At 39.0% G+C, this 118749-nt stretch overlaps 2 protein-coding genes across 5 annotated transcripts; one reads left to right on the forward strand and one right to left on the reverse strand.

Annotated features, from left to right (window-relative positions):
- Positions 1 to 34308: 34308 nt before the first annotated feature.
- FBXL2 (F-box and leucine rich repeat protein 2) lies at positions 34309 to 70634 on the forward strand (the record flags this gene model as incomplete). Its single annotated transcript, XM_080364178.1, has 14 exons — positions 34309 to 34376; positions 45811 to 45865; positions 47337 to 47411; positions 50860 to 50954; positions 54035 to 54103; positions 54190 to 54285; positions 54578 to 54704; positions 54900 to 54974; positions 58262 to 58392; positions 62389 to 62449; positions 63866 to 63910; positions 64208 to 64264; positions 69293 to 69505; positions 70456 to 70634. Coding segments are annotated over 14 exons (1275 nt in total), but the record flags the coding sequence as incomplete, so codon positions are not given.
- Positions 70635 to 72608: 1974 nt separating this feature from the next.
- UBP1 (upstream binding protein 1) lies at positions 72609 to 113305 on the reverse strand. 4 transcript variants are annotated; one of them, XR_013921738.1, is made up of 17 exons: positions 112600 to 113305; positions 103248 to 103399; positions 96740 to 96816; positions 94061 to 94166; positions 93344 to 93450; positions 91482 to 91634; positions 91217 to 91327; positions 90583 to 90690; positions 83354 to 83457; positions 82458 to 82512; positions 82188 to 82281; positions 78828 to 78918; positions 78112 to 78221; positions 76560 to 76702; positions 75931 to 75982; positions 74318 to 74449; positions 72609 to 73301 (listed from the first exon to the last, which is right to left on the reverse strand). XR_013921738.1 is itself a non-coding variant. In XM_080338765.1 (16 exons), exons 1-16 carry the CDS (start codon positions 112710 to 112712, stop codon positions 74412 to 74414), a joined length of 1611 nt encoding a protein of 536 aa, XP_080194891.1. In that variant the 5' UTR covers positions 112713 to 113305; the 3' UTR covers positions 72609 to 74411. The 4 variants fall into 4 exon arrangements, 3 of the variants coding, with proteins under 3 accessions (XP_080194891.1, XP_080194890.1, XP_080194892.1); XM_080338765.1 differs by having other exon boundaries at positions 72609 to 74449; positions 82188 to 82278; XM_080338764.1 differs by having other exon boundaries at positions 72609 to 74449.
- Between the last annotated feature and the right edge of the window lie 5444 nt (positions 113306 to 118749).

Here is a 118749-nt window from a genome sequence, read left to right on the forward strand (position 1 = left end):
GGAAGGTTAATTGGTAAGGCATCTGATAAAATATTTGAATAAATAAACTAGTATTTAATTCTACAACAAATATTATCTAATATCAGTAGCAGAGGCATTGCTGATCAAGTTACTCTAGTAAAAGCCAATTTTTAAATCAGCAATGAATTACTGACCCACAGACAGTGCCTAAAATAAGGCCTGCTCCTTCTGGCTAGGTCTATAGTCATAACATATTTATCAATTCATCTTTTCTCTTTATCTGACTGATCTTTTTTGGTCTCAGTCTATTTGTTGCCCTTGCGGAACACAACAGATTCTCACTACAAGACAAGCAGTCTTAAGGGTGGTGAGATGAGTGCATAAGAACTTTGCAAGTGCAAATATTCTGTGTCTCTGAATGCAATAGAGGGAAGTTTAATTTCTCCGTGTTTCAAACTTCTTTGCTGCTCCAAGTTGTACCACAAGAGTAATCTTGGCTTCCCATCCAAGTCATGGCATCAGTGCTTCCATGGTTATCCTTACACTTCACTGTTTTTGTATTCAGCCCTCAGTGAAAACATTTCCATTCAGGCAGATTATACAAGGGACCACCTTTTAATTTGAGCTTTGCATTTGAAGTCTGGGGGAAAAAATTCCTGACATTTGCCCTAGATTAAATAAGGTTCACCAACTACAACAAAGGCAAATTCAACCTCCTTAACTACATAACTTATCAATTGCCTTCATTCCATAGAGACACAGAGTACATGGAATGGCTAAACAGGGACTAAACATGACACACCTACTTCATGAGCTGTAAGGAAAAGTAGATGTATAGAAAGAGAGCATGTCATAGACAGAAATCTTGCAAATTCAGTGGCAGATTTAAAAGGAGATGGAAGGCAGTTCAGTGTCCATTAACTAGGATGTCTCAAATTCTTAGAGCAGAGAGAAACAGTAAAAAGGTCTAATAAAAGAGAGAGCAGTGAAGAGAAAATTCTACATCAAATGAAAGGGATAGAAAAGATACAGGAGACACACTGGCAAAAAATGTGCAGATAGGTAAAAGTGGAAGAAATTCTAAAATGAGAACAACCTTCTACTTCAAGGAAATAGCCAGGCTTCAGTGTGTTTTGCTGAATTATTATTCCTTCAAGCCTTCTGAAAGTCAGGCATCACAATTATTCAAGCTACGGAAAAAGCAGTCTGTGACAGCTCTCAGCAGAATAACATACCTGCTACCAAAAATATATTTTGGAGATTTCATTTCAGACCTAAAAAATGTAAGAGTATGCCTCCAACCCAACATTCTTAAAGAGCTCTGAATTTCAAGTTAACTTCACCCTCCAGAAGTCACATATATGGAAAAGAACCCGAGTATGCAGCATTTAAAAGCTTGAAAACACCTGTTCTCTAAAAGTCCACATGTTGCTGCCCATTTGCTTTGGCAGGGCTAATTCTTGGTTAAATATTGGCACAGCTTCAAATAATTAATTACAAATACACAGCTATTTATAGCCCTGATTGCTTCCAAGGCCCTAAAGCAGCTGCTATGCTAGAAGGATAGGTATACACAGAATACTTGGTTGGTTTGGTTTGCTTTTTCATCCTAAGCCTTCTCCATTGTAAATATTGCTACACTCCTGCTCCATCTCTCTTTCCATCCTTGCTTTCCTTTTTCTATTTAATCTATTAAGTTGCTGCCCCTCCTTCCCTAACTCTCTGTTCTCATGTTTTTATTTGTATTAACCTGTCCACTTTCTCTGTCATCCTACCCTGGACTACAGCAAACAAAACAAAATATGTGGGGAATAAGATGAAGGATTGCAACCATGGTAAGCTTACTGCACATCTCCATGATATTTGGTATGCAAAGCCTTAGCAGAGGGCTGGGGTTTGACTTGAGAAGTGGTAATTTTTATTTGGAAAAGAAAAAGCAGTTTTCTAGCACACATGGTTTCTGAGAAAACATTATCTGAGCACACGCTGAACACTAAGAAACCAAAGGCAAATAAAAGGAACCTCAAATTGATTATTTTTAAGCCAAAAGGCAAATAAAAAGGAACTCCAAATTGATTATTTTTAAGCCACCCTCATCATGTATGATTTTGGAACACTTAGCGCTGGCAACACTGCAACACAGATCAAACGTAGGATTTGCCAGAAATCAGTCTGAGCTTCTTCCATATGTCTGTTTCCTCTCCTACTCTGACCTATTAGTGCAGAGTTTTTAAAAACTGACTGTTAAAATCTATTGCCTACGAACTAGCAAATGGGCAGTGTGCACCCCAAAAACTGGGGAAAAGAGGCAGCAGTGATCGAAACAGGGAACAGAGGGATTTGTGAGTTCTGTGCTCCCTCCTTCCTCAGATCCCAAATGAGAATTGGCTCTGCGTCTGGCTCTGAAACCAAGGCACTCTTTTGCCTTATTTCCAGTGCTGGTCCACCAGGCCACATGCACTCTTATGACCACAGACAGCAAATAATGCCAAAAATAAATGGTAGTGTGACAATGCAGGAAAGTGGTAAGCATTATTTGTCCACAGGTTCTCAGGGTGAGAAGGGAACATGCTAAGCCACAGCATCATTTTCCTCTTGGGTCTGGGGGTGTTAGGTTCCTTCTGGTTTGCTTTGCTTTTAATAGTCTTAAGGACATCTCAGTAAGGGCTCAGCTTACACAAGAATCTTGACCAGTCGTTCGTGATGGATGAAAAAGCGTTTAACTCTTATCAGCTTTGTATTTTCTATTTTGTTTTATTAGGAGAGGGAGCAGCAACATCGAAATATTACAAAAGTGTGACAATGTTCCCTGTTCTCAGTTGTTTCCTTCTGTTTGTGTAACTAAGGTGTCTGGCACTCTGGTAGGTATCACAGTATTTCTGGTTGGGTTAACACAAGTTGTACTGGAAATATCACATGACATGCTCCTCTCTGTGCAGCTACCACCTTATTTTTCAATAATTTTATGGCATGAATCCATCTATTTCGCTCTAAGCTCATCTAAAGGTCAGAAATCAGAAACTGTGGAATCTGTAAAGGAAACAGCATACAAAGAAGAAAACCAGCTATTTACAATTATAGCGACTGGGGGTTTTCCAAGAAATTCTGATTTTATGTATTCCTCTGCCCACGATGTTTCAGTTCCTGTGGTGCACAGTTTGATGGATCTGAATTGGAATGACGTTCAACAGAGAAGAGGCAGGAAAAAAGTGCAGAAACCTTGGCAGTGCTGCTGTTGGCTGTTTTCTGGTGGCGAGGACGTGGAGACTAATCAAGAGTGTAGTTCAGGACATGGTGAGTTAGGGTTTAATTGCTGAGTGTGACTGAAGGTATTTAGCAATTCCTGTCCAAACTGAACCCAATGCAGGGGTTTTATGGGCGTACAGCAGAGGTGCATGCCCACTGTGAACATATGTATGTCACGAGGAAGCTGAATGTTTCGAAAGTCTCAGCAAAGCTAGGAGAATGTACATTCAGGTTAACCTTTCCGGAGGGGCATCGTGTTCTTTCTGCATGTTAACATCAACCTGTTCCTCCTCTATGTGCAGGCACACCTGTCTCTTCCCTGAAGCTTCTTGCCACTTTGAAGCTGTTGTGCTACTGGGTAAATGGGGACGAAGCAGACTCTAAACTTATCCTGGCTTTTTCGTGAGCTGCACAGGGAGATAAGGTGCTTAAAATGAGCAGCGATATCCGAGGCTGAATGGTGCATTTAGGAGCTGGCAGAAGCTGCCTTTTGAAGCAGCATCTTTTCGAAAGTCAAAGGGTCTCAGAGATACAGCCAAACTGTTAGAAAAATTCCTGACTGTAATGCTCATTTGTCCAGTTCATAAATCTGCCTCTCTATTCTTCAAAGTGCCAAAAAGCTATCTAGCCAGACATCCAGCTTTTATAAGACCGTCTAACAAGCTGTCTGGCTCGATTAGTTGAACTCTGATGGTGCTCCAGATTTTCAGTTAGCAGACCACTTTGTAAGGAAAATATCTACTCGCAGACCCCATTCCCTTCTGGTACCGGCAGCTTAATCTACCATGTTATACTTCTAAAATGTTGGTGGTGTTTTGTTATTTTTTTTCCAATGAACCACAAGAAAGAGATCTGCAGTCCATCCACACACCACAGTTTCAGATCCTCAGCCTTTTCTTTTTGGCCTTTTTCACTGTAAATGATGGAAGTGATACTTTCTATGGTCTGGTTATGCATAACACAATATGAAAAAAAAAGCTGCATACTTGGTTATGGCTGAGAAATACTGAGTACAAAAGTACTCTTCGGGATTTCTTCAGCCTGAGCTCACTCTGTTCTTGGATAATCTTGTAACAAACTGTTCTATATGATCACAGATGCAAATGGCCCCACAGAAGCTGGACTCTGTTAATGAGTTAGACTGTATACGGTTATACCTAATTGCTGTTTATATTATAACTTCTAGTAAAAACCTGGTATTACTCAGTTCAAAACAGAAGCAGTCCTTATAAAAGCCCAGTTAGGGCTTTTCATCACTAAGGAGTAAAATAACCACCAGAATTACAGATTTGCTCTGATGCCTCTGCCTAAAAAAAATGACAATGCTTAAGAAAGTAACCTCCTTTTTTTCCTAGCTGCCCAATTAACCTCATTCTTCCAAGTTTTACCCTTGGCAGTCAGCATGCATACAGAGAGATTCTCTTTCTCTCCTAGCAGTCAAGGGGCGAAGACGTTTTCACCTTTCCATGTTCCTACTGTTCACCTCTGACAGCTTCAATGATGTTCCCACCAGCGCTCCCAAGAACCTGCCTGCTTTGGTGACCCCTCGCTACTGACGCAGGCATCAGTAACACAGCCACACAGGCAAGACTTTACCGAACACAATCCAGCCAGAAACCTGAAAAACTGGAGGTTCAAAATTAATTGTTCCCCATCTTTTTATGCACAGGACTTGGTTTGTTTGTTTGGTGTTTGTTTGTTTTTAATATTGGCTACACAAAGCTTATTAAAATATGCTCTGCTCTCTGAAAATTGACAGTGATAAAATTCTCAGTCATGCAAAACACGAAGAAAAAAGGTAAATACACAATGGGAATGCATTATTATTAGAGCTCTTATGTTTTCAGGATTTATTACATTTCAGCAGGCAAATTCAGCAAAATTATTCAATTTTGGCTGAGTTTAGTTTTTGACCAACCTCTAGCAATACAAAATTAATCCAAATAAGATGCTACTTCTGTATACTACACAGTTAATGTAATTCTGTACAAAATTTCAGCTATGTTTAAAGTATAACACAGCATCTTATCATCCTATAGGAAAGCTATTTTTAAACTAGTTGTACTGACCAAGAAATTTTAGAGCAGGCCTTATTTTCATAAACTTCACAAGTTAATATGCTATTTTTATGAGAGATAATCATCATGATTATGTGGAAAGATGTTGGCAAAGTAATGCATATAGTAAAACGATTCTCAAAATAGTAGTAATTATTCTCAATTATGTTTTCTATTTGATTGTTAAAAGCCAATCTTGTTGACCCAGCAACATACACTTGGCTTTGCAGCCACTGATGCTGCTTAGTAATGTCTTGGGAAATCCTATGCCTTTGAAATTCTATGCAAATAATCTAAAACGAGCCAACGTTAACACTCAAGCTGAATTAGAAAATAGGAAAATACACAAAGTAAGTGGTTTAAGGACAAAGTTGTCTCTAGCTAAAATTAAGCACTGATTCACAGTGGCATTATAAAAACACTAAACTGTACATTAAAATTCCTAAACATCACTGCTATTCAGAACAGGCCAATGTAAATATTCGTTGCTTCTGTGTCTAAGAGTGAATTTGTAAGTTAGGAAAATGATGTCAGTATAAAAGAATTCAAAACTAATTTTATCTGATTGGCAAGTGAGTTCAAGTACTGAGATACTAAATAAATATTTGACAGCACCATTCCATAGTATAATTTATTTCACATATGCACTAAATTAAAGGGAAAGCTTTTCTAAACTGCAAGCAATTTCCAGGCAAACCACTAAGCAGGATGATGGTGATGGCTGCCATTGAGTCATGGTAGAGCACCTTCTCACCATTGCAAAGGTCACCAGAGTTTTGAGCAAATAATCAAAACCACAAGGCAGAGAACAGTACACTCAGTCCAGTTTTATCACACTTGTGGCAGGGAATTTAAGTTTATATCACTGAGCACTTCTTCCCATGGGAGAGGAGGAAACAATGCTGAATGCCTGACCTTGTATTTGTGTCAGCAGGGCTACCGTTTTTGATAAGGAGTTCAGAATTTTGCCTAGCGTTAGGCACTGCTGGTGAAATTCATTCCAGCATGACAGGGCTGTTGTTAAGATCCTATTTAAGTCTGTGGTGTGTCCCAATGACCATGTGGGAATGTGCTCCTCGTCCAACCACTGATACTCATGGGCACACAGGGAGAGACACAAGAGGTATGCAAGAACTATTAGATATGATGCACAAACAGATCCAGAGCTCAGAAATCCTTTCAAAAAGGGAAATTAAATACAGTGTGCACCATTTTTTTGTTTTATGCTGAAATTAAGTTGCAGAGGCGCTATACTTTCAGGTCCCCACAGTTTTGGGAAAGTTAGGTTTCTTCAATGGTTCCTACCAAATCAGAGATCTTTTATTTCAGATTCAAGCAAAGATGGAAGACTTTCATATCATTACAAGGATACAGAGCTGCATTTTAAATACTGTAATTATGGAGACAGATAATCAAGCTGGTTTAGACCTTGCTGAGATGCAAGGGTCAAGGTTAGAACTAAAATTCCCTCAAATTGAGAGACTATTATGCAGAATTTTTATTTAAACCCCCATAGAGACAATAAATAGCTGCAAAGTTCAACTGGTTTATATCACAGAGGACTTACGAAGGGCAAGGTTCATAACCAATTATGAAAAAATATAGGTAACACATCTCAAATGCAAGCCCTACCTATATGTAATACCATATGCTTCTAAAATACTACAATGCACATTCTCCTACAATGTTTTGGATGTTAAATGCAAAACAAAAAAGTATTCAATAATAGTTACACTTACAAAGCAAACATAAAAAATCTATGCTCTTTTCCCCATTACAGAAAAAAAAAGCAGGAACATTGTACACATCTGTTTTTCAAAAAAAGAAAAGAAGCTAAATGGAAATGAAAACTTGATTCATATGGGGAATTCAGAATGACATTCTTCAGTTTTTTGTAGTATATTTTATGTTTCCTACTTCATTTTCTTCTATGAGAGAAGAAGCCTGGAATATCTACTGAATATCCTACAAATCATGAAACTTTAATTAATATGCCATTAAAATACTCAAACTATTAAAAGGAAAATTAATACAGACAGTATTGGATGTTCTACATTAATCTTCACTCTCCATCTAACAATTTATATAATATGTGAATATATGTGCTCTCATCTTCTTCACGTACTTTCTGTCATGTACACAGGGTCCTTTTCTTTCCAGAGAGTGCTAATACTGAAAAACGCATTTGTTGTGAAGCTTCACTAATACAATGCAGAGCCTGTAGAGCACTTTGGCATTGTTCTGGATGAAAAGCATTACATGCACATAAGCTGTGTCATTAAAAATCAATTTGGGAGATTAGAAAGAGTGAAAAAGAGAATGAAAATAGTGGTTCTGAAAGAAAATAATGGTGCTGGGAAATCAACATTCTACCTTCCTAGGCTTACAGTGCCACATAATTACCATTTTCTAACAATGTGCAAGAGGAGTCAGAAAGTTGGCTCACAAGTCTCTAGCTAAATAAGTCAGTACTTATTAAGTCAATAATAATAATGTCAATACTTAATAAGTCAGTACTTATTCAGTTACCTACTAACCTTGTTTTCAGACTTCAGAGGTCTAAATAGATATATATTTTTTTTTCAATTTCTTCTAAAACTTTAGGCCTAAATGTCCATGCAAAGATGCTACACATGCAATTTTATGGGTAAGTACACACGCCCCAAGTTGGGCACAAATTGGATACAACTCTTGAATTTGTAAATGTTTGAAAAGGTATTTCAATGCCAGGTTTAGGTAATTTAATGTATAATTTGTAGCAGAAGTTTGGATTATCTGTGTTATTTCACACTACAGGGAAATTAACAACTGTCAAGTTTAATAGTATCTCTGAGAATATGAATGTGTGGTATAATGCTGTGGCATACTGGATGACTACAGATTTTTTTAATAATGCTGCAATTAAACAGCTATTGTGATGCCAATGTATCATTCCAAATTATGTGAGCCTAAATTGGTAAAATCCAATTAATATTACAGCTACACTTGATTCTGACCACACTTGGTTTGAGCTGAAGTGTAACACACCCTGACATCAGACCAGGTCAAATGCCAGTCCGGAGCTGACTTATTTTTTGGTTACTGTAAACAGAAACACCTTATTTTTGTCAGGAAATTACTTGAATAAAGGAAATAAACTTTTTTTCCACCACAATAATTTACCATTTTCAATGTAATATTAATGAAAAATACAATTTTAGTAGATGAAAAAATTTAACATGGGATCTAAAAGCAATTGTCCTGTAAGAGCAGGACTTTCTTCCAGCTTCTCCTACCTTGCCAATCTCCTGTCACCACCCTAGCACAGTGCTGCGTTGTCCATCAGACTGTATATTAGTTTCTCTTCTGGCCTCTTCCTGAGCGTGGACTTCAGTTTCCTGCTGATCTACACAGTGCCTGGAGAATCAGTTTGTTTTGAAATGAGGCTGGTCTACCACCCTGTGTTGTAAATGCTTCTCTAAACAGTGCAAACACATTTGGCTTATCTGTGTCTTTCAAATTCCCAGTGTTATGCTCCTGTAAATTTTATCACAGAACCTTTGCAATAGGCACATTCCACCCACCTGAAGTTTCATCCTCTACAAATATGCTCATGCAAACGTCTTCCTTCTCAGTATAATTTTCTAGTTCATTTCTGTAGCATGGAGTGATCATTCTGGCTGTCAAGTGTCACTTTTGTCTGGAAAGGGCAAAAAGACAAGCAAAGAAAAACAAATAGCTCTACCAAAAAAAAGAAAAAAAAAAAAAAAAGGATAAAGCAACTGGAACTGATAATGTTAATTCATCAGTGATTTCAAATTCCACAACACACAAAAAGGGTGTGAAATTAAGATTCTTAGACTTTTCTTCAGGTGAGGAAGAGCAAATGATAGGAGCAACGTGATTGCTGAAGGGAATTGTTAGGATAGTCACGGCCTCACACCTGCCTACCTCTCTTCATTCACTACAAGCGGAATGCAGACACCTTACTAACAGATCCAACACATACCACACATGCACTTCTACTGCATCCATTATACAAAGGCTGCAGCTCATCTTGTATTATCTGCAGCCCTAAACTATCTGACCCGTTCTGAGAAGAAACCCGCTTTGTTCCACCCATCTGCAGGACAGTTGGAACTTTCAGACTCCAGGACCATGACAACAGAAGAGGTAATGGTGAGTGGAAGAGGTAAAGCCAGAACAAAATGGCATCCACCTGACTGGGGCACAGCTCTATGAAAAAGTCTCTGGTGGTCATGGGGGTCAGTAAGCAGCAAAGAACGTCAGCTCTGGCAGCAAAGAACACCAGCTGTGTCCTGAGCTGTATTAACAGGAACACAGCCAGTGGTTCCAGGTAAGTTATTATCTCCCTCTACTCAGTGCTCATTGGACCACATTTGGAATACTGTGTACAGTTTTGGATCTCCAGTACAAGATAAATTGGAGTGAGCTCAGTGAAGTGCCATCGAGATGGTTAGGGAGGGCTGGAGTGCTTGTCCTGCGGGGAGATGCTGAGGGAGCACAGCTTGTTCAGCTTGGAGAAGGGAAGACTTTGGGTGGACCTAATAGACACCTGCCAGGGCCTGTCAGGAGGCTATTGAGAAGATGGAGCCAGGCTCTTCACACAGTGGTGCATGATGGGAGGACAAGAGACAACAGACATGAGATGGAAGAAGAAAGGTTTTTACTGGATATTAGGAAAATCTTTTTCTCTATTAGGATAACCAGGCAGTGGAGCAGGTTGCCTAGAAAGACTATGCCATCTCCATCCTTGGAGATTTTCAAGATCAAACTGGCTAAAGGCCTGAGCCACCTGCTCTGATCTCAGAGCCAACCCCCCTGTGAGTGGCAAGTCAGACAGGACAACTGCCTGAGATCCCCTCCAAGCTGAATTATTCTGTGATTCTGTAATTGTAAATCATTAATTTTGATGTTCGGAAAAAAACAGCTGCTGGAAAAGGTAGCTGAAATTCTGCATGCAGATGAATATTGTGTTGCAGTCTGAAAGATTTTAAGGCTAGTCCAAAGTCACAGCTATCTTCCCAAATGATAAGCCCTATAGAGTTGCTTCTTGAGAAATGTTGAGACTTATTGTGCTTCCATGTGAGTATTTTCTCCTAGCATCCTATCTCCTAAATCCACACCTCAACCCCATACTGCTGCAGTAGTCAGTGGATGCCAGGAATACAGCAGGAAGGTGACCATGGGTAACTCCAGTGCAGCCATTTAAAATCACAAAGAAAGCGTCAAGAAGAGATAATGCTGCAGAATGTTATAAAGGACCATTTGCAAGCAAAGTAAGTTAATTGGTATGTAAAAAGCTTTCTCTGCCTTCCTCACATAAAATTATTCTATTTGCCTTCACTTCGAGATTGGTACTTTTTCTCAGAACAAAATAAAAGAGCGTACCACATAAGGTCACATTATACATGCTAAGATAGTAATAGCTTAGCATAAATCTTACACTTCAAACAATGATAATTCTTTCTGCTGGAAACTTGTTGCTTCACCCAGCTGTCATGATGCCTCTATAGAACATTTGTTTTCCCTCCATCCTCACTCTCCTCCAAATTCTGACTTTTTCTCAAGTAGTTTCAGAGATTCTAAGCCTGCTCATTTTCTGACTGGCTTCTGCCTTCAGTATTAGCCAGACTGTGACTGACATGAAAAACACATAAGGCCACTCTTGCTGCTGCAGTAAACATATGCAATGGATGCAAAAATACACAGGCTTGGCAATATTGCTACAGATGAAGAACACAGGAGATAAGGCTTGCTCTAGCAAGTGATTCTAAATAACATATTAATCGATATCAGAAAGGAGAAGTGGCTAGAGGTGAGAACGGCCAGAAATCCAGGATGTTTGTGAGACCTGGTACCTGTTGTCCCTGTTGTCCATGGATCCCATGTTTCTCCTAGTGGCAGATGATGTTCAGGCTCTTCAAGGATCAATCCCAAGCACTTCTGTTTGCCTTCTCCCAGTCATGGGACATCACTTCAGCATCAGATGGGACCAACAGCAGCTGTTCAAGAGAAGAGGGCCTCTCCACACAAAAGCTACATCCTATTATACCACTTAGCACTGAAGGCAAAATGTTTGTGAACTCCTGAGGAAATTCTGAACCATGTCAAATCTTGATCCACTGATTCCAGTGTCAACATTCTAATGGACTTAATGAAATTGGGACCTTGTCCCATTCTGCATCTTTTAAAGATTTGCTCTATTTGGGGTATGCTGTGTGTATTTTTGTAATTCTGGGAAATCTTTATTCCTGCAAAGAGCTTGTCCTCACCAAAATTAAGAGAATCATGGTAGATGTATCAATGAATTATGTACTGCAATGGATAACCTCTGTGAAAGCAGATGGCATTCCACTGAGAACTTCTAGAAATCCCTTGGGAGTGCTTGGCTGTTTCTGCTTTCTGTATGAAGTATAATCAAAAGAAAAAATTATAAGTGAAATTCCCAGTATGAATTCTTGAACTAATTTCATTGTTGTCAGTAGAATTACAGTGGAGATTAATTTAGTTCTGTGACTGTCGAGCAAAGAAGCTGTTAAAGTAAAGCTACAGGGGTTTTTTGGTTGGCCTTTATTTTTCTGGTAATAAAAGGATGCAAAAATATATTCTGTATGGATCCACATATTGTCTTAATAACATATCCAATTTGAAGGAAGTCTGATTCACCCTTCATGATTTATTATTCTCTTCACTAATGTGCTTATTACAACAGACAGTTGACAGGCTGCCATTAGGATTTTGTCACCATTTGATGTAAACCAAACTGAAAGTTATTTTTAGATCACATGTATTCAATACTTAAAATATGTTTCCTACATAAAAATGCATATTATGGAAATTCTTTAGAAATATGGTCATGGCCTTGTTTTTGCATGTTTTTCTATGTTATTGCACACTTTTTTGGATATGTTACAGTATTTCCAATCAGCCATTATTAATAGGTTTAGCAGTTGTTTCAACCTCTCTCAAGATTCTAGTTCTCATTTTTATTCCATAGAAGGCAATTTAGGGATCCATCTGCAAACAGTTGCTATTCAAGGCAGTGCTTGCTACCAATAATAGTTCTTGTAAAATCCAAGTAGCAAGTACTCTGCCCACTAATGGGAGTCTGGAGGATTTAGGCTTAGGTTGCAAATGTTCATTTAGTTTTGGGAGGATGTCCAGGCAACCCATGTTTCACACCACAAGTGTATTCCATGTTCTATAACTCCTGCTTTCTAATTCTAACAGTGCCTCTGATCAGCTGTACATCATTGAACATGGCCATACTGCCTCCATACTTCAGTTTACCTGGATTTAAAATAGAAACAAAACCTGTCTTTGGGAACAAAATGCTTTATTAGGTAGTCTGAGAACTAACTGTGCCAGTGACAAAAGTACACCGAGGTCTTCAGTGGAAGCATAGCCAACTGAAGAGTCCATGAAAAGCAAAATTTTCAAAAAGATCTTACCTTGCCCTTAATTTCTACATGGGCATCACATCTGTAATTCCTACATACTGTTCCTGTAGCAGTGATATCTAGTGGTCCCACTCAGCGGCCCATTACACTAAGCACCACGGAAGAACATCCTGATGACATTAATATTTATGCATGATTTTGTCCATATAACTGTGTTTACATCTTGAGGCATCACATTTCAGGTTCCCTATGACTTCTCACAAGTCATTATAAGGGGAATCTGTTCTTTTAATTTAAGCAGCTAATTTCAATGCCTAAAACTCAACTGTGTCCAAAACTGTGTATTGAAGCAACTGAGTACAAAGAAAACGAAACAAAAGGCTCAAGCATCCAGTTCGAATTGGTAATTTGGGAAGGAATCTTCACTGAAAGGAGCAATTACTATAAACTAATCAGAAGACTGTATAAAATAGCTACCTATGCTATCTCTTCGTCTAAGTTCCCTGCTGTGCTCCAACCAGATGAGAAGGACCTCTCTGCATTTCAGTCTAACCAAAACTCCAGTGTTTCACGATGTTTCCTTTTTTTTCAAAGAACCAAGCACATCTTTTACATTTGAGAAATCACAAACAAGAAAAATATGATAATAGAAATGTCATAGGCATGAAATATCTGTTCTGTTAAAGCAACGACATGTATTCCAAGTTTAGAGAAAGCAGACATGCTGCCAAGGCATGTGACCACAATCATTTTCATTCTCCATTTAAAATTCTAGTATTTATCTTCTGGCTTTATCCAACAAAACTCTACTCACGTTTCTACCTGATAAGACAACACAGATGCAATGATTTTTAGCTTACCTGACCAACAACTAGCTACACTAAAAGGTTTTTACTTCACAGTTGCAACTAAAATTATTAGAAAATCCCCAGATAACATGCAAAATGTAGAATGAGTTTATAAAATATGATTTTCAAACTGCAGAACTATTGGATGCTACCACACACTTAATCTAAACTCACATTATGTTTACTAAACTTTACCAATAATTTGAGCGCAACAATCTGAAAATTTCTGTCTGGTACTGTTATGCAAATAATACACTCACATTCCCCCAAAACACAAAGCTCAAGCAAAAATCTTTGCAAAATATCTTTAAGAGTTTATATTTGTATCTGCTAGTGAGTGGCTTACGGATTTATGTAAAGTAAAAAGAAAAAAACCAACAAAAACAAAAGCACAGCAGCACAGTGTATAAGCAAAGGATGTTATTGTACTTTGTAAAGGGTATCCTATTCCATCACGGCTTCTGTCATCCTAATATGTTTCACATGAATGCAAGAAATGGGAACTAGTTCAAAGAAGCATTAACCAGTAAGTTTTATTGAAAATTATTTTGACACAAGAAGAAGATTAGGACGTGTAATAGAACATCACTCTACTTGTGAACCTAAGTTTTATTTTTATTTGCAACCGCACAAATTTTACTACAGTGACTTTTTATTTCTCTAATTTTGTCTTCTGTTTTTTGAACATAGCTCTAAGCCAAATATACTAGGCTACTGGGGAAGCCATACATGGTCGAACTGCTACCACAACTCTGTACCACATGGAAAGTTATTCTATATCTGTGTACTGCTGAAAGATATATGCAACAGCAGTTAAACGTATGTACTATGTCCTTGTCAGGAACATAACTTTTCAAACTTTTATCAAACTAGTTTTCCCAAACAAATATCTTCTAAGGGTAAATGTGATAGAAATTTCAACACTTCTTACTTAAACTAGAAATCAAATTTAAAACACCCAAGCAGAGATCCTTCTGCCTGCCAAATGAAAGTGTGCTCTGAAATGCACTTTAAATGTACTATGTTAGAGGAAGTACATATACCAAAAATTCTGGAGCTGGATACAGAGGGATTTCTATAGCAGCTCTCCAGTTTCGTGCTTAGTGAACTACTTTGGTAGGTAAGGATAACCAACCACTTATGCATTTACAGGACTGGTGCCAAGGCTTATCAAGCTCTCACTTGCAGAAAATAATTGTCAAACATCACCAATTCATTATTATTTGAGTGAATGTGATAAGGTTCAAAGACTTTCACCTGGTTGAATCTTTGTTCTTTGTTTGTATAAAGTAATTCATTGGCGCAAAGATTCACTAGTAAAAAATTGAGTTTAAAAGCACCTCTTTGAATTTTTCTGAAATAATGGTAACAAAGGAAGGACCAACCTTGATCTCTCAAAACTAAGAAAAATGGGTGTTATGGGAATGTCTTAAACACAGAGCTGCAACATACCTTCTTTCTCTGGCTGAAAATACTGTCTGATAGTCATTCAGACTTTCTTATTTGTCTGGGACATCCTGATGCATGGCAGCACAGAGTCACAGTACAGGGACTACAACTAGGCTGCCATGCATTAAGATGACATGGGACATACCCACAAATGCACAGAAGTTGGTGACTTTTGAGAAACACTGGACTGACTGCACAGACATGACAGTCTATGTCCCCTCAACTGCTCGGGCATCTTCAGACTTGCATATATTCCCTGCTTTCTGAGCTTGAAGGAGGTCTGCTCTTCTGCACTTCCTGTGGCTTCCTTTGAAACATTTTGTCAAACAATTTTACACCTTGGAACTGACAGAATAATAAAAATTGGAAGTGACTTCCAAAGATCACCTAGACCAACTTTCTGCTCAAAGCTGAGCTAACTTCAAGTTAGAGCAGGTTGCCCATGGCCTTGTCCAGCTATGTTTTTAAAATCTCCAACACTGGAGACTCTGTTGTCTTTCTGGGCTCTGTTCTAGTGCTCAGCCACTCTCATTGCCATGAATTTTCTCCTTATATCCAATCAGAATTTCCCTTGTTGCAACTTGTGACCATAGCCTCTAGGTCTTCACAAGGTAGCTTCAAGGGGAGTCTGGCTGCTTCTTCTCTGCAACCCCCCTTTTAAGTAGTAGGTGCCTGGGAACTGGCTGAAGGAAAGAAGCCAGAGACTTGTGGTCAATGGGGCAGAGTCTAGTTGGAGGCCTGTATCTAGTGGAGTCCCTCAAGGGTCAGTACTAGGACCAGCACTAATCAATATATTCATCAGTGACTTGGATAAAGTGCACTGTCAGCAAGTTTGCTGATGACACCAAGCTGGGACGAGTGGCTGACACACCAGAAGGCTGTGCTGCCATCCAGCGAGACCTGGACAGGCTGGAGAGTTGAGCGGGGAAAATGAAATATAACAAGGGCAAGTGTAGAGTCTTACATCTGGGCAAGAACAACCCCAGGTTCCAGTATAAGTTGGGAAATGACCTGTTGGAAAATGGTGAAGGGGAAAGGGACCTGGGGTCCTGGTGGACGGCAGGATGACCATGAGCCAGCACTGTGCCCTTGTGGCCAGGAAGGCCAATGGCATCCTGGGGTGTATTAGAAGGGGGGTGGTTAGTAGGTTGAGAGAGGTTCTTCTCCCCCTCTACTCTGCTCTGGTGAGACCACATCTGGAGTATTGTGTCCAGTTCTGGGCCCCTCAGTTCAAGAAGGACAGGGAACTGCTGGAGAGAGTCCAGTGCAGGGCAACAAAGATGATTAAGGGAGTGGAACATCTCCCTTATGGGGAAAGACTGAAGGAGCTGGGTCTCTTTAGCTTGGAGGAGACTGAGGGGTGACCTCATTCATGTTTCTAAATATGTAAAGGGTGAGTGTCACGAGGATGGAGCCAGGCTCTTCTCAGTGACAACCAATGATAAAAAAGGGGCAAGGGGTATAAAATGGAACACAGGAGGTTCCATTTAAATTCAAGAAGAAATTTCTTCATGGTGAGGGTGCCAGAGCACTGGAACAGGCTGCCCAGGGGGGTTGTGGAGTCTCCTTCTCTGCAGACATTCAAAACCTGTCTGGACACCTTCCTGTGTAACCTCATCTGGGTGCTCCTGCTCCAGCAGGGGGATTGGACTGGATGATCTTTCGAGGTCCCTTCCAATACTTAACATTCTGTGATTCTGTGAACACTGCAATTAGATCCCATCTGGTCTTATACTTCTCTAAACAAACACGGTTTCTCCTTGCCTGGCATAAGCTGCAGCCCCTAAACACTCTAGTGCTCCTGTTGCAAGGAGTTCCTGCACCCTAGATGCAAAACTTTGTGTTTGCCTTTGCTAAGTCTCCTGAGATTCCCGTCAGCCCATTTCTGCAGCTTGCCAAGGTCCCTCGGAATGGACGCCCTGCCTGGCAGCAAGATGCATGCTTCTCACCATCCAGGAATGATGTGGCTGAGGATGTGTTGTGTCACTTTGTCAGGTCACTGGTTGGGACGCCCACAAATTACTGGGGTAGCGCAGGATATTCCCAGCCTATGGTTATGTGCACTACTGGTGGTATAAAAGCAAATTTTGAAAAGGCATCTGCACCACAGAAGTATAAAACCTGGCACAAAGCTAGCCTGTGCTGGCACCATACTCAGAGAAGAAAAACAGTTTGGGAAGTCTTGATCTATCATTTCTTACAGGGTAGTACATGACAAACTGTGTCAGACAGCGAAACATCACCTATCTATGCCCTAATGTGAACATGCAGAGCATACTAAAAAAGCAACCTAGAAACAACATATACTCCCTTGATGATTTTTTACTCATAATGGCAATTAGCAGCTGTGGACCTTCCTGTCACAATCATTTAAGGAAAGATGAGCTCCTTCAGATCCAGTGTAGCAGTTTGAAAAGTTAACCACCTACAACCATTTTCTTACACATTTGTAGTCAAAGTCCTTCACAGCTGAGCTGTGTTAATGAGACCCTAAGAGAGCTCTTCATCAGCCTAGGTGCAAGTTAGGTTGAAGCACCACCAAGTAAGCTTCATGAGCTTCTGCTATGCTGTGGAAGCGAGAGCTGGAATAAACAGCTGGCAACTGTAGCATCCTAAATGTATTGTGCCTGTTCTCTGGGATGTACTTTAATTCAGCTTATATAAAGAGAGATGGGGAAAAGGGAAGGAAAGGTCTAGCAACTATCCTGTTTCAAACTAAATTCCTTCAGCCAGCAAGGCAAATTCCTGGAAAAAAATTACATGTAGATTTATAAGCACATGCCCACTGCTAAGAATACCAACTCTAGACTCTAGGGAGTTCAGCAATCAAAGAACCACTGTAGAGGAACCTACTGCATGGCAAGTGTTCTCCAGCACTGAAAAAGGTCACTTACTGCAGCCTGGCATCACTCAGTAACAACATTCATGGGGAAATCCCCCTGGTTATAGAATGAAGCTGGGGAAAGCATGAATGGGTGAAATCCAGAAACAAAACTCCTTTTGCAAGATTGGGCTGCTCAGGTCTCTGCGATGGCTTTCTGGAATCTGCAAGTCTCTTCTTGGCTGTGGGACCTAACAGCCCAGAGGCCCTGAAGCTGCTGTTTAGCAAGAACAAAGACATCCAGAATCATACTACTAACCTCTCGTGGGTGGCACTTGTTCATTTTCTCTGACAAGTATTTAAGCTGGTTTTCATTTCTTTTAAGTTCAGTAAAAAGGTAAGTAAGGAGGGAATTGGGTCAGCATTCAACAAAAGTCTAGGACAATTAGGAGGAACTTCAGAGAGGCAAGTTAAAAGGTCAAGCTGTTGAACATAGCTCTGCAGCTTAAAAAAACATAAAAAGTCATCAGTAATAACCTACTTAATTGGTCATTCTAAAATGACCAGTGCAAAGGTGTTATCTGAAAACCTAATGATTTTTAAATAATGCTAAAATTAAAGCCAGCTGGGAATTTTTGGAAGAAAAATTTTTCAGCACAGAATACTGCTGTGGATTGGTTGAAAACAGGACACTAAAAATAGATATATTCTCATAACACTTCAGATGTGTATACCAAGACATTTCACAGACAAGAAATGGAGAAGACAGACGAGGATGTATACATTTCTGTACATATATTTTTGAAGTCTCATTTCCACAACTAATTGCTTATTTGACAAAATTCAAGCCAATCTAGACGGCTGAGTAAGGCTTTCTTGAATTTTCAAGCGATACCATAACACAGACAAAAAGGAGTCCAGAAAGTCAGTAGTGCGGCGTTATAATATCATTAGCTGGTCCAGATCCAAACACAGGGATTTCGATCTCTCACATCCTAAACAAGTACACAGGTGAGAAATAGATGGCTATCTTCTTGTTCTTGGGGGATGAAACAAAGAACTTGCTTTCCTATAGTATTTTTATATATAAAATATTGATTCAAATGTATTCTGTAGTGTTCAACTCCTTCAGACTGTTTTCAATCAAATGAGAGCTGATATTAGACCACAGAGAGCCTACTTGCACATTTTTCTCCTGTCTCACCTCCCTTGTACAAACAGATCCCAATCAGGCTAATTATCCTGAACTCCTCTTCATTGAGCACAGTTATTATTTTGCAATGGCCCTTTATTTTTTGCAAAACCAGGTGGTTTTTTTTTCCTTTTTCTCCAGGTTGCTGCAACTCCAGCTGATTCTAGCTAAATTTATTGATTTTTACTGTAGTGATAGGAAAACCTGTCACTACCTTTATAATACAGTCCAGAGATTTGCATTGAACTTAAAAAAAGAGGGGGCTATTTTTTTTTTTTCATGTGAACCAATAGAATTTAGGAACTGCTAGTCTGGGCCTTCTGCAATTCAGCTGAACATGTCTAAATTGTTTATACATATTTCACATTTCTGAGGCTTTCTTCCCTACTATACAAACCAGAGCAACTGAATGAACCAGGTCATTCTCCAAAATCTGGAGAGTACAAGACAGCAGATTGAGAGACGTGTCAACAAATGGTATGTGCGTGTACCAACTATTTCCGTGTGGGTTCTGAGAAAGGACACTTTTGTAAGAAGCTATTTTTTACTGTTAATCAAACCAGAATGTTTCATTCCTTAAAGGAATGAACTCAGCCCATTCCAAACAGCAGACTCCTGTTATTCTACAACGGCCACTTACATTTCTTAGAAATCTGAAGGACTGAATCAACAGAAAACAATACCTGCTGGGATAATTTTTCCTTCCCAATTTTTCCCATCTCCTCGGTTTTGCATGTGGTACTGTGACTGCTGAACAGCTGTAACCTGCAAGCGCGCTATTAACAATATTGTACTTGGCTTTGACAGCAGTTTTACGCAGCGTTCGCAGAAGCAAACACTGACAGCACGCATATGCTTTAAAGCGCTTGGCTCTCCGGCAGACGAGCTTTTGTGGATTTTTCCGTAGCAATGTAGGATGCTGTCACCTCCAGCTACCTGCCCAGGTGGTTGCCACAGGGGCGACTGCGCGCTCAGGTCGCAGCCCCTCCAGTTTACGACGCAGCACCTGGGACTGAACATGTCGCCAGCGGTCACTGTGCCAAAGCTGCAACTTGGAGGGGCAAGAGGCAGCTGCGCCTGCACCAGCAACGCCCGGCAGACCTTTAGGAGAGCACGCAGCCGGGACCGGTGCCCCCTGGCAGCTGCGCTGGCCCTCCCGCACACACAAGCTCCCCTGAGCCGCCGGGGCCCGCCGGTGAGGGACACTGGTGCCGTCCCACCGGCAGGAAAGGCGGCTGCATGAGAGCCGCGGGAGCGGCCGGGCCAGGGCCACAGCCCTCCTTCACCGAGCTAACAAGCTCGGGACGCTCCCGGACCACCGCCAGACCAGTGTGCCCGAGGCCGGCCCCCCGCAGCCCTGGGCATGAACGGCCCCGGCCGCCGCGTCACCGCCGCCCCTCACGGCGCCACCTGAGGCGGGAGGGCGGGGCCGGCAGCCGAGCGGGGCGGGGCGCCCGGGCCCGGCCCCACCGCGCAGGGGCGGTGCCGGTCACGTGAAGCCGGCGGCGGCGCCGCCCCGACCCAGCTCTGGCAGCGGCGGCGGCTGGCGCGCGCGCGGGCTGTGCACCTGGCGTCCTCCGCGGGGCTCCCCGTCGCCAGGACAACCGGCCTCGCCGCGGCGCCTCTGCCATGGTGAGCCCGCGGCCCGGCCCGCCCCGCCGCCCCCCGCCGCCGGGCGTTAGGGGGCTGGCCCGGCCGCTTGGGGCCCAGGGCGGGGAGCGGTGGCGAGGCGGGGCGGGGCGGGCAGGTGTCCGGCGCCGCTGAGGGGAGCTGCCGCTGGCCGGGCTCTGTGGAGCGGCCGCAGGGCCATGCGGCGGGCGGGCCCGTCGCGCCGAGGGGAGGGGAGGGGAGGGGAGGGGTGGTGGCCGGGGCAGGCGGAACGTCTGCGCTTGGCGGGCGGGGGTGCGCGGGTACAGGCGTGTGTGCGGCGTGGCGGTGTGGATGTGGGGCTGGGCGGGCGGCCCTGCGCGGCGAGGGGAGCGGGCTGCGGCTGCAAGGGGACCGTGGCGGGCCGCGCCGTCCCCCCCGTGACGGTGGCGGGGAGAGAGGGCGTCTGTCTGCGCGGAGCAGGTAGGGCTGCGTTGTGCCTCGCTGTAGCACAGACGGGGGGACGCTGTGTCTGTGCGTGGGGTGTGACGGGTGTCTCGCCTCCCCGTGTAGCGTCGGAGCAGCCATGGTGGGGATCTGCCTGTGTGTTGGGTGCGCCGGGGGTGTGTTGTCCCCCTGTGTGACACAGGGGTGATAACGTGTGTATAGGGGTGCATAAAGCAACTGGGGCATGCGAGAGGTGTGTCGTCCCCCTGTGTGAAGTGGGGATGAAGCTGATGTGTGTGTCAGCGCACAGAGCAGATGTGGGGTGTTACAGTGTGGGTGCATGGGGTGCTGGGGTGGGCGCTGTGCTCTATATTTATCCATGTGCAATAGGCCAGGGTGTGGCCTGGCATGTGTGTGTATAGCGAAAGTACAGTAGGACATGAAGGTAATACTACACCTCTGTGTCAGTATGTGTGTGTATCTGCTATGATTTGGGCTTTGGATATGTGTTCATTTGTGTTGTAGCAGAGATATGACATTATGTGCAGGGACATGACATGGCATCGTGTGTATGTAGTTATGTCTGTATACTGCTGTCGAGTATGGGCTTGTGTGTGTGTATAGTGAACACTGGGTGTGGCATAGTATGTGGGTATTTTTATAGGCATGTATGCTATGGGTGTTGCAAGGATTATCTGTACTTTTGTATGTATGTAGCAGATATAAGGTATGGTATTTTGTGTCTACAGTCGCGGTTGCTTATATGTGTAAGTATGTGTAGCTGTGGTGGTTTATGTGCATGCACAGATGCATTTATAAATAAAATAGTTTTGTGGTATGTATGTGGTGTGCATGATGTTTGTTGCATCTGCATGTAGAGATAGTGTTTCATGGAGTGTATGTGTGTGGAGGGTGCAGCAAAGGAGGAAGATTGGTTGAGGTTTGCTCTGTGGGGAGAGTATGTGGGGATGTGATACTGTACATATATACAGCGAGTAGCAGGGGAGAGGTGCATTGTTATGTTTGTGAAAGGAAGATGACAAGGCGTGTAAGGGGGAGTGAGTAGGGGCAGATGTGACATGTTTGGAAACTATATTGATATGATCCTCGTTTTCAATTACAACTTAATGCTTCACAGTGATATTTTTATACAAGAAGGCGGCACAGTTGCTAACCTTTCACACATGGGGAAATGCACAGTGTTTTAAGGCAGAAAATCACTTTATGCGTGTATTTATGTGTGTGTAAACATAGTAGGTTTCCTGCAGCAAGTTCTGGAGAGGAAGAAGGAGTGCTCAGTCTTACAAAGGGAAGAAGCATATTCCTGTGGTGTTGCACCTTTTCTTTCCCTTCTTCGTTTGCATGAAGACTTTTTCATGCTCCTTCTCTTTCTTCTCCTGCAGTTCGCCTTCTGTTTCTTCTTGATTCTAGCCTTTATGTTTTGAACCTCAGCAAAACAACCTTGAAAACTAAACTGTGATTTGGAATAAAAATAGAGATAGACTGCATGGGATTGCAGTATGCTTTTATGTAGACTCACATTGGATTTGATTTGCAAAGGTTTCAGAATATATCTGTTGCTACAAGGAAGAGTAAATAGCAGTGGATGGTGTAGTATTAGTGAAGTGATTATGATGTAGCTTAATGACATATCCTACTTCACATTAGTATTCCATCACATGTTGTACTGTATCTTCACTGGTATGGCGTATCTTAAAAGTCATTTGAATAATATGGATTCATCTCCTGTTCTAAACTTATAGACTGAAAAACAATGGACAAAATATTTTATAAACTGTTTCACAATAAAAATAAACATTTTCCATTTACCAGACTCCAGTTATGGAGTTTTCCTTCATGGTCCATTTTGATGTTCCTGATTAGATACCTTTAGTAGTCTAAACTCAGCAGACATAGAATCTGCAAAGAAGCAGTGAACTGTTGCCATAACAGCACAGGTAAAAGTTCGTGAATTATACCAGATAAGCTTTACTGCTGTGCAAAATCTTGTATTGGGCAGCTCCTTAGTTGAAAAGGATGAAATAGCATCACTTCTTGTATTCTTTTCATATTTTTCAGATATTTTATTCCATGAATGTTTATACTTGAGTTGCTCTATGTTACAGGGTCAGTCCTGTTTAGGTTATTTTTTTCCCTCTTAATTCTTTATAGCTGCTTAGTTTAAAATTCAGGAGGGGTAAGGAAGGAATCAGTTTTGACCAGTTAACACCAGACCTTTTATTATAGGGAATATCAGTGTTCCTACAAATCAGAAGGACCATTACCTTACTACTTTCTTATTTTGACAATAGACAGGAATATTTACTCATCTTGGTTAAAACTAGGGATAATATGGGGCTAGCAGATGTGGAAAGTTTAAAATAAAAGTCAGATTTTCACTGAAGCATGGCAACTATTTTTAGGTTAGTGTAGAAAAGTAGTACTAATCTTGGCACTGTGACAGCATTGATCTGAATGCCAGCAGAAGGCTACACATTAACAGTACTTCAGCTGTTTTGTCAATTAGAAATCAGAATAACTGCTCTAATTTCATATAAATTGTTACCAACTTGTGTGATAGTTTTGGTAGTGTTTCAACTGAGTGAGAAATACATATATACAGGATACGCTAAGTAGGACAAAAGCAGATGAAATAGTGAAACCAATGAGTTCTCCGTCACAGTTCAGACTGCAACCTCCAGCTAGTTAAGACAATAGCCACAATATTCACTTACATTCTTTCCAATAACCTTTTTAGGAAGGTGATCTGAATACTCCATAGTTTGTGTGGTTTTGTGGGTTGTTTTTTTTTTTTTTCCCCTCTTTATGTTATAGCACAAGGCAAAAACTGTTATAATTTCTGGTCATACTTGAGCCATGGATTTTGTGTGGCTTGATTTGAATGTGATAGGGTTGGAGTCCAGGGGTCTGAGCTTTTACAAAATAGCTTTCCCACTTGAACTTTTAACACAGAGTGGGATGTTCTAATTGTAAAGCTTCTGAGAAGGAAGATTGTAACTTCTAAATGGTGAAAGTCAGATTTGCATTCTTAAAAAAGCAGGAAGTTTTTATCCGTTGTTACAACAGAAAAAGATGCAAATAAGGCATTACACTAATATAATGATGGACTTAAAATTCACAGAATACTGGTACCTCCTCTGTCAATTCTTTGTTTATTTTTCAGGATCAAGAAATTTCTTATACGTGTCTATCGAAGTTTGAAGTAGTTGTTCTTGAGATTTAAGGGCTTTTGTACTAGTAGTTCGTGAAGATCAGAATTTTCTCCTAGACTAATTTTTCAAAAAATGGACTGTGCTATGAATGTCTCAGAATCCATGTAGATAGTGCGATTGTGTGAAACCAAATGGATTATTTTTGTGATGAGATTAATTTTGAGTATGGTCCCTGTGGGTGATATCATGGTGGAACCTGCCTTAGGTTATATTCCAGTATTTCTGCTTTGAGTCTCAAAGTTACTTGAATGGTCAAAGGGAAGTACCTTTCTCAAGCATTTTCAACTTAGGCTTTGGCAAATTGCATTTGAATGTCTGATGCCTGAGAAGGGATTTGTTATTTACCTGGTCAAGTAAAAGAAAGTACAGAATCTGTAAGATGCATAATTTTTGCTGACTCCAATGACCTTCCTCCTATCCCCACCCAGTCTGTTGTCTCCCCACTGTGCCTTCCCCTGCCTAAAAAAACCCCAAGCAGAATTACAGTATGAATTTAGGTGTTTAAATGGACTAAAATAGTTTATTTGGTACAGAGGGGTAATGGAAATGCAACAATAGCTGCATTATTTAAAATACAGGGCACCTCAGCTGATATAATCAACTTCATCCAACCTCTTAAGTGTTTCCGTCTGGGTTGTTATCTTTGCCTTGGAGGAACCACTGCACTCATGCTAGAGGAGGACTGGAACAGGAAACGTGCCCTTTTCTGGGCTTGTGCATTTATGACTGCTTGGAACCACAAGGTGCAGCTGTGTAGTCCACAAGCAAGTACTTAAAATTTGGTATCAAGCTGCTATGCTTAAAACAGTGGCCATATTTCATGGTATTATCTCTTTTTCCGTCCTATTGTTTTCCTGTGTTCTCCTTGGGGCAGAAGGAAAAAGTAAATGCTATTTTCATGGGATTTGATTGCTGCTCAACTGGTTAACCAGTATATTCTGTAAATTTAAATCAATAAGGAGACAAGACATCATCAAATCTGCATAAGTGTGAAACTCTACCAGTATGTCAAGCTTGTTTGTATTCACAGGTTGAAATTAAGGTCAGAGCTTCACAGAGGAAAGACATTTCCATATCATGACTTGATGTTATGTAGTAGTTACCTAAATATTAAGGGCTAAACTGTCTGAGCATGCTTGTAGTTCTGCAAATGGTCTATAGTCTACTTCCTAAGTGAAAGTATCAAGGTTATTTTATTTCTGTAGAAATTCAATAACCATAAATTTTGGCAAATACTAACAATCGAGTGTCCAGTTTATCTCCTAAGTCTCAACCTCTTACCTTTCTTGGAACAGTTTGAAAGAGATGCTTTGGAAATGCTACTATGATGCTATTTCCTTTGAAGTCAGTTATAATTGCTGCTTGTAATCCTGATGAGGTACCTAATTTTTTTATTATAATCAAAAGCTTTTATTAATTATACACTACATATATGGTGTGTGTACCCACAACACAGATTTTGTGTCATCTTTTTCTGTTTCATACTGTAGGGAGGTTGCCTTGCAGAGAAGGTTTGCTCTTCATAATAAAGATTTCACACTCTCAGTACTAGGAAAACCACCTAGTGTTATAGTGCTTATGATGCAGATCAAACACTGCTTTGAAATGGCTTTGTAGAAGCTATAGAGTCATTTTGGTAATGAAATATACCTTTTAAGTCTCAAATATATTTTTGAAAAGCGGTTGTGGGGTGCAAATATTAGTACTCAAAGTTTTTGTTTCACCAGTGCTTGGAAGGAATTCTGCTTCAAACATGCAGTCAGGACTTAAGCTGTAATTTCATTTACAGTTTGAGCTAAGTGCATTAAGTAAAATAATTGCTTTTCTGGATGTGGGATTGTGTGGCTGGATGGAGGGCTGTGTCATTCCAAATTAGAATGGTGCAAACTCTTGGGGAAATGGAATCTCAGTATGCAAACTCTGAGAGGATTTCAGGTCTCTGTTTTCATGCCATCAGTTTGCTCATTTCTATGCTAATATTTGAGACTTGCCATATGTATGGCAGTAAAAAAAACTGTGTGCAGAAGTGATGATTCAGAGGAGTTTTGAAGAGTGTGCTCCTAAGGGCTCTGATGGATCTGTGATGTAGATTGAATTTGGATGGCTGAGACTGAATGGCTATCCGTAATCAAATATTGCTGCGCTAAAACAAATGGACACTGACTTTTCTCTCAGCCTCATTTTCCAGAAACCTATCATGATCTGAATGGCTGAGAATGTGTATTATACAGCATGATTCTGCAAGACTGCGTGAAACCAAATTAATAACTTTGGTGATGAAACAGATTGTACTTTGAGCATATAGTCCCTGTGAATGTTGTGATGGAAGCTGCCTTAGAACCTATTCCAGTAGTTCTGCTTGGCGTTTCAAAGTTACTTGGGTGGTGAAAGGAAAGAACCTTTCTCAGATATTTTGAACTTAGACTTTTGTAAATTGCATTTGAGTCCCTACTTGATACTTAAGGAGGGGTTTGTTATTTACCTGATCAAGAAAAAGAAAGCACGTAATCTGTACAATGCATAATCTAGCCTTGTGATGGGCTACAATCAACAACTGCTTCATGCATCTGATCCTAATTTTCTGCCACAGGTGTGCTGATCTCCAAGCCCATAAAGTAGATGATATGGGTTTCCCCATATTGCACTTGAAAGTGATTTGTAGATTTGGCTGTTAATTGAATGCTGCTTTTTTATTACTATTTTTTAGGGGGAAATAATGTCTAAATGCTTCATTATGCACTGTTTTTATTTGGAACTGCATAATCGTAAAAGAGTAATAATGGATAAATACCTGAAGATTAAAATATTCAATATTTTTTAATATATTTTTTTAAAAGAAATCAAACTGAAGACAAGATTTATTGATCAGTATATGACTAACAGATGATGAGGATGAAACTTTGTCAAACCTGTTTTTTTCAGCTTTTATATTTTTTTATAGAATATAGAAGGATACAATTAACAGCTTTTTCCATGCTGCTTAGTGTTTAAACAGTAGTTGTTGCATACTTTTTTTTTCCTGGCCTGAACCAGTCTCTGGTCATGAAAGACTGGGGAAGGGGTAGTTTATTTTTCCTTTGGGTTCAGGTTTGTTTTGACATCTCTGGTAGTGGTTAGAATAAGATTCTTTAAAAGACAAAGTATGAACTAGGTGAGTCATAACCTGAACGAAGGGTTAGTCTTCCATATAGCTTCTATCAGAGTAACCTGGGGGAAGCAAAACTTGCAAACCTTTTCTGCAAATAAAAGTATATCTTTTGGTTAGGTATTGGATTGAACCTAATGTTTTCTGTCATGCAGGCTGCCAAGCATCAGCTGCATGATAGTAACTATTGATAAAATGCTGTCTTTCAACTGAATTTTGTGCCTGCAAGTATTTAGGTCAATCGCTACTTGTGCAAACTATTGGTTTTCCCATTTGTATTTTTTTAACAAGTTAAAGTAGGAACTATCACATTCAAGTCAGTCTGAAATGTTGATAGGGTATAGAAAAATTTATGCAACTTTGGGTTTGTTCTATGCCTCTTTGGTTTGTATCAGAATTTACAAATAATTAAACATTTAAATAAATCTGTTTCACAGCACCTCCAATAAGAGCACTAGTAAGAGAGTAGTATGTGAAAATATGCTTAAGATGTGGGGCTTAATATGTGTCTCTTTAGTGACTTTGTAGGAGGTGAGGTTAAGTCTTGCATTAAAGGATGGGCAGGTCAGGCTAACCTGTTAGGCTTTAATACGGCTTGCAGTAATTAAGCCATACTCTTGAAAATATTTGATGGGTGATTTCCAAATATGTTGTTAATAGGTGACTGCCCTTCTGAAAAACACACAAGAAAGGGCAATGCACGCTATTTGGTCGACTGAGAATGAGCTGGTGTGCTCAAGACAGCAGGCAAGGCAACCTCCAAGCACCTTCTGCTCCACGCTGAGAGGCAGTTGAGTTGAAGCAGCCAAAGGTCTCAAGATAGAGTCGTGCAGCTACAGACAACAGCTCTGGAGTTTACAAATGATCTCGATCTGTCACCCAGTGAGAACAGACATTTGCAGAGCCAGACTGATGCCCTCCAGTAAAATCTGAATGATGTTGTATGAATACCGGTGCTGGCAAAACAAGAATGATGGCTCTTCTGGAAGAAAACCAAGCAGCAGTGTGGCCAGCCGCATCTGCCTGGCAGGTTTTATTATATTGGACAGCACTTATTCTGGGGAAACATTAAAAGCAATGTGGCCCTTATAGGCAGCCCTAGATCAGTGGAAGGCATTGTGGAAAGAGAGAGAGAGGTTCCCAGGTATACTTGATCTTATTCTCTGAAAGTGAGCCTTCACCATTTAAGATGGCCAACGAAGTAAGAACAAAAGGCTTTGATATGAGGTGTTAGTTGCTTTTTAAACTGTCAGTTTTTCACAGTGCTGGAAGAGAAAATATCCCGAGGAAAGACCAGGGCAAAAGATCCAGTGGGTAGCTGGCAGTGAGGAGGAAGGTAGAAGTCTACTGAATACCCTGGGCTCTGGTAGAGGGTGTCTGAGGAAAAAAGAGGTTAGCGACCACAACAGACCAGGATGTCTGGGATTTTTAAAGTGCACAAAGTCAAAGACTGAGATAGAGCACAGCGAGCAGCAGGAGTATAGGAGTGAGAGCCTAGAGGGTAGATACTGTCTATGTGTTGAAATAGAAGACTTTGCCAGTCTGTCTCCACTGTAGACAAGCTTGGTTTGAGATGGGATCGCCTTTCGAGGTTTGCTTTGCTGTGTCGTAATTTTATCAATTATATGGAAAGCTTTATCATGGGTTCTAATTTAACACCAGCCCTGTGCCGTCAGCTGTTGTGTCTTCAGTAACAGTTATTTCAGTTCTGCTGGCAATGCGTATCTCTTTGCCTGTCTAACACTCCTTTTGTTGCCTGGATACAGTTACATTTTGCTGCTTGCATGGTGTTAAATGATTCTGCCAGTCTGCCGAAGTCTAGTGCATTAATTGTACATTTCTGGAAGAAGCATCAACTAGCAGCAATTCTCTGACCATTAGCGAGCACTCTATAGTGTAATGTGAGATAATCAGAAATTTGTAGTAAAGGAAGATTGTTTTCCCTTTTCTTCTTCCTCCTCCATTTTTCTGCTGTGTTCAAACAGAGAGGTTTTTAGGATGCCACTCATTACTTTAGTAATGAACTTGTGAACTGCTTTGGGTAGCAAAACTGATCTGCTGGCTTTCCTGCTACTATAGCAAGAGGCAATTTCAATAGCATGGTGAAGGGGAAATTGCATAGGCAACAATTAGGTGTCTCTATTGATGGGAAGAGATGTGCAGCAAGCTTGTGTTTGTGTTTGGTAACAAAAATCTTCAGTCAGAGGAACTGAATAAAACTTTTTTTTATCAGGAGTTTCTTTTTAAATATCTTGTTCTTACGATGCCTATTACTACAAAAATAATACTAAGCAAATACTGTTCTTGCCAACAAAAACCTGAAAGACTTGATGCTTTTTACATATGATAATATTTATAATATAACTAGGATGTTTGCTTTGTCAGCCATAGGAGAAGGAAAATGTATAGATTTGAATTTAAACTACTATCTCCATTCGTGACAATGACCCTACATTGGGTTTTATTCCTGACTTGATAAATAACTCAGCCTTGTTGTCAGAATGTATCTGTCTTCTCTCTTTGATGTTCTTTGGTGTTTCTCAGACATCATCTTCTCTCTTTTCCAAATATACATTTACCCATAATCAGTCACTTTAGCATGCTACTAAGCAAGGCTATTTTTGAGAGTCTGGTTTTTAATAACTTTAGATTTGAAAAGTTGACAGGTTGGAAGTTGTTATTTGCTGTGATTTCAGTGAAAATTAGATACATAAATATATCTGTGAGACTGAGCCATCATGGCTGAGCTGCTGACAAAACTTTTATCTGTAAAGAAAATAGTCCTCCTCAATAGAATTGCATCTTTAAAAAAATGTAAGGGCTATCAACAAATTTGTTAGTATAGCCTTATTTTGATCTTGAAATACTAGTTGAAGGGAACTTCTAGATGTTTTGGATAAGCATGATAAATGAGGATAAATATTCCTTTGTGTCTTTGTAGAGAAAAATGAACTTTTTTGAGCATATTACAGTTTTTTGCCAAAACAACAAATGCGCAACTCCATCAGGAAAGTTTTCTTCAACTCGTTGATTTTGGTGAAAACAGGGAAGCTTTATCAGTAACTCTTAGACTAGAAGAGAATAATAGGTGTTGTTTTCAATTGTGGCAAGCTAACTGTCGTGTACCAAGAAGTTATATTCTAGGACTGGTGGCAATTAGTATGCTTAATAATATGGAAGGGAAAGCAAAAGGGGGCAATTATTCTTTTTGGATTTGAGAGATTTACACAATGAATACTTTATTTATTAAAAAAAAAAAAGGTGGTAGTTGCTGAAGAAATTTAATGTAAGCGAGTACCAGATAATTTTTTTTGATGGAAATTCTCCCTTTTTAGCTCATAATAGCCAATCTTTCAAAAGTACAGTGGAGATACCAAGAGAGGTCAGTTAAGGAATGTAAGAAATGGCTCAAGGTACAAGTAATAAGCAATTACAATTTTCTCTTGTGGGTTTTTCTCGCAATTCATTTAAGAATGTAGAGATTTTTCCATATATCTTCTTATGTTTACAGGAAATTTAGAGCTGATTTCAGAGTAATGCTTATCACATATGTTCAATCTCACCTATCCTTTTTCCTTGTGCACAGACTTGTTGGTTGTATTTTGGATTTTATTACAGTTAAATCCACACTTTTCTAGGGTTTCAGGTACCTGGTCATTAACACAGTCAAACTTGCTACCAAATGCAAAAGCAGAGAAAGAAGAAATAATCTTTCTACATCCACAGTATTCTTAATTATTTTGTATTATTGTATACTGGTATTTTGAGGGCCTGTGTTTGTCAGCATTACATGTAACTGAAGAAAAATAAATCATATTTGACAAGATTATTAGAATATTTTTACAGTGATTGAACACTTCCTTGACTTTTTTTTTTTAATAAAAAGAAACAGAAATCTAGGAGTTATGTGATAAAAATCAAGTAAAAAATAAAAAGGATGGCACTATTTAATACACAGAGGTGATACATAAATGTACTCACAATATTTATTAATGGAAGTTTTAGATTATTGGGAAATGTTCGAAGAATAAATACGTAAATACCTTATCTTGTTTGTACCTTCTATCTTTCGTGCTTTTTTTTCCTAAATATTCTTATTCCATGAGAATAATACTTTATTATATAACTATAGCTAATGCATAATTTAAACAGCTTCAAATCTGTTTGTGGCTTCATCTTTGACTTGTGCCACAGACATGGTACCTTGTGTGTCTGGGCCAGTTGCACTCTTCTTATATTCAGTAGTAAAAGCTGCATTTTTTTCAGTTTTAACTGGGTTTCCAAAGTGCAACCATATTGGTTCTTTCTGCTATCATGTATTCAGAACAGTTTATAGTCCAACTTTAAGTTAAAAGTCTAAAGATATCTCACATAAACATATAGATATTGTAAGCCCTTTTCCCATGGGAGCTGGCAGTTTGGTTGGAGGTTTAGATTTTCTTTGGCCTCAGTAGAAAAATACCTTGTCTTGAGCATGCGTTGTAGCTGTTTTGTATTAAATAGTAACATGCTTATACCTTACTAACTTAAAAGCTGTGTCAGCTTCATACAGTGAGCATATATACATGTTGCTGTACATCTGGGAATCTACAGTGTAAAGAAAAAACTGATGATAACTTTTGTACTGGCAAAGTGATGGCACACATGGAAACTAGTAGCAGTCTGCAAAGTAGCTTTATTTAATAGTGTCCATTTAGGCATGTAAGTGGGAAGTGTATGCTAGATGATGTAACTTTTGAGGAATTATCTGCAACTATAGAATAATTGAGTTGAAAGAGGACTTATAGTGGTCTGTGATACGGAATGTTTAGATTCCAGGCGAGAATTAAAAAGTTCACTTGTCTGTTTTGCCACAGACCTTATGTGCTTTCATGGCAGTAGCTTCCTCTTTGGCAACTTAATGGTTTTTAAACCTGTAACACACTTTGCTCTTCAGTGATCTTAAGTTCTCTGAAGATGGCATGTGTCTCCTTTTTCTGAATGAGTGCTGCAATAAATGCAATTAGGCCTATGTTTTGACTATGCTTTCTTCTAAAACATCCCAGTATATACTAATGTTTTCAGGCTACAAGCTACAAACTGTGAGTAGCATATGATATTAAAATGGCATATGCACAGATATTTCATAAATGGATGAATTGCCAAGCTCAGAAGTGCTTAACCAGTTCTAAAACCAGTCTTGATGTACATAGTGTATTTCAGCATAAAGGCTGAAAATAACAACAGCAATGGTTATCGGATGTAAAGCAGAACCTGAGCAAACCTCAACCTGTGATCAGCCATGTGGAACTGCTTGAAGCCAAGAATGTTTCTCGTAAGGAACTAGAATTATCCTTTGGAGATATATATATGCATAAGTGTTTTACACTTCGAATGCCTACAGTCACTAGTCTGTGGACAACTGTGCTGCTCCAGTTGCAGGACAAGGAAGCTTGATTAAACCTGTTGGTCCTATTGAAAGTTGAGAGTTTTATTATTCTTAGATGTGTGTATAACCGTGGACAGAGGTGGCGGGTGACTTTTGCTGTTGTGTCAAAATTGAGAAACAGTAGTATACAGTTAGATTTGAAATCAGCATGGGATGTACTGGAAAAGAAAAAAGGTTCTTGTTGGCAGCCAAAGGAAATTCAAGTTTTGTAATCTTAGTTTTGTTTGTTATATTCAGTGCTTTTTTTTTTTCATTCTTTGCTTGATGTACCTTTTTTCAGAACCACCTCTTGTTGAGCTTCCTTCCTCCCCCCCCACTTTTTTTTTAAAAAAAAAAAAAGCAGCAAAGCAATTAATTACCAAATATGTGATATGTGTTCATGGTAGGATGGCCAAGAATAATTCCCTGATGCTTGAGTCAGGAGCAGCATATTTTTAGTGAAGCATAGAGGAAAATTTTCTTCCAGTTGTTTTTCATGTTTCTGTTTTGTCTGGTTTTCATGTTTACCTTTTAGCATTCAGAAAATTCTCAGCTATTATGGATTCCTCTTTCTAGCTTTTGTTTCTGGTAATGTGGACAGCAAATGGATTCCATAAAGGTCTCCTCTTTAGAGGGGAAGTGATCCCCTGTTGACTTTGACTTTCTCCAGTCTATGCCGTGGTTCCTTAAATTCTGATTCACCTTCTGTTTTGTTTACTGCTGTGTTCTTCTGGCAAAATTTCTCAAACCTAAATATTTACAATAAGTTGTAAGTCCTGTTTAGTATTTCTGTTTAACCACTGACTGACCTTTTATCCTTTTGCAGAAACGTTTTCCTGTATAATCTTAGTATTTCCTGCTGTGACCCTTAGGCATTTTCTTTCATTCTCTCAGTTTTCTTTTTCTTAGGAGATATGGTAGTAATATGAAGTTGTGGGTGTGAGGCATTTTCAGTTTTTTTCTTGTAGTGTTTTTTGAGGTGCTTCTGTTGCTTCTATAGCAGTTGCTCTCATATCTGTGGCATTAAATTCCTTAAATCTTTAGATTATTAATCATCTTTACATACCTAGGCCAAAGAATTGGCACCCTAGACAGTGAAGGAAGGGACCTGAACAACTGGAAAGTGTCTGGTTTCTGTTTTCTGTAATGGGACAGTGTTAGGACTGTGCATCTGGTGCATGTTTGTGTGTGTTTGGCTATTGCTAGAAGTTTTACAGTTCCCCAAAGTATTTCCATGTGGGGTGTAAGTGTGGCTTCAGATTGCTTGTCTAATGATTATTAAGTTGCTCCACAGTTTCTGTGTGGTTGCATCTTAGCACTAGGAAAGAGCAGGTGTATGTGTGGGTGTGGCCCTGTTATATATGTTGAAATAATTTTATAGTATTACCAACTAATATGTTGAAAACTTGACATTAACAGTAACTTAAAAGAGTTAAGCGCCTTAGTAGGTGAAAAGACTCTCTAAAAGGTATTTTTCTTGGTCTTTTTAAATGATGATTTTTTTCTTTCTGTTTCCAGGTTTTCTCAAATAATGATGAAGCCCTTATTAACAAAAAACTACCCAAAGAACTTCTGTTGAGGTAATTTTACATAATGTGTTAAGGAGTAAAACCTGAGGATTGTCTATGGCTTATGTGGCTTACAGGCTATCAACTGCTATTCATTCATTCTTAAATCTGTCTGGAAATAAATAGCAACGTATCTGATTTAATTATTGGAGTTCTTGAACTTGTTGTCTTTTGGTTAGTCTTGATTTGTTTTAATGTGTTCAAATTTTTTTATAGTGTACCATGGAAGATGTAATTTAATAGGAATCTCTTCCTTCCACATCAGAAAAAAAAAGCGAAATAAAATATCCAAAAAGCTTTGGTGTACAAAGTGGTCTGCTCTTCCATGCTGCACCATGTGCTATTTGTTTGTAGAGCCCTTAATCCTTTCTCTAATGTAATTCATACCCATCATGTCATGAACTTTGTTATAAAAAAAAAAAAAAAATATAAATTCAACTTCGTGACTTTCAAAAAAATCACTGCAGTAAAAAATGCTGCCTGTTACCATTGTTGCCAGTCTGTTATATAAGGTAGAACCAACAGGAGAATTTTCTTACTGTTGTCATTCGGGTAGTCATAAATTTCATCAGCTTGCTGGTGTGTGAGCTGATCACCTTTGCAGGAGTTAGCTACTACATGAAGATCAGTAAGTTCAGCCTGTGGTTGAGACCCTGATGGATGTCTTCATGTTCTCATCTGTTTGAAAGCTGATTTCAAGCAAAGTGTTGGCAACCAAATGTGGAGATACTGCTCGACTGGATGTGACCACTTTATAGCTGGAACTGAACCAGCTCAGCAATGTTTTCTGTACCTGCATATTGGGTTTGTTCCCGTCCACTCTGTGGTGGAGGACGGAGAGGTGTTAACTTATAACAGTGCAATTACTGTTTTTGTGATGGTGTTATTAAAATTGATCTTAAAGAGATGTTTGGGTTAGCTTGTATGTATGTTGCTTCCTGTTTGCTCTCAAGTGGAAGAATGTCTCTGTGATATTTTGTCTTGTTTTTGAAGAAAGTGCTCTTCAAACTCATTGACTTCATTTAGTGTCTGTACTATCACAATACTCTCTTGATGGTATTAAAGAAGGAGTCTGTTGTTAAAGGAGTTGAATTTTAAAAGGATTTTTATTTTTCTTGAGAAATACTCATTCTGTATGGTGACAGTGTTGTAAATTAGACTTGCAGGACTATTTGGAAAGTGTGATTAAAAGAGACATGTCACTGAATGATGCCCTGAACAGAAATTTTAATAACTTCGCTTCATTGCACTCAGTGCCACATATGAACCACAAGATAAAAGTCAATTAGCGAAGAATCATAATCTGCAAGCTTTTCTTTTCCAGCAGTAGGACTCTTCAAATATCTGTGGAAATTACTGTCCTTTTCACTGTTATAGGTGCTAAGTATCCCATTTCTGTAATTCAACAGAATTTGTTTAGGTGGTTTAGACAGCGAAAAGTATTGTGCACGGATATGGTGTGCACATCTTCTATTGAAAGAATTTATTGTGTAGTATGCCTCAGTTTTCATTGTAGGATAAAAAGAAGATATCTGTGGAGCTACATAAGTATTAAATTCTTAAATTATTGTGTATGCTAATTACATGAGTAGCATCTATAAAATGAATGTGTCAAGGGCTACTACGAGAATTCCTGCATCTAACTTCTCGGTGTCTTGAACAACACCAAATTTGGTTCTTTAAAATGTTATATAGGGAGTAGTTTGTTTCATTGAGCAGTATGTTTATTTCAGTGTGTGTCCTACTATACAGGACATTTTACAGAACTCAGAAGGAAAAAAACCCATATGCAAGTAATTGGACAGTACCAGTGGCTTAGCTGTTAGCTCCTATATTCAAGATTAACTTCTTAGAGAGCGACTTAGAGGATATATAGGCTCACACTGGATTCAGGCAACTGAGGAAACCAGATTGGGACAGCTGGCCTTCTCAGTAAAGACCATGAAGATCATGCTGAATGTGGGAGCTCTTGTCTCTCCATAGCCAGAGAGATAGAAAGTCCACATTTTGTAACACCCGAAATATTGTGCTGACCATCAGGGCTTTGGAATGGAGGGGAAGGGGATGCATGGGAGACATGTTCTGTTATAAACCTCCTTATGAAATTGAACTGCTTCAGAGACAAACTCACAAGGGTTACTGAGAGTGCCATGATGGGATGTGGGTTTGAGTTCTCATTCCTGCAGAGTGTAGATACCTTGGGAAATTTAGAGGTGCAAACCTCGCTGTCTAAAGGATTATCAGTGAGGAACTGGCTTTATGTTCCTGCATATAAATGCTCCTAGAAGACTGAGCCTGAATGTCTTTCAACACCTAAACCAGTTTATGCTTGTGCTACAACATGTTTTAAAATTGTCTTGCCATGTGGTTATGACAGGAGAGATTAAATATTACCACGTTGAGTGTAATTAATATCCTAATTATTTTTACTATGTTAACTGTGCAGTCTACATCTTAATTAAAAGGAGAGCAAACCAGTTGCAGATTATTGCAATTTCAGTGGTAACAACTTTTCTAGTAAGATGTCACAGCCTTGAAGATGATGACATTTTTCTTTTTTTGTTTCCAAATTGCTGGAAAAAAACAAATGGATTTTTGAAGTTACAGTATGAGTTTGACAAGCATTGGAAACAAAAAACCTAAAGTAAATGTAATTAATATTAAAATGTTCTGACTTTCCAACAGGTTAAACAAATATTTTTTATGTTTTGTGCTTGATAAAAAGTAATAATACCTGATAGAAAATTGAGGTATAGCCAGTATTTCAGGCGTGTAAAACAACAGATAACATTTGTTCATTTGTATCTTAACTGCTAATGTTCTGTGCTATAAGGCTTTGCATGAAAATAGCAAACTTCAGAAGCGTAGATGCTTATGCCTTTTGGCCACTTGAAATATTTTCAGTTCCTTTCTGCCTATAAAGTACCAACTTCCGTAAATTTTACGGCTGTAGTGATCATGGCTTATGGAGCATTCCTAGACTGCATACTACCAGGCATAATGTTATTTTTCCACATTTCTACCTAGCCACTAGTGTACAGGGTGGGAATGGTTGATTTTTTTGGCTCTTCAGTGCCCAAACTATATAATCCCTTCACTTGCAGGAAAAGATAGACTGTAGGACAGTTGGAATAGCCAGCAAGTTGGAATGGTACTGTGGGCTGCTAGTTAAACCACTCTGAACTAATCATTAGGTTAACTGCATTTATTTAATAAGATGTGTTATAGTTGCCAAATTTGTACTTCGTAAAATCACTTCATAAAAATCTTGTATTCAAAAAGTTATGGAATAGGTGAGGTTGGAAGTGAGCTCTGGAGATCATCTAGTCATTTAGATGTGGCACTTAGGGACATGGTTTTGAGGTGGACTTGGCAGTATTAGGTTTGTGGTTGCACTTGATGATCTTAAAGGTTTTCTCCAAACCTAAATGATTGTATGATTTCAACTCCCCTGCTGCAAGCAGAGTCAACCAAAGCAGGGTTGTTCTTGGCATAATCCAGTTGAGTTTTGAATATCTCAAAGCACAGAGACTTGATAAACTCTTCAGTCAACCTGGTGTACTGTTTGACAACACTCCTCGCCCGAAAAAGTTTTGTTTAAGTGGAATTTCTTGTATTTCAGTTTGTGTCCATTGCCTCTTTTCTGTCACTGGACACTGCTGAGAAGAGTCTGTCATCTTCACTCCCTCCCATCAGATATTTATACACATTTATAAGATGCCCCCAAAACCTCTTTTGAAGCATGTTCAACAAAGTGCTCACCATCATCCCCAGGTCCTTTTCTACAAAGCTACTTCTGAGTCAGGTGGCCCCCAGCCTCTCTGGGTGGATGAGGTGTCCTCTCCATACTGTGTCATCTTTTATTGAATTCCTGGCTGCTCATAAGTAGTAGGTCATGTCTCATTTATCAGATGCTCTTCTGTAATTTAGAAATCTTCAAATGAGCTCCGTTTTTCTTTGTAGAATTCTATCTACTGTTTGATGCCTCAACAAACAAACGAACAAGCAAAACCACAACAACAACAAAAACCACAAAAAAAAAAATCCACAAACATATACACATTAAACACCACAAACAAACCCCCAGAAACCCAACAAACAAAAAAATGCAAAACCCCACCAAAACAAAATCCACCCCAAAAATCCTGTGCTCTAGATGAGATCATCTATAGCTTAAACTTCGATAAAAATCCTACTAATGAAGCTAGAGAATTATATAGTCTGCAATGTGCAGGGCTCTAGAGGTCACAGAACATTGTACCTCATGCAGCACATGCAAGAAGTAATGAAACTGGACAGTCCATGGGGCTCTTAAAGCTAGAAATCTGGATCATCTCTCCCAGTACAGATATTCCAATTTTTAGGAAAGCATGAAGGGTGTTGTGGAGATGTTGATGTGCATGAAGGGCGAGTGTGAGGTTGTTGGGAGTCCTCTTAGCTTGTTACCATTTTGTTTCTAGGCAAAGCACATGGCTTGCCTCATCCTTGTCTTTGAAAGATAGTATTTGGTCTTTAATATTGTCTTGGGAAAGGAGAAAGATGGAGGGGAAAAAAAAAGATACAAGAGACACAGAAAGCTTATAGCAAAGAAAGGATTCTGAAACTTTCTGCTTCAGCTTCCCTTTTGGAAGCACTTTAGAGAGATTCCTAACAAGTATTATTGAAGAGTTAATAACGTTAAATATTAAGATTCTTTCCTAATAACAGTTGTTACAGTTTTTCTGCTAAAGAGTCTTGTGTTTTGCTATTCCATGAATCCAGATAACCAAAGGAATGAGGCAATTGCTCAAAATTGTTAGTTCAACAGCTATTTGGAGTGAAATAGCTAAGCAAGGATGCTGAAACTGGTTCTACCATATATCTGATCTTTTGTGAAACATTAGATTTTTGTTTTCCATTGGTTGAGTTTTTCTTGGACGTTTTCTATATGTAAGCTTTGTGTTCAAGTCTTTAACTCAACTTCTAAAAGGTTACGAAAATATGAGTTTTTAAGTTGCATTACTCATCCATAATATCCAAGTATATATAAATCAGAGGTGCCACAGAGCTGCATTCATGTACTATCTTCTGTATTTAATTTTCAGACTAAAGTTACTGTACAATTTTCATAATGTGGTTGTATCAGCTGCATAATTGACACTGCAAAATAAATCATCATGTAATGTAGTTACTGTATTTTGCGTATTTGATGGTAAATTAAATAGAACTAGCCCTTCTTGAATTAATCACTGGACATTTTCTTTCAGGTACTAAGAGAATTATGTACTGAAAATGCTGCAGTTCTGTTACATATGGTCATACTTTACAAAGAAGTAAATTTTATTTTTTAAGGAGTAATGTGATACACTTGTCTTGCAAGTAATATACAGGCCATAAAAAGTTAGATGCTGTCTTCTAACTATAAAATGAATCCAGCAGAGCTGATTATTTGTAGAATAACTACTGTTTCAACTGAAAATAGATGTTAGACAGCCTGTTCTTTTGCAATTGCTAATTACTTACGTAAGGATTATGCAGCAATAATCATCTTGGCAAAAGAAAAGGTTTGGCTTTTAAAGAAATTATTTTTCGTGCCCCATTTGTTACTGGAAGATTTGCTGTGTAGATCTGCTGAGAGGGATATCTTAGCCTGAGATCAGTCCGTGGATGAGTGCTTGATGTAGAAGTTGGTGTTTGTCAGCCTTCTGTGACATGCTACTGAAAACAAGCCTGACAGAAATCAGCTAAAAGATACTTACTTAAAAATACAGAAAATAGGTAGACTCCTTAAGTTTTTAATATCCCACACCATTTACATTTCCAAGATATATTATTATGGGAATTTATTGATTAAGATATTACTGGAATCTACCAATGGAGCAGGTTCTTACCTGCAAAGTTGGTGAAGGTTAGAACATCACCAACACTAGCATTGTTACTTTAATAATGTAGATATAAATTTATGCATGAAAAAAATCTACTGATTATGGCTATAAATTATTTAGTTTATGTGTGTATTTTCTAGCCTGCATGTTTTTATTGTAGCGTTTGTATGTACTGCTAGACTGCAGTTATTGGTGATGCATCTCATACCTCAGAAGGATGTTTAGTAAAATGGGGATAGAAAGGAGGAGAGAAACATATACATGTTATATAAAGAATTGTAATAATATTTATAAATAGAATAATTATAATAATATTTGCTGTTTATTGAATATGATATTTTATGAGAAAGACAAGACAACTTCTGTAGTGCTTGTGAGACTTTGTGACTCTGTGTGTGTGTGTGTGTGTGTGTGTTCAAACATGGTTAGTGGTGAACTGAGAGTGGCTGATGCTCTTTTCTCCCATCACTCATTAACAGGCCATACCTGGTCATTCTTCCAGTAAATTCTGAGACAAACCCGATAAAAGAGGAAAGTCGAATCTGTAAAAGCTGTACTTGGTCTCTCTGTGATACTTTTTCATATGTGTAGGCGTTACTCTTTCATATTGCATTTACATTCAAATAGCATGTAAAGGACTTTCATGAGAGAGCAGGTTTGCTGTGCAAGGAATTGTGCAAATCAATAATGAAGTCTCACCCTGAAGAGGTTCACAATCTAAAATGGGGAAGACATGACAAATTTTGACAAAACATATGCTTGTTTTCTAACAACTCGGTGGTGTAAATTTGAAAGGATCTGAGCAGATTACCTAGATGATGTGCTGCCTTCAGTCAGGCATTTCTCATCCTTATTATTTTGGTTTTCATTTTGATACAGTTTGTTGTCATTCTTTGTGTGCAAAACCACTATAAATTTGAAAGATGTGAAAAACAGAAGTTCTGAAATAGAATTCAATTCTCAAGTCAGTTATTTTAAAAAGCCTTAATATACATTATTGTTGGAGCTTTTTAGAAATTATTGGGCATTTCTGTGATACCAAATTTTGGGGTTTGGGCCAAAAATCCCAGGAAGTCATAGTATGTGTGTGTGCTACTTGCTGTATGCATTTCATTACCCACTTTTTATCAATCCATATAGCATTATGTCAAAATACTTAAAATGAGTAACTGGCAGTCTGTTACTGCAAAAGCTGATTCCATATATGAAGTTGGAAGGGCCTTACAAAGGTGAGAGAGAGGAAGTTTGGCTCTTGCACAGCTCCATTTCTCACTCTGTAGGTGGTACGCTGTACAGTGTTGGGCTTGTAAGAAATTGCTGTTTCTTTCCGTGGCTCCAAGGGGAGGGAAACAAAATATTAGGAGTCAGCCTTCTCTGTGTCTTGAAAGACACGGGACAGCCTGTTTACAGCACATGCAAACAATGAAGCTTGTGTGGAAATACATAGGAAGATGATGGAGATTGTAAATCATAACTTCTTGTAGTTGGCTGGACCATACATATTGCAGTGAAAATGCCTTAAAAAGGGGACTTAGGACGTCTGTGGCCCTGTTTTTAACTAGGCAATGGAGAGGTGACCAGAAAACTCAGCCTCATAATCAGTATGCAGTAGAAAATACCACCTTAGATTTGTTTGATAGAAAATTGAGAGAGGGGAATATACCTGAGAGTTGTTGTGGTTTTGTGGAAAGTAAGTCATTGGACAGTATAATTCTTTGAGATTAAACAATCAGTTTGCTTTAGCAACCAAAATTAAATGTTTCTACTCAGGCATTTGACTTTAGCATTTGACCTTTTCATTTTAAAAATAGCACTGTGTGTGTGCAGTGTATCAATGCATGTTAAAGGGATTCAGGATTGGTTAACAGTTCTTGCACCAATCGACATGGAGGCCCAATATAATTATTTTTAATTTCTTAGATTTCATGCTTTGGAAATCACTGCTTCAGAAGTCACTGAAGATAAAAGCTATAGATTACACAAAAAGAACTGTAATAGTAAACTACTGTGAAGACAAGGCCAGGAAGTTGAATAATGTGATAAATAGGGGTGTGTTCAAACAATATTAACTTTACAGATTAATTGTACATAGATATACAGGACTAAGGAATGCTACAGAAGGAGTTGTGGCCTGAAGTGTGTAATCCCAGAAGAGAATGTGAGCAAGATATTATAAGATTCTTCTCTGATGCAGTGTGAAAAAGGCTGTTATAGAGGCCTGAAGTGGCTCTGAGAATGAGGGTAGTGAAATCATACTTTATGTCTGTGTACAGCTTTGTTGATACTCATAATTTCTTTAATGCTGAACATGCTTCTGATGTGTGCATTTGAAGAAACAAAATGGAAAAATGAACAATGTGCAGAGAGAATTAGATTTAAAGAAAGATTGTTAACAAGAAGAATTAAAGATGACATGATAAGTGGCTTTAAAACTTGATGAGGAGAAAATACTAACTGCTAAAGCATTCTTTAGTTTGGTGAGGAAAAGTAGAAAAAAGCATAAAGCTGGAAGTCACACATTCACTTTGGAAATAAGGCAAACATTTTAACAGAGTGGAACAAACTACCAGAGAATGTGGTGATTTTCCATCTCTTGAAGGCTTTCAGATCAAGAATAGATCCTTTTGTGGAAATCAGGCTTTAGCCAAAGACAGGTTTGTCGTGAGGGAGCTGAGGAACTCTGAGCTTGTACAACCCTTCGTATCTTTGGCATGAAGCTCACACGTGGTGTGGGTACTGTTAACATGGAAAGGTCTCCAAGGCCAGACTCATTGGAGAGCTCTGATTATTAGTAAGCAGATTCTCCTTCTTGAGCTCAATACAGGATAACTGTGGAAAATTTAATAGCCTGGGATGCAGGAAATCAGAATAGATGGTCCTAAATTTTACTGTGAATCTATTAACCTAATTTCCAGTTTCCCTGTACTAATCCATGCCAAAGACTTGAGTGAAATTTAATCCTGCTGCTGGCTGCATTAGCTTCCATCTACGTAGCTATGGTCATAGAGGACAGAAGCGCTATACAACCATCAGCTGCCTTGGTAGTTTTTCCACTTTTTAAAATTAGGAATGTCTGCTGACATAGTCCTTCACCTGAAGTGCCAGACAGTGTCAGTGTCTGACACTGACAGATGACTGACAATGTCAGTGTTGCCATTTCCATCTCAGTTTGTTGGTTGCATTTAAAGTCTCTTAAAGTCTTTTAAAGATGGCTTTAAACCTTAGAATCTTGTGGCTTGTTGGCTAATTTTCCTAACCAGGAAGTATTTGCTAGTAGTTCTACAGGACTGTGAGTAAAGAAGCAAGTGTACGTTAGTGATTTGCATGTAAGACTGTACTATGGAGCGTAAATAAGTAGAAAAGTGTGGGAAAAATTCTTTCAAGCAAGTTGGCAAAATGACTCTTAGGAATTGTAAAATAATTTACTTGTATCTCTTACCTATTGTAGTATTTAATTGAATAATCATCCTGATTTTTCTGGGTTATAGTGTATCCTGATGTTATTATCTATTTTGCTGGGGACAGCTTGGGCTGCCTTGCAAGTTACTTCCTTAGAAAAAAACAAACAAACTAAAAGCAAAATGAATATTTACACCTACTAAAATATTTCTCCTTTAAACACAGAATGACCGCTTTTAGCATCTGACTTTTTAAAGAGTCACTTCATACAGGAAGGTGCAAAAATAAAATACATCTATTCTACATTTGTGTTTGTTTTTTTTTTAACAGAAATCACTCATCAACAATAATATTGTAACAGCAATAAACAATCAAACATGAAGACAAACAGAATAGTGGGGGTATATACCCTTTCTTCAACATCTTCAAATTCCTTCTGTTATTTCTTACTTTCAGGAGAACTTGATACATCATTTCCAAAGCATGCCACGTTCTTCATTTAGGCAAGAGTATTGTGTCATGAAATGATTTGTCTCAAACTTTCCCTTCTCTGTCAAAAATAATGCAGAAATCTGTCTTTTGTGCTTCAGCTCCTGTAGATCTAAGATAACTCTGATTCCGCTCATACCGTGGTACTGGGAGGAAGCTTCTACAAGCCAAGAAGCTTTTGCAGCTTCCAGTATGATCTCTACATTCTCATCTTCGGTCATTTGCCTCACGGTGGGAGGAAAGGTGACCTCAGAAGAGGGTTCACAGTGTTATTGGCATAAATGTTGCCCTCTGAACAGCCTGGTGATCTTGCTGAGCACATTAAGCTGTACTTTGTGGATAAAACGCTGCTAAGTTTCTTAAGGTTGGCGGATTTCAGAATGGGTGTTCGAATGACAAAACAGATGCTATCAAAATAAATGTTATCTGCAGGGTTTTATAATTTGTTTCGTAGTTTCTAAGAATGTCTATCTTTCTGTTTGCATGGCTAATGGTTTTTGAGAAAATGTATTGCTGTATGATGAAAAAAGAGAAAGTGTTTTCATGTGTTAATTAAATATTGGAACACTAATATCCGAAGCGATCATAATAAACATCCGGAAGTCTGTTATGTTTAAGAAGTGCTTCCATTAACTTCCATTACGTTTCTTCACTCTTACACAGCTAAAAATCAAAGCCCTTAAGATGTTGCCACCCATTTCAAGCTCTAGCTTCAGGTTTCCACTTGGAAAATAATAATCAGAATTTTACAGTATTAAATTCAGGCTGTCTTACCAGCTTGCTCCTTTGTGTTAGCATCTCACTATAAGATGAAATAGTTATTATTACTGTTCATTGTTTTGATAACTGGAAAAATTCATTGGTGAGCAGGTAACAGTAAATAAGTGAATTACAGTAACATATTTCATATCCTTAATTTTCTGTAATAGAAAATGTTTTTTTGAATACTATACATATTTTACGCTTAAGCTAACGAGATTTTTTTTTTTGCTGAGAACAGCCTTTGAAGCAGTTTCATTGTTGTTTGGGAATGGTATTTAGCAACATTATTTTGACAGTGAAAAATTTATTTCAGGAAACTCTTAAAGAGTTGGCAGCCTTGAAGAATCGGTTGCAAGATCAGAATAGCAATGCTAAATTTTGAATGGTAGTTGCTTCTTGTAGAGTAAATTTAAAAAAGATACTGTGTTAGAGTTAGTAATCACTGTGAAACCCCTTTAGAAATCAGAGTCATCGTTCTTTGTGTTAGTACTTAGATTCTTGAACTTGGATTTAGTGTTGTTTTCCATGTGTTACTCTTCACCAAACTCTGAAATCTTCACCTGTATTTCTGTAAGTTATTTCTTTAATTTTAGCCTAATTAAAGTTATATAAACTAGTTTCTCTGAATTAAAAAGAAGAAAAAACAATTTTTTATCATTCATACATGAATGGGTAGTAGGGAGGGGGAAACAGAAAACAGATTTTTAGAAGAAGCACCTGCTGATTCTAATGTGTTGGTGTTGACTGTCTTTAGGTGACACCTATGATATTATTCCTTAAGTCTCAATAAGTAAAATAATTTGGCGAAACACTCATAGTTCACTTCTTGTATAACTGGTGTCTTTCTACAGAATTACAGAAGTGTGAATCCATGTGTTAGTCTGAATTTATAATAGCACATTTTAATTGTTACTCTTTTTCTTTCTTCGTAGAATATTTTCTTTCTTGGACATAGTTACTTTGTGTCGGTGTGCGCAAGTTTCCAAGGTATGTATTTCTGTTGGAGTTTTTGATGTTCTTTGAGAAACTATCTTCTATATAATTGTGAATCATGGACTTTAGGGCAATCTGCTTCCTGTCAAAAAAAAATCAAATAGTTCTGTAAGACTCTTTGTTTCCTAAAACAAATAAACCTTGGGTCCAGGTTTGTATTCAGATGTAGAATTAGTTGCTATGTACTGGACTTCTGCTTAAAGGCTATGGAAAAGATAGCCAATAGTGTATGCTCTGTATCTGGAGAAAGGATTAAGCCCAGTCTGGCATAATGGCATTTGCTTTTTATAAAACATGTGGCTATATAACACTATTTTTCAGACACGTTTTCTGCTGAAAATTCCATGTAGTTCAGTTAATGTGCACCATGTGTCTAAGAAGTACATCCATCATTTGCTTGCCAAGTACGAAAGGTGTTAAGTAGATGGACTACTAGTAGGGGAAAAAGGCCCACAGAAGATAATAGAGAAAGTATGCTAAGTAAGCTTTTATGTTCAGCTAGTTTTGATTTTTTTCTTGAAGTAAAATGAAAAATATTCTCGCATTGAGTGTGTACAATGAAGTGTATTCTTATACAATATGAATGAACTTTTTTATTTCATGCTTTTCTTCCTTTTGATGAGGATTTTTGTTTGTTTGTTTGATGGATTTAATGTAAAATTAAGTGTAACAGTTTAATTCCTGCACCCTTCTTACCCTCGCCTGCAACTTCAGTGGATGTTCTGAGCTAATACTGGGTTTTCTTAGAACCGTCAGCTAAAGCCTAGAGTACAGTGGAAGAAAACCAAGGTGACTAAGTTGTGTTTTTCTCTCAGAACTACCTGCTGTTTGGATGCAGTATTCTTTTCTTCTGTTTTTCTGATTATATTTGTGTTTCTCTGGCTTTTTAGTCTTGTTTCACTTTGAACAACTGTTGCTTTGACCATGAAGGACAAATTCTCATACACGTACATGTAACTTAGCACGTGTAAAGGAAAGGCCTGATCCCAACAGTGGAAAGTCAGCAGTTTTCTGAAAGGTTTCTATTCCTCTTGGAATAGTAACTAGTGAGGTTGAGGAACTGTGGTTTTATTGGAAGGAATCTCATCTGCAGTTACTTTTCTCCATATAGATCTAGCAAAAGTAACTTACTAGACGAATTTACAAAAGCTTTTTTAAAAATGGAGGGATAAATCTTGCTGTACCCATGTACGTACTTTTACATTTAATTTCTTGCTTTCCTGCATGTTTTACTGGCATAAGTTAGCCTCTGAGGTGTAATTCATTTATGAAAGCTGAGATGAATTTCCACAAATTCTGTGTTTTTAACTAGTTGATATTATACGACTACTAGTATCTACAAATATATTTATTTTTTTAAAATGGTGTATTTTTTATATTTGAGTTTGTTATATTTGAATGCTGCGAGGCAATTGAAGGGAGGAAGCAGTGGAGGTAATAAATAAACTGTGTTTGTTTTCTGTAGGCGTGGAATGTTTTAGCTCTGGATGGAAGCAATTGGCAAAGAATAGACCTCTTTAACTTTCAAACGGATATAGAGGTGAGTGTCTCCTTTTTTTGTTCCATTCCTGTGGTGATGATTAAGAGCATAGGCCCATTTTGAGTATCTCATAGACTGTGCTTGCATTCACACATTTTAAAGACTAAAGTTCAAGGTAATAATACTGTGAAGGAGCAAATGGTAAAATAACTCTATATTTGAATTCTTTTACACTGCACGAGTATTTAAATTTTGGTTGCCAGTTATGTATCAGATAATTTGCATATATCTTATACAAGCAGGGCTCTGGAAATTCTAAGCTGCTTGTTTCCAGAAAGTAAAGGTTTAAATGTTGCCTCTGGACAGAGTGAGATCATCCACATCACAGTCTAGAGGATTATTTTGGTGGTCCTGGGTCCCTCTCTGAGGGTGCCATCTAGTGCTGAAAGCTCCATGGACACTTGGCTATAGGAGTTGGAGATTGAAACAATAAAATGCTGAACAGCTTTTCTTACTCCTGACTTGCCTAGATATGATGCAGTGTGTATCTGATTACCATATTCTGAACGTTTATTTTATAAGGTTTGAACCTTGCCTGAAATGTAGGTGCATGTGGATTCAAGTTTTTTTCAGCATGCAATGAAGGGAATAGGGCAGTCTTGTCTTCCATAAGAAAAACATGTCTGCATTAATGCTGTGTCTCATAGATGTGCATAACAAAATAAAATATGACATCTGAAAATGAAGACAAAAATCCCTGGGGAAATACAATTCCGAAACTGAGTCTGAACTGGGTTCAGTATTTGTTGTTTGATGATACAAATCAAATTTAGAATACAATAATAAATTTGCTTCTGGATTTTATGTTTTAGCTTTTTAGTTGCATGTATAAAATCCAGATGGGTTTCATTTGGTATATTTTGGTAGCTGTGGTTCAAACCATTCCTAAAGCTTTACAGTAATACATAGGGTATTTTTTTTTTTCCACCACTCCTTTAAAATTTCATTGCCAACTCCTCTTCTATACTGGTATTAAATGTGAATATCTTACAGAGGTGGGAGAAAGATAGTGACATCTGCCTCTATCTAAATGTGTCTAAGAAGACTTGGAGCTTTAATGTCATATTTCCAGCAGCCTTAAAAAAAGTTTGTGTTTCTAATTTGCTAAGAAATAATGAAGAGAACCAACAGGTCTCTGGTCCTGCTGTTGGTTAACTTTTCTTTGTTTGAAACCTTTCTGCTATTTGGAAACACAGTATTGGATTTTTATGTTTTCAATATGTTTGTCTTATGTTGTACCTAGTGGTGTTGCCCTTTGAGATGTTATGCTTGTAGCATGGGATTCAAGAGAAGGAATTAAATTATGATCTTCTTTTGCTGTAAGAAACTATTGTGGTTTGGACAAATTCAGTTACTTCAGTATATTGTATTTAAGTATATTAGTAATATAAAACTCTTAAATTTATTAATAAGAGTATGTTAAACCAACAATTATTGCATAAAGTCATTCTGAACAAGATACGCTTTCACATTTCGTGTCTACGAACTCTGGTTTTTATTTGGCTGGTTTAGTAACTTTTTTTTGGCCTATAAATGTGAGGACAGGTAAAAGCTGCTAGTTGAGTTTGGCAAATTTTTGCTCAGTTGGACATTGTAGTATTTGGTGATGTTTCACATAACATCAAGCAGTACATGATCTGAGGCTATAAAATAATGAAAAATTGGGTTTTGTTGTGACATTTTCTGTATTCAAGACCTCATGTGGTAGGGAATAAAGTGAGGGAAAAAAAACTATGAAGAAAAAGTGTTTCTGTTCTGTCACAAATGTGTGAAGATCTTGAAGTTACATGTGGCGTAGGACTTCTTAATTTGAAGAGCTAGTTTTTTGAGTGACATTGAATTATTCTAACCACTAAACACATTTGAATGCACTTACGTTGTCTTTTTGAATATGCTGTTTGTTGGCCTTTATTACCTGCTTAAAGAAATAAATAGGTTTGAGAAAACTTATCTCGTTATTTGTTTCTGTTTTCTCTGAATAATGCAATAGGGTTTGGCTTTTTTCCTGTAATGTAGATTGAACTTGCATTATATGTTATTTGTTGAAGACTTTATCCTTACAGTAAAGATAGTTGACCTCTACTGAAAAATAATTCTGACTAATCGGAAAGCTTTAAAAAATACACAATTTTGTTTGTATAATGATTTTCAGTTTCCTTGAGGTTTTTTTCATGTGAATTCTTTTGAGTGATAAGATAAAGTGTTACTTATGGACTAAGAAACATGCTCCGGTAAGCAAATATTTGCATAGTGCTAGCCAGGACTTTGCTATAAGAGATGAACAACAAAATGTAAGAAATATTTTACTGGTTCAGGAAAATTGTTGCCACCCTGTATAGAGAGGAAAAGAAAACAAAACAAAAAATCCACTGACTTGTAATTTTATAAGTATTCCTTCTTTAAAACAAGAAAGAAGAAAGTAAAAGGTGCTGTTAGGTATTAGTCCTGTTTGTTAAATGATCGGTGTTGAATTCGTTTACCTTACCTCCCTAAAAGTAGACACAATGTGATGTCTAGTCAGTTTTTGCAGTGGCTGTCTGCTTTTTGCTATCTTATCTTGTTTTTCCTATTTAAAACATTATTGTAGTTTAAATAGCATTTTTCCATAATGTTACTTTCAGATTAAATATTAGAAGTATTATGCCATTGCCATTTCTCTTACTTCTGATATACGGCAAAAAGTGCTTTTGGGATGTAAATAAAAAGTGTTTTGTAGTATATATGGGATTCAGTAGGAGGTTTTGTTTGTAAATTGTACTTCAGCTTTTGCCAAATAATGAGGTGCAAAGTCTGTAGGCTCCACAGTGTGAGAAGTCCTGTGGCATTCTCAAGTGTTAGGAACAGACTCCCAAATAGATATGGCATTGAAGACTGGCAGGTAGGCTCAGGTAAATCTTCTGGAGGCCAATGAAGTGGCTGCTTCCACCAAGGTGTTCAGCACCTTGCAGTTGAGGAGGTGACCATCCCTATGGCAGGAACTGTAAAATGGGACTTACCAGAGCCTTCAGAGTAACATACTGGCCTAAGCACAACTTTATGGACAATTTGAATTTACATGCTGTAGTGGTAACTGTGGTCCTTGAGGAACAGGCATTGCCTCCCATTCCACCTCTGGGGCAGTTCTTCAGGTTCCCTCCACATCTGGCAGAACTTGATGGTCATTTTAGTAGTCTTAATGGGTAGGTTTTGCTGGAACGAAAATGTGAGTCATGTGTAATAGACTTAAAAAAGGAAGGAGAGAACTAAAGACTGAGTTGACTATAATTTCAATCTGAGTGAAGATTCTCAACAGGTAACTTCTTTTCCTAAAGTAGCAGAAGAAACTCAAAGAGCTGGAGTTCCCCATGGGGTATAGCTGGTACTGGTCTTCATTCCTGGCATTTCGAATTTGGTTAGAATGTTGTGTCAGAATAAAACTTAACAGAATCTTCCTTTTATTTGGTTTAAGGGTCGTGTTGTGGAAAATATATCGAAGAGATGTGGTGGGTTCCTGAGACAACTTAGTCTGAGAGGTTGTCTTGGTGTTGGAGACTCTTCTTTAAAGTAAGTAAAATCCTAGATTGAGACATAACTTATTTCCTAATGTCTGGACCAAAAGCAATAATCGTTACATTTGTTTGACTACATGAGACATATCAGTTTGACATCAAAGTATAGCTACTGTTTTTCTTTCTGGAAATGAACTAAGAAATTAGGACTGTGCTTTTCAGAAATTTGTATTTTTCTTTCATTAGTGTTATTGTACTAGTTCTCCATTTTCAAGCATTTAAAATGTTTTCAGACTTTTATTTTACTCCAGCATTCAACAATTATAACTTCATCAAGATTAGTAGTCTGTCAGTTCATAGTTTATCTTCTAGTTTGGACAAGAGGTAACCCCTAGCAATTGGAGGAAGAGTAAAGACTGACATGGTTGAGTGACCAAGAAAGGCCCGAGATTCTCATATAAGAACAAACAGGCAACAGGAACATCTTGAGGGTCTCTAAACAGAAAGAAGGTGGCCCTTTTTTACACAGTATATAACTTCAACTGTGCATTTTTTCCCACAAAATAGTATAAGCTTTTTCTAGATGCAAACCATTTAGCCAGATTCCTCTATGGATATTTCTGTGGGTATTTAAACCCAAAGTTCCTAATGATCTGAATGGTCCCTGAGCCACAAGTACTTCAGAGCTCAAAGAATACTTGAAGGAAGCCTTGGGGTATGGCTTTTTGCAGTTAAGCATTCCTGTGCTTTCAGAGGAGACTGGGCTGGATGGTGTTCAGTCTGACATAATGTGGCCATTCTAACGTGGAAAATAGAAGCACAAAGGTTTTTGTGAAGCAGTGGGTGTTAAGTTAGTGCCTTATCACCTTTTGTGCTTTCTAAACTTTCTAAGTCTAGTTCACTGACTTTTTTTCGTTTGTTTGTTCTGGTCTCTAGAGTAAATTCATCCAGCAACTAGTTAAGCAACGGGTTGCTTTAGTAACCCCACTAAGCATCCTAGCTTCAGACCTGAATATTTCCCCAGAGCTTTCCTTGCCTCTGGGGCATGTCCCTAAGTGCTCCCTGGTGTGTTGTCCCCCTCAGGCACTCTTGCCTTCTCAGGGGAAAGTGCAAGTTCATACCCTCTTCCAGATTACTGGCAACTGCTGTCAAAAAAGAGGGAGCCTCAACCAGAGTTAACTCACTGCCGTGCTTCTCCAAGTCCCAGAGCGTTCACACAGACGGTGCCTGTGTCCGCAGTAGGGAAGGCGACAGCAGAAGTGGAGGACGGGGGAAAGATGGACTCTGAGAGAGGCAGCAACTACCGTGAGGAGGAGATAGCAGGGAAGGTGAAGATAGGGGTGTAGGAAGAAAGAGTCCAGACAGTAGGTAACAGGTTTTGCCCCCAGTAACTCGGTTGTCACATTTGGCTGAGTCTCTCAGCTGTGCTTTTCAGGCCATTAAGGCTGGAGTCCTGCAGTGAGGGTTGTGAAGAGGACCAGAAATCCTAAGTGGGTTCAGGTATTAGTGGCATGTGTGGAGAGGGGTGGGGCTGGAAATGGGATATCTTAAAATTATGATATATTTAGTGAACAGATACTTGGAATAAGTACGCAGCAGTTCAGTGTGTAGCATGCATACATTGTAGGGATGATACAGCTAGTCATGCTAGCAGGTAATAGGACAGGCTTAGCTGAGACTGGCTACCAGTGTTTTACCAGTATTCACACGTCCACCCTTAACAACCACCTGGTGCAGATGGTGGTGTCTCAAACACTTAAGGAAAGAATATGGTTTGCCCCAAGATACAAGCAGATGACAGTGAAGTCAACAAATGATAGATGCATGAACTTTAAGATGTTCAAAATGTTCACGTGAGAAAGGTGGCATTAATTTTCAGATACTCGTTTAGAAAGTGGCTTTTCCTATCAGGCTTTTTGCGCTGAGTTGTTTCCCGATCCATTAGTTTTGTGGGTGATATTATTTTTTCTATTTATCCTTCTTCTACATCAACTTTTGTTTAAAAATAGCCAATTACCAAAGTAGGTATTGGCTATGTAAGTGCTGAATATTTGTTGCAGCTCTGTCAGGACATGCACGATGCTTGAATCTCGGAGGCAAAGTTTGCTATTCTGCAAGTTATTAAAGAGTGTAGTGTCTTTCCAAGTGATTTGAAGGGTGTCTCCATCATAAATCTCCCTCCAATACATGAATTTTGGAATAGCTGTTTTGAGAATTCAAGTGGAAAGTCAGCAGTATAACTCCTTGCTGGGTTTTTTTCCATTGTTTTCAGTCCGCACTGGAGAGCCAGGAAGTTGTTACCAGCTGAGTGTGTAGTCGGATCTGTTAACCACAGCAAGCCTCCAGACAAAACTGGTTTTGTGTGTTTCCTCCACCCATGCCAATAAAATCCATGCAGTTGGAGGAAACATGGGCATAAAAACAGTGTTCTGAAACACAGTGCAGATGTAAATGTTAATCTGAAGAGATGAAAAGGAAGTTTATGTGTTTCTTCTGGGTAATTAGGATAATGATACATACAGGCTTCTAACAGTATAATAGCTCCAGTCATCCTTAGAGTTCATACCCAGTAGTGCACACAGATGCGTTTTAACTTTTAAAATCATAACTAACTTGCAACCCACAGGGCTTTCCATCAGTAGCCCAGTAAGTTTAGGTCCCACTTCTGTGTTGTGCAGGGTACATTCCTTTTCATTTGATGTGGGCGTGAGCTCCTTAAAAAGACCTTCAAAGGCTTCAGTAATGAGATGTGTGAAAACTCTCCCCAGCAGCATGGTATTTAATTAATGTGATATTTAAACCTTTTCTGTTTTATACTCTTAATGTTTTAGTTAAGACATTTGAAGCAAGTCAGTTCTGGCTTATTTATGACAGATATAAATACCTTGCTCAAATGGTATCTGAGAGAGGAATAACACTTGATTTCAGGAGTGACCTAAGACAGAGACTTGCAATAGCGGAAGGTAAAAGCAACCACTGAGACACATGCATTCGATATGCATGTAATTACTCTGTGGCTTGAAGATGAAGCTTTTTCACTGAGATGCAAGGAGCTAGAGGGCAGAGCACACCCTAGTGACTGTATTACAACTTGTGACATTGTCTTAATTCTCCAGCTTTTTATTACTGTTTCAGGACCTTTGCGCAGAACTGTAGAAACATCGAACACTTAAATCTAAACGGGTGCACTAAAATCACTGACGGGTAAGTCAAAGGGGTTTTTCATTTGATGGGGAAATTTGGAAAAAGAAGTAACTGAAGGTATTTTTAGTGTGTCTGCTGTTTTGCAGCACGTGTTACAGTCTTAGCAGATTCTGTTCCAAGCTGAAACATCTGGATCTGACATCTTGCGTAGCCATCACAAACAGCTCTTTGAAAGGCTTAAGGTAAGAAGATTCAGTGGTTTTGTGTTAAAGTGTTTAAAGAACTGTTCGCCATTTAATAAAGTTAAAAAATCAGTGCAGAGCCTTAATACTGTGTATCGGCACTGACTATATCCTGCACATCTTGGGTGTAGACTATGTTTGTGTGTGGTCTTTTCTCATGACTTTTCTATGGAGGCCTGGCACAGTCCACTGGCTATCATTAATTTCCAACAGTGTGTTTAATTTGGGTTTCCCACTGTTATGATTATTTGAAGGCTGGATTTAACTTTATGTATTTTTTTAATTCTCCCAGTGAGGGTTGCAGAAATCTGGAACATTTGAATCTTTCCTGGTGTGATCAGATTACGAAGGATGGTATTGAAGCACTGGTGAAAGGGTGTAGTGGACTAAAAGCTCTATTTCTTAGAGGTTGCACACAGGTACATAACTGCTTGGGTGATCCTTTAGGAATAAAATTTTATTTTGGGTTTTTGAAATCTCCGTGAATTAAAAAATACTGGTTTTATTATAGTCTTCTGTGCAATATTACAAGATGTGTACTTTCTTTAGGTTGCTTTGGTGCGCTTTTAATTTCTTGTTTCTTTTCCTATGTCTGATTTAATTGCTAAACACAGTTAGAAGATGAAGCATTGAAACACATCCAAAATCATTGTCATGAACTTGTAATCCTGAATTTGCAATCCTGTACAGTAAGTATTTGAAGCTTCATAAGATACATGCTCTGAGAGTCATGAACCATTTTTGAATGCTACGTAATTGATCTGCTACACACTTAAATAATTCAAATAGTACATCTGTGCAGTTCACAGAATTTTGTGTGGAATAGAGCTCCTAAATGAGCTGCCTGTTTTTACAGCTGAGTGTGGATTTGGAGTGTTGGGTTTTTGGGTTTTTTTTTCTCCTCATCTTTTAACTGTAGTGAGCTCCAGAGTAAGACTGAACTGCATTGATTCAAATATCATGAGCTGTGTATCCAGTAAATCATGCAGTTTTACAGCTGTAGTTCTTGTTCTCCCTTCCGTTAAGGTCAAACATTTCCATCTATTCATAATTCTAAGGTTTCTAATTGAGCAGAAGCCATATTCTGGGCTACATAATTGAGAGTAAAATGTTATGGCTTCATAACTGAAGATGACTCAGAACCCCCTAGGTAGCAGGAGAAGTGCATGCTTTTTCAAGAGTAATGGAAGCATGCACTCATTTGTAAATAAATGACTGGGAATCTTTCATGTACTTTTAATTCTACTTAGAGAGTACACAAAAATTAGATTTGTTGTGTTTTGTGTTTGCTTTTCTGTTGTTTCTGATGTGACTTTTTATGAAGGGGAAAGATCTTTTAGATTTTAAATTTATTTAAGTCACTCTTTGAAATCAGACTTAGAAAATATTGAAATAAATTAGAATTTCATGGTTTCTTTCATGCAAGTTTGAATAATGAAATTGTTTTGGTTTGGGTTTTTTTTAAGTTGTGTGCGGTTTTATTGCTAGAATATATCATAAAATCTGCTTGGGGTAAAGCTTTCAGATCTGTTTTACACATCATTCCCGAATGAATGTGTCACGGGACCATTTTTTATTAAGACCGGATGAAGATTTTTGAACCTAATAGATTTCTTTAAAGTGTTGAACATTTTGGAGTGTTAGGGCTTATGAATAGTTATATTAAAAAATTGCATAAATTACGAACGATATAAATACAAAGCTTGAGCTTCCATAAGCCAGATGTTTAGCGAAAGAGAATTTTCAGATTTTTTTAATCCAAATTTATGTGCCCACTAAAGTTGAGCACTTAAAGGTAACAGATATGAAAGGAAATTCCTTATTTTGGTCAGAACCACACTTAAATAAACCAACACAGTATGTCGTTTCCTCTGCTTTCCCTCTTCCTTTTGCTGTCCTCCTCCTCCAAAGTTCTTTTAATGTTGTGTTTTACCTGGGACTAATGAGGTGTACCCAGGCCACCCTTTTCTGGTTATTTTTGTGGAAGGCTCTCAAGTGCTCTGATGATAATGAGTTATGATCTCTCCTGCTTACAAGGTCCATTGGCACTGAAGTGTGCCAGAGTTTTCCCTTGCCCACTATGTTTGTTGTGCGTACACGTTAAGTACAAACAAAAAAAAAAACTTTATTGAGTAAAAGTGTTTTCCCTTTGAATTTTTTGAGCTGATAGTCTGTGTGTCCTACCTAGTTACATGTGCTTTAAAGCTTTGTTTCACTGGAGATGTGTCCTGCTTAGAAGCGAGCTTCCAGGAGCAGCCAGGCTCTTGATGATCAAAGGGCTAGCACTGATTTTTACACAGCAGGTCTCCTTGTGCTTTGTGTGATCCACACTTTAATTCTTGCGCCTCTGTTTTGTGGAGCTTGTAAAATGCCAGGCCAGCTGCAGCAGCTGTGGAGTGAACTGATTTCTAACTCTGGAAACTGTACATCTGAAAGGTACCACCTTCAGAGTGTAGAAACTGGGGACTTGCAGGCATTTGTTGAGCACTTTTCTTTCCTGAAAGGGATAGAGGCATTGAAATCACAAGTGATTTCAGAATGGAAAATTTTTATATATAACTCAAAGGGTTTGTCCATCTCATAAAATTTACATAGTCCTTACCTCCAAAATAGTTTCTTTGCTCAATAATAATAGTTTCTTTGCTCATAAGTATCTCTTAAAGGCAACAATACAGTTCCAGAAAATATTTTCTTATCTGTAGATGATGCAAATTCTTCTGGATCCACAAAAAGAAGTCAGGACTTTTAGTTTTCTGTCTGGAATAATTTTTATTTGACAGAATGATTAGCAAATTTAAGCTACTGATATTACAAAGTGATGGGTTAGGGGAGAAGGCATAAAGTGGTCTCCATTTGTGCTGAGCTACTGCTATTTTTCATCCTGTTTTCATCTATGAGAGGTAATGTTTGTGGTAGTAGCCTCAGAAATATGCTATAGTGTTATCAGCGTACCTGGATGAACGGCTTATAAAAGGAATGTGTCTTTTCCATTTAAAATACAATTGGAAGAGTAATGTTAGGCCAGAAAATAAAATAACCAATTTTGCCATGAGTGATTAGTCATTCAGCAGAAAAATTAAATTCCTGGAGTTAGGAGTGGTAGAAGGAGAGAAGATTTTTTCCAGAATAGAAGACCTGTAAACAAAATAATATGTGCACACCCCCCCAGTAACCTCGCTCCTGTTGCTGTTTTGTGTGCAGCTGCATGGGGGCTATTTCTTAGAGTTCCTGTTCCTGTCTCTGTTTCAGAGACAGAACTTCTTTTATTAACATTCTAAATTTAGAGTTATTTGCTTTCAGAATATCTAGTTATAAAAAAAAAGAAATGAAAAACCCTCTTTTGAGTTAGATCTTTCAGCTAAAAACAACTGCATAGGGTAGGGCAAACCTGGCTTTTACATATATCTTCTATAAAGAACGGATTATATATAATTGTTTACCTGTAGCTCTTGCTTTGAAAATTATCCGGAGGTGAAGGTTTTTTACCCTTGGCTTCTACTGTTCCAATGCAAAATAGGTAGTTAGCTTTCCTGCTGTCCAGTTTTAAACTCTCTTGCACAGTTCCTGAACTTACAGTCACTGGAACGAAAGACCTGAACTCTATGAACATATAAGCAGCAAGCTATTTCATACAATGACAAGTACAAGTGAAAAAATGATGTGAAAATTATTTTAAAAAGGGCAAAGTGAAAGAGGAAGATGACAACAAGCTACTCTCCATTTGTGCTTCTGACTGCCTTTGAGCAGTACTCAAAATCTGTGGAAAAATACACAGATAAGTGGGAAATGTGTGTGTTGATTATCTTTAGTGTTATTAATGATCATGGTTTCACAGTGGTATTTTTTGGTTGAAAATCCACAGGTTGCCATAGTTATATACAGTGTCACACTAACAGTTCAGCAATACGACTTGATTTTTGTTCTTAGCTGATTACTTGGCAGTGAAGTAACTTCAAAACCTTCTTCTGTGTTGCAGCAAATCTCAGATGAAGGCATTGTAAAAATCTGTAGAGGATGTCACAGACTGCAGTCGCTCTGTGTTTCAGGCTGTAGCAACCTGACAGATGCTTCTCTCACAGCACTTGGTCTAAACTGTCCAAGGCTGAAGTGAGTATGTCATGAGCATGTCGTGAGTATGTCACCTTGTTACTGGCCTGATCTAAGAAATTCACTTCTGAAGATAATCAGCCGATACCCACAGGTTTGATTTAGCTTTGTGTTGTTTGTGTCACTTTTGCAATCAAAACATTAAGTTAGCAGTGCCAGTTGACTATAAACTTGAGGGCTCTGTAGCTCTGATATGAATGTAGTTCACTGTATATTGGAAAAACAATAATCAATATGTGACAAATAAAACATCTTGAGCCTAGCAGTTCAATTCTCTGCTTCTAGCTAAATATTTTAAGTACTAATTGAAAACCAGAAGATATAAAGCCCATTGTTTTTTTAAAAAAGGTGAAGATATCTGTAGTTGTGTTGTCTTGTGATGTTTATTCTCTGATGTGATTTTACGCAGTTGTCTTACAAAAAAGTAGCTAAGTCATACCTGAGTATTATATTTACAGATTTGATTATAAATGTGGTTTTAATATGCTCCGCAGTATATCCTGACATTCCGCAACTCTGATGTGGAGTGTGCTAATGTCCCTGTAAGCACTGAGGACTGATACTTATGTGATATATTTTAAGTAATAAGGGCTCATCAGTTAAAAAAAATATATAAACTTATACACTGGTGTAATTTGTGCTAATGTATACGTGATGGTGATATTCTCAGAAGTGGGGGCAGCTTCAGCTTTATTAATGTAGCTCAGTCATGCAGCAGCTCTCTGGTTGTAGAGACATAGAATACTTTTTGTAAGGTCTCATTTTAATGTGAATTAAATCACAACGAAAGATTTTTGGGTTACACTGAGTTGCCATTTGTGACAGGAATGTGCAGGAGATGCAACTTCTCACACTTCAGTCATGGATAAATGGAGGGAGGTGTAGATAGTAAAAATTAGGGAAAGGTACATTTAAGTGCCAGTGTGCAATATGCTGTTATGCAGCATTCCTTTAGCTGACTGAGTGAAAAAGAGCTTTTGTTACTGTAGGAAACTCATCCTTAAGACAATTCCAGAGTGACAGTCCCCTTCATGCAACGGTTTGTGCCTATAAGAGCTTACATGTGCTTGGGGCTTAGGAGTCTTCTGACACACTTAACTGTGTTCCTTAGAAAGTTTTGCTGTTACTACTGGTCTTTTTCCACGATTTCTCACCTTCTCTCACTTCACATCTCAGATTGGAAATAAAGGGAGGTCTATTAGTTGTGCAGTTGTTTCCAAGAGCAGTACAACTGTAGCAGGAATTATTTTGACTTTGGTAGGTAAAGCGTTAGCCCCTGTCTGTGCCACAAGGGGGAAGGCGTCTGCCGTTCTTCTCCTTTAATGATGAACAGTATAAGGAACAAAATGACCCTTTACAGTGAGTACTGCCGAGGAGTGTGTGATGGAAGGATACACGATAGAGCTGGTTACATTGAGACTTTTGGGATCATATATGGAAAGTATTTGATAAAACTTATGTTGGAAATCAAAGGGAAACCTAATTCCACGCTTGTTCATACCTTTTGAGTATTATGGTGTTGAGTAAGAAAAAAACTCTCCTGCTTCTGTTGGACATGCTGGCACTGTTAGGAATCTTTTGAGTATTTTCTGTGCTGTGCTACTCTCGCTTCATTTGGATGCCCCCCCGTGCTGCTTTCCAGGGTAGCACTGTATTCTGTCACCACTCACAAATGACACCTCTTTAGAAAAAACCCTAAGCTTGACCCTTCAGCTGTGTTTTTTCTTCTATGTCAAGATGTATCTGTCACCTCATCCCTTTTTATATTTGCTCACTCAAGTGCTTGATACTTTCTCTGTTTTTCTGTTTTAACACTTTTTAGTGTTAAAATATAAGTAGGTGTTTTGATGAGGCTTCTCAAGAAAAGCACCCACGAATCATGAATGTCTTTGTCTTGGTGAGGCTGTGAAAATTAGGATCAGGTTGCCTTGAACCCTACCAGTGTTCTCTCCAACCCAGTGCTTATTCACCAGGAGTAGGGAGGTGCTGCGTGCAGGGACACTCCAGGTGTCCCCAAAAGGCACCTGTAGCTGATGAGTGCAACTGTGAGGTCTGCCTTGGAGAGCCTTGCTTTATAAGAGTGGCAAATCTGCTCTCATATCATTTTGCCTCATCAGATCCTGTGCTATGTACTTTGTCATGAATCATGGCATGGAAAATAAATGTCAGCTGTGTCTGGAAAAAGAAGAGCCCTCTGTCGTGAAGTACGATGACTAAAACAAAGCAAAAATTAGAACTTTGCTCATTTTCATATCGACCCAGTGCCTTCCCACCTGTTTTTCATACTGGGATATCATTGATGCAGCATGTGGATATGTAGCTCACTCCCCATTCTGACTGCACACCCGATCTCAGGAAGGCTGGAGCTTCTGGTATTCTGGTTTCATACTCCCCTGTTCCCATATTCTTCAGAGCTTTTCAACCAGGTGGGCAGTAAGTAGCATCCCTGCTGCTTTGCACACTGTGGATGTCGTTTCCCCTCACCCGCTTTAAAGCCAGAAATGCAATGGGGTTGGGAATCCAATGGCTTTAAGTGTAGATGGGATTGAAAGCACGTGAGGTAAAGGGTAACAAATGTGACCTGAATCATGTTTTTGTGGTGGTAGTGGTGGGTTTTTTTTCTCTTCCTATCTGGCATCCCAGGTAATTTTCAAAGTAGCTGAGAGTGTTTTATGATAGGCTGCTAACTGCCCATGATGGAAGGGCACAAAGTTCCCAAATGTGAGTCTGGAAAGAAAATCCAGGGGCAGTGGAAATCCATGTGGAAAGCAGTACATGTCTCGTACCTGTCTGTTGGCTGTTCTTGAGTTTCCATCACGCTCGTGAGCCTCATTGAAGACTAGCACTCTGGAATTGGTTATCAAGGATGGACCCTGGTGGGGGCTGCTTCCCTCTGAACTCAGCCACGCTCTTGCTTGTGGCTTGGGAAACAGTGATGGAGCAAAGTCACAGTCAGAGCCCCACATCCCATACTCCGGTGGGGCTGTGTTTTTCTCGTGCACACAGCATGACTTTTCCCTTTGCACTTTATCCATGGAGAGAGTGCTTTCTAATGATCTCCTAAACCAGTAGAAGGATCTAGATGCCTCTTCAGTGTTACTGCAGCAAGAGGTTCTTTTGTCCATCTTGCCCTGGCTCCTCCCCTACTGACTGCAGTACAGAAGTCTTGTTTGCTGTGGTAAGTCACACTGGGTTTGTGCTTCTCTTTGCACAGTTCTGCAGTTTCCCCTTAGTCATCTTGATACTCGCTCCACCTGCGAAGTAAAAAGTGTTCATTGAAAAAAAGAAGACAAAGAAAACAATTACCAAAAAATCCATTACGTGTTGGAGGCCTGTTGGGTGTACTAGTGGTGCTCTTTGGGGCACCTGACCCTTTTTTGTTGATGCTGCTTCCCAGTCCCTCTCAAAACAGTGTTTGATTTATCTTTCCAAAACACTGCTAGTTTCTTTAGGGTTGTATTGGTATAGTTTATTGTTTTTATTGTGGGTTTGGAGGATTTAAGCTCCTTGCTTTCTGGTAACTTGCTTCACGCAGAGGCTCTGAGCACATTTCTAGTAAGCGCTTTCTCAGTTTTGTGGCTTCTTCTTAACATCCCGTGTTTAGATTACAGGATTTAGATGCATCTTCATCTGCATTTTCCTTAACTTGGGGCTTATTCTCCCATATCTTTCCTCAGATAACACATGAGAAAACATGAGCATTTTGCTGTCTTACTGAAACAAGACGTCTAAATGTCTGTAATTATGTATAATTTTTTTCCACTAAAAGTTGAGAAGATTTGAGGATTTAACTTAATCTGTTCTGTGACCATTAGAATCTTCTGATAAGCTGGATCAAAAGTCTACCTAGTGCTTTTTAATTGCAAGTTACTGTGAAAAATAGACATGTATAAATTTGCTGTTGGGAGCCTTAAGTTGTAGAAAACAGATTTGTATCTTAAATGCATTTGCTTTTCTCTTTGTTAATGTTTTCTTTAACATTTAAAACTTTTCCAGGATTTTGGAAGCTGCAAGATGTTCACATCTTACAGATGCGGGTTTTACCCTTTTAGCACGGGTAAGGGTCATTTCCAAAGGCAGAGCTCACCTTGTTTTCATTGCTGCTAAGCAGCTTTGAATCAACATAGTCCTGATGGGAAGGAACATGAGAAGAGAAAGAAAATAGGAAGAACCCAGTGGAGGGGGAGGACTAAAAAATGATTTTATTTCTGGATTACATTTAGAGCTGCAACTTGGTCTATTTTGCCATCTATCATTGTATTTTTCACCTTTCCCCCTCTTTTTTAGTATGTTTCAGTTGGATTTATTATGTTTGACATAGTTCTAAATTTGTGTTATGTATTCTAGCTGAATTTCCCCTATAAAGATGGCACATGCCCTTGTGATATTTACACCCCCCAATTCACCATATAATAGATTATTCTGAGCATACCTCTGAGTTACAAAAATACTTACATTCTACATGATAAACTATATGCACTTGTGCCCTGGTTCCTGCTGTAAGTACGTAAAGTAAGCATATTGATGGTATCAAATGCTTTAAGATAGACTTGTATGCATGCTGGCTTTGGAAATCTGAACACTAAAATAATAATACTGTGTAGATGGAATTCATTTACACTGCTGATATTTAGTGTGAATGATGGGGTTTTTTTTGTTAACCACAGTGGTTAAACAGCGTGGTTTTCTAATGATTCAACCCTGCAGCCTTGGGCTTTTGGTGGTCACCTCAAGGCTGCTTCTGAGAACTGCAAGTTACACCAGTTCTTCCTGTGCCTGTAAAAACCAAGGGTTTGGGTTTGAGCTGAGCTGTGGCACCATGTGGCCTGTTGTGAGGTCACAAGGTTACATCATTTTCTTGAAATTGAAAGCACTTCTGAAAGATTGCTGAGGATCTCTCAGAATATTGGGAAAATCGCTTGTGTAAATGTGAAGCCCAGCTTTCTCCCAGCCTTGAAGTGGACCCTGTTTTAATATTTTCAGCATTTGTTAGCAATTCTAATTGCTTTTAAGGCTTCTTTCTAAAGTATGGTGGTGAAGAGAGAATGTTTCACAGGCTTAAGTGTGTTTCAGATTAGTTCAGTGTAGAAGCTGGATTTATTTGTATACAGATGAGTTAACTTTAGTGCCTAGGCTATAAATACCAGGGGTTTGAATTGAAGTTGACCCCAAGAGGGGATGAGTACCGATCACATACTGTTCAAACTTTACAGGGCAAGAAGGAGAAACTTTATTTAGTAAGAGAAAAGGCTGAAAATGCCCATGTTTGAGTGGGGAGTGCTGCTTGCTTTGTGGATTATCTGGTTTTTTTTACCTTTTTTTGTCCTTTACTGGTGATCAAATACTTGAAGGGATTTAGCTCACAATATCCTCTGGGAAGCTGAGCTTTCCCATATTGCCAGTCCTGTGCATGATTTTTTTTTGTCTATACGTTGTTGTATTTAATCTTTTATTTATCTGGTATTTACTTTAGAATTGCCACGAGCTGGAGAAGATGGACTTGGAAGAATGTGTTTTGGTGAGATTTAATACGGAAAAGAATATTTGAACGTGCCGTGTAAGAATGCAGTGCCATAAGAACAGCAGCACTTTCAGTTAAATGTGCTTTGCGTTTTTATTCAGTGCTGTGTTTATTGATAGTAATTAAAATAATTATTGGGAAATTCTAAACAGGGAAATACTTGAAGAGTAACAGATGACTGGGTGTTTTCCAGAATAAAAGAACCTTCATCTGGTAGAGAAAGATATGTCCTATTTGAGGGTTGGCCCTCCTACTGTCTGTTGCTTATGGTTGTTTGGTCTCTTTTATTTCTAGATAACTGACAGCACATTGATACAACTTTCTATACACTGTCCTAAGCTACAAGCATTGGTAAGTTTAACTCTTTGTTTGTGAACTTTTAATACATGCTTCCAAACACACACACACAGAGCTCCTTCAATATGAAACCAGGCTGTTGACACTGGAGCTAGAAAAAAATCCTGAGTGTATGATGATACTGTGCAACATATATGCAAGTTTCAGAAGTATTCTAAAAGAAGCAGGTTACCCCTAAAATATTTACATGCATTGTGTGATTAAAAATATTGCCAAATCAGTGAGTAATAACCAGAAAGCTTATATTGTATGGTTAACATCCTTCATATTTGATTATTTGGTTCAGTGTACAGTACTCTGATCCTTTTACATTCATAAATGTTCATTAATGGTTTTTTCATAGGCAGTATGATACTTTATGTCACATATTGAATAAACAAAACCACCCAGTGACGATGAATGTGATCGCTCTGATCAGTTTCACATGCAAACAGTTTTTCCCAAGGTCATTTACATAGTATATTATGGAAGGGTTTTTTGACCCAGACTTTTGAACGTAATTGGAGAGGATTGAGGTGCCTTGAGTTGGGGGGTACGCTGCTTACTGTATTTCAAAGAGCTGTTCTCGAGGGGGTGGTTGCTTAGATCTTTTAGAACATCAGAAGCAATTTCAGGTGACACAAATTTGTTTGTTCTTTGGTCAAGGTACTCCAAAATTACTAGACTGTCCTTAGAGTAGGAGCTCATGTATTTAGGGCCAGTTGTCCTGTAAGTGTACATTTGTTGTACCTGAGAGAACATGGATCTTTATAATCTGTTCTTAGATGGGATTAAAGGAAGGTTTGTAGCTTTGTTAATTAAATTGTGTTATGATTAGTGTTACCCAGTGTTACTAAGGTAGTGTAATGAGGAGAGAGGGCTTTAAAAAGGAGCTTATTCACTTTTTTTTTTATTGTTGTTGGTTTTATTTTTTGCTTATTAGTTGTTCAACCTCACTTCTGTACCGTGATTCTTAATGTTAACTCAAACAAGAGTTGTCGGGAGATGTGGAGACACACAGGATACTTTCTGTTCTTCTGCAACAGATATGTTTTTGTCTTGTAATCCCAATTGTAACCAGGACTCACAAGAGATGTTTTGTACCAGTTGTGCCAGTGCTTCACCGGACATATCATAAAAACCTCATAATTTCCAAGTATTTTTCAGAACCTGCTCCTAATTGCTGGCCTTTGTATGTTACCCTCACAGACAGGGAAGCACGGCGTTGGTAAAATAACGTCCCTTTTCTAAGGGAACCAGAAAAATTGATTATTTTTTGGATGTATATATCCTGTGTGTAGGAAGGACACATACTCAAAAATTGTGAGTGAACAGTGATGGCTGAGAACTACAGGGAAAGGAAGAACATACGAGCAGGTGCCAGATACCCTGTGTGATAGCTTTGGTCTTCATCTTGGTACTTCACATGTGAAATGATGTACTGCTGATGAGTCTGTGAAGTCTTGCGTGGCTGCACTTTAGCGTGCGTTTAGGTGTATCTGCAGTTCAAACAAATACTCTAAAGTTGCAGAAATCAACTTTGGATTTGTTTCTTGGTGTTTGGAGACTCAGTAGACAGTGGAAATAAGCAAAAGTGCTGTTAGACCAATAGAACCAACTGTTGTGTCTTCATCAGTATCAGAGCACACAAATGCTTTGTTACTGGACTTGAGAAGTAATTTCTGGGGAAAGTGTTTGTACATTCAAATTATTAGAGAAACTGTGAAATACTCATTCCTGGAGTTGAGAAGACAGTTGAATTCTTCAGTTATGTTGATCGTACTGTTTCTTGCTGTCACTGTATATCATGCCATATTTGATTTATACAGAGCATTTAATAATATGTATTAACAACAACAACAAAAATTTAACATATCTTTTTGCTCTAAAGATTTCAAGTCATTATCTTAATCAGTTTGTTGTTATTAACACTTTATAACAGACTTATGAAGACAGAAAAAGTATGTCTCATTTAGCATATTTGTTTTACAAAGTTCTGCGAACTCAGCTGTACATCCTGTCTTGTCCTTTCAGTACCAAATACAATGTCTGAGGAGAGCTGAATTTTATAAGCTGCTTACTTCCTGGGATGGAAAACTCTTAATTAGTGAGCAGACTGCTTCCCCATAACCTCCTGTCCTTCCTTGAAACAGCAGGTCTATTATAAATGTGTTTTAACCCTGCAGCTACCAATTGTTTCCAGGCTGTGAGCCAAATTGAATGCTCAGAACACGAACATAAAGTGTGTCTAGGAGAGAACTTAAGGACTTGAAGAGCTGATAGAAATAAAAGTAGAAGTGATGTAGCCCATCCTTTCACTCAGTACATGTTTGATTCAGATGATTGGCAGGAGATATTGAGCACTAGTTCACTTGCACCAAGTTAAAAAGCATTTTTAGATTGCTGCCAGTCTAATGCTACTTAAAACCAGTCACCATTAGACTTGGGTACAAGTACAGTCAAGAGACAGTGTTGAGCAGAAAGCCAAGAGCTACCTCAGAGCCCGAGGTGAGAGGAGTTCATAGATTCTGCTCATTTCTAGTGCATAACACTTGAGAGAATTTATTTCACTGGTGATGAGGAGTGGTTTTTAAGCCTCCTCCAAGGAAAGTCTGTTTCCTGTTGTCATCATTGCTTCCTGTCCTGGTTTTGCATGGAACAGAGTTAATTTTCTTCCTAGTAGCTGGTGTGGTGCTATGACCTTGGTGCCCACTAACTCCACGCAACACACCATCTTTCCTGTTCTGAGTGACCACCATAACAGATGGAGCCCAAAGTCATGGACTTCATGAACTTCATGGATATTTTGTGGATGTTTGCAGACATTGCACGGGGGTGGTCCAGAGACCAAGGGAATGACATCTATGTATTATATCTTAAGGATGGGAAGGGTAGTGAGAATATATTGGATAGTGTGAGACCTGAGCATGACATAAATGGTATAGAATAAGGGGTGGAGAGTGAAAGGACTGTTGTGGTTTAACCCCAGCCAGCAACTCAGCACCATGCAGCTGCTCGCTCACTCACCCCAGTGGGATGGGGGAGAGAATCGGGAAAGTTAAAGTGAGAGAAGTCATGGGGTGGGGTAAAGTTTAATAAGTAAAGCAAATGCCACACGCACAGGCAAGGCAAATGTGAAGGTTTAATTGCAAGACAACAATAAACCGTGGCAGATGCGCTCTGTTAATCCCCCACCACCACCATAAAAGGTGATAGAAAGATAAGGAAGAGAGTCTTCAAGTTAGAGTCTTGCAAACTGTAAAAGTTTTAAAGCCTTTACTAATGCTACTAATAAATAGAAAAAATATACAAAACCAATCTTGAATATCCCAGGGTAGCAGCTTTGTCCCATAGAGAGTTGGTGTCATTCCAGCCGCTGCAGGGCAGGCACACAGAAGTCCTGGGTGGGACTTCACAGCAAACTGGACCTGGATTCAGGGATGCAGGGTCTGGAACCAGGTCTGGGATTCGCAGGGATGACAGGCAGGGTCCTCTTCACATGCTGGCTACGGTCAAAGAGAGCAAGACCCTCGTGAGCTCCCTGTTTTATACGGTGTTTGATGTGGACGGGATGGAATACTCGGTCAGTTTTAGTCACCTGTCCTGTCAGCCCCTCCTTGCAAATACGCCCCTCTCACTTATGGAACGTGTGAAATCTTATCAGTCCTTGCTTGTTATAGCCATAAATCTAAACATGAGCTTCTTCTGCATTCCATTGGTTGTCTTATCAGTCCAGAGCGAACAGTGTCTCAAAAAACATGCAGCTAAATTCAGAAAAGTGCAGTTACTTAGAAGGTACTTAGAAAAACTTAGCCGAAAGGAAAATTCACTACAAGAGAACTGGTCTTGTTTTTAACAAAACCAGGACAGCAAAGCAAGGGATTCATTCACAATTTCCCACGGGCAGGCAGACGTTCAGCCATCTCCAGGAAATCAGTTCTCTGTCACATGTAACTGTTACTTGGGAAGACAAACACCATCACTCCAAATGTCCCCCACTTCTTGCCTCTTCCCCCAACTTATAGACTGAGCATGACATCATCTGGTATGCAATATCCCTTTGGTCAGTTGGGGTCAGTTGTCCAGCTGTGATTTATCCCCACTTTTTGTGCACACCCAACCCACTCGCTGGTGGGGTGGAGTGAGGAGCCAAAAAGGCTTTGACTTGGTATAAACATTGCTTGGTAACAACTGAAATGCCAGTGTATTAACAACATACTAAATCCGAAACACGGCACTACGCCAGCTATTTGGAAGAAAACTAAATCTATGCCAGCCAAAACCAGCACACTTCTCCAAAAGTCATGAATTCCCTAAAGGAACCAGGAAACTGCTTTATGTGGTGCTACTGCCTGAGATGCTGCAACTTTTTCCATGCTTTTGAAATTCAAGGAAGTGAAAAAATATGCTGAAAAGGAGCAGAATTTTTTGGTGTATTATGCTGACTGTTGCAGTAAAGACCTGCTCCTGCAGTTGCACAAGATGTTTATTACTCCTTGTATGTACAGGCCGAGGTGCTAAGCACTCACAGTTTTCCTGAAATCAGTATTTGGCAAATCAGTCCAGTCTGATTGTTCTGTCTATGTGAACTTGCACAGGCGTGGTTCTTGTGGTGTGTATGAAACATGGTAGCTGTGCAACAGGAAGTCCTGTCAGTAGATCTATTCCTGTGCATTCTGGATCAACCTTTATGGTTGTCTCCTGTTTCTGGCACAGCACATGTGCTGTGTGCACCTGCTGGTAATGGAGGCCGTGACAATTGGGCAGAATTTCCACATTTATAGAGAGCAAAGGTGCCTGTGGAGTTTGCCGGTGACTTGTGTTGTGGGATTCTACTCGTTTTGAAGTGAAGTTTAAAATAATGTACAGTTCTTGTTTTATTAAGTAGACCTGTTTCTTTTGTTCCTCTTCTGGATTTCAGCTGTATATTCTTTATAACTCTTTAACCATGAGAATGGAGGAGGTTGAAGAGGATTTTTGATTGTTAGACAGAGTAACTTAGGACTTGAGTGGTGTCATTATCTGCTTGCCTCTCCATTTCAGAGCTTATCTCACTGTGAACTGATCACGGATGATGGGATTCTTCATCTGAGCAACAGCACATGTGGTCACGAGAGGCTGCAGGTACTGGAGCTTGATAACTGTCTTCTCATCACTGATGTGACCCTGGAACACCTGGAGAACTGCCACAACTTGGAGAGAATTGAGCTGTATGACTGTCAGCAAGTCACGCGCGCTGGAATCAAGCGCATCAGAGTACGTGTTGACCGACTTGTTGGGGTGGGAATGCCCGAGCGGGTGATGCTGCTTGAGACTGTACGAGTCCTGCAGATGTCCCAGGCAAGGGAGGACAGAAAGAGTCTGAATATCATTGTGTTAGGTTCCCATCTCTAGGAACTAAATGTAGCTTTTTTTTTGTATGGGCAGTAATAATCATCTAATTCAGTTTATAACTCATGACACTTTTGTTGCTGGAATGATCTGCTTTCTGTATTTTTTTTCAAAGAGAGGTACTTCTATGTTTTTAGAATTGCTTGGTGGCATTCCTAATTTCTCTGAAAACATACATTACTGTACAGAGCCAATATCAAAACACCTGCATAGAGATTTCAGTTAATGGGTTGCAGGGCCGTTAGCCCCTGGAATCCAGCCATGAGCTCTTTCCCTCTGTGTATGTCCCCCATTAGGTCAGGGATGGCTTGCCGGGGCAGGCAGCAGCGTTTGAGCCTTACTGTTAAACTTGTCTGCAGCTTTGTGTCCAAACACTGCTGGAACTGGAAAGCTCATCCTGAGGACAGATGCCCAGTTCTATTCCATTCTGCTATGGTGAGAGAAGCAGGGAATATAGGAGATGAGATACAGAGAAGTCTTTTTTTGGGAAGCGGGGGTCCATCTCTCTCCTGCAGCAGAACACATGCCTCTTGTGGCAGGGAGCTCTCTGGGCTGATCGCTGCTTTATTGGGAAATAAGTGGGAACCCTGAGCAGGTGAGTGTGCCCAGACATTACTGTGCCTCAGCTGGTTGCAACACAGGAACTACATGTCAGGAGAAACTCCTTGGATAGTACCACCTTACATACAGATGCTTTCTTTTTAGCTGCCCAGCCTCAATGAGCGCTGACTTATTGGCAGTAATTGAGGTGTTTTGCTTCTTTTACTAGTTATGTTTATTTCTCTCCCATTATAATGCAGACTTTTCATCCGCAGGCTCATCTACCTCATGTGAAAGTCCATGCTTACTTTGCTCCAGTCACACCCCCTCCCTCGGTGGGAGGGAGCGGGCAGCGCCTCTGCAGATGCTGTATTATTCTTTGACAGTCAGTGCAACCACACAGAAAACGTTGTTGTTGCCGAAGAAAACCGTGGGACTGCAAGTCAGTGGAAGGAGTCGGTTTCCTGACAGTCCTAATGGTGATGTTTGGTCATCCAGTTTTGTGACAAGAAAAGCATTGTTGTTTTTTTTTCCAGGTAAAAATCTTTAACGTAATGTGCAGCTGTGGATTAAGTTGGTGATGCTTTGGTTTGCATTAGTAACTCCTTCCTTCTGTTGGCATGAGAACTGAAGTACCGTGTAAAATGTGGGGGCATTTCAGAGTTAGCAGCTACTTGGTGAAAGTTCACTAAACTTGGAAGTTCATTTGCATTTGTAAGCACTGTTCAGCATGAAGTTTTAACATAAAGTGGGGCTCAAGTCTGGCCCACCAAGGAACTGAACCTGCCGTTCTGTAATATACACGACAGATTAAATATCAGGTTTAAGGACAAATTGGCTTTAGCAGATGTTGACCAAAACTGTAAGGTAATCATGAGCTCTTACAGCAAAACAGCTTATAGTTTGTCATGATTCAGCTTCGTATTTAATTACATAACAGGATATAATAGCTAATGTCAAGAGATAGTACCTCAAGATAACTACATAAATAGAAACACTTTTCAAGTTTTTGAACTTGGTTCAGTTGAACTCTGTGGTAGCGCACAGCTTGCCCAGCACTGAAGCACATTTCATGCCCGATGCCATCAGCCTTTAAAAGGGGTGAGAACTTGCTGCGGCAGAATTCGTGCCCACGACTGCAGCAGCTGCCGTGCTCCTACACGGTGCTCACGGTCCCACCCGCCCTGCGCCCTCTGCCAGCTCCTGGGGTTGCGGGGCAGGCTGCAGTGGGCCTAGGAAGGGTCGGTGTATTAGTCACACCTCGCTACAGGTGAAGAATGGAAACCAGGTTGTTACAGGAACTACAGTGGAGCAAGGAATTCAATTCAAGCTGTTTGTCCCACCTGTTTTAGGGACATAGCAAGCACAGGGGCAAATAAATCTGTAGGCAAGAGTTGAACCAAAACAAACCTGCGGTTTTCAAGTGTAGAAAGCCAAACTCTTCACATTTGGGTTATTTAAGAAGCTGTCAACTTCTGAATGATAATAAAAAAAATCTATGTATTAACTCTTAAGGCCATGTTTTCATCCTTAGTTTTTCAGTGCTAGACAGTTAAATTTTTTATATTAAACAACTTAATTATCTGTGATAAACTACTCAACAGCTCAGAAAGCATTTTTGTCTAAGATTGATTGTGTGTGTGTGGATGTTTTAAGAGTTCAGGGCCTCTGTGTTTACTGAAAATTAATAGAAATACTGGCTTTAAAAAGCAGTTGGAGAAGCTACTACTGGATAGTACTGCAATTTCCCCCCACCAAAATTTTAACCTACTTTTTAAAAGGCATGTGAACATTAAGAGACTTTCATGGCCAACAGCAGCTGTGTTCACACTTCACACATTAACAGACAATGGGGACAGTAAATTAAGATCTCAGCTTACTTACAGGATAAATTAAAGATACGAGTGCAGTACATGGATTTCTTTACTACTGCTAAGCAAGCCATTCAGGGCTTGTTTTGCCCAGTGGTGGAGGAGCGTTGTTACAATCATCCTTAGAGCTCTGTTAGGATACTGCTGTAATGGGGCATTTTAAGCAGATTTTATTCTCAGCTGTACCAGGGAAGCCATTGGTCCCAGTGTGTCACGATGTGTTGCCTTTTGTTGGCTCATTTTTTGTTTTTCTAAGACCATACTGAACCTTGTATGTCTATTGCATTAAAGATGTACAAAACCAAATGGAACCTACTCTGGTATAGGACACTTAAATAAACAATCAGCTGTTGTCAAATTTGAATTTGTTTCAATTATTTCAACGTTAACTAAGTTTTCTATTAGAAGCAGAAGATCTGTGTGTGCACCTTTACCTACTGCTATGGCTGGTCCTGTAGTTCATCTAAATCTTAACAGCAGAAGCATCTTGAATACAAGTGGATGGGAGGAAAGTAAACAAAAAGAAAGCACATTTACAAAATTATTGAAAAACATTTATTATACTTAAATTGAAATGTGTACATCTTATTAAAAAACAAAAGCAATTTGCTGGTGCCATAATTTAACTCCAATTTCAAGTGAGCTGGACAAACTACTGTACAACTTTCAATATTCTTTAAAATTAGATATTTGGATACTTTCCAATCAAGGATTTTTCCACTTTTATAAAACATTTGGATTTGAATACGGTGTGAGCTGAAAAGACACAAGTGTCAGTTCAAGAAAATACTAGGACCAAACAATACCCAAAGATGAACAACTTATAGGCAGAAACATTTAAGTACATAAAATTTTACTTCCAGTGCAGAAAAAAACAAAAAATAGGAAAGAAATTCTAGCTTTGATGAATTTAAGCTTTCAAAATGCTACAGCTTTCAGAAGCTTTTCTGCTAAGCACTTGAGCCAGTCATGAAAGAGGGAATGAAATAGCAAAGTTGCTTTTTTACATGCTGTAGTAGTTGTTTACAGTGAACACTGCAGCAAAAAAAAGCAAACTATTCCCAAGCTTTTAAGCTGGAGATTAAGGTGGAACTTTTCAAAGGCACAAATGACAAGTATGGAGCTGTCACTTAATACCGCCTGAAATATTCCCCTCTAAGTACCTACCCAGCTGAAACTTCATGTTAACCTAGGAAATGCTCTGCTGTGTCTTTACAAGAAATATCCAAAATATGGAAAAAGCACATTGCCTGTTTGAAAGAAAAGCAAATATTTGGTCATGTGGAAGAGGCACTGTAACAGCTGTACAGTATGGATCAGAGGGCAAAGAAAGGTCAACAGAAAAGGTGAGATAATTGTCCAGAAGAGTAACTACAGCAAGGCATCCACCTGCTGGCAAGGAGACTAAAATGGTGTCTATTTAGTGTTTCTTAAGCAATTTATTTGATGTTGCTGAAAGCTACGCGAGCCCCATGGTGCCCGTGGGTCATCTTCCCTCATCAGTGTCATTCCACTAAATCATAAAAATCCACCTCTCGCTGCTAGTATTTTTTAAACCCACAATTTTACAAGCAAAGAGTTAAACTTGCAGCAGTTCCCCACAGAGAACCTAGGAAACTAAACATAAAGGATGCATAGGCAATTCTTTTCCGTTAGATTTGTTAAAGCAAAACACAATTACTTGGTACCCCATGGGATTTATATTAATCCCTCCAAGAAGGTACTACTGATAATGCAGTTTGCTGCATGCATATATTGCATCTGTCTAGGGCTTCTTCAAAGCCCTGTCCTGGCATTTACACTTCTTACATACACTCTTATACACAATTTACACGGGAAGCTGTTTTGACAGCTTTACTCTCGACAACCTGATCACGATCAGCTTAACTAACTCATCTCCACACAGATTAATATGTGCTCTGCTAACGTCAAAAAAATAAAACCAGCGTTAAGGTACAAGCAAGTAACAGACAAACTGGCACAGAAAGGTAAATGCCCCAAAATGAGTTTACATTCATCTCCAACTGGATACAGAGAACAGAAAAGCAACAGGGCTTCGCTTCTAGAACCTGTATCTACTGGCCTTAATTTGCCTTATTTCGGTAAAGGGCAAGCACCTTTGCTTACGTTGTCTTGCATGCCTGTACGTCAGCTGTCATGGCGTTATACCTCTCATGAGGACACTTAGCTATGGCAGTGATAAGAAAGTTCACCTCTCAAACAGCTCATTAGAAAGGTCATTTTGTGTTTTCAATATGAAACATACGGTGAAGTTAGATCCTAAGGTTTTGGATGATCTTCATAATCTTTAGGCAGGACTTCATTCTGCGCTGGAGTATCAGTCTAGTGATTGTGTGACATCATTTCAAAATTATATGGAAGCCTTCACCATTTTCAGCTGAAAAATAAATAAGTGTCAGTCTTTCGTACACAGAACCATAAACACACTAGGCAACACAGCGACACATCTAGGTATGGACTTGTTTTTTACTGTGTAGAAGAGGTTTATTACTATTATGAAATATTAAACTTGAAAATGTGAAATATCAGTAGCCTGCTATTGAGACTAAGCGCTTGAAGAACAACTAACTTTCAAAAATCTCTTTGGTTTCCAGTGATTTCTGAGCTCTTCCTAGTACTCATTAAACCCACCTCATTTGACAGTGACCGTATCATAGAAGGCACTTAATTTCTGCCAGACCAATAAATCCTTAGCATATGTTTTTAATAACCTATTTTGTGCCTTAAACTAGAAAACCAAATGAGTGTTAAAAAAACCCAAAACCCTGTGGAGTTTATGCTTAGAAGCTGGCAGTACCAGCAAAGGCTTAACAGCTCAGATAAACAGGTTTCTAACAATCACTGACCACGCAAACAGATTTTATACTACACAGAACAATTAGTTTCAAATTGGGATGCTGATTCAGCAAAGCAGACTTGAAAAACACGGCTCATCTACAGCAAAAACGTAGCTTTTAAAAATTTCCTACTTGTGCTGAACAGAAATGTTATGATGAACAATTTGTAATGGGATCCTCAGAGCTGGGGCAGTTTCTCTAGGTAAAATTTGCAGAGTCAAACTTGTCAATGGTGACAGTAACTTCCTGGCAGCTTCTACCAGAAAGAAACTGGACTCCTAAGGAAGTGTGAGATTCACCTGAAACACCTCGTGTTCAAAAAGGAGACTCATATCACAGAAATGTGAATGTTTATGGACTCAGGTTGCCTGTATCCCAGTGCAACTGCATCCAAACAATTACAATCATTCCACCCATTTAACAGCACAGGGGTGGAGGAGTTTGTTCCTGATCAAGTTTACAAGTCGCTGCTAAACCGCAGCCTTACAAGAGCGAGTCTTTGTTAGGCAGAGGAAACATGCCGCAGTCTGCCTAGCAAAACGTCCTCATCTTGTCTGCAACAACAGCCTACCGAAGATTATTATACTCGCAGAATTTTTTACTTGGCTCTGCCGGCTATCATGACTCAGTTACTAGGTTTCTGAACTTCAGAGGTACTACTGCCAGGATATTTGGTTTTTAATTATTATTTTGAAACTTCACTCTCACCGGTGACTAACAGCAAGCACTGTTCAGTGATGGCTGACTCTATTTTAAATGAGGTTTGATACTGAGCACCACGCTGGTTCTGAACTGAAAGCTTGGAGAGCCTGAAAGGTCTGGCTACAAGAGGAAGAACTTGTGCATATTTTCTGCCACTGCTGTATGCAGATTTATTTTCTTTTATTTGCAAGTCAGCCTTCAGTAGATTTGCTGTTACTCTTCGCTTGGGGAAGTTTTACTGCAACAATATTCTGCTTTACAGAAGGTGCCTTGGTAGAATGAACAATTGTGTTTTAGACTGTCAGAAAAGATACTGTACCTTTTATCATGGTGAATAAGAAACAACTCTCATCTTGAAAGTTCTGAACCATCTACAAAAATAAAAAGTTGTGAAACCCTCCTGAGCACGACCAACGCAAAAAATAAATACATCGGATACGAAACACGGCCTTTTATAAGCAATTGCGTATTTTTGGCTTTATTGAGCAAATGACAAGAATATACCAAATTAAATTAAAATACATTACTGTCATAATACTGCTTGTTAATCATGTGACAACCAGCTGGGAGTCTGTTACTGTTTGCTGTGTTTTTGGAACTCTAAATATATGTAGCAGATGCCTGAATAAGCCGAGTTCTACAGTATTTAAACACTCCCTGCCTTTGGGCATGTTCAAAGTAAATACATACTAAGTAATTACTGCAGCATCTCAGAACTACACAGACCAGTTGCCTTTCCCTTTTCATAATGGGAATTTATTCAGGTAGAGGAAGTGATATTTAACAGATCACTCTGCTCATTTTAATGAAAAAATACTCTCAATGTCAGAAAACACCAGGTTGCATTACCAAACAGAAAAAAAAGAACAGTAATAAGCAAGCAGAAGAAAATCCTCTATTCTATTTCATTCGTAAATAAAATTTGTCAAGAAAAGAAAATTTCCTTACCTGGTCACTAACAAGAATGTGGATACCTGTGGGACCCTGTCTGTAAACCTGGTTGATCTGATGCAAAGGAATATTAAATGCCAAAGCGAGCTTGCGTGTGACTTCTGAGGCTGCCATTTCTTCTAAGTAGATTGCATGATAAACTACAAGAAGAAAAAATTAAATAAGCACAATACAAATTGATAACAAGTAACTATATTTTTTAAAAAAATGCAATTTGTTTATAGTCTAGCTTAAAAAAATTTAAAAGCTAGAAACCTTTACTCTCTCCTGTTCTCAGTAAGCAGCATGAACTGCCATGACTTTTCTTTCAGGGTAAAGACACAAGCACAACCTCTCTGACAAGGGGGAGGCTTCTACTCGATCTGATACTGAAAGCAAATTCCGTATTTTTTCATGTATCCTGCACCAAAAGGCACAGCCATGTCAAACTGACTTAAAATGCATCTTTAAGACTCACCTAACAATGACTTTGGAAGTAGTTTTGGACCATCTCAAGCAGGTAATATGCCTGACTTACACTATTACACTGTTGCTTTGAAGAGGGATGTAGATTTTTTTTTTGGTAAATAAAGCCTTTTTCAACTCTCTGAATAAATTTCCTACTGAGAACCTCTGAGCTGAAGGGTGTGTGTGGGGGGAAATACAGCACCACAAACAAACAGAATGGTAAGACAAAGTAGCTATTCAGTTTGATGCTATAGCTACAGCTCTATAGTATTATTTAATAGCGCTGGAAGCCCTTGACAGGTCCATGTTTGCACATTCTTCTGTCCCAAACCAAAGACTGAAGATATCCAGAGGGAAAAGATGTATTTAACAGAGACAGTATCCTATTTACAGATCCTCCTCTGCCTCAATTCTTGCATGGAAAATACACAATGACTATTACAGCAGCAGCCAGTGCACATTTCAGTTGGTTGGGCAGGAGGTCTCTTCACTCAAAGCCAAAAGCAAGAAAAGAATCATTCCAAACAGCTCCATTCTCTTAGATGTAAATTTACATGAATTTACAATTAAATACTAAGTTTCCATCTGTGTTGAAAAAACAGCTCTCTCTCAGGAAAATAATACTAAAATCATGAGCCCATAGGCTGCTTGGCTGTATTTCCTTGCCTAAGCTCTACCCAGTTTAATTCAGTCGCACAGCAAAACCTGATTGAAAAACAGGAAAGAATGTAAGTGTTTTATTTGCGTGTAGCTTTTACATGCACCTGCATTTATACAGTTAATACCTTGGCTGTAACAACATAGCACATCTAACTTCAGAGCTCCTTAATTACCATGTATCTAGAGTTAGGTTTATCAATGGGCTGAAAAACAAACAAACAAACAAAAACCCCAATGATTTAATCTTGAGAGGTTTCAACAGCCTTTTCATTCCCTGCAGTGTTAAAATAGCAAAGTTGATCTAAATATAACTTTCCATGGTTTCTCTGCACACCAGAAAAAGAAATTCAACCTCTTCACTATTCTATTTTCCTTCCCATCTATCTTGTTTTAGACTTTAAGACACAGGAATGGTATGCTGAGAGACCCCTATGTGCCATACCATATATTGCACCATTGCTGCTGTCGCCATTGCCTGTATCTTGTCTTTCCAGTTGAATGCTCCGTAATGGCTCCTGACAGACATAGATTGTTAAACGGGGCCTAACAGACCTGCAATTCAAACAAATCACACATCAGAGAAAAGGTTGTTTGCCCTGGAAATATGGAAAGTGATATGTCACAAATGTAGATTTGTTATGCTAATAGTATACTTGAAATGTTTTCTCTCGACTGATCAAAAAAAATTAATATAACGGTAAGTAGTCTCTCAGATGCTACTGGATTCTAACAAAATTTCAATCAATTCCAAGTTCATCAAGACGTTGGAATCCTGGAACGTAACTACTGAGCGATGATGACAATTCTTATAAAGGTCAATGGTAACGAATACCCAAAAGGCCTCAGCTGGGGGTTGTTCTTGGCTCCCGTAAACGAGAAGTTTTGTGTCTTGCCAACAAACCAGCAGCACCCAACTGCACTGGTACCAGTCTCACAGGCTGCCTTTGGACCGGCCAGTGCCAGCACCTCAGCTGGGCTCTGCCCTGAAGGTGAACACAGGAGGCTCTTCTGAAACACGCTGCTGGCAGCTCCTGAGACAGCTCTCGCACACATCGAGGCCCATCTCCGCACTGACTTCCCAGATATCCCAGTTCTAAGGAAGGGGATTCTAGTAAAGGACAGAACAAACCCCACTTAGCCTCACACTCAACATGTTACCTGGATTTCAGTGCATTATATAGCCGAATTCCATCGGCTGGACCACAGATTTGTACCAGATCCTCTCTTGTCAGCTTTAATAAATCAGCACCTGGAAAAACACAGGAGGATTTTATGAAGATTCTTTTAGAACATCTATACTCTAAAAATAAATTGCATGTTCATTTAAACAAAGAATAGCAAACTCCACCATTACAAAAATGGAATCCTGCAAACACAATCAAGTAAAGTTTAGAATAGGCACTAGCTAGCACTGAGAAAAAGGGACCCATTTTTCAAAGGTGGTTGGTTTCCCTTGACGGTGCTCACTTCTTTGAAAATGTACAAAGTCTGGAAGGCACACAAATACTGTAGAGACAGATGACTGCTCTATATCCAGACAACAACTTAAATGACAACGTTTTAACTGACACCCGGGTTAGGGTATTTTAAACCCATGCAAAATACAGAGCAAAGATATTTGATGGTTTCTCACTCAAGGAATCATTCTGGGGGATCCAGAGGAGGCCACCAAGATGATGAGAGGGGTGGAATACCTTTGTTAAAAGGACAGGCTGAGAGAGTTGGGGTTGTTCAGCCTGGAGAAGAGAAGGCTCTGGGGAGACCTTGTTGTGGCCTTTCAGTACTTAAAAGGGGCCTATAAAAAAGATGGGGACAGACTTTTGAGCAGGGCCTGTTACCACAGGACAAGGGGTAATGGCTTTAAACTAGAGGAGGCGAGATTCAGGTTAGACATGGGGAAGAAATGTTTTATAATACAATGAGGGTGGTAAAACACTGGCACAGGTTTCCCAGAGATGCCCCATCCCTGGAGACATCCAGGGCCAGGCTGGATGGGGCTCTGAGCAACCTGATCTAGTTGAAGATGCCCCTGCTCATTGCAAGGGGGTTGGACTAGATGACCTTGGAAGGTCCCTTCCAACCCAAACTATTCTATGATTCAATTAATACATCGTATCCTCTATGCACTTAAGCTATTACAATGCTCTCATTTATAGAAGATACTGCTAAAGGTTGGCACAATTGAATCAGTGTGGTCAAATGAGTCCATCAGCAGCCTATTGGGTAAATGTGGGATACTTCTATCCAAAAGCACATTTTTGTTTGTTTGTTTGTTTTTAAATATTCCTGGGACTGAGTGAGCTGTGAAAACAGCTGCTTCCCAGAACATTTACTTCAGAAAATGAAGTGTCAGTAAAAGATACTAAGCAGATCTAAACACAAAACTGAAGGAAGCACACTTCTTAGAAGCAGCATGAATGTTAACAGGGAAAACAATAGTCTGAAAAAAAATCAGTCACTGTAATAGATGAATGGGAGCACAAGTTTAAAAAAAAAAAGTCAGACTTTCTGAAAACACTCCACAGATGATCTAGGAATGCATAGGTGAAATACAGTAAAAATAATTTGTCATCATACTCCTTAAGTACTATAATAAAAAGAAAAATCACATCTGAAGTAGTATAATTAAAAGCTATACTACATGTCTTGCTTCAAAGAAGCTGGCTAGTATTTGACTTCTATAAACACATACAGATAATAATGAAAGAGAAGAACCACTTTAAAAGTTTTCCAAGGGTCTTTGTCAGAAATCTAGTACTAAATTTTATTGAGAAAGCTCAGGAATCACAACACAAGCAGCACAGATCAAAAGCTAATGAGCAGAATAAAAGGTTCATTTCCAATCCTGCAAATATTGACTAGAAAATGTTGCGCTTTTCCTTTAGGCCCACGGTATTTAAAATAAAATCATCAAGTCACTGATCAGCTAAGGAGCCTTGATGTGTCAGTCTGGATGTGCTGGTAGATGCTGGTGGTTTCAGGGCAGCGCTGCACACTGATGTACAACAGGCTGCCTTACTACAAGGTGTACTGAGCCACCCTGAGGAGGGAAACCCAGGATAGCACCAATTTATTACTGAGATAACTAGTGGTGACACGTGGGTCTTAAACATCATATATGTGGTTTGTTTTCTCTCACAGAAGTCATGTTCTTATGTGCCAAAAGCTGCAGGTTTTCCAGAGGCCTCACCACTACCTCAAGGTCTGGTCAGTTTTTATTTGGAGAAGTCATATTGCCTGTGCATAGGAAAAGATCGTGGATCCCTATAGGATCTCAAAACTTTACTTATTTTTATTGTATTACTGTAGTATTATTGGCAGTAGCTTACAAAATCTTATTTATTGCTGCCTATATTGATGTCACCAGAACTATACCTAAAAAATTTTCCATGATTCCATATGGTTTGCTGAGGAAGTTACTGCAAAATATTGGCTCATTCACCAGTGAGACTGCAGAACTTAACTTCTCAGGGTTGGATGACACTTTCACAGCTTGTTCAGAAAGGCTAAATGTGAGCTTATTTCTCAGAACCTGTATTATCCTAGCAGAAAACAGTATGAATTTTAGGTAGAAAACATACGGCATATGCGAACAGAATTAACTAGCTGGAGAAAAGACATGCCACGTTAGAGAATCTGTACTTGGGGCTGCTGTCCTTACTAGACGGAGTCAGAGAAACACAATCGACGTGTGAGCTCGGTCTGAGAGCAGGAATCTTCAAATTATCCGCACCACATTTTACCAAGGAACAGGTGGAATGTTACTTATGGTGTGTACTGTGTCATCCCACCCTTTGCACAATGACATGAAAGATTAAAGAAGCAAACAGCAAAACACAGCCCCACAGGGCGCATTTGTTGCCATTTCTCCCTTCAGTACATAGAGTGGAAACTGCACTGCTGCACATTTAAGAAAGAACAATCAGATAGTCTGTTAAACTGAAAAAAATTAAGACAAAAATACAAATAAGTACGTGAATCCTCCTGTTAAATGGCATTGAAGCAAAGTTCAATACAAAAAATAACTTGCCATTTCTGTGAATGACTATTCACAGCTTCAGAGTTTGAGAAGACAAAAGTTTCCTATACTACAATTAAATTTAACTCCAGAGAAAAGATCTAACATGCGGTGGATGTCAGCAATTTCTTGCACTTTCTTCAGGATCATCGCATACTGGCTGCCATTAGGAAACAGCACGGCACAATAGACGGCCTGCTGGTCTGACTTACCAAATTCTTTTTTCTCAAAAGACTTATCAAGGTTAAAAAGATTTTGTGAACTATCACGGGAAAAAAACAAACAAACCAACCAACCAACCTTAGATTAACTTATGGGTCTGAGGGTGAATTCGTGCACAATGCAACTAGAAAAAAATGCCTTCCAATGCAAACTGAACACTTAATATACAAGTTAGTAAATGATAATAAATATTGAAGCCATATTGTTTTTAGAGAACTATTTTCCCCACACAAAACTTGCTCACTAACACAAAAACTCTAAATAAAATTAAACAATACCTGAGAAATTTGAAAAAAGCCTTGTATAGGTAGAGAACCTATGCTTCAGCAACCATTGCTGAGTTTCCTGGATTGTGGCTGAAGGATGAAGCTGCTGTAAGAAACAAGATTGGATATAATTTGGATATTAAAAAAAAAACAATAAACAAAAAACAGAACACCTCAAACCATTAAAAAACTTCCTCAGTTAAACATTTCCCCAGTACCTATTAATATCAAGGTACATATGAATCAAATGTTCTGACAGAAATATACAAAGCAAACACTCACATCTCCAGACCCTTGAGAGGTTCCATCTCCTTGATGATTTGGGGAGGAAGAATTGCTACAGATTCAAAACAAACAAACAAAAAAGGTATTAATAGAATTTGATTAAGCAAAATATTAAAGCATTGCTGAAAAATAACTTGAAATTCCCCAAACAATAAATATCACTGTTGAAAGACAAGTTAAACACTGCATAGAGTGAAACTTAAGCTAAACCCATGAAAAAGATAATCAAAGTTCTATTTGCAAGTTGTCTGGTTCCTATTCTGTGTATTCTTTATCAACTGGAGAAGCAGCTTTCCCAACACTCACAGGAGCTTACACAGACACCTGTCTTAAATGGTAACTGAGGGAGAGGTAGTAAAATACAAAGCAGACAAAACAGAAGTTTATAGACCAGACAATACCACTGTAAATCATTCCCTGATCAGCCAAGTTTGATTACAGTAGTTTAAATAATGCCTCAGTACAAAGTGTGTTTACCACTACAGTTTCTGTTGAAAAGCTTGTAAAGATTATTGGTGAGTTTTTTCCTTGCAAATTATATTAACTGTGTATGAGGGGGAACAAAGACTGTTCTTCCAAAAAAGCTAAAGAGTTTCCATAAACAAGCACTAAATGAGAACAGTTAAAAGAGAAACTATTTGCTATATGACAAAAGACAAGAAGAAGAGTTTCCAACAGTGTACAGTAAAAAGGAAAAATGCTGAAGTGGAAGTAATTACATTATAGATGCATCACATAATGCAAGTGTCAAGCTCTAAAATAAAAATATAGGTCAAAACAATCTCTCGTTCCCCAGTGGAACTTGAAAACAGTTGGGTTTACTCAGAAAGCGCTTCTAAATAAGCCTGATTTTAAAATGTTATCTTTAATTAGTTTACAGAAAAGAAACCTACCTGTCTGGGACACTGTAGGTATTATGCTGAGCAGAGGTAAAAGTTGGAGCAGGAGTAGGACTGTTGTTTACAAATGTTGTAGGAGTATCAGGCCATGGTGAACACTGAAGATAAAAAATTAAAACTTAAGTTTCTCTTGACAATACAATTTTTACTCTGATGCACAACTCTTTAATTTAAAGCAACACTTTTTTCCAGAGAATTTTGATATGTAATTCCAAATAAAGGTTCCCTCCATCCCACACATTACATGCAGATATTCCAGGTTAAAAATCAGTTTTGTTTTATCTTGTTCTTTCAGGAAGAATTCTATTTATACTATCTTCAGTTAATAAAGTGAAGGTATTAGTGGTTGAGCTAGAGAAGACCTCTAGAGATCACTCAGTTTAAACCAAACCTACCAACCCACCCCAATCCACCTGCCGAAAAAACTACTTTCATCCTAAAAGGGCTGTTTCAACAGCAGGTCTCATGACTTGACAATAGCTGTTCAGCAATACTAAGTAAAACTATGAAGCTAGATTTCATCTTGTGGATAAACTAAATATATCTGCCCTGACAACAATGAAACACAAATGTCGTGTTCAGTAGAAATTGTGTGAATTGATTTCTTTTACTAATTTACTGGAGGACTATAATGATGCTTACATGTACTGTTTTCTCTAAACCGCTTGCTAAACTGGAATTTTTATTCAAAACTTTTAAGTCATCACAAGCATATTATGAGCCAGCTGTCCAATTCAGTCAATCTTTTTTGGATATTTTTTAAACCACCATGATAGAAGCCCTTCAAAATGAGACTTGCTTTTAGTATTTCCAATACCATTGAAAATTCAGTATTAAAACCAAAACAAAACCCACAAAAAAACCACACAAACAGATTTTGGTATATTCAAAGACAAATAGGCAGGATTAAAACAAGCAAGTTGCCCAAGATAAAGTAAGCTAAGACTATGCCCGTTAAACAACAAAGATTTATGAAATACTTATCACACATCAGCTAAACACCCTGTAAGGGCATTCTGAGTTCTATCATAGCCTTGCAGAGGAGGAAGAGGGAGGAGAACAAGTATGACCTAATATTAATGGAACACGTTTCAACAAATTTGTCTTGAAAGACCCTTTCACTATCTGGTGGAAACAGTAAATGAGCGCAATATCAGTTTCAATCTACTGTAAAACAGTTAACAACATTTCTGTGCTGGACTTCAGTCCTCACCCATCACAGTAAGACTGCAAGTTCCACAGCATGGCGCGTACAATTTAAAAAAAACTACTCTTGCATGCGCACAGCTTGAAAATAAAGAAATTTTTCATGTGTCCAAGACCTGGTTCAAATCAGCATTTCTGCCAGCAACTGTGTACACAGGCTTTGATTACATACTCTAAGCCACCCTTTAGATGACAGCCAGTGCCATCCGCACCAAGCACACTCTGATATGACCTTCTAATGTTACCCACTCTTCTTCCTACTCTGTATATTCCCATCTGTTGTTTCTCTTCTGAAGGTCATTTTAACGTTAATCTCAAAGATGTTATATTACAATAGGTAAGTTAAAATGGGCCTTCATTCGCCAATTATGTGGTCCCCAAAGCCATAATTTTAAAATAAAAGGCCAACATAAATAATGTTAGCTTTGTTATTCTGAAATATTTGGGAAGTGCAATTCATTTCCTTTCATTTTATGACACTCTCTCCCTAAATTTTAATGCAAGATGTTCATCTGGACACACAGATGCAACCTGTACACCTTTAGCCACTATTCTGTTCGACTTAAATTTGAATTCAGGGGCAGGAAAGAATGCACTGGTGGCAGAGAACAGCTTCTGAACCATTGCAGAGGCATGTGCTGCAGTTAAAGTTTTTGTCCTTCAAACCCAGCTGAAGTTGTTCAGAACAAAACTCTTGAGTTTAAACACAGGAATACACACATTTGAAATACTTAGAAAAAGACAATTCCAACCCAAACAAGCCCTTCTTGTCCTGTAGACACACTTTAATGCCTTGTGTCTGCTTACTAACTATCCACTGAGACTGAATCAGTTGGTTACTATGAAAAAAAACAGTAGTGATTGTAATTACATTCATAATACTGCTGCTGCAACATGCCCATCGGTTCAGTTCTCTTTCTGTCTTATAGGTTGTGGAGTGGAAAATTAATATTTGACCATTGAGGTGGTTCAAGGAAGGTTCAAGGAACAAGAAAATGTAGCATTTATTCTTCAAGCATCTTCAAGCAATTAACCCAAGCTTTCAGAATCACTCACATGCACAACTGTCCCACACTTCACAAACCCATCAAGTTCAGAAAGGATCAGACAAAAGTCCTGGGCACCAGATCCATGACAAAGTTACAAGGGTGGCAGATCACAAGAAGTGGCATCGGCAATTGCCACCGTCAGGGGCAGCACATTGGACTTTACAGAGTCGGAGACTGATCAATCAGGATATTTCTTATATTCTTAATATATTCTTAAGTGCAAAATTGAGTTAAGCAAAGGACATTCAGCAAGCTAATGATACTAATACTGAAGTCTTTGGCCACTGGACAAACTTAAGAAAAAATGTCAGTCTGTCATGAGGAAGGAACCGACTCTGTAAAACACCATCACAGAACAGAAAAGAGATTGGAGTTGTATCTTTACCTGTACCATGAACAATGAATACATACTGGTGAATCTCCAAAGATGATGTTTTTGAGGTCTCATGACTAACTGCCCTCTACTACTAGTACGCTGATTCCATGCTTCTGATAGAACTGTATTCAGGAAACTGTGCCTTAATTTCCAAACATTGATTAATTCTTGAGACAGAGAAAACTTTTGGTTTCGGAGACACGAGGAAGAAATTTTTTACAATGAGGGTGGTGAAACGCTGGCACAGGTTGCCCAGAGAGGTGGTAGATGCCCCATACTTGGACACATTCAAGGCCAGGCTGGACGGGGCTCTGAGCAACCTGATCTAGCTGAAGATGTCCCTGCTCATTGCAGGGGGTTGGACTAGATGACCTTGGAAGGTCCCTTCCAACCCAAACTATTCTATTATCCTGGCTTTAACATCCTTCTGTGTAGGACACGAATGAGGTTATAAAATGTTGACCAATGGTTTTATTGAGTTAAAAATGAAGAGAGAAAAATCTTTCTGACTTTTTAGATTCAGTATATGTAGCATTTAAATTCAGGACATTCCTAACTTCTGGAGAATTGCAAAAATCTCAAATTATTCTATGCCACTGCTTAATGTGATTTCCCTCCCTACTTCCAGTCTACCTGAATCTGCCCAAATTCATGCCTTACAAGAGAGCAAAACTAAACTTTGGCAAAGAACTCCATACTATATACAAATACCAAATCAACACAAAACTGAAAAGGTTGTTCTCCAAATTAGATGACTTAAACTTGTGCACACAGCATCACCTTCAGAGAAGAAGGCAGCAATTTTATTACGCACAGTACAAAGCCTTTGCAATGAACCTATAAAATACTGCGCTCTTGCTCCAAAAGACCACAGTTGTTGTTGGCAAAAACAAAAAACTTCCGCTCATCTAGACTTAATTATTATGAATGCAGAAGTAAATAAGTTATTCCCAAAACGTGAAGTCACCCACATTACATATCCTGTATGCTACTGATACTGCTATAAAGTATAGATAGAAGCAGGGAGAAATAAATTGGAAAAAAACTATATGCTTATGTTACTAAATTAGTTTTGCTCCAGCTCCACTTCTGACTCCCACAGCCTCCAGAAGGTTTCATATTCTAAATTTAAGTCATTTACAGAAAATATTTATCTTCTGCACCAATCTTTCACATCCCAAACTCTCTTTCCCAATTTATTTCAAGATCTATAACTGGAAGTCTTCTGACTTGCCCTATAATCAGCTCTATCTGTGTAAAAAAGACCATTTGATCAAGTTTAATTAAATTGTAGCCTTATATAGTCTAACTTGTAACATATATACTAAGATAAAAATCAACCAAGATACTGCACACAGAAAAAAGTGCAAAGACTCAATTATCACAACACAAATTTTCCTATTTTCTAATTCAAAGCAGGGAAAATAATCTGGTGGGGTTTTTTTTCCTCTTGTTCCTTAGATAAGCTCTAGCTTCTATATATTTGGAAAAGAGGAAAAAATAAAGTGCCTCTTTCATGAAATGGCCCCTGGATGAAGGTCACCGATACATAAACATCCACTCTGAGGTTCAGAAGGCAGGTGTTAGGTAGGTAGCCTTTTATCTCTACAGAAAAAAAATAATAAAAATAAAAATCAATGCTCCATAGCACAAGAGAGAGTCTTAACAAGTAGCTTAACTATGCATCTGTCTGTCTGGAAAACACTGAGATAAATACTGCAGAAACTGTAGTGAATTCACCGAGTTTTGAAAGATCAAATTAATAAGAAGGAGCAATGGAGAAGCATATCTAGATGGCATTCTTATGAAAATGAATGAGAAGGAAAAGATGGGTGATAGTAATCGGAAAAAAATCTCTGGCTCTTAAGAAAGGATAGGAGAAGAGCAGAGCAGAATGACCGTTCAGAAAGGAATCTTCACCAAGCTCTTTGTATTCTATTGGAATTCCATATGAATTAAATTGGAAAGAAAATATATTAGGTTCAATGTTTCCTGAAGGAAGCACAGTAAGAAACCAATCTGTTCAAATCAGATTGTGGCTGAACTGAAAGAGTTCATATAGGAAGGAAAAAAAAAAAAAAAAAAAAAAAAGAAACAAAATACAAAATGAGATGCAAATAGCAAAGAAGAAAAAAGACAGCCTATATAATAGGTTTGGTGGAGGAGGAAGATAACAATACCCAGCTTTAAAAAGGAAAAGAACTATAGATTGGATCAACCTACATTTCTGGAATTCAAGAAAAGATAACAAAAAACTACTTCTGGGAATGTAGAAGCAGCATTTGCTAAGGAACAGCCAACACTCTCAACTTCATCAAGAAAAACACACTCCAAACAATCCTGTTCTCTTCTGTAATGGAGCCACAGTTCCTAGGACATGAAAAGTGCAAGATCCATCATACATAAAGAATAATATGTCAAACAGCATCAATTCTCATACTTAAAAGTAGGTCTTTAGTTTTTGTGCCTAAGCCCCTCTGTGACAGCTGCACTGCACATATGGTACATTTGATCTGCACAGATGAGGCAAGTCTGATAATGGCCAAACCTTCTGATGGCTACGTTTGGGAAGATGAATTCGCAGGGACAGAACTGCTCTAACTAGAAATATGCATCATTCCCCTGTCCGTATTTACAAGGCTCAGAACAACAAGCCTGTCTGGTGACAAGAAGAAAAGGCTGATGAGTTGGGCCTTCAAGCTGTAGATCAGACATTCCCTTTCTAGATCAAGCAAACGAGTTGTACTTAATGAGTATATAGCCATTACCAAGGTTTCACTACTAACACAGCAAAAATAGTGTTTCATGTTATTTTTTTATGGCCTCGGTGATTTCTAATAATTTTGCTAATGATAAAAATCATTGTCACGATGGAACAGGTTATAATCCAGAGATTATACCAAGTTACAGAGGCTGAAGGCATTTCATCCCACAGGAATAAAATTCAAAATGGTTTCAACAAGCTGCTCAAATGATCTCAAGATAGAATTGTATTAAGGGCAAATGCAAAACAGGAATAGTCAGCTGACAATTAAGAGAACTGGAAAGCTGTACATAGCTGTTATTCCAAAACAGTCTGTGCGTCATCCTTCATCCCAAACGAGAAGCGAAGAAATGAACACACGCACAGTCCTGTTTGCCTCCTTTGGGAAAGGCACTGCAAGTCCAGTACTACCTGTCCCACATCAATTTTTCTTCACTACAAGGAAGGTAATGCTCCCATTCATAGCTTAGTGTTTCAAGAGATTGTTAAGCTAAAAACAGGTTAGATAACTTCCAGGTATCATTTGGCTAGAGTTTGTCCTAATCTGGACAAGGGCTTTGTCATCTATTTTTAAAATACCTTTTTCTATTATTCTTCCCATAAACAATAATCATTCAATGAAGTACTTATAACAAGAGAAAGAAAAGAGAGCACGGCGTTTAAAAAAAAAGTAGAAATCCCTCAAAGGACCAGCTTCAAAAGATGCTTCAGTCATGCTTTATAAGTGGAAGTCCTGTTTTCTCCTGTCTATACATCCCTTCCCAAGACATTTAAAACAATTACAATAATGTCTGCATTGCCAAAGAATGCTAAAGGTGCCTCTTAAAAGAAAGAAAAAAACCAGAAACTAGGAACAGCAGAAGGTAAATTTAGACAGCTCGGTGCTTATAATAGTGTCAGGGGGCAAAAAAAATCCACCGAAGAGTCCATCTTTCTTAATATTGCTTGTTCCCTCCCACCCAGCTACGTTGTTTATAAACAAGAGGCAAACACTGAGAAGTATTTTATAACATAAACCTTATACATCACTTTCGCAGATCGTAATACAAACTAAACACTGAGGGACAAAGACAGCACTGCTGGGAAAGAGCTGTCAGTACAAAGAATGTTCAAAGAATGGTCAAATAACTGTCTTCCACAGTCACATTATTAATTGACATTTAAACTTGCCAAATGGAAGATGCAGGATTGCTTGTCACTGAAAAATGTAAGGTCTCAATATTTACCTTACAGCACAGCATTTAAGAAATCTAAAATGCTAACCCTTGACAAGAAGAGTACACAGGATATACGTTGGATTTATTTTGGGAGGCACATACAGGGTTAGTGTACACGTCATGAATATCTGCTGACTCTTCTGTACTGCATTAAACCTGCTTGGAGCACAATATGCGGACGGCTAAAGGAAAAATCAGTAACTAATGATCAACCATCTGCAACGCTACATGGTGTTTTAAAAATACTGATGCACATGGAAACTTATATTGAATGTCAGTACAAATGTGGAATAAAACACTAAATTTCACTCTTCTTACTTCCACTAGTTACATACATATAGGAAAGCAAAATGCTATTTCATTCAAAGTGGCATAAACGGAAAGCTCTTGACTTTTAAAAGTTACACAGTCCCTCTGCAACAGTTTAAGTGTTAGATTTAGGAAGGATTCCTTTGCTGAGAACAAACATGGAGTAATTGGTATACATAAAAGTGAATAAAATTATGACACAGCAATGAAAATATTTTTACTTTATATAATGGAAGTTTCTCCTATATCTAACACTGCACAAGGTATCTTGCACAATGAAAAGGTAAGCAGAAGTCCCTTACACTGCCTCGCTTTGCCAGAGAATCACCGTAGTCTGCTGGCAAAGTCCGCTTGCTGGACTTTTTCTGCTCATGTTCAACTGCATCTTCAATTATAGGCTCAAGCCTCATCTGGACAAACACCAAAGATTTGGATCAATTTTTTTTCATCATACAGTGAGGAAAGATCTAAAAGCCTTTTAAAAACTTCTGATATATTTAGAAAACCGCGTAGAACTCACTGATGTTTAAATAAAAAGAAAATGCAAAAACTTTCTGGGGCTCTGGCCTTAAATTCTGTAATCTCAAAAAAATACCCTTTGAAGCTCAAATTTGTCAGATAATTAAATTCTAGATTCCCCCCTCTTATTTTTTGTACTTTTCAGCTGCAAGCTGTACCAAAAGACTTGCTCTAGGGTTCAGTACAGTCAGTCAAATAGTGTTGAATCTTAGTGTGTTTTAATACAACCATCTATTGAGTATTTAAATGAAAGTTTACTTCAAAATGTCAAAATTTAATGTCGCTGTTCACTGGACAAGTTTGTAAAATAAAAAGCTTATTTTAGATGTAGAACTAATTCTTCCCCAACCCTTCCAAGACTACATTTGTATCTATGTATCTTCTCCTCAGTAAGCACATGCAATTCTATTTTGTTACCTCTGTAAGAACTGTGGTGTCATAGGAAGGCTGATACTTTTCTTTTTCATGTGCAGTTCGCTTTTCCATCTTTTCTCTGTCTGTTTTCTGCTTCCTGTCTGCTCCTTTTGGCTAAAAACGAACAGTTACATGAACAAGAAAGCAGGTGGAAAACGGTTTTATACTTGAAATCTGATCTCAGATGTCAAGCAGTAATATAAAGGTGTCCACCCAACTTTACAACAGCTTCTGAGCAACTTTTTAAAGAGCTGTTTTCTACTGTTACCTTAAAAACTTTGATTTGACAACTGGCTGAATGCAGATGATCTGTATATTCTCCATTTTCAGTCTGCTTGAAAGTGTCAACCTGAATCCTAAAAGGAACTCCCTTCTCTCCTCCATGTTTACGAGGGGTAAATTCAGTGCTGATACAATGTACCTGGAAAAAAACAACCACCAAGCAAAAAGGACCTTCAGAAGCATTCTAGACATGAATTTCATTATGTTTTATCAACATCATATATATTTTCTAAGGATAAGTAACAAATTACCCAGCCTATCTGAGAACTAAGCTACATAACTAACATTGTGTTCCATTTCGTACCCATAAGCAAATGAAGCCAAAAATATTGTATTTGAGGTGACAGGGAAGAGGGGAAACAAGCAAGTGTGTCACCAAAATCTCTCCAAAAACAAGTCATCATTATAGATTCTTATTAAAGTAGAACTTGCTAGATCTTAAGAAAAATATATCTGGCTGACAACTGTAGCTGTCATGAATACAGCAAAAACTTTTCCAGATACTACTGTCCAATGCATTATAGCTAGAATAAACTTCAGAGTTACTTGTAATAAATATTACCAAAGCCACAGAAGGTCACTGACTGGCAGAGTTTTTCATCTCATGCAAAATCAGGGTATTTTCAAATATGCCCAACTTCCTATGAAAGTCTGCAGACTTTTGAATCACTGGCCTCAAGTGCTACATCAGAATGAAGACTGAGTTTGTAAGCCAGAAATACCCCTAAAAGATATCTAAGGAGAAGATCAGTGTAACAAAAAGTGATGATGAATCTCACTGGACAGCGCTCCAAATTGGTTTTGCTTCTTTATGGAATTTTAAGCAAGCCAAGCACCGTGGATACCTTGCACTCTCAGTGACTACAATACTACCTTTTTATTTCCTATGGTCATCAACAATAGAGAACCACAGACTGGAAAATGAAGTTTTAAGTGTCATCAGTGCTGCTATGCTGTGTTCTCTAGCCTTTAGAATAAGTGAAGTCTACTTGCATATTAAGAATCAGTTCCATTTTTGCAAAATCTATTATCACTTCTTCTAAGGAAGTACATGAGAAAAAAATGTGCAATAGTTGATCTCACACTTCTTCAAGGAGACTACATTTTAGTACTTGTATAATTCTTACTTGAAAAACATGTCTTCAATTGCATCAGATCAAAGTTAATTTACTGACAATGTGGGATTTAACCTATTTGGGCAGCCTCAGTAAGAATCTACCTCAAGCTTTATACCTTTTCTTCACAATAAAATCAGATCTGCAACAAAAGTAACCCAAAAATTCCAATGCAAAACTTAACATTCTATCTAAATAATTTCCAAAGAAAGCACGTTCAATTGTCCTGAATATCAAATGTATAAATAATAAAAATCCTACTACAAGGAAGCCTACTGATGTAGTGAAAAACATCTTTGAATGTCTGAATTAAAACTCGTTGCAGTACACTAATTTTCATTTTGTATCCTCAAGCTGGGCCTCTGCTGAAGCTCATCTCTAGGACAGCAGGTCTCTCAACCAAAAAAAACCCAGTATTAGTAGCAGTTACTTAGAGGGATATAAATTAATTCTAATACTCCATATTAGACTAAATATTTTAACCATGGCAGCTGTCTGCAAAGAGCTTTTTGAAGCCTTTTATTTAAATTGTTTTTAAAAGATGCTTTTATAAATTCCAATCCAGTTGAAAAACCTAACTGTGAACCCTTATAGACCTAACAGTTGCTATGAACCTGGTATTTAATGTCTTTCTCACAAACAAGAAACCAAGAACCTTCATGGTGCAAATATACTACTGTTTGTGACCTGAACGGCAACAAACACAAACATCCAGTCAAGTAAAGTTTCAAACCTGAATAAAAGCAGATGTACATTTTGTTGGATCCCACAAAAATTCAACTGCATTGAGCTGGCTTGGATTTGTCTTGATATCAATGACTCCAACAGACATTGGAATATCTACATTAAAATAAGTAATACATATTTTAAAATAATCATATTCCAAGAAAACACTAGAAATAAATTTAATATAAAGTGACCATCAGCAAACACAGGTAGAGTGAAAAAAGGTGGGCTTTGGTGGCTTGACCATAAGCCCATAAACAGTTTCTTAGGACTGATCTGAGGAAATGTAGTAGACTCAACATACAAAGTGCTCAATGTTTGGGGGTGTTTTTTGATTCCCCTAGGCCACCAAACCCTCCCACCTGGGCTTAGGCAACAAAAAATACAAAACTACGCAAAATAAAGAAACCGTGTTGGTGTCATTTCCACAATCTACTAGAGGAAGTTACTTTTGCCTGTGTTCTCCTAATTACTGTAACATTTAGTAATCGAAATTAGAAAGATTACTAAATGTATAAGCTTCAGAGTTGCCATTTTACTTCTGTAACACTTTAAGTTTTATAAAGGAATGCGAAAGTGTTAAGAATATACATATTCAAAATATACACTATGACAAAGCAGCACATAGAAAACTGGTCTTTTTTCACCAGCCCTAGTGTAAATGTGACCATGGTCAATTTAAATTTGGATTTCGTACAGTGGCAACATAGAGAAACAATTATACCTAAGTCGAGAAGTCTGTCCCCAGGGCGGTTCCACTTCCAACCTTCCAGCTGCTGGTGCTCTGTATACTGCAACCTTCTGTCATGGAACACAACTCTTATAATACTCTAACAAAGAAGAAAACAAGCATCTGATGAGCCATAAAGTTACTATATGTTTAGAACAGCTTAAAGCACTAGAACATTCCACAATAGCTACAGTGCTGATACGAACGTATTTACAGTGAAAAAATTGGTAACCATCAGTATCCCAATATATTCCAGAACATAGAAATAGAACTGAACAGCAGGAGATATTTGAAAATGTGGTAAAAATACAAAAGAGAATGACATCTGATTGCATATTCTAAAGGTCAGCATGAATTGCCTGCAGTGAACTGAGCAACACTGACAGCATAGTATCGACACTGTGCAGGCAACACAAACTTATTCAAGAAAACAAACACAGGAGACTTCATTTATTCTAAAAAGCAGTGAATACGGTTTGACCACTGTTTTTTCATCAGGAATTTTGTGAATTTTTGTAGACAACTTTAAGAAACAAAACAGAAAAATATATTCCTAATGTTTATAAATATATTTACAACAAATCTATTATTTTAACTAATAGTTAGAATAAAAAACATCCAAACTACTCCAACTCTTCTAGCTGAAATATTAATCTAAAAATACTACAGTATGATTAACTTTATTCAGCTAGGAGCAATTAGCCAACAATGCCTACTTATGTGACCAGTTCTGCTACAACTGTGCTCTTAGTCATCTTAAATAATGGTATCCGTTCTGCCGCATGAACGCACATACAAAGTTATACAGACAGGAAGAACAACTGCAGACATGACTTGCTACTGAACAAACAAAACAGACAAAATTTTTAAAGGCTCACTTTTTCCCATTAGTTTACAGTCTTACTTGTATTAACAGTGGATAAAAGCATTCAAAAAAACCCTCAAGAACTTTCAAATGAAGTGCCTTCTCCAGATACAATGCATTTCCTCGGTTTTATTTCGAAACCGGAAAGCACATGTGCATGCATGCGCAAATATACGGCTGCTTTTTCATTGCAAACTTGCAAGTTTGGAAGTATCTGCAGCCACCTCCACCACCAGGAAACATTTTCTTTGTTGAAGTACTGGGATTCCAGCATTTAAGTGCCCAGAACAGAAAATTTGTTGATGCATGTCTTACTATGATAAAATTTACTGGTTTAAAACTTTTACGCTGCTTTCATCTATTCTACCTATGAAATGGCTCACCATCAACATAGGAACTTATAAAAATACAGCAGAGAGATTCTGCGAAGTTACAAGGAAACAGCACTGAAGCGGGCAAAATAGTCAACATGCTGATTACAGAAAGCGAACATGACAGATTGTAAAAGGTTTAATTACAGAACTCACAAGTCAGTTTTATATTTGTGCTTAACACTTCCTGAAATCCCACAGACAAATAAGTACAAGTCACAGGAATATACAAAAGCCAGCCAAAGTTCACAAATTATACAGTCCCAAGTTGACAGGTGAAGAATCAGACTCCCACAGGCACAATGTTCTGATGTACTTATCAGTACCACTGTCAAAGTGACTTTAACTGAATTATTTTTCCCTCTTCCCCAATGCATGAATGAGATTTTTTGGAAAATTTAGTAAAACTGCCTGAAGCTTATAAGAAAAGCCCACCTTCCCACCTTAAATACCACAAATTGGGCATTTTTCAGTCTACCTCATTCTTATACTTCATGAAATAGTTCAGATTCACAGTACCTTCTGCTAACATTAAAGCATAAGGAGACAAATCTGGAATTAGGAACAGGAGCTCAGGTATGGAACAAACTGCTCAAGAAGCAGCAAAATTAAAGATGGGTTTTGCTATAGACATGTTTCCTATGTGCCAGTATTCCACCGCTGCAGAAAACATAGGTTGGCTCAATGTGTCCTCCATAACACCTATTAAGAAATATGCTCATAATACCTCCACTGCTTTCTAAATGACCCCTCTAGCTTCCTTATGCATCTCCTAATTACTTAAAATGGAAAATGAAATGGCTCAGAAGATGCTGGATACAAATCCATAGACAACTAAGTATCTTCAGCTTTATATAAAATAATTCAGTCTTCACACAAGGACTCTATGCACTGCCTATTCATATTCTTCATATTCATATTAAAAATATCACTGGTCAACAGCCATTCTGAACGTGTATCTAGCGACAACAGAAAAAAAATTCATAAAATATGCAGTCTCTGGATTGGATTTCTCTCATCTAACTTTAGATATCTAAATTTGAGATCATTGCTACCACAGCTTCCTTTTACTCAGCAGAAAGACACCCGCACTTTTAGTGGAGATTCATCTCATCTTAAAATAGATCAGACTGCAGGCCACATAAAGGGTACATAAAAGTGATTAGCTCACTTCTAGTTATCTAAAATTACATTAAATCAACCAGCTCATTCATAAAGATGAAAATGCATATATGTATATTCTTTTAATTTGAAGTAAACCTGAAATAAAACAACAAAACTAGGCATTAGGTTCCACTGTGCATATTTTCTTTATTGGTAAGATCAGCTGGTCCACCTCCCTCTGAATTGGAGTACAACAAAAGGTTAAAAACTACTCTTTTCATGTGCAACCAGCAGAAGTTTGTTAGTAACACTATCTAGAGAACTTCAGCTCACCTTCACCAGTTTTCCATTGATCTCTGGTATGTCTCCAGCTTTCCGATTATCTAGCATCCTTATTTCATAGGACTGACCTTTAAAGAGAAAAAAAGTTTGTTATCAGTAGAAGAGTCAGAGCACAAAGCTATTTCATGTTTAATGCACCTGAATTAGCTTCTGGTTCATACACAGCAAACCAGAATCAGTACCTGCAACTTAAGTTTAAGAGATTTTTATAACAAGGTTCACTTCATAACACAGGAATTAATGAAACTAAATTCAACTTTTTGGTCCCACTTTAAAACTGCGGATACCTTCAAAATTTAAGTATTTCATTTTACATGAAATGTAAGTGCACGTTTCTCTTATTTTTTTTTTCCTGAAGAAAAACCTTTCAAAGCTGAATTTTTATTTTTGAAACTGAGAACCATAAACTGGTCTTCAGAAACAAACTCTCGCAAAATTTTTGTACTCTTCATACAACACACATACTACTCTCCCATGTTTAATTTTGCCCATGTAGCTGTTGCCTTTGTGCCATTTGTGGGCTTCATATCATTTCAGAACTAAGCCTTTACAAGACCTAGTTACTGGTAATTTCACACAGGTATGAGCAAACCTGTCTTTCCAGTGAATTTGAGGAACTGTTGTACATCAAATTAGAAAAAGCTCCAAGTAATTTATTTGAACTACGGGGATTTATTTTTTTCTTCCAAGGTGAGCAACACACATTCATTTGCAAAATCACATTTCCTTAATTAAAATACAGGACAAACTAGATTTCAAGAGATTCACTAAGATCAAGTGCAGTACATTCACATTACCTCCTGCATTACCATCCAAACTACCTTTATGCTACAGTATTTAGTACTTTTAAAAGACATTTATCAGCTTGCCACACAAGGTAAATGTTCGGCTGTCATACCCTGTGAATAAGATTTCTTCAGCTCCTTTCACTGCTTCATAGACTGATGTTACCTCCAACTATGGACTGTCTGGGCTTTTTTCTGTAACACAATTAGTACCTTTCTGTATCTACTCGACACATGTACAGGTTTTCTTTACCCCAGCAGCATTTGATCACTGCTGACAAATATGTATAAATATTAAATGAATGTAACTAGTGCAACTGAGTAAAGCAAGAGATCATTGCTCCTCTTATGTTTAACAGGAGATTTTTTTTTCCCTGTTAATGAGATTCGTTCAATTACCAGTGTTACTTTACTCACATGGAAATAAAACATGTAATTCCATCTCCATTTACAGACAGCATCACGGGGTTTTTTTGTTTAATCTAGCACTATTAATAAAACTTTTGCAAATAGATCTCTGTTCTCTTTCACAATTATTTTGAAAGGTGTGGGAAAAAGAAAGAAAAAAGAAAAGACATTCTGATTGCTTGCTCAGCAAGTATTGCTAGTCTTTTCAGGTACAAAATATCTACTGCTCCACCCTTGTCTACCAAACCAGCCATTTCATCACAGAAGTTGATCAAGTTGGTCAACTGTGACTTCCCCTTGGCTTTTTTTTTTTTAGCTAACCCCGACACTATTTAGAAATACAGGATTTTCCTGTGCTGGCACTTAAACCTCTTCAGGAGTCCCATTTTACACAGTATTTAATAGTGTTATTAGGTCCCTCTGTGAGGAACTCTGAATTCTCCATTCATATGCAGCTGTTTTAGCTACTGCAATGCATAAGATTGTCACCTGAACTACACTTTTAATTATTCTACATCTGTACATTGAATCAAATTAAATGAATACTAGATTAAATAATTCTGTAGAACTTATGCTTTCTTCAACACAGTTCAGTTCATTATCTTTCAAACTAAACCTCTGTTCTGGTATCAAACACAATGCTACAGTGAGCTAGTCTTCCCTCATTCATCAAATAGGACATATCTATGCTGACTACTCCTGATGACCTTCTTGTCCTTCATATGCTTGGAATCCGTTCCCAGGATTAGTTACTCTCGTCACCCTCCCAGGGATGGAGGTGAGGCTGACCAGTAGTTCCCTTGGTCCTCCTTTTTGAAGATCAGCACAATGTTTGCTTTCCTATAGTCCTTGGGCACCTCTTTTAGTCACAGTGGTTGCTCAAAGACTATCTAGAGTGGCTTCACAACGAGATCTGCCAACTCCCTCAGCACTCATGGTGCATCCCATCAGGACTCATTGATTTATGTATGTGCAGTTTGCTTAAGGAAACCCTGACCTGTTCCTCTTCCACCAAGGGTACATATTCCTTGCTCCAGACATTCCCCTTGATCTCTAGGGCCTGGGATTCCAGAAGACCAGTGATGCTAGTGAAGAGTGAGGTGAAGAATGCTTTCAGTACTTCAGATTTTTCCATGTCCTGTGTCACCATCGCCCATACCCTCTTGAGCAGGGACAGCACATTCTCCATAGGCTTCTTTTTGCTACTTATGTACTTACAGAAGCTCAACTTGTTATCTTTGACACTCCTCACCAGATTCAACTCTACCCATACTTCAGCTTTCCTAACTGACTGCATCTCTGCATGCTTGGACAGCGTCTCTGTATTCCTTCCAGGCTACCTGTCTCTGCTTCCACCTACTGTATGCTTACTTTTGTGTTTGAGTTTCGTCAGAAGCTCCTTGGCCCTCCATGCAGGCCTCTTAGCATTTTTGCCCAACTTTCTGCTCATTGGGAACCACTGCTCTTGACACTGGAAGAGGCAATCCTTTAATATTAACCAGCTTTCTTGGGCTGCTCTTCCCTCATGGACCTTATCCCATGGGACTCTACCAAGATCATCACTGAAGAGGGCAGTATGCTCTCCTGTAGTCCAGAGATGTGATCTTGTTTCTGCCCTCCTCCCTCTTCTCAGGATCCTGAACTCCACCATCTCATGGTCACAGCAGCCAAGGCTGCCTTTAACATTCACATCCCCAATGAGCCCTTCCTTGTTATAAGAGGTATAGTAAAGCACCTCTCCTCACTGGCTCCTCTTGCATTTGGGTCAGAAAGTTGTCATTAATGCTCTCCAGGAACTTCCCGGATTGCTCATGCCCTTCTGTGTTGTCGCTCCACCAGACATCAAGGGTAGCTTAAGTCCTCCTATGAGGACCACGGCCTGTGAATGTGAGGCTACTTCTAACTCTTTGTAGAAGGCCTCATCTGCTTGTTCTTCATAGTCAGATGGCCTATGGCAGACACCCACTACGAGGTCACCCATATTGTTCTGCTCTTTAATCCTTACCCATAAGCTCTCAGTTGGCTTATCACCCATCCCTAAGCAGAGCTCCAGACATTTCAGCTGTTCTCCCACAAAAAGGGCAGCTCCCCCTTCCTTATCTTCTTGCCCTGCTTTTCCTAAAAAGCCAGTATCCCTCTGTTGTAACACTTCACTTATGCAAGCCATCCCATCATGTCTCTGTGGGCCACCCTGCTGGCAAAAGTGTCTTTGTCCCTCTTGCTGAGGTGGATCCCATCTCTCCCAAGCAGTTCTTTGCATTCACAGAACTACAAGCCCAGCTGCACAGTGTAAACCAACTTAACAGATGCTTCCCCTTTAAAAGCAATTCCCTTCCGTTACCACTTTCACTATTTGATATACATCTAGTTGAGCAGCAGCCAACTCAAAACACTGTCCTACAACTCTGATATGCATTCTCAACGGACTCATTTAGCAGATTTTACAGTTAGTAAGAACCCTGCAAACCCCTGAACAACCAACCATCATCCCTCCAAGACCTGAACATCTTGAATCAGCTTCAGCTGGAAACCTAATCAGTTTAAATATTCCATTAGCTCATAGAATATCTCAAGTTGGAAGGGACTCATAAGGACAGAGTCCAACTCCCTGTTCCTCATAGGGCTATCTAAAACTAAACCATATAACTAAGAGCATCATCAGATGCTCCTTGAACTCTGAACAAAGCTCTTAGGTATTCCAATTAAAATACTAACAGAGGGTAAAGTCCGGGCTTGTTTAAGTATTGCCTTAGGAAATGTCTCCACAGCTTAACAGAGAGGGCAAATGTTCCCATTACTTCTGGCGTTCCCAATCCAATACACTAAGACTGCTGATGAAATTCAAGAGGGTCTTAGCTCTCTATATTCCCTACTCACAAACCTCTTGAAAATTATTTAAGGCAAGACACTGCCTGATAACAGGGCCAAACTAGAAACCAGATAACTGAAGTGACCTCTTTTTCTAGAGGACTTAATCCATCTCATTACGCAAAAAGATCTATCACTACAGCTCAGTGTTGCAAACCACAACTATTTTGAAACCTATTTTAAGCTGGCTTCAGTATGAAAGATGTCATCTCTGAAAACTATTGCAAGATTTTTAAAAATAAATAAACATAGATGGTTTGCATCAACAGCTAATAGGGCATTTTTTTAGGAGAGAGTCTTAACCTAGGCAGAAAATGTACTGTCTTTCTGTCTGAAGCACTAATACAGAAGGAAAGTTGGCCAAGTGGTTTTTTACCATATTTATTTAGAAAAAAGATATACCAATGCCTTCATTTTTCAACAGCAGGAAAAGTTGGACACTGAAAACCAGCAAAACTTCTTTCCAAAAGAAATCTTTATATTAAAAGATATTTTCAAGGAAACATGAAACAATCTGAGTCATTTCAGATGCTGCCACTTAAATGGCAAGCTCTTCTCAAGGCAGGGATAGCAAACACTTTCTTCCTTCAGTTTGTCGCCCTGTCCTGGTTGCCTAGTACACTGAGGTCGCCTTCGGGCTTCGTGTTTGGTCAGGGAGGTTGGATTCTGGCACTGAAGAAAATAAAGTATATTTCTACAGAGTAAGAAGTTTATAAAACTTAAATTTTTGACAAAGCACTCTGCTGCAAAGCACTGGTCCAGCACTCCGCTGCAATTGTACTGTTTTCTCCTGAAGAGAGCATTCAAGGTACAAAAAGTGGTACAAAATAAACCTGACTAAGCAAATGGCTGAACTATGTGACCACATGTTTCTAAGAAACTGCAAATCACTTAAAGACCTTCTATTATCCTCATTAGCAGAAGAGTCAAGTAATGTTTAAAGCATTTTTAGATAGATTGGATACTGCAAAATGAAGCACTTAGCAGCTTTATTCACACAGAAAGCTGAAAATGATGCTGTCTCATCATGACAGTATCAAATTAGATACAATCTGCTCTCACAGATTTTGAGGCCCCAGTACACAGGTATGAAATGCATCAACAAAGCTCACATAGTACCAGAAGCATTTCAACTTAGGCAAAGAGGGCATCCTATCAAGAAAACACATTGTAAAATATACAAATTCTACAACCTAATAAATCAATTAATAGCTTGCAAAGACCAAGGAAAATTCACCAATACATACTTTTATCTGTGTCCTCCAGCAAACTGCCCACTAAAGCAATACATGCTCAGATAAGCTCATGAGCTAAGAAGATCAATTGTATCAAAGCATGGTAGGATATGGAAAAGAAATTGTGAACATAATTTAAAAAAAATTGTTTGTATTTTTCACACAAACTATGCTGCAGGACTGTGTCTTCTAATTACAGTGCTACCTTTTGAGAGATGTGGTGAAGTCCACAAAGAAAAGAAAAACCACAACTAAATCTAGAAACAGTGATCGTAGAGCATTAGAGCCAGGGGAAGTGGCAGTGTACAAAGCCATTGGTATGATCCAAAACAAATGATAAATGGTTTTGAGTTCAGAATACTAGCTGATTAAACGTAGGACACCAATGTCATTTCCAGAGGTGAGGGAAGTTTTATCACATAGTAACGAAAACATTCAGGTTATATCACCCAGTAGTCAGTGCCCTCTGGAAAAGGAAAAACAAATTATCATGCAAATCAACCCCAGGCTATGAGGAAAAAGCCACAAGACTCACATGAATCATAGAACAGTTTGGGTAGGAAACGACCTTTTCATAAATATAGAGACAATAGTGAAATACAAATAAACTCCATAGGTAACTACAAAGGTAGCTGCACATGTGTATATGTTTCAAACATAATACTCTTATGGACAGGTATGTATAGCTAATTTGAGAGCCACTACAGTGTCCTCTGTTGTGCAACACTTGTGTTTAGGGATTGACATTTTAACATCTATCATAATTTTCTGAAGATGTTTGTATCTTATTCAAATATAATCCAATTAATTTACTGTTATCCATAAAGTTTAAATAGGAATGGAAAAGTTGTCTTAAACATTTTAAGCTATTACTATCCGAAGTTTGTCTCCTATTAGCTCTGTTGGCTTGATTTTACTGGAGAAGGTGGAGGACAGGGAGGCATAACACATAGAACAGGACAGAACCAAAAACAAAACAAAAAATCACATAATGCACCACACTCTAAAGAGGAAGTTATGACAGACTATGAGTCTGCAAATTGGACAAAACAAGACCACTAGTATGGTATCCAACCTCATTTTTGACATGCACTTATTTTGGATGTACCCACATATATAAAAATACGAAATACAATTTCAGTTTTCGACTTGCACCACAAGCTACATTCACTATAGTTATGCCTGCAACATACATATACCAACCTTGATTCAAGTATGTAAGAGTTTCATCATATAATTTTACTGCTGGGGATGTTGCAGCACACATAACATACTGGAAGGGTGGATGTTTGGTCTCATTTTCTTGTGGAAGGCTGGAATCTTCCTGTTTGAAGATAGGCAGTGCCAAAACATCGCTGAAAAGAATAAACAAATAAATTTGTAAGACTGTTGGCCCTGTTTTGGCTGAAGTTAAAGAAAAATGAGGTTTTTTTTGATTTAAAAAAACACAGTGTCACTCTGAGCTTATTAGTGAAACCAGTGTGAGAAGAATCCAAAACACCAAAATTTTAGGCTAGGATACATAAACAATGCTCTGGGACCTAAGCAGACAATAAATAAAGTTGTGCTGATCTTCTCAGAACTTAATCTTCAGTTTTTTACTCCATTTACTCTTAACTACACACCTGTCAACACAGGCAAACTTGTCTAATACACATGCAGCTAAGAGATATGCATTTACTTCCTTCTTCAAAATAATATATTCCCCAAAGTATAATTATATCTAACCTACTAATTTTGAATCTCAACTTTCCTTAGGCTTTAGCACACTGAATAGCACAAAAATTATTAAGCAGCAGATTCACAAAGCATAAGTTATAGAAAGTATATACCAAGATTCACTTCATTTAGAGGCATAAGACCACCAGAAAAACTCTGGAACTGGGAAGTTTCTAATCAGTAAAGAGCAATCCATGCAGTCCACAGGTCACGGTTAGAGAGATGGCTTCACCACAACCAAAACCACACCTGCTTTCTACACAAATAAATATTCTGTATTCCTTGTTTACAGTAATTCTTCATAAATAAAACTTCAAAGAGATCAGTGAGTTCTGTTCAAAGCCAGTATTCTTCTAGCACCGAATTTTTGTTCATGATTAAATTCTTATCTGCAGATCCATGAAACTTTCCTTGAAAATTAGTATCTAAACTGAAATAAGATTTCTCACACAACCTCACCTGTTGATTCAGGTTTTAATCTACATGTATGTTTTCTCTTGCACTGATCACACAGATTTAATATATTTTCGTAAAAGAATTATAAGTGTCTCATCTGTATTACACTATACTTTGTATCCTAAAATTTTTCAAGTAAAATCTTTTTTTGTTGTTCCTTGTTTCTGTGAGAGCTTGCTTTATTTAAAGAGAACTCTGTAGTTTCTCTTGAATGCCAGCTCATATCTGGAAAATTAAAAAAATGTCAGTATCATTAAAAAGTTTAAAAAGTGAAATTACAGCCAATATTTTCGTATCATGGGAAATTATAGTCTAGACTTGACCTATGTAAGTACTAGGTATGAGGAGTGCAGCTGGGGCACCCCAGTTTTTCTTTCAGAGCATGTGGTATATACAGTAAAAACCAGCCACATCATATTCCAATCAGCTGGCTACCTGGCAGAAGCTATATTGACCTGAAAGAGGAAATACTTATGAACAGTGAAAAAGTCTAAGTAGTTTGTCTATACCTTGTAGAGACCATAGACTCTCTCCCCAACAACTAGAATAAAATAAAATTTAAAAAAAAAAAAGATACCCATGCAGGTTCCTTTCCACTAGGAAGAAACCACAGGAGATGCTACAAACAGGCATGAAAAGCAGGACAAGACAGGATACTGTCCAAAAAGGCTGTACACATCTGCTGAATGCTACTGTAGCTACTTCTGATGCCAGCTCTCCAAAGCAGGGCCCAGAGGAGGCTGTATTCCATAACTAGTTATGAATAACAATAATGTGAAATACCACTTAGGAGAAGCAGGCACTCTTAAATATAGACAAAAGGAGCATTATATCCAGAGGTAGGACAGAAAACTTCATAGACTGGTGGACTGCTACTTGAGAATGACTCAGAAGAAACGACTACATGCTTGATGCCTTGATGTCAGGCGAAAGGGCAGCCCAACACGAGAGGGAGCACTGTGACAAGCCGAGAAGCATCCTCTCAAGACAGGACTTTGACACTTGGAACCCACACTCTGCACACACTTTGGCCCTTAAAACACAAAGTACTGTTTTTATGAAGAGGAACTTTAAAACAGAAAGAACAGGGAAACAATAACAATGTTTAAAACACACACATAAGAGTCGAAGTGCAACAAAGAAGACACGCATAGTATGACACCAAATAAGTGACCAATAACTCTCGACTAAGTTCTGCAGCACTTGCTTTCGCATAACACGCAAGATTAAAAAGAGAAGTATTTTTGTTTTTATGAATAAGTATCTTTCAAGCCTTCATTTTCCACCCACTATCTAAAGACAAAAATGCATCTGTTCTGGCTTAAGAACATGTGCCATGGTTAATGAACTAGTTAAATTAACAGACAAGGCACTGGAAGCCAACCGATACAAAAAGAAGGCAAATTCAGCCAGCTTTAAACCTGCTTTTGCTAATACTTCTGAAGTGGTAATGACTAACTGCCACTACGGAAGGAGGAAAGAAAAAATATATATATATCCGACTTCCCAACCCTACAATTTAGCTGTAGAACACAGCATAATGTGCATTCTTAAATGCTACCACTAAAAAAAAAAAAAAAAGACACTCCAGCAAATAGCACATGGCAAATGTAAGAATATTCATTTATTTCCCCAGATGAAAACACAGATTTTTCTTACAAATTAAAGTCTTCTGGGTACTAGTACATGTCAAAGGCAAAGAGAAACCAGTGCAATTTAAAACTTCTTCTTAGACCATCTTTAAACAACATTTTGATTTGTTTCCTCATAAGAAATGAAATTTGACTGTTTTCACATACACTCATTCCTATCTAAAAACAGATAAAAGCTGCAGGCAATTAAGGAAAAAAAATCAATGAGGTATGAATAAAGTATTTAAGATTTTAAAGTGATAAAGAAGTGTTAACTTATTTAGAACCACCTATTAATTAGTTTGTTGTGGTTTTGTTGTTGTTGTTGTTTGTTTTGTTTTGTTTTTAATAATGTATCTTTTCTGACTTTCAACAAGGAAGATGCTACGAAGTGACTGATCTATCCCCCAGTCATCACTGTACAGCAACAGAGGATGACCTGTTTTATTTGATACCCATGAACCCACGGTTCAGCAACACAAAAGGTCTTCTGGGCAGCACCAACATAAAGAATTCTGCCACGTGAGCTGCTCCCTCCCCACTCTTCCCCTCTACAAAACATTTTTCTGAGCCATGTTGGGATCTCTATCAGTTCATACATACCATGGCCCAACACACAGCTACACAACTGAGGGTGGTAAAAGCAGGTGATAAATATATTACTGCAGAGAAACCCACATCCTACCAAACAGGACTTGAGGGCAGGCATAACGTATTAAGCCCATTTCCCTCCTCATGACTGGCAGTAACAAGGATATACGAATCAGGTAAGAAATTGCCTAAATTTACATAGGAAGGAAATCCTTAGGAACATGCAGCTTTGAGGAACACACAAATACATTCCTCACAGTTCTCTGAAGCCAAACTCCCCTACTGTTTGTCCTTACATCAGTTCAAATAGGGACCATCTAAATTTCACGGTCACAAGCATTTTCTACAACATAAAACTCATTGCTCACAGCACAGCTGAAGAAAAGGTGCCAGGTGTACTCATAATTCAGAGTAGGAAACCAACAAGGAACAGAAATTTAATATTTTTAACAGTCCTCTTTACTTACACTGAATAACAGTATCTCATAAGTATTAAACTGCATATAATATATGCTATTATCTAAATCATGTTCCTATAAGCTACAGAGATCCTAAATGACAGTAGCTTTACCACCTCTAATTTTATACTGAGTCTATTATAAGACCCAACAACAACAGCACACAGGAGAGCAGGTCAGCCTTCTCAGTTCTCACTTTTCTTCCTCAGACCCCAGATATAATTTCCACATTTATAATGAGCCAAAGCCTGGCAGCGCAAATTATGTGCCCCTCAGTAAATCACTGGCAGCCTCCGCGGTCATGTCTACTTTAGCATCCTTTAGTCATTTTCCTACTCACCTGGTGAAATTTGATTTTCGCTGGCCCAAGGCAGATTACTGACAGGCACTTCTACTGCCAGCTTTGCTCGGATTACTTAACACAGCAAAGTAACTGTTGCCTAAACTGAAGCACTCACTGGCAAAGCTGCCCAGATGGAGGAAAAATAATTTTTCCAAAATAGCTACCATTGAAATTATCTCATGCTCCAGGAGAAAAGAGCTTCAAGAGACCAATTCTGTTCTATTACTGCCACTAATAACTTTTTATCTTGTGAAGTAAGACTATCTTAGTTCACTTGTCTCATCTAAGTGAACTTCGGACTACTACAATCAAGCCAAGGTGTAAAGGAATAGCAATGTTTTGAAGAAGAAGTACCATCTTTTGTTAAGACTTCTTGACCTATCCGGGTTTACTCTCCTGATGGAAGGAACTCTGAGACTAAATTTTTGAAACTATTAGCTCCAGTAAGAGAAGTGTTATCTCAGTCCCTTACAATTCATTATCTAAAGCATTCAACAGAAAGCATTCTTTCTTCCTAGAGGGAGAAGACAATTTTCCCGGAAAAAACAAACAGAAACAGTCTCCATTACACACCAAAAGCAGGCAGTAAGCGCATCTCCAACACGCAATCTTGGCAAGATATGCTACAGAAGTACATAAATGAAACTTCACCATACAAGAGCAGGAAAGCTTAGAAAAGGGAGCAAGCTGCATGTTAACACTTGAATCAAAGCTTCCAGTGGGATGGATCACATGTGATAGCTACCCTATGTTATGTAGCCTACATGAACATAGTACAAAAAGACCAATAAAGATGCAAGTTATCCTTGTCCCATGCTTGTGAAGTGTGTGTCAGTTACAAAATCACCTTCCTTCCAAATTTAAAACCTTTTTTTCCAACACTTTTTCTGATGCACTTAAAAAACCCACAAACCTGCCGAATAATAACAGGTTCACGAGATAAACGAAGAACCTCCCGTCCTTACAAAAACAGGAACTAGTATGTGATCAAAATTCAAAGTGGCATTCCATCAATCATCTGTCTTATCTGTCTTCTGGATTGTATACTTTTGGGTGTGAGTACTACAGCATTCAAGAACATCCAGGTCTTTTGAAACTTTACAGCATGGTTTACAAGGACAAATACCTTGAGAAAAATGCTTCTCAAGCCATTTTTGAATTAGTTATGATCTCAAAGCCAAGCTCTGCACTGTTAAGAGGCCTCAACAAGTTACAGGAAAATGTAAAGAATGGGAGAGCTGATACTTCTTAACACTTTTGCTGTATCCACAAAAAGCCCAGTCTGATGCAGGATGAAACCACTGAAAGTAGCTTCTGGGAAACAACTTTCTCTGAAGCAGCTGTCAAGTGTAACATGAATGAGAAAACAGGTGCAAATGTAATGCTGTTAGTGGGATTCCTACAACACATCATATAGAAACTGGTTAAAGGCCTCAACTTATTGCAAGCCTGGCACAAAATGCAAAAAGCAATCAATAAAAGAAAGAACAAAACTCTCATCATCAAAACCTCTGTCTTCCTAAGCTCTCGAAGGTACCAAGGAAAAGTTGTAAAAATAGTATTTGTTCACAACGACAAATCCACAGTTCTCTATCTCCTCCTCCAACACAGGGACGCCCGGCAGCTACTACAGTACAGATTGCTCCTAAGTGGAAGTAACACAGAAAGCATAAATCAGGGTAAACCTGCTGTCCTGCTCTCAAATCCCACACACCCGTCCACCATGGGAGGTGACATGGCAACAGAGAAGATAGTTATGCAACCTGAAAAATCTTTCCCTTAAGAATTTAACTGGTCTGCTTGATGTCCTGAAACATAAACACACATTCAACTTGAAGACAAAAACAAAACCAAAAAAACCAAACCCCCCCACAAAACATTGTCAGTGATCTAGAACATGAGGTTTATTTTTCAACATGTTTTATCTGTGGTAACAACGGGAAGAGGTTTAGGTTTGTGGACTGCCTTTTTCCTTAAATGTTGATTTCCTAGCAGGTATTTACATATTTGTGTGCGTACACAAAGAATCAAGGTCCAATTCTAATCAGTACATAAAATTTCATTTCACAGAGTCTAGATGTTAGTTAATTTTCTTTTTCTACAGCGTAATACATAAAAATAGAACAGACCACTGCAACAGAAACTTTTTTTAATATATTCCACAGAAAGTACTGTGTAGAGCTTAAAATAGAAAAGAAAAAATTTGAGGATACCTTAAGTAAGCGCTCCTCTGAAAAAAAACCCAACATAGACAGTAGCACATTCTCAAAAGAGTAAGATGCATCAGGGGAAGCATAAACAGTCATTTTGTCTGTCAGAAAGTAACAGGAGCCACAAAGAAAACAAGCCCCGAATAAGATAACTTCATTTTTTTTATTTTTGCACAGCAACTATGAAGTTAAGACAGTAACTGCCATTACTGTATCATGTTCATCAAAAGCCAAAAAAAAAAAAGTTTGTCAGGTACCCGAAAGTTGTCTCTCTTCTCCATTTGAAAACAAAGCTGTGCATTCTATAGTAAGACAATGATTCCCCAAATCCTAACAGACCACCTTCATGGTTACTTTAGCCTAAACTTTGGAAGAGAGGTGCCACACAAAACTCCATCACCATCCCAGGCTCTGGCAGCCCAGTGAGGAAGCACAACCGAATGCTCTGATCTTTACAACCAAGGTAGCAGCCAGCTCCATTCTCCAAAGACATTCCAACTGTTTGGGAGATGCAGCAGAGCCAAACCGACCTGATTCTCCAAAAATGGAGGATTGTCTGGATGTATTTTCATACAGTCTTTTAGACAGACTCTCCCATTTTGGAACCAAGAATCATCTTTTTCAATTTAGTTTAATAAACCTCAGGTTTTAATCTAAAAATACATACCAAAATAGCAACTTCTGAAATAATCATCAAGTTCCCCAATGACATACTTCAATTTTAACACTACAAATGCCATTGGATTTGAAAGCATTGAAATAAATCCACATACTAAGCTTCCAAATCACACATAAACATTCAGTTATTAAGGTACTTGTCCTTACATTAATGCTCAATTAGGTTAATTTAAATTAATTAATTAATTCATTCATTCATTACATGAAAAATGGCGTCTGCTAGAGAAATGGCAGGCACTTCCTGAAACTTATCTTTTCATAGAAAGTACCCATTTTTTAACAGTTCGTAGCAACAATCAATGGTCCCAAAAATGTGTTACAATAGATGACAGATTTAAACACTGTGACAGTCTTAAATCTATACAACAGCACCATGACCAACTGAAGTTACCTGTGATACTCAAAAGTCACTATCACTAAAGGTACTATGTTTTTAGGTAGGTTTTTGAGGGGGGTTGACACATCTGACCATAATTGCTATCAGTTGAATAGAATTTTGTTTTTATAGGTATCAAAAGACATTAGAACAGCAATCACAAAAACTAGGCTTCAAAATGTTGGAAAAATTTTGAGAAATTTCGAGAACTATTTAAAACCATGTGAATCTGCAGAGAACTTTTGTCCAGCCAGCTTCCTTTTAAAGAAAGTATAGCTACTGGACAATGGATATGAGCAGATTTCTTAATAAGAATTAACACAGGAGTAATGCCATATATTCAACTTCAGGGCATTGATCGATCGTCAACTTCAGAAGCACCAACTATGTTATATACCACCCTAATAGGTAAAAAGTTTATGTGCAGGTCTTCCTAATAAAATGCAGGGGCATATAGCTTGGGGAGCTCTCCTAGCATTCTCCTCTAGAGAATATTTCTCTTTCTTCTCTCATTTTTTTTTTAAGTGACCAGTAATTAGCTTCTACTGGCACACAAAACAGCGACAATTAACATCTTTGGTCTTCATGCTACACTACTTGTCTTAGTTTTGCCCTCTCACATCACTTGAAAGGGCATGATTTCCTTAAAGGAGAAATATGAGCAAGACATAAAATCAGTAACATACTTGCTGAAATCACTGAGTCCAGCAAACGCTAACTGCTAAAAGGTGATCCCTTTGTGTGTTCTGAGAGTAAAGTTACAAACAATGTTAGTGTGGGATAAAATCCAGACGAGCTGAATATAAAATCAGGAGTATTTTCATGAAGAGAGGTGAAACACCTTGCTGTCTGAACTGCCAAGTCCTCAAAGTTATTTTTAATTTAAAAAAAAAAAAATCAAACCCCAAACAAAACAAAAACTCCATCAAATACATATCCCACCATAAAACTGTTGAGCTCACAATCCCAAACACTAGCAAAAGGGTCAACATTTCTATTCAGCTAAAACTCTTTTATTTATAACTTTGAACAAATATACTGCCATTCCAACACTTCACCTGGGAAGCACTACTTTATATACATATATATATAAGCCAGCCAAAAACGTGTGGTGGCTTTCAAGTTTCAGGTAACTGAGCAAACGTGTCTTCCACATAGGCTAGGCCATCAAAACTATCAAATTCCAGTGTTGTTCTTCTCCAGACTCTCAAAATACTAACTAATATTGTTAAAAACCTCAGACTAAAATGTCTCCCAATGCCTCCAAAGCAGTTTCTCTTCTTCACTATACTAAGTCACTCAGGAATCTACACGTTCTGCCCACAACTGAGATAAAGTACACTTATTTCAAACAAGCATAGTTTTACCTTAACTTCGAAAAAGCACACACGCAAATGCTATTTAAACACTTTTACTGCAAAACGTGGAAAACTATCAAAAGGTAAAGACACTGCCAAGTTGATTAAGAACAGAAAGAGCTACATGGCAGGAAAAGGAAAAAGCAAACATCACTAAAGACACATACTACACCAAAATATGAAGGAATAAGCAGGCTGATTAAAGTACAACCACACTACTGGCCTATTAACTACCACAACGAGAAGGAAAATTCCTCTAAACGTTCGCGAAAACAGCCGTCGTTGTTTATTATGAACCAGAATTACATTCGGCGAGCAGAAGATGACCATCGCCTGACACACGGGGTCCCGTTACGTAGCCCAGAGGACCGGGAAATGCCGTTTTTACCGTGGAGACGATACACTCAGGGCAAAAGCCCGAGCGGCAGGCCGGCTGCCCGCAGAGGGAGGGGCAGCCCCCTCCCGCCATGAGGAGCGGGCGGCAGCCGCTACCGGGGAGGAGGCGGCGGCAGCGGCTACCGGGAGACCCCGGGCCGGCCGCCGCCACGTGCGCTGCTCGGGAAGAGCCTCCAGGAACCGGAGGAATTGAAAAGAAAAGGAGGGTGGAAACGAAGGGAAGGTGGGGGCAGCCCCGGCTCCTTCCCGCGCAGCAGCACGGCCAGGGCGGCCCGACGGGGCCACTGTGGAGGCGGCGCCCAGCGCCCCCCTGACCCCGCTCCTCGGGCGAGGAGTTACCTCATGCTGTAGGCACCGGCTCCCAGCTCCTGCCCGATACCGGAGAGGCTGGCGTCGAAGTCGTGCACCAGCCCGGACTCGATCACTTCATCCATCTTCAGCACCCACGCCATCTTCCACCGCCCCCCGCGCTCCCGCGGGAGGAGCCGGACGGGGAGGGGCCGCTCAGCCCCGGAGCCGCCGCGGCTCCACCGGGAGGCGGCGCCGCGAGAGGCCGAAGGGCTGAAGGAGGCGGGGGGAGGGGGAGACGTGCGGGGGTGGGAAGGGGGAAGGGAGCGGGTCCGCGTTCAGCCCCGGGGGGGCCCTTTCCCCGCGGCGCGACCAGGGCGCGGGGTCGCTCTCAGCATCCTGCGCTCGCCCGGCCGCCGCGGGGGGCTGGGGACCGGGCGGCCGCCGCCGACCGGACGCTGCCCAGGGCCGCCTCTGCTTCTGCCACCGCCCGAGCTCCGACACAGCCCAGCGGCGCCTCCCGCCGCATCATTCGCCGGGGGCGGGAGCGGCGGGAGCGGCGGCAGCAGCGCGGGCACCCGCCGCACGCGGCTGTGAGGGCCGCCCCTGGGGCCTCCCCGCGGGAGCCGCGCGCCGCCCCGGCGTGGCCCCGCTCGCGCGCAGCGCCGCCGCTCACGCCAACATGGCGGCTACTTCCACCCCCTGAGTGGCTGCCGGGGCTGGGCTTTCCCGCGCGGGAGCCGCCGATTGGCCGGCCTCCTCCAGAGAGCCCAACCACGGGAGGGCGGGGAAGGGCGAGGGGAAAGCGTAGCCAATGAGCGGCCACCTCCTCACGTGAGGAGACGTCACCGGGTGACAGCCCCCGGAGCCCCTCCCTAGGGCCGGAGGGTTCCGGCCCCGTCCCCCCACCCTGCACCCCGCAGCACCGCGGCATGCTGGGAGCACCCCCGGAAACGGAAGTGGGGGAACAACGGAAGTGGAGCCCAGCGGGCTGAGTGGCAGTCGCTGATACTGTCGATGCAGAGACGGAAGGAAGAGACAAGACACGAAAATACTTAACGTTTTATGGCTCCTGCGCTACCTCACACACGCTCTAAACACGCTCTGTTTCGTGGGAAGAACATCCGGGGCTTCCAAGTCTCCAGCTTTGTTAGGAGAAAAGCGAGTCCCCAAATGCGGGCGGGGCTCACCCAGCAATGGTGGAACGTAGAGGGTCTGAACCCTTTTATCGGCGGGGCGCTAGGAGGAAGCTGCTGTAAAGGGACAGACGACAAGTAGATCTGTTAATGGCGTCTTTCAGGTTAAACGGCGTCCGCCCCGTGGTAAGGTGAAAAGTGCACTGACCATACAGAATTTTCTTTGCTTAGTATTCATTACTAACTAATAATTAGTATTAATTACTAGTATTCTAATAATAATAACTAGTATTCATTAGAACAGGCTCCCCAGGGAGGTGTCACAGCCTCAAGCCTGACAGTGTTCAAGAAGAGACTGGACAAGCCCTCAGACACATGGTGTGAACTGTGGGGTTGTCATGTGCAGGGACAGGAGTTGGACTCGATTCTTGGGGGTCCCTTCCAACTCACTGCATTCTGTGATCTCTGTTTCTTTCTGGCCCTGGAGTTGTTTCTTGGGCCGTTTTGTAGCAGCTGAAGTCCCTTTTGTAGGTTCTGAGGTGCACAGAGTCTGCCTTTCTGTCTTTTAATAGGGGCAAACCAAGTTAAATCCAGATGCATTCAGGTAGTGTCAAATTCCTCTTTCTGGAATATGAATTTATATTTTGCAAAAATGACAAAAGTAGCTTGATTTTATGCTGCTATTATTTTATATTCTCCAAGGGCAGGATCCAAGAGGCAATAAAGATTTTAATAAATAATTCTTACTGAATTTGGAGAAGCCTGAGAGGGATGCAGTGAAGAACTGGAACTGCCAGGGGTTTAGATTTTAGCCCTGACGCCTCTGGTCATAAAATACTTAGTCCAGTGAAGGGGTGGTTATAGGGTAAGTTACAAAGGGTTCTCAAAAAAACTCCAAAATGTTAACAGTTCAGAGGGTTGTTAAATAAATTCATGAGAAGTTTCATTAAAATGATACATCCAGTGAGCAAACTACAGAAAAGTGTTGAGACTGTAAAATATATTTTTTCATGTAGTTACATACGTTAAGTACAATTTCTAAAGTTTTTCAAAAGATACAGGTCAGGAAGGCCCTAACTTCATTAATGATTAACAAAATACAAGCTGTTCTTCAAAGTGTACACACAACCTCCTCAAAGCCAGAGAGAAGCACAAGGACCACAATTTATGATTTTTAAAGGCAATTTATGAGTTGAGGTTCAACCGCCAGCTTCTCCAGAAAATTGTGCTGGTGGTTTTGCTCCTCTAAATGCTGTGAGAGTTCTCTGCCTGTCTGTGGGTGCATCAACGGTTCATCTACATGTAAGAGGAAGCTTAAAAAAGGGAAATTCTGAAGAGACCATGGGCTTGTGGACAAGTGAGTAGCGCAGGCACAAGCTTCCAAGTTACACCTTTTAGCAAGAAGAACTGAAACTACCACAGCCAAAGTACTTCTTTAAAACCTGACAAGATGATACCGATACCCTGAATTCACTAATTTATTATTGTGATGGAAATATTTGTTAGCACTCCTGAAGGTGGATAACAACGCAAATGATGGCATTAATTAATTTCAGTGACTATTACGGGATGTTTATGGTCCAGTTAATATATTAGTAGGCAGTGTTTAGCATACTCCAGTAATTGCTATGAAGCTTAAACTCCTACTGTAGAAGAATTACAGAGTTTTAATTGAGGTCTCAAACCTTACTCTAAGCAGACATTTGTAGACCAAAAGTGGATCTTAGACAAATAAAGTAGTATAAATAGCACTAAAAAGCCACTTTTGCAAATGATACAAAAGGAAGTGATGGTTTGTGGAAAGAAGTACACTTTCTATTTCTGACAGAGATAAGAGAGGATGCAAGACCAGAGAAGCCAAGATACAATTTGACTTATGCATAGCAAAACTGATTTATCTGCTTACTATACTTAACATAGCTGCACAGCAGTTACAAGATCATAAAATGATTATTTTTATACTGGGGATCGTTTTCTTCTGACATAAATTCCAATCTCTGCTGAGGGTATCTTGAATGGATACAGTAAGACCCATCCTCTTGCAGTTCAGTCTTTAAAAGGTGGGTAAAGCTTGTCCATGATAAGCAAACTGACTACCAGCATTTCTGAAGATGTGATCTTTAGCTATTTTAGGGCACAAAATGCCTTTTTCTAGAAATTTATGAATATTACAGTGTATCTTTAGCAGTATTTGCATCCCTGGCTAACTTAAAACAAGTTTTCTGTAAAGGTTTGGGGTTTTTTGTTGTTGTTTTTAAAGTACAGGCCTGCGATGTGTTTGTTTTCTTTGGGAAAGCTTCCTTGATCGGTCCTGTTCTCAGATCAGCTGCCATGGATCAGCAGCGCACGGAAACTCCGCTTTCCAGCCAGATCTGCCCAGCTCCAGTGCCTGCAGTTGCAGCTTCACTGCAAATCAGCTCAAGTACTCAGCTCTCTAATTTTTGTGATTATGATGCAGTGTTCTCAGCTTCTGCCAAAGTAGTTTAAAAATATCTTTAGACAGATAGTGATTACAAACAGAAACACTGAAAATTTTTCTGTTTTATTTTTTAAACTAGACTTATTACTTTTTAATGCCTACAGTTGACATTCTGCATATTGCAGTATGAATGGTAGTTGCTCTCCTAGTTTTTTGATTTTTAATCTTAATTTTTGGGACGATTTGTTGCTGAACTTACATATTTGCCTTATACTCAGGGTAAGTAGAGTCAAGTTCAAGCTGTTTTAAACACTAAGTAAATAAAGAATACAAGTTTCTATTGCAAAAGTAAAGTTGTTCTTATTCTTTATGAGCAACGAACAGTCTTGTCTGGAAAAATTGTCACACTTTTGATGCTGCCTGTATTCTACAGAAAACTAGAGTGGGTTTAACCAAATAGGAACCGTTCAAAATCCACATACTATGCACATATGGTACATTTTTAATGCTCTTTTCCTAATAAAATTCCTATTCTGCAACATAGACCCTATAAGCCCCATACAGAGCCCTGCAAGTTAGGCACATGAGCCTTTTTTGAGGAGGAGATTGCAGAATTTGTGCCTAAATTGTAAATATTTGCTTATCAGTAAGGCTGAGAGCAGAGGCTACAGGACAGAGAAGGTTCTGTACGCTTCACAGAATTACATACGACTTTCCTCCTTGGCTCTCTCCCGAGCTTTGCCTATATGAAAAGTATTCAAAACTTTCTACCTGCCTTGTGGAATTTTGAGATCTCAAATTCCTTCTCTAACCCTCTGAGCAGGTCAAGTCCACAAGCCTAACTTGTCGCAGGTGACATTCCCTGTGTCCCTGCCATTCCATTTCCGCATAACCCTGTCACCAGACCCAGCAACTGGACTTGGAGGCTTGATGTAACAGAGTATGCAATGAGAGCCTGATCTTACAAAATACCTGCATAAATGTGTTCTAAGTACAGTTCTACAGGGATGTGAGACAAGGGATCCTGGGACACTTCTTTTTCCATCTGCTCTTCACTAATGCTGGCAGGCGTCCTCCCCTGAAGTCGATGGCTGTTCCTCTGAGTCCCACGTGGGACTGAAGTCTGGTGTTTCACTAAGGATGGAGCACTGAAGACAGAGCCAAGGAACTTGATGATTATGACCAGACCGAAGCCTAGAGCCTGAACTGGTTTGTATTCTTTTTGCTTACGGTAATGGGCCTCAAGGGCCAATCTTGTTAGCTCCCGAACACATCCCTTAATTTATGGAAGTTTCCCAGCTACACTGCATTTCAACGCCAAAACGCAGATAGATGAATGCTGCTGGCCAAACCTGAAGACAGATGTTCAAAAATATGTGGGAAGAGTAACTTCAGAGGGACTCGAATGGCAGATTTTTAGATAAGGGCAGGAAAGCAGAAACAAATTCTGGGAAGCAATGAAGAAAGACAAGAACCTGAGAGAGCACGGGCCTGAGAAAAGCTCGGAGGGGACACAGCCCCTCTAGGCTGAATGGAGGCTGAAGAAGAGGGGACCTGAGGTGTGAGTTGCCATCCTTGCTTTCTCATGCTGTTCTGTTCGTTTTGCACTGGGAACTGTACACATCACTTGTGAATGGGATTGCATCAGGGAATTCCAGCGCCTGTTCTTCATTTCAGGTTGACCGCTTGAGTCAATAGAAACAGTTCTGTGATTGCTACACACTTGGGTTAGCCAATCTAAGTTTCAAATCACCCCAAACCTTTGTACTGAAATGGATCAATTTTATAAAATTTCTCTGCAGTTTCCTTCATTTCACACTTCAGAACCCAAATATAGCCCAAATTCCTTTTATTTTCTAAAACCTAAAACTTTACACATTTCTAATAAAAACATGCCACTCAAAAATTCTACAAGAGCAGAAGTAATGTGATACAGTAATAGATGGGAGACTATGAACATATGAAAAGCCATATCAAGGTATATGATTGAACACTATTATGTTTACATACATTGTATTTGGCCAAAAAAGTAATAAGCTGAAGTTTAATACAGAGGGTGAACCACATTATAAATTGAAACTCAGTTGACATCAAGATTATCTGGAATCTGTGAGCTTAGCTCTTGCCAAAGCATAATCATTTTTAATTATAAGAAAAATTTGAATACTGTACACAAATAATATTTTAGTCATGGAGAGGTAAAGCAGGTTCATAGCTTATAGGAATGTACTGATGCAATAAGCTATATATTGCATCAGAATTTCAATGCAAAGCATTTAGCCAGCATGCCTGGACTGATAAGACAAGCAGCCCCATGTCCTGATCCTGCAGGTCAGCTGAGCTTTAGCAGATAATCAAAGTAGACGTGAAAAATCAAGGTATTTGTAAGTCTGTATTAATTTGTATAAACAGAGTTTTATCAACAGACAGTGAATGTAATTTGAAAAAGAAACAAAAAATTAAGACATCTATGCATTACATATTAAGCAGTAAAATGTTCCTATTGCTGTTAAGAGCACAGATGTGTGGTGGCATGGTTTGTGAAAATCGTGGAGCTATAGTAAAGTAAATCTCCAGTATGGTGACTGTACTGTGCAAAGAATTCTCAAAGGGTCTGTGGTCACCACCAGCTCTGTTTGAAGGCTT

The sequence above is a fragment of the Nesoenas mayeri genome (assembly GCF_963082525.1).
Source record: "Nesoenas mayeri genome assembly, chromosome: 2".
NCBI classification, from domain to species: domain Eukaryota; kingdom Metazoa; phylum Chordata; class Aves; order Columbiformes; family Columbidae; genus Nesoenas; species Nesoenas mayeri.

What these genes read in the sequence shown, in the direction of transcription:
- UBP1 (XM_080338764.1), bottom strand. Translation starts at nt 112,712, where the DNA reads ATGGCGTGGGTGCTGAAGATGGATGAAGTGATCGAGTCCGGGCTGGTG. An exon ending in TCTTACATACTTGAATCAAG is followed by an intron (nt 96,817 to 103,247) that starts GTTGGTATATGT and finishes TTCTCTTTAAAG; the next exon opens with GTCAGTCCTATGAAATAAGG. An exon ending in CAGCAATGGTGCAATATATG is followed by an intron (nt 76,703 to 78,111) that starts GTATGGCACATA and finishes TTCTTCTTGTAG; the next exon opens with TTTATCATGCAATCTACTTA.